Raw genomic sequence first — 144,179 nt, forward strand, 5'->3', positions numbered from 1 at the left:
TTTAGAAACAAGTTTTCTTGAAATTCCACTCCTCAAAAAAGACCAATGCTTTCATATCAAAGCTAGTTAAATTCCACTCCTCAAAAAAGACCAATGCTTTCATATCAAAGCTAGCTTATAAACTCTTAAGGATTCTAAGTATTTCATTCTTTAGAAGTCCCGAGCGATTTCTTCTTACTTACATTTCGGATTGGGAGAAGGCCAAACTACACATTATGTAAAAGTTAGCTCTTGGGAGAGATCTCAAAATTGTGGACTGTTTTTCCTGTTTGACTACCGAATGAGTCTGGACAAGAATCCTTCCTTCCTCCTCTTAAATCCTGAGAATGGTACTGAAAATTATTTCATTCTTAAGTTAGACCCTTTAGACCACGGCTTGAACTAGGGTGGGTGGGGAAAACTTTAATTTGGTATCTTGTTTTCCAATTTGACCAAATCTCCAGCGGCTAACTACTTAGGTCTATGAAGAGGAGTATTTTGTAAAGTAAGAGGCACTTTGGGATTATTTGGGCCTATTAAAAGATCCAGATTTTAATGAGACTTTAAAGAACTGTTGTCATCCTTCCCCAACTACAGAGCTTCACCAGGACAGTTCTTTACCTGCCCAACCACAGGGTCATGATCCTACGTGAGATATAATACTCAGATCAAAACTTGTAAAGAAGTCAGTAAAATACCAATGACCATGGACTGATTGGAATGTGGGTCTCAAGAAAGTCAATACCCCCACCCTCCTACCACAATAGTACCCAGTACCAATCCTAAAAAATCTCAAGCACACAGATTATATTCTTAAATATGGTTTAATACTCTTCTCCATTTCTGTACATCACAACACCAAGATTTCGCTGCTTAAGATCTCTCTGCAGAGGCTATATAGAATGCGAAGGCTACGATTTTCACCCCCTCGTATGTGTATGTGTAAGTGTAATACATATCAGTATATATTGATACACACATCAATATATAATGCAATATATATCACCGAAGAGAACACATTGATTAAAGAAATACAAAAATTTGGCATCATTTCCAAACTTAAATAGTAAAAATAAAAACTACAAAAAAAGGAGCTGCATACCCTAAATGTATCATGTGAAACAACAAGCAGTATATTCAAATATGTAAATTTACATCCAATTTTTCTGGTCTTGTCATATCACATTAGACCCATTTACAATGGCAAAACCCTAAGGTACTGCTGCGAAGAGAGCAATTTTGTTCACATTTGGGTTTTCTGCAAATAAACAGCAGAGCCCAAAGCAAAAGCCTGTTCTGGTGAAGCCTCCCAATCCAGTGAACATCCAAACATTTATTCTTACTGGGAGATTGACACATCAGGTTACACATTGACAGACAAGTCATTTGGACCTCAGAGTACAGTGTGAGAACCAGAAGCGTTACATTTTAAGACATACTCCCTTCATTCAAGTGAAACAGGATTATTGGAACGATAAGCAAGTCTGCAACCTTGGAACAAAGAGTTGGTTCAGACCAATAAAGCTACGAGTGACTGAATCAAAAGTCAGTGAAGAAGCAGTCAGGCACTAAAGTGTGAAAAGTACCCAATATGAAAACCAAATGAACCCCACTACTGTCAGTATGTGGGCGATATACCATATTGACTTTTAAAACCACTGGCTCAAAGTCTATTTGGTACACTCTATCCATTGCTATCATGGGGTACATTCTACACTTTATCCACTGTTATCTTCTTGGGCATTCCACAGCACTGCACATGAATTGGATAAAGTCCAACTTACTCCCCCAGAGACAAGCTCAGGCTTCATATTTTGGGGGCTACTTTTGGATCTAACATGGTTAAGTCCTTGATGCCAGGACTGGGTCCTGACCCTTGTCAGCTCCCTTACCCCCATCCTAACTTCCCATGTGAGTGATGCTTGTGCGTCCCAAATTCTAAAAAGAAGCTCCAGGCCCACCAGAAAGTTTGGGGGTTTCTAATCACATGCACAGTCATACACGTCTTGTCTGTCATCCCTGTGAAACATCTTTCAGTTTGTTTTTTTTTTAAATCAAAAAATTCACATAATCTCATGCTGTCCCAACACAAGGAAAACACAACCACCTCCCTTTACCAAGGAATAGACCCGAGTGTAAAAAATAAAAATTTCTTTAAATTACTTTGCTTCCACTTAAATTGCATGTTTTATTTCTCACAATCCCAGCACAAGTGCCCCATTACTCCCCCCACCCTCCCACCCCCCCCGCTACCCCAAAACTAGTTTCTAGCAGGCTAAGATCCTGGGCACCCTCCTTAGAGCATACAGTGATGAAAGCTCCTGAAACTTGGGCACAAATGCTTCTGCACAATGGGTGTGAGTAAACAGTCCATCGACTCAGCGATTCCTAAGTCAGTTTGAATGTGCAGTGCAACTTGTACCCTCTGAACTGACTGCTTGGGGTATGTGGGGTGTGAGTTTAGGGGAAGAAGCTGACGCTGCCTTCTGTTATTTTACCCTTTCAACATTAAACAGAGACCAAGAGAGAAATGGTTCCAATATTTCACCACATATATTTCTTCTTATGCAGTCTAAGCTGAGAATGCCATGTAAATGGGTCACCGCGAAATGCAGCAATTGAAATTTTCTCCAATCAAAATAAGAAACAAACCATTATGATCTTACTTCTATTAACTTTTGAAGGTTTTACAGCAGTTAAAGTATTTTTGCTTCTATGTATGAAGGTTAAAAAAATCATTTTTTTTTTCATAAAATACAAGAGCAACCAATTTCACCATTGAGTAAAAGTAAAAACTGCGATTCTTTTTTTAAATTAGTCCAAAGTGGCATTTAGGAACTTAGTAGTTTGCTGCTGCACTGACACCATGACAAATCAAAGTGTAGGGTTGGGTTTTTTGTTTCTGTTTTGTTTTCGATATCCAATGCTCATGGATCAAGTTCTGGAAATGTTCCAATCATAAGGCAGGGATCTGTTTTGTTTCCACCACGCATTTGCTCCTTGGGTTGGATGCTGGAGGGCGAGGCACGTTTTGCCGGACCCAGGTCGACTACCTAGTAGTCATCAAGGTCAAAAAATTCATCATCTCCCCCTTGGTATTCCATTCCCTGGAAATCTACTCGGTACCTCAAGATACCTGGGGGAACAAACAAAGAACAAGCTCTTAAAGACAGAAAAGTCTAGGTTTGCTATGGAATCAGAGGTGCCAAATTAGCTAAAGGGAAGAACTTTAAGCCAAATTTCCAACTTTTCCTTGGTTTCTTTAGGCTCATATTCAGTTTGAATGTTTACATGAAATAATGAGACTGTCCATAAGTATGTTTTAAATCTTTCAAGTCCTGAATGCTCCCACCCCCCATCCCCACACCAAGGCATGAACATGAAAATGAAAGTGTAAGAGAATTCCCTGGGGCAAAGTCAATTGTCTAAAGGCACTGAGCAATACCTGAAACTGGGACACTGACTGCAAGCATTTGAGACCTTAAACTCATGTTTATTATTTGTTGCTTACCTCCAATTCCACCAAATCCTTTCACAAACTGGGATCCTTCCTGTGACTTGTCTGTAACAATTTCCAATGTTGCTCCAAATTTCTTATAGTTGTTAGCAAACCATTCCAGTAGTGGCATACTCTCTATCAGCTCATGTTCCTGTCCTGTCTGTGGGAGAACACAGACCAAGGGATTCAGACTCAAAGACAATCAGGTGAAGACACTCTGCCTTGGATGTCAGCCCCATTTCCAGCTAAATTCCCAAACCTGAAATATTAGTTAAGCAAAACTTCTAGAGTTTTGCCACATCAAAAGATATTGTAAGATCTCAAATTTATCTTGTTCGTTAGCTTCAACAGATTGGACACTACACATTTACAGTATTAAATTTCCAATACACACACAAACCAATTTTACAAATTATAATTCTCACTAATTGCTCCCTAAGTCACACCATTTAAAGAGTTCTAGGAAGCACTAAAACACTCAGAGCAGCTCTGCCAGTCAGATTTTCCAGAGTAACACAGAAGACCCTCAGACTTAGAACTAAAGAAGGAGCTGTTTGAGGAAAATCATAATGTGGAACTGATACCAAATCAAACAGCTCAAGCTTTAGGATATGTGAAGACCCAACTTGAAGAAGGCAATCAAAGACTTAGTTTAAAACCAATCTTAGTTTTTCAGATGACCAAGATAAAAAGAAATGAAGAACTTATTTTGTGACTGGATTAAAATTTCCTATTCTTGGGAAAGGATATGATATGAACTGATGCAGAATTGTAAGCAAGTCAGGAAAACATTATATTTAATAATTAAAACAATGAAAAGGAAAAGAAAATACCAAACTCTCAACATTGCAATTTTAATGTCCAAGAAGCTAGGCTTTGAAAAAGTATCTACTCCATCCTTGTGAAGAAGTGGGGGACTATGGACACAGACTCTTAATAAACTACCAGACTCAGTTGATTTATTATGCTGAATTGCCCCCCTTTTTTTCCTCATTGTTACAAGTGTTCAGTGGGTAAAGGAGGAGGTAGGATGTATTCAGAAATGAAGGTGACAGAAAAACAAAAGATTTCATCATTTAAAAATATTCTTTATTGAAATCTTTTTTTCTATAACCTTCAATTTTGAATATATTTCTCCTCCCACCTCAAGGCAAGTCAACCCTGTAACAAAAGAGAAGAAAAAAAGAAACTAATCAAGATATTCATTAACTTTTACATTATATGCACTATTCCATAGTTTTCCACCTCTGCAAAGAAGGGGGAAAAAAATTATTTTTTTATCTCCTCTTCAAAAATCAAGTTTGGGGAGCAACATTCAGTTTCTCTTCTTTTTTAAGTCTTTTAATTTACATTGCTATATTTACTCTGTATATTTTTCCTTGGTTCTCTTTATTTTTATTCTGTATCAGTTTACATAAGACTTCCATATTATGCCCAAAGGACTATAAAACTATTGCATACTCTGATCTAGCAGTGCCACTACTGGGCCTGTAACCCAAAGAGATCATAAAAGAGGGAAAAAGAACCCATATGTGCAAAAATGTTTATAGCAGCTTTTTTTGTGGTGGCAAGGAACTGGAAATTGAGTGAATGTCCATCAACTGGAGAATGGCTGAATAAGTTGTGTATGGCATATGAATGTAATGGACTATTACAGTTCTAGAAGAAATGAAGAGCAGGCTGATTTCAGAAAAGTTGGTAAGACTACTGATGCTAAGTGAAGTAAAAACTAGAATATTGTATGTAGTAACAAGATTATGTTAGGATCAACTATGATACATTTAGCTCTTTACAGCAATACAGTGATTCGATACAATTCCAATGGAATGGAAAATGCCATCCACACCCAGAGAAAGAACTCTGGAGACTGAATGCATTTCGAAACATTTTTCCCTTTTGTTTTTTATTTTCCAACATGGAAATACTTAAATGATTGTATTTATATAACATAACACCAGATTGCTCTCTATTTTGGATAATAGTACTTGTATAGCATTAACACCAGATTGCTCTCTATTCTGGATAATAGGAAGGTAAGGAGAAAAAACATTTGAAAATCAAAATCTTACAAAAGTGAATATTGAAAACTATCTTTCACATGTAATCGAAAAAATTAAAATACTATTAAGTGCAAAACAAAAATCCATAAGCCTTTCATGTTCTCTGAATTCTCCATCTTCATAATTTTTAGCAAAAAACATTACTTCATATATATATATATGACTTTTATAACTTTGGGGTCCATTCCTAGTTTAGGATCTCTGGTTTAAATGATACATATTTTAGTCATTTTCTACAATTCCAAATTACTTTACAGAATGGTTGAACCATATAGAGTTGTGTTAACAGTGTATTAGTGTACAAGGCAACCTCATATTGTAAACAGTTCATAATTCTTTTACTTGTCTATATCTTTTGACTACCTACATCTTTTGTGTTAGTTTATTATATACTTTTGATGTCAGATCTATCACATACTTTGATGCAGATTTTTCCCTAATCAGTAGCTTTTCTTCATCATAAACTTGCTTTCACAAATTTATTAATACAAAACCTTTTCAATTTCATTTAATTTTTATTATTTTGTGATTATTTCTTTCATTCATTTGGTTAAGAAACTCTGCCATAAGCTGTGACAAGTACTTGATTTGGGTTTTCATTTATATGGTATGACCTTTAAAACTCAAGTTCAGTATTCACTTTGAGCTTTTTGTGGAATATGGTGTAAAATGCTGACTTCAAGTTAATTTCTGACAAATGTTTTCGACAGTTTCCAGTTGAAAAACAAAATTAAATCCTAAAAAAGTAGGTCCTTGCTGTCTTATGAACAAGACTGCACTAAAATAAGAAGGCTGAAACTAGAATTTTAATACTCCAATGTTTACTCACCCAAGAAACAATGAGAATGTTAGAGCTGGAATCCTCTGATTTTTATGGATTAGGAAACTGAGGCCCCAAAGAGTCATTGTTAAGTCAAACAGTTAGTTATGGTAAAAGATTGGAAACAAAGACCCATACATACCTCTTTGTCTGTAAAGTGAGATTTATCCTTCTCTTGCTCTGGAGTCAAATACAGAATCTTCTCTTCTATAGATTTTGGGAGATAGAAAAAAAAAAAAAAAGCCTAGTCTTGATGGTATCAAAATCACTGACTGATCTACTAGGTGAAGCACAAATTCTGAAACTACTCTAGACACCCCATTTAGAATGTGTTAAGAACTTCCAAAGTGAGGATTAGTTAAGAGGAAATACAAAAAAACAAAATCTCCCAGAAGAAATTCCTGTTTAAATGATATAATAATTAGCATTTAAATAGCACCTGCTATGTACCAGATACCATGCTATAAATTTTACAATTATTATCTCATTTGATCCTCATAATAATCATCATCTTGGGAGGTGCATGCTATTATCATTCCTGTTTTTAAAATGAGGAAACAAACAGAAGTTAAGTGACTTGCCCAGGGTCACATAACTATGAAGTGTCTGAGGCCAGATTTGAACTCAGGATTTCCTGACTCCAGGCCTAGTGCTCTATCTAATGTCATCTCATTGGTTCAAAAAGAATACTGAGAAAAATCCATAGTTGTGTCTCTGTACTTATTTCAGAAAGGACAGATTTTTTGATGGGGAGAAAGGGTCGTGACAGGAGAAGAAAAAGTAAAATAGATGAGGTAGAAGAAAAGTGGTAACAAGTGGTTAGCTTTCTTGATGCCCATGAAACCATGCAATGGACCTTTAAGATTCTGTTCCAGCCACCTTGAATTCCTAAAAAGAATAATCCCATCACTCTATCAGACTCATACCTTCTGTGCCTTGGCAATGAAGAACATATCTCATTATATCTAGATTTTCATAGACTATCAGGATCTCTACAGCTCCCATTTCCAAAGCCTTTAGTGTGTCTTCAACTCCAAAACAGTATTTCCCGGTGTCTTGGCTAATTTCATCAAAGTATCGTCCTACAATTAGAAAATGTCCGAGAGGACAAGTCAATTCAATAACCCAAGAAATTTTTATTAAACACCTACTATGAAAAAATTATTGGCTAGATGTTGGGGATAGAATGATAAAAACAAAACCATCCTTACCCTCAAGGAGTTTCCATTCTATTTGGGGGAGACGTCATGTATAACAATATACTATATATAGAAAGCAATTTTAAGAGGGGGATCAGGAAAGGTGTTAGGAAACAACACCTGAAAACTTCTAAAAGAAGCTAATAATTAAAGGCAAGGACAAGGAGCTAATGGATCTCAGACACAGAGGACTCCTTATGCATAAGTAGTAGGTAGATTATTAGGAAAATAAAGATAGCAAGCAGTCAGTTTGCTCATAATGGACAGAAAATGAAGGGAAATGATAATCTATAAAGATAAGTAGAAAGCAGATTGCAAAGAACTTGAAATGCTATACTGTAAGATTTCTATTCAAGGTCCTCAAGATGACAGAAGTTGAAGAGTTTTCAATAGCAGAGTGACAAGGTCAGGTCTGTTTTCAGAAACAACAATTTGGCTGCTTTTTGGAGCAAGGACAGGAAGAAGACAAAAGTCAGGGAAACCAATTAGGAAGCTATCATAATAGTCTAGAAGTGTGATGATAAGGATCTGAAGAGACTGAGTGGAAAGAAAGGAATGGATGCAAGAAATACTGTAGGATTTGTTAAATAACTGGATATGGAGATAGGAGAGAGAAATCAAGAAGAACTTTAAGGTTTTAAATTTGAGTGACTAGAAAAATGGTGATAACAAAAAAAGGGGAAAATTTAGAGAAGGGATTTTTTTTTTGGGGGGGGGGGGGAATAATGACCTCCATTGAAAACATTTAGCACTAGGGATATTTATAGGATAACCAGTTAGAGATATCTCGAAGGCATTTGTGGTTATATGGGACTGGAATTCAGAAAAGAGAGTAAGGCTGGATATATAGTTATATACATATATAGTTATAGAAATCAAATATAAAGAGAGAAATGAACAATGATTAGCAAAGAAGACAGCAAAGAAGATACAAGATAGAATTTTGGTGCACACAGTATGAAAAAGGATGATCTGTTAAAGAAGACCAAGAAAGTCAGACAGATAAGTGAAGAACCAAGAAAGATCAGAGTCACAGATGCCAGAAAACATATAGACTCTAAGAGGAAGGAATGGTCATTAAGTGATCAAAAGCTGCAGAGATAAGAATAATTGAGAGCTTTTAAAAAAAAGTTACTGAGGTTAACAGGAAAGAGAAGTTTTAGTAAAATTGTATGTAAGTCTAACTACATGGCACGGAGGAGAGAGAGGTGAGGAAAATAGAGATAAATATAATTCTTTATAGGGGTTTGGCTATTAAAAGGAGGAATAAAGGATAACTTTAGGGAATGTTAGAGTCAAGTAAACATTTAAGGATCAAGGATATCTGAACATGTTTGCATATGGAAGTAATGGAAGGGGATGACTTAATGGGTAAGCTTCTGGACATGTGAGATGACAGGATCAGGAATATAAGTGAAGCATTTTTAGTCTTGGCAAGGAGTGTTCATCAAAGTACAAACAGCCTAGAGGAGAATGAAAAATGAAGATAGGTTTGTTAGGAAATGCAGAGTTAGCTCTTTCATTTTTTCTGTAAAGCAGGAAGTCACAAAGAAAGATGACAACGGAGGCTACAGACCTTGAATAGACATTGTGGAAAACGACAGTCATTCAGGGAAGAATAAAAGGATGACCATGCTGCAGAGAGGGCCCAGTTGGGATTAGAAAACATGCATTTGTAGTAGAACCCATCGGAATGGGTATACTACTGTCTTCAGTAGTGTTCAGCAACATTATAATTAGGAATGGAGAAGGTAGACAGACAGTAAAGATACAAATTAACTTGCACCTTCCAAATGCTGAGCAAATCATTGAAGAAAAAAAAAAAAAGTTTACAATACATTGAAGATAAGGCATAAGATTACACCCCACCTCACCCCTCCCCGCAATGGTCAAGAGTTCATAGAATGATACACGAAAGGGAGTTTTGGTGCTCTGGGGACAGTTTTATACATAAGCAATTTTTAGGCTAGGATCACCATGAATCTCTACTGTTTCTATCTTCAGATTCATAGAATTTTATAATTGAAAGGGACCTTCAAGAACATTATTCTAATAGGACCCTAATTAATTTTCTAATTATTCCTTCCTATTACCTTCCTATATCTTTGAAGCAAAAATGTAACCTGCTTCAAAGATGGGAAAATACTGGTATAGGGAAAAACCTAAGGATACTATGGAAATTAGCTACATTCCATCCATACCTATTAGTTTCTTCTCTTGAATGAATTTCACGTTGGAGAGGACTTCAGTAGACAACTCAATTGCCTGATTGAATCCATTTTCACCACCATAGGAGATATCAACTAATTTTAAAACTTTCGATTGCAATCGCTTTGACACAAATAAAAAAAACATCATCAGTATTTTCAAAGCACGGCATTATGATCACTGGGTCAGCATGTTTGAATTTGGGGATTGAGGAGAGGAGACAGGTTTAGTTTACTGAGCAGGACTCTGCTTTCACTACGGAATACACTATTAGACAGCCTTCCCTAGTCAACTATAACTGACTCTACCTATTCTGAGACATTCCACAAATAGAACTGCTTTATATCTTAACCCAATGAATTGGGAACATGATCACAAGATCATAGCTTTAGAATAAGGGAACTTCAAAGTAATTTATTCTAACCTCTTTATTTTGGAAATGAGGAAAGTAATTTGTCCAAAGATATGTAGCTCCTAAGTAGTAAAGTCAGGATTCGAACTCAGGTTCTCTTAAATCAACTGAGCAATCACAGAGTTGAAAGGCAAACCCATATCCAAGCAAGAATAACCCCCCCTATTCTAGTGTGTAATGGGCCTTGAATTATTGAAAGCTCTGCTGGTGTCTACCAAACTGGAAAGTCTTCTATGGGCCAATGACTGACTGTCTGCTGCCTAAGGTTGAGTCGAATCAAGCAAGAGAAGCTTTTCCCAGAAGCATGGCTACCAGGTGATAAAGTTTTAGGGCCTGATGACCCACAAAAACAGGCATAAACTATATCTTTCTGAATTGAACTAGCATGTTAGTAAAGATTTAAGTCATTTGCAATCCTCTTTTTTTTTTTTTTTTAGACCCAAGGTGTCACTGCTTACCCTTATTTCAGCATGGATGGATACTCTGGGTATTGCAAGAAGTGAAAAGGGAGAAATAGCAAAGAGGGACAATGATCTCAGCCATGGCAAGGCAAACCAGAAAAGGATAAGGAAAACAAATGAGTGATCCTTTATAAAATGATACTTGTTTCTTCGGAATAAAGCATAATTTCTAAACCAGTGCTGTGTGCTGCTTCCTCAATCATCTATGTCTTCTAACTGCTCTTCTAATCCAGAGTTCCTTCTCATCTCCTTACTTTCTCCCAGAATAAATGATAAGCTCCAAAAGCAGGGAACAAATCCCTTTAATGCTAAATCCCTATTATTTAAACCAGAATATTTACTATCACTGAAACTGGGTTTTCCAGCTGCCAAAAATGCTAGATACATGAGTGCCAATGCATATTTTGCAAAGTTCCTGAGAACTCTTACCCTAAGGCACATATAATGAAAAGCTTCCCCTCTTTCACTCACCTGATCAAACATGTCAGATTGACTTAGTTCAGTTTTGAAGTCAGCTGATCCAGCTAAAACGAGACCAGCCACATTCACTTTGTCCCCAGAAATAAACAGCTGCACAGCAGTTTCTGCTACCTTCCTTACATAGTTGTGTCGTTTTTCCATTCGTAAACGGGCAAAACGCAAGGCAGATTGACCTCCCCTACCTTAGAAACAAAGATATAATGAGAGTAAGACAGAGTAATGATTTCCAAGAAAATCAAAAAAAAAATTACCAGGCTCATCACTCCTCAAGTGGACTACAGGCAGTCAAATAAATGAAATTATTATTCTTTATTACTTGACCAGATTAAATGATTACTCTTTAGTATTTAACAAGATGGGTTTAAACCTCAGATTTCTAGCTTTTTTTTTTTTTTTGAAAATTTCAGAAAGGAAAAATGATCATATCTTCAATTATTCAACAATATCTTCAAGCCTAAAATCTGTATTTTACTCTGTTGTTCTTTTCTCACACGACTTCAGCTTTCCTATTATTGTTAGAAGAAAGACAAATGAGTTCGTGTTCTCTTCCTAGTTTACCGTGTTTCTTTGGGAGATCCACAGTGAATTTGTGCAGGACTTCTCTTGTGTTTCCTTGCAGAGTGCCAAAGAGTGCACCACTACCATCTATTACAATAAAGCCAAACTTGCTATCATCAGACAGTAGCGCTGTAAGAGCCTAGAAAATGAACATCACACAATAAGCAGACGTCTTAATGGCTCAGAGCAAAAATTCTCTGAGAACTAAGATATCATAAACAACAGGACATGCTTTTGCACATGAGATGTGCTTTAAAGTTTGTTGGATTGAATGAGAATAAACACACAAACGGATTTCTTTTTGACATTTAAGTTAGTGGTGCTGCAATAAAATGGCTAGTGATGCTAACTTTAGATATAAGGTAACTGAATTTCAAAGAGTTTTGAACTTCACCTGAGTTTTCTGAGCTAAACATTAAAAGGACTGTGGAACATGTCAATGTACTTGACCAAAAGATAGAAAAGATAACAAGTACCCAATTCATTAAAAGGAGATTTATATTTTGAACTTACCCTTATATCCTAATAAATATGGCAGAGGAAAGAACTAAAACCCTCAGAAAACTCATGGTGTATAAAACTTACAAATTAAGGATCCAAGTTTCCAATGTTTAAAAAAACTTGTCATTTAACTTTCCTTCTTTGAAGTGGGCATAAGAAGTGTGAGTCTGAGAACAAGAATCTAAGAGGTCATCTTCTGATTCAACAATATAATTTCTTATGATATATTTGTGACATTTGTCTGCACACCCAAGATCTCACTCATTGGTTAGGAAACTTCCTTCACCAATGCAGACTTATCCATACCCAATCAATAAACAATTATTAAATTGCTTATGAGCTAGGTACTCTGGTGAGTGCTATGGGTACAAAGACAAAAGTAAAATAGCCCCAATTGTAGTCAGGAGAAACAATATATATATGTACTTGTATAGACATACAAGAAATAGATACAAAGTAAAATTATGGAGGCAGGTACCAATGATTGAGTGTTAAAAAATTAAGCAAAACAGCTAAAATGTGTATGAGATAGCACTTGAATTTTAGCTCAAAGACCAAAACACTATATACTAGGCTATACCACAAAAATAAGATCTCTTCCAATGGGGGGGGGGGGGAGGGGGAGTATGAGGACAGGGCAATACAGTACTTAAATGACATCTGGCTACAAATTTCAACATAAGGCAACTTTTGTGTATCAAACACCACCCCCCCTTTCCCCAATCTTGGGTTTTAAAGGTAGTACAACTAATTGAACCAAGGATTCAAGAGTATTTTTGAGAGATATGGGGTAGGGGATCCTCTCCTTAGAATAAAAATTTCCCACCCACCCCTCCCCCCTTATGGCAAAGTAGGATTTTTTAGGACAAGATGATAGTTTATACCCTACAGACTTGGCAAACTGACAGTTGCTGGGTGGTAACCTTATACTTTAGAAGGTACATCCCATTTTAAATCGGGAAAAGGAAAATAGTATCTTTAAATATCAATTAGGAAAAGTACAGCTTAATCACTGTGATCAAGAGTCTATTCTATTTTCTTTTTAAATCAATCTTTGCCCAATTCTGGAACAGATGTTTCCTTACGTCTACTATGTGATAATTAGCATCAAGGAAAGACTGCTGCACATGTCAATGAAATTGTGTTCTTAATGATGATCTCTTACACTGGCTTGAGGAAGACCAGATATAACACTGCCACCTGTGGGGAACTAAAGTATTCTTCTCCATTAGTAGACACAATTAGCTTAACTTTGCTTCTGATGGAGAACACACTGTACATCAATGTAACTCCAGTTACATTGTCCAAAGGAGGTAGAATGAGGAAGATTACATAGACCTTTGAGGAAGAAGTTAGGATTTAGAACAACTAAAGAGGGCAAACTTATTAAATAAGTTAGGCTGGCAGGCAACAACAAAACACAAAATTCAAACTCTGTCATAGTCAAACCATAACTAGATTAAGTATAACAGAGTGGTGCCTTCTAGTAGAAAACCTCTGACAAAAAAAAGTTTTTTTACAAGTCTGTTATATTAAGAAATGCAGCAAAAAAGTCCCTGTTATCATGACTGCACACATATGACTTATATCAAACTGTTTGCTGTGTTTGGGGGAGGGGAGGGATGGAGAAAACAATTTGGAACTAAAAATTTACCCAATATCATCTACTGGATGAATGTCCATCCTTATTCCACTGTAGAACTTTCTCACTACAATGGTCCATGAAAGGCAAAAGAACTGAGAAAAGAGCCAGTTTCAAATTTTGAATTGTCATTCTGTCGGTGGATAAGGGTCACTTTAGTAAAATCAGCTGTCTATTAAATTACTAATACAACGGCAATGCCATAAAAATACTTAAAACAAAAAGTAGGTTCAAGAAAAACTGTACTATATAATATGCTTATAAATTGAGATGTTTAATGAAAAAAAAGTATATTCAAACATAAATAGGGGGTAGTAGATAATTCAAATGCTATCTTTTTCTACCATTAAAAGCCCATTCCAAAAAGTGGAATTAGTTAATACATGCCATATTGTAAACAAATTCAGAACTCAACGTGAGCTCCCATGCAGAAGATTAATGTGATAGCAACAAATGAGCAAACTCCTTTATTTCAAAGGATTTTTTTCATCTTTTTACTAACTTCTTTTAAAACCTATCTTTTTGCTTAAGGATTTAATACTTTTCTATTTGATTTTCCTAAGAATGGATTTGTCCTCATGCTTGGCAGAAAAAGGTTAGGGTCCTCTCTTTTCAGTTTAGTCACTGAACATCTGGAGTGGTGACATTCCATTTCCTCACCAAATCAGCAAGAACAAATTGGCAACAAAGACTATTTAAAGACTAATGAATGTCCCATGAGCTTCCTGTCTCCTTGTCTGCCAAGTAAGGCCCCACCTACCCCAAATATAGATACAAGGTTCTTTTAGCTTTCATATAAACCAGTATGTTATGTGGATATTGTATAAAGGCAGTATTTTTGCTACAGTAATAGTACATATTTCAGAGATAATGTGTATTAGAAACAGAATTAGAAAGTATCAGGCACAGCTACTTACAACCCTCTTCTTTTACTACTCCTTCCCTCCACCCTCTTCACTGAACAAATAAATGACGTTCTTTCAAAACCCACAATAGAAAACTGTCTGGATTCTTACCTCTGTATGGAATTTGTTGTCACACAGATACAATGATGTATTGATTGGTTTGAAAGGTTCAAAGTCAATGTTGACTTTCTTTTCCTTTCCTTCTTCTGTCACAATTGTTCCACAGTAAACAACCAGACCATTTGGAGGTACTGCAAAAATACAATCATTTAATACCATTGAAACCAGTTTCCTTATTTTCTTGTCTAAAAATAATTTTAACATTTGAGAGGAATTTGATTTTAGCCTTTGTCCTCTCCTTCAGAAGACTAGGAATCAGTCTAGGGCACAGCATAAGATAAAGATTTTAAAGCACAAGTCTATCTACATTTTGAAAATTGTTCTAAAATGTCCAAATTTATAAGAACATGTTAACACTTGAGGTCCAATACCTTAAAAACTACCACTTTAACTCTCCAAACAAAATAATGCTTTATTTCATGGGAATAATAATAGCACCTACCTCACAGGGTTGTTATGAGGATCAAATGAGATGACATATATAAAGCACCTTTCAAAGCTTAAAGTGCTATTAAATGCTATTATTATTGTAATTATTACCACCACTAAGAAAAGGAGATGATAAGTAGCCTAGGGAAACAAGTGTGACCAAAGTACTACTGCAGCATCCTTGACCAAAGTACTACTGCAGCGTCCCTGCTACAGAGTCCAACAAAAAACCTTGCCACGAGTGATTTTCTATAAAGGGACACAGAATGGGAAAAAAGTCATAAGAAGAATTAAATATATTTTCAGTCCGTTAAGTGCATGTTGACAGAAATTACAAATGTTTTTAATGACGGGGAGGAGGGAGAGAAGAATAAAATCATGTTATAAATGAGATACCTTTGTTATAGAGTTTGAGTCTTTGCTGTACAGATGTAATGGCTCCCAGAACTGAAAGTCGGTTTACACGAGATTTTATATTGGATGCAGTTCCAAACTCATCAGCTAACATTTTTGCCACTCGAGAAATCTGGTCTTTGGGAGGAATGATCAACGATATCATACTGGTGCCATTGCTGAGGAAGAGAAAATAGTATTCCTTAGACTCTTAAAATATCACATACTATTTGTATCATAATGGAAGAAAAAATAGCAGAAATCTGAAAGAGCATTTCATCTGTACATCCCAAGAATTCAGTTTTCAACACTAAGATATTTTAGACTGAAATTCCCATGGTCTACAACAACAAAAAAATTTCCTTCATTTCTAGTTTTAAATAAAACATTTACATTTGCTTGTCTAATAAAAGGAAGAAAATATTCAGCATTTTAGGGGGTAAATTAAATGAAGATTGAAATGGGAATTATACTTTTTAACAGAAATAAAATACCATACAGCATTTTGATGTAAAAGTTCCCATGGATAGGCATCTATGCCTATGTATTGAGGTTCAAAGACAAAAACAAAGGTCCCACATAGAGCAAAACATTAGCAGTAGCACTTTTAGTCATAGAAAAGAATTGGAAACAAAATCGATGGCCACTGATTGGTGAACATAATGGAAATATTCTAAGACATGGATATTAAGAATTCAGAGAAGCAAGGGAATATATAAAGGATATATTAGGAAATGAAGGTTATGTAAAAAGAAAAGCCAAAAACTTAAAAAATCCTGCAGTTATAGGTTTCTTTTGTGTTGGCAGTTCTTTCAAAGGGACTGGATACCTCTAAATTATATTTGCATAATGTATTGATTCTGGCCCTCAAAATTCCTTTTTTTGTTGTTCTGTTTAAAGCTTTTTTCTTCTTGCTTTGAAATGTAACTGTAACTAAACCTATACTAACATACCAAGCTGAAGATAAGTTTAATGTTTTATACCAGACTAATTCCATTCTTTATAAAGTCAAAGAACTGTGATTCTCACAAGACCCCAATCTATAGTGACACACCAGATACAGGCTAAAAACTTCCACAAGCAGTTTGCTAATGGATTATTACAAAAGCTTTTAATACTATTTACATCAATCTTTCTTGTAAGTACGTTTATCTGTTTTAAGATAAAGCATACTATGCAATTTGATGCTAAACACATTCCTATCTGATTCTCAAATTTGGGGATTGTGGATTTGAAGGAGGGAGAGGAAGGGAATAAACTAAAAGGAACATGGTTCAAAAATACTGAATATTTTCCTAATTACTGAGTTTACCTTTTCCTTATTAGACTAATATACCTATTTCAAATATAAATTCCATCTATCCATATTTTAGAGCACGGATTCTTGAACTTTTTCCACTTATGGCCCCTTTCCCCCCAGAAAGTTTTATGTGAGCCTATGTATATAATATACAAACCAAACATTTACTGATAACTCATAATTTTGCAACTCCCACATTTATATCCTATCTGATTCTCAAATTTGGGGATTGTGGATTTGAAGGAGGGAGAGGAAGGGAATAAACTAAAAGGAACATGGTTCAAAAATACTGAATATTTTCCTAATTACTGAGTTTACCTTTTCCTTATTAGACTAATATACCTATTTCAAATATAAATTCCATCTATCCATATTTTAGAGCACGGATTCTTGAACTTTTTCCACTTATGGCCCCTTTCCCCCCAGAAAGTTTTATGTGAGCCTATGTATATAATATACAAACCAAACATTTACTGATAACTCATAATTTTGCAACTCCCACATTTAATTACAAGACCCCATATGAGGCCTAGACACACAGTTTAAGAAGCTGGGCTTTAGAGAGAACTGGCAAAGAAGTAGAATAAAAAACAATCAGGAAGCGTGTAAGACAGAAGAAAAACAATCTATAACAATGTTTGTTCTATTCCCCAATATTATGAGATATAAATTATACTGTTCATCTCTCCTATTTGTTTCCTTTATGCTGAACTTGATGGAAATCCTGTATATTGTAACTTTATTTTAGAAGAGAGAAAAGTGGGTACCCAGTTCATCCCTGTCCCAAAAATTCTTCAGGTTGCCAGGTGATCTAAGGTAAAACTCTACCATACTGTTTCTGTGTGAAAAAAAATGAAAATTCCAATACTCAAATTATAAATATAGGTATCAAAATTTAAGTTAGTTTACTGAAAAAATTAATGCAACCACTATAAGGGACCAGCTAGCTAGAAGAATGGATAAAAGTCCTGAGTTCAAATCTTAGCACAGACACTTACTGGGGGCAAGTCACTTAACTATGTTTCCCTTAATTTCTACCTGTAAAATGAGTTGGAGAAGGAAATGGCAAACCATTCCAGTATCCTTGCCAAGAAAACCCAAATGGGATCACGAAGAGTCAGACACAACTGAAAAATGATTGAATGAAAAGCATTGGGATATGACAGGCCTCTGCTGCCACCTTCTGGATAGTGAAATAAGTTCTTTTCTCCAAACTAAAGGATAGGAGAGAAAACTGAGGGGAAGCTCTTAAGTGGGTCAAATGGTGGAAAATTATATGAGCTCATTAACAATTTCCTTGCTGATTTAGACAAATTTCAATGCTATGGTAACCTTTAGTTCAAAGATATAATATCAAACTAAAAAGAGGATGATTCTTTTCATCACAAATTTCATTTATAAAATTTATTAAAAACCTGTTTCGCATTACAAATAAGAACCCATAATATATAGTTACTTCCAAAGACAACTTTCATCTTTCTAAAGTAAGAGTTCATAAATTTCCTCGAGAAAAAAATCTCAAGAGGCTATTATTACAATTTAAGTCAGATAAAGTATCAAGTATCAGCAGACTAGAATATACTCAGACAAGTCTCTATGTTCCTCAATAGAATGTAAGCCCCTTGAAGTCAGGACTAGTTCCTTCATTTTTTCTTTGTACCCACAATGCCTGTATATGGTGGAAATTTTAACAAGTATTTAATGAAAAGAAAGATTAAAGCAATATTGCTTTTTTTCAGCTTTAAACATCACAGCAGAAACAGCTTAAGGACTAAAGACAATCTTTTGATAGAGTAAAGGAACAATAACACATCAATTAAAATACTGCACATATGTAGTTCTACCTGCTGAATCCAAATCTCAACTTACTGTCAGGAGAACTCTTATGACAAACCCAAAGTTCCTTTACTTTATCAAAAACAAAGCATGGTTGTCTCAAATGGACATTTCCACCATGGGGGAAAAAAATGGCAGAAGAAAAACCCACAGAATTAGACTATTAAAGTTGGAAGGAACCTTACAGCTACTTATTTTTAAAATAAGAAAATTGAAGGACAGAGGTTAAACTATTTATTTGACACGAGTTGGGACTGTAACTCAGATCTACTGTCTCAATTCAATCTTCTTTCCACTATATTACACTGCATTCCTCAATAAGCTACTAGAAAACAATAAAACAAATGAAAACAGACTTCACAAAAAATCATGTGACTAAGTGGATTTTCTACCCACCAACTTAGCATAATACTATGTTGTGTAGATGAAAACTCTTAGGAAGCCTTCTTGGTGATGATGGTTGGTCTGTTTGGGAATTATTCCAAATATCCTTTAGTCAGAGATTACTTTGGAAGGACTGGGAATATGTAGAACAAGACACTTTGATAGCAGATATGTAAATGTCTCACAGAATTAGAGCTCCAAGCTCATGCCAAAACAAAAAAAATGCAAAAGACAGTACAGAATGTTGACTCAGTAAGTTAAGACTAGTTTTCTATTTCTTTTGGTTATATTTAGATTTTTACATTCTTTAATATTTTATAACGCACTTTCACTTGCTTTGATCTTCTCAAAAGAGGTAAAACGCCCATTTTAAAGAGGAGGAAATTGAGGCACAAAAACTTGGAAATTTCTATATTGTGAGTTGTGATCCTGGGATCCAAGAAATGGTCTAGATTACTGGATTTTTAAGATTATAACTTGCATATAAATACATTCACTTTTAAAGATGAAATAAAATTTAAATCAAAGTCAACAAAAACAAAACTTAATATAGGAAAATAGTCCAAATGAAAATGAGTACAATGCAGTTATTATTTTAATCATACATGTATGTGGAAATGAGTTGACTTCATATTCAACCTGCTGTCATCCCCTGTACTGAATATATGCTTATAAATTTTATCATCAGACTGATTACTATATGTAATTCTCTACATACTTGTCTTTTTGTGAGAAAGGATCATCTTATTCTTTGTGCTTGTATCTCCAGTGCCTACCATACTTTCTGGCACACGTAGGTATGCTTAATAAATGTGTTGTTCAGCTTATGAAATGTATGCTACATTTAAGATCTGTATTTTTTTTAAAAATGTAATGCCTTGGCAAGGGGAGAGGAGGGGTAGGACTGTCTTTGTCTTGCTTAGTCTGGAAGTTGGGACTTTGTATTGTTGTAAGTCTTTGTTTAATAATAACAGCAGCTAACATTTCTATATTGTCTTCTATAAGCCAAGTTCTGTGCTAACTGCTTTACAAATATTATCCTCATAACAACCCTGGGAGGAAAGCACTATTATTCCTATTTTACAGATGAAAAAACTGAGGTAAACAGAAGTTAAGTGATTTGCCCAAGGTCACATAATAAGTATTTGAGGTTAGCTATGAACTTGGGTGTTTCTAATTTCCAATCCTGGTATTCTATTCAGTATCACTTAGCTGCCCTAAACTTGATAAGTGTAATCTTGATTAGCTTTTTAGCTCAAAACTTCCAAACTTAAGCCACAATAGTGTAAGCACTAAAAGACTTAAGAGTGATTAGGAAGCACATCACCCATCTCTTGACAGAAATATGATTAACTCAAAGTACAGAATAAGATTGACATTTTCAGTCACAGAAAATGAATTGACTTGTTTGACTATACTTGTTACCAGAGAGTAACTTTCTCTATTGAGAAAGGAATTGGTAGATAGTAATGAAAAAGCAAAGGGTATCAATGAGATTTTTTTTTTAAGAGAAGAAAGGGGTAGATGAGGGCAGTTTTGCTGTTATAATTTCAATTTAAAATAAACTTTAAATGGCATCTGTCATTTTTATTAAATTCACAATAAAAAGAAATCATTTAAATGAGTGTATGTGGAGAGCTGCAACAATTTTTCTTTAAACAAAGTGGGAGTTTCTGGGGATGGGAGCTGATATCTAAGTTTGGAAACTACTATAAGTGATTGCTAAAAATGTCACACAAAACAAGTAGAAGCATCAAAGTAAGGTTAATTTAACTTGTGAACTACAATTTCAGTGTCTTTTCTACTATATCATGTGATCTTTTTGGTAGAAAGGCTTTTTAGGAGGTAGATTTATTGAAAGAAAGTAACTTATAGGATATAGCATGTAGCAGACAGAAACCAGAGCAGTTGAAGAAGAGCAAAGAATGTTTCAGAGAATAAACTTCAGAATGAGAGATGACTGACCATACAAATTCAGAAAGATATTGATATAAAAGGGCTGTGGGAACTTATAATAAGTATGACAGGTCAAAGCAACATCTTTCATATAAATGCCAATTTATTTTTTATCACTAGACCATTTAAGCAATAGTATTACAAAAGTAGTAAGCAGTCTTACACTAGTTTCTCAAATGTTTCTAATATAGCCAAAATAGTGAAAACATTGTTCATTAGATCACAAATACAAGAAAAGAATTACACTACGTAGGTTTCTTTTCTAGAAAAAGCTCATACTTTGTAATACAATAATTTAAGTCCTAACTGTTACCAAGTAGCTGTTAAGCTTGAGTCACTATCATAAAGTTACTAAAAGGAAACAATAGTTAAAAGTTAAATGAATATACACTTAGCTTGTAAACATTTTGGTAAGATACAGAGAGTGTTTCAGTCTTCATAAAAATAAAACAATAAACAAACAAAAAATCCAACCCAAACTCTAAAGCTGGATTTAACTTTGTAACAATCACTTAAAAACTTCTTAATGCAGCATTTACTTCTGCTACAGATTTTATCAATATTTTTCCACTGAAAAAACTCAAGATCTTTGGAAAATTAAAGATTACTTTAGAAATATATGGAGAAATTAGAAAAAATTTTCATTTTGTAATACATGATATTTCTTGTATATTTAGTTTTATTGCACACAGAAAAATAGACAAGATTAACATCAACATTTCCCTGAAGCAATTCTTACAGAGTTGTTAGACCAGTTTGTATAAACATGGAAAGACACTATAAAAGTTATAATTTTTATGTTACAAGTTTTATAGAAGGAATCTCTAAGGAGAATGAGAACTTGTGAAATAAGCTGAAAAAGGAAAAACAGGCTAATAGAATCATAGATTTAACATTGGATAATTCTGACCAAGGAGGCCAAAGACAAAATAAAAAGGTCTCATATATGCCAAAATGTCCAAAACATTTTTTTTTTGGTGTGGTAACAAAGTAGGTAAATATCAATTAGAGAATGACTTATGGATTGTAATGGAATATTGTCACAAGAACCTAAGAATGAGGAATTCAAATAAATATGGGAAAACAGAACTGATGAAAAATTTAAAAAGTAGAACAACCAAGACAATATATAGAATTATTGTAACGCCAAAAGATACACAAAGGATTACTCTTGATTTTCCCCCCACCCCCAAAAATGATGAAGCTTTTTTTTTTTTTTTTTGGTCAGATGAGACAAGGCTAATGGGACCAGAATGTTTTGCTCAAACAAAACAAAGTCAACCAAGGTTAGCATATCTGTTTAATTTTGTTAAGAAGGAGGGCCAATGGATGGAGTTATTGGGCATTTAAAAAAAAACCCAAAGACATCAATATAACTTTAGAAGGATAAAAAAATCTGAAATTGAAGAATATATGTAAAGTTTTCAGTCAAATTAATTTATTTTGCTTGACTTTTATTATAAATTTATACTGAATAAATATAAATGGGAATGAGAATATGTAAGGAGACAGAAAATACAGTCTGAAAGAAAGACGAAAAAAGAATAAGGTAACGTAAGAAGGAATGTCTTAATAATTAGAGCTGTGCCACACTGGAATTAGCTGCTTCAGAAACTAGTGAGACTGTCCAGGCAGTTAGATGGCATAGGCCCTGGAGTCAAAAGGACCTAAATTCAGTTTCAATCTCACTTTGGACAAGTCACTTAATCCCAAGGCCTTCCCCCCCACCAAAAAAAGAGAATATTTATGAGTTAGGTATAGGTTTGCACTTATATGTGTAGAGGTTATAGCTGATCTCGAAGTTATATCCTCCTATGAAATCTAAACAAATCTCTTTCAACAATACAAAAGACACACATACACACAAGCACATGCACATGCCTAGGTGTAGTTTATAATAACATGAAGGAAATAGAAGCATGTTTGGGATAAAGCAGAGTAAGGAATTTGTAACTATTTGCACAGGAATATATTTCATATTGGAAATGCAAGACTTATTAGAAATGGTCATAAAAGATAAGGAGAAATTTGCAAAAGGTTAATAACACTAAAATGCAAGAGATAAAAATCAGAGAAATACAAATCGTTTAATATTAAGGAATGAGATTCATCATAGAAACATGGAATAGATAAAGAATCTCAGAGGTAATTTTATATTTGAATAAGAATTCCCCCTGGAGTGGCATTGGATTTAAGACAGAAGACTAAGGTCCAAATCTCAACTTTAATTACCAATATAACCTTGAAGCAAGTAATTTACTCTTTCTGTGTTTCAGTTTCCTCATCTGTGAAGAGAAAGAGGGACGATTAGATTAGATTACCTCTAACTATATATTTTAATAATCTACAAGCTCTTATAGATGATCAGTTGGTCTTTGTTCTAAGACCTTCAAGTACTACTTTATCAGGCAGTTAATTTCACTTCAGGACAAATCATAATTGTCAAAAAATTTTCCCTTCAAGAAAAAAACTTCCCTCAAGTTCCCCACACTTTTATTGTTGTGAGTTCTATATATTCCTTTCTTTAAATTCATAAACAATTTTTAACATTTTTTAAAAACTGTGAGTTTCCTCCCTGAAATGGTAAGCAAACTAACATGTAATACATGTGCAATCATGTAAAACATGTTTGCATAATTTTTGTTTTTTCTTCTCAGGTTATATTTACCTTCTTTCTAAATCCAATCTTTCTTGTGCAACAAGATTAACTGTATAAATATGTATACATATATTGTATTTAACATATACTTTAACATATTTAACATATATAGGGCTACTTGCTGCCTAGGGGAGAGGGTGGAGGGAAGGAGAGAAAAAGTTGAAATGGAAGTTTTTGCAAGGGTCAATGTTGAAAAATTATCCATGTTTTGTATATAAAAATCTATAATTTAAAAAGTTTGCATATTAGTGATTTTGTAGAAGAAAATTCAAAAAAAGAAGAAAGGAAGGAAACAGTATGCTTTCATTTGCATTCAAACTCCATCAGTTCTTTCTTTGGAAGCAAATAGGATTTTTACAATGTTCTCCTGGTTCTACTCACTTCACTCTGCATCTATTCATCTAAGTTTTTCCAGTCCACACATTCCTCATTCTGCCATCTGAGAAGAAACAGTTAATTAAGCCTAATTCTTCTTCCATAATTCAGCCCTTCAAATATTTGAGGTATTAAGTCCAAACTTTTTTTTTTTAAAGGCTAAGAATCCTCAGTTTTATTCAATAAATCTTTTTATGGCATGGTCTTTTCATTTTCTTCACTAAGTTGATCAACTTTTTTCTGGATATACTCCAATATTAAAAACTTTCCTCCTTAATGTGGCACCCAGAACTAAATATAACACTCCAGATTTGGAACAACTAATAATAAACCTCTTCTATGGATGTTTAGTCTTATTGTTAACTGAATTTACTAAAAACCCTAGATCTTTTACTGAGCTATACTTGTCAAGTTGATTTCTGAACCCAGCTGAATGACACTGAATCAATGCATGTTTGATAAGCATGTCATCTATGGCTTGATCCAACTATTGATAAAATGTCGAAGATATGGTCAATCTGGGGCACTTTCCCTCCAAGCGGATATGATTCATTTGAGGGTCTAGTCATATAATCAGTTCCAAATCTACCTACAAATTAAACTAACCCACTGTGAGATCTCTCCAATGTGTTCTTAAGAGTAGCAAAACAGACTGTCAAATACTTCAATTAATTCTACCTAATATCTACAGCATCTCTTTTCTCTTTTCCAATAGTAAAACAACAATAATAAAATTACCATGGCATTATCTATTTTTAAATAAAGTAATTCTGGCTCTATTTCATTATTAACATCAGAAAATATTAGCTAGCCAGATGAAATGATTCCTGAATAACAAAATGTGAAGAAATACTAAATAGTTTGGTCTATTCCCCTCATCCAGGATTTAAGGCAGAATCCTACTTAAGTCACCTCAGGCAGTTTCTCAAAGAAAAGTCCACAGTTTCACAAACCACCAGGCTCTCTCACAAGAGCATATTACTATTTCACTAGGCTATGACAACCCAAAGAAGCTGAATTCTTATCACATAAGGAGCCACAAAAGCAAAATCCATTGCTTCCTCCCACCTCTTCTATCTAGATTAGGAATCCCAAAATTTGTATACTCTTTATAATCCTTCATTCCTAAGGCTCCATCCATCCGGAATTAAGAATCTAACCTTAAAAGGCCTATTTCTGTCCAATTTTCCTATAGGAAATGTTGTTCATCTTTCATTTTCAAAGAAGATCAATGATATGGTGTAATGACTTGCATATGAATTGGATTTAAGTGAAATGTGTTAAGATGATTTTAAACAATTCTGCCTCACTTAAATGTATTAAATTATGAAGAGAGTATCCGTGTTTTAGGTGGATGATCATACCTATCATAAACTCTGCTATCAAGTTTAGTCATTATTTTCTTATTCAAGTTTTGATTAACATGAAGATTCTAATCCTGAATATTTTATGGACAATCCATAAAAGATACATTTCTTAGAATTAATAAGTAAAACTAAAACTTTCTGTCCCCAACTTCACTCTTTCCAAAACTCCTTATTTTTGTCCTCTATAATTAAAAAGCAAAAGAGACTGATAGAGGTCATTTTGCCTTTTCTGCATGAAATGGATCAAAATGAAAAATTTTATTTTCAAACTTAATAGGTTATAGGAGATCTGATACTAGAAATTATAAAACACAAAATCTACTGAATTATCACCAGATAGAACCTTTTGCGCTCATCCTCACCTTACCCCAAGAGTACAAACTGGATAGAAGAAACATTTGACAGCAATACCCATTATAAAAGTAAAACGGAAAATGAGGGTTATGTTACTTGATATATCAAATGCCAGAGGTAGAAGAGAAGAATGTCTTGAGGTTTAATAAGACCAAAGAGGTTTGAGGCAGAGAATGAAGGAATTTGTGTTTTGGGCTTTTTGAGGCAGTAGGGGTGGGAGAAAGTTTAGGGATAATGTCATAGATGACAAAGGTAACAACCTTCTAGCCAAAGCTAGAAGTATAATGGACATATCTTGAAAAGGCAGGAATTTCCTAGATAAATTTTACTAAGCTAGAATTACAAGGATTATAAGAATCCTTTAAAGACAAATATCAAGTTAGTTGAAACCAAGTTTCTCCTTTTTTTCCTCTTTTACTAAGATTTAAGAGCTTTCATCTTTGATTCATGGCCAGGAACAGATGCTCACCATGTGACTATTAACCACTTTTAATGGGGCAGTGATTTGTACTCAGTTTATACTCCTGCCATGAGCCAGAAAACTCAAAATTCTCACCCTTAACTGACAAACTAGAAATTTGTGACAGTTCCTCTTATTCACATTTCCGTTTAGATAAGGACTGGGAGAGTGAACTTGAGATTTCACTGGGGCAGGGAACTTCCAGTTATGAATATTTCTTCTACCAATCAATGTCTAGACTTTCTCTGCAACCTATAATCTTAGTGCTGTCTAGAGCTTTGAGAGGTTAAGATACATGCCCAAGGGTCAATATTTTGCCATAGACTGACTTTGAACTCCAATATTCTTGGCTAGCTCTCAGATCTACTATATCAAACTGTCTCTCCTCTAGAGCAGGGCTTATAAACCTAAAGTTCCTGACTTTTTAAATTTAGTAATCCCAAAATTTGTATTATTATTATTGAAATACATTAATGTATTTCAATAAAACTGATTTCCTTTGCAATGCAATTTATTTTATTCAATTGAAAACATTTTGAAAGGAGTACATGGCCTTCATCAAAAGGGTCCACAATACAAAAACAAAACAAAAAAAAAACCCCTCTGTCCTAGAAAAGAGCTAGATCTTCTCTCAATCCCTCTAAAAGGAAGAGAAGCTACAAATTGCATGTACCAATAATTTAAGTGGAGTTGATTTACAAGTGCCACATGACTTAACTGCTTCCAATCTATCCAAATATCCATCCTATTTCCAAATAATCCTATTAAATAACACTTTTTTCAATGTTTTTTTCCACTACTCCCTAGTTTTTTAAGGTTCTGTTTATCCTCATCTTGCTCCAATTTCCTATAGTACAAAACTAAGGACATGTTCATGATCTCTACATAATCATGCAGCATACCTCAAGATTCTACTGCTGTGCTAAAAAAAAAAATAAAGTTTATCCCAAGACAAAGAGCTCCCCAGGGACTAAAGTTATATAGTATGAGATCAACTAGTGGTTTTTTCCTAGCCTTGCCTATTTTTACAATAACATATATTGTAGGAGAGACCAACAGAAAAGACATGGATCTGTAAAAACACTTTTTCCTTAGAGTTTTGGGTTTTTTTTGATGATGGTGGAAGGATAGCAAAGATAGATAATCTTATTTTATGTGCTCAACTCTACAACTTCCATACAGCTGGAACATTTTCCAAATGGAAATATAGGGACACCAGAAGGTTATAATTCACACCTGTGACTTAGGGCCAGAAATGGTAATTAGGTTGAGACAGGAGCAAATCTTTTGATGTGATGAAGGTAAAACAATTTACTAAGAAGGTTGGAATGGGGAGTTCATATATATATATAATCAGAACAAAATGCTCCCAAAATTTTTGGCAGAGAGGTTGGGAAGCACAAATTTTTTCCTATCTTATTCCTCAGGAATATTAGAACTGCACTAACACCCCACACTAATATGAATACACCCACTACTGTATGCTTTTCTAGAATTCTAGCCACTTACTCTGTAATTATTTTTTAAAAGACAAGAGAACACATTTCATAAAATGGAATTAGGAGAATATTCCACCAAAATGGATCAAGTCAGAAAAATACCTAAGGTGTTTTCAGAGCCGCATTAAACCACAAAGTAGAAGAAATCAACAACATCAAGAAATTCCACAGCAGTGATTCATCAAATTCCATGTTATCAGAGTCCCCTCAACTGAAACAAACAATGCTCAAACAGTAACAGCATAAGGAAGCTGAATATATATTTCCCAATTATTACATAGGAGTAACTAAATACTAATTACACAATTATTTCTTAATTTGCTGTCTTTAAACCAATTTCCTACCAGGGTACTCTGTATTACCTCACTAGTGATGCTTATTAAAAACAATCAACAGGTAGTATAAAATAGCAAAGAACTGGAAACTGAAGGTATGACCATCAACTGGAAATGGCTGAAGAAGTTATTGTACATGAATGTGATGGAATATTACTGTGCAATAAGAAATAATAAAGGAAAGTTTTAACAAAATCAAATCTTATAACAATATTGTAAAGACAAGCAATTTTGAAAGATTTAAAATCTCTGATAAACACAATGTCTAACCACAATTCCAGGACTCATGATAAAACATGTTGCCCACTGTCTGTCAAGTGATGGAGTCAGAATGCAGATCTTTTTCAGACATGGTCAATGTAAGGGTTTTATTTGCTTGACCTTAAGTTGGTAATGAGGGGGGTTATTTTTCATGTTTCTTCAACTGAGGGAAGAGGGAAGAAGGAAAGTGGAGAGACTAGAAGACAGATCTTTCCTAGAAAACAAGATCTAAATAATTTGTTTTTAAAATACACCTACTCAATATGCAAGCTCTCCCTCTTATAGAGTAGGTTTACCATTTCAGTTTTCTTTTATCTTTGATTTTAAGTCTGAAAGCACCAGGTCCTTCTATTATGATGCAAAGCTTCTTTGATTACAGTCCTCCAGTAGGAATGGGGAAGGAGAGATTGTTCCTATCAAGCAAAGGAAATACTACACAGAGATCATTCTTATCAAATATAAGATTGATATACTCAAGTTCTTAGAAAGTTAGCTCCTTAAAATTTGATTTAAATGATGTTGAGCTCAGTCAAATCTCTATTCCTTTGCAGTTTCTTTTTGAAAACTCACCCTGTTCCTCCTATAGTAGTTATGAAAGCCAGAAATGGCCCAAATGAGAAAATAAAAAAGTACCACCTGGGGCAGTTAGATAATACAGTGGATACAGCACTAGACCTGGAGTTCAGATCTGGCCTCAGACACTTGAGTAGTGTTGTGACCTTGGGCAGATCACTTAACCCTGATTACTCTCTTCCCCCCAAGAAGTGAGAAATCATTGAAGTTTGAGGGTCACACACTGCATTCATTTTAATTCAATTGATAGCCATGTGATGAGTCTTTCATAATATGGCAAGCCTATTTTATGAACAAACCAACAGCACACAAATGTGCGAGAGCCCTGCAATATTTCAATATCCTGACAGCATACCAACTCTCACCCAACAAAGCTTTCATGTTTAATTTTAGGTCAACTGGACTTTTACCAAAAATGGATTTCAATTATAATCTCAGGGTTGCAAATCAGTTAAACAGTTCCAAAGTATCCACTGTACTAAGGCTATTTCCAGAGTTTTATATTAATAAAATAGAATTGTAATTCAGTGGCATCGGGGAAGAAAGAGGCAGAGATGTTAATTTAAAACTAACAATGGGAGCACAAACTTGCTAGCTGATTTCTTTTAGGAAAATCTTCCCATGTATAAGGCAGGCATTGACATTAAGTGTTAGGAATACAAACAGTTCCAGTCCCAAGATACTTCCAATTTTTTTGGAAAAAGCTGAGCAATACTTGCAAACAATAGCAGGAAAAATTCCTTTTAAAACTTTATCTACCCTTGGTCTCCATTAAGCTTAGTTCAAATAACCTTGATTCTATGATTTTAAAATCATTTTACCTTATGTGGAATAGTAGCCTAGTAGGCTGTCTCACATTGTCACCATGCTAATCACACCTGACCTCAGTTCCTGACAGATGCAACTACAGCACACAGATTTATGAAAAGATTAGTTGACAGGCCATATGGAAAGAGGGAGCCCACCAGAATCTAAAGTCAGAGATCAAGGTGTCTCCTTCCAGTGGCTACTCCTTAATCTGCTATGGCCAACATGGCATTCTGGTAAAAGTACTAGATTGGGAGTCAAGAGTATGTGGATTAAGATCTAGCTCTGCTACTACTTCTACCTTTGTGATGTTGGATAAATCAAATATCCATGGGCATCATTTCCCTCATCTGTGGAACAAAAGAAATAAAACTACACTGCCTCAGAGATCCCTCCAGATCTAAATCCGTAATGATGATACCTCTTTCTCCCCAGAGAATAATTCCCTATTCAACATACTGGAAGTCCTTAGGCAAGAGGGGGAAAAAAGAGGAAAAAGGAAGGATGGCTCACTTAGACACCAAGTATGGCTGGATCCTACAACTTCAAAAAGGTAACTGACACTCACAAGGGCACCTAAACTCCCTCTGGCAGTGGAAGCAAAAGGCTACCTGCTTTAGGACCACCTATACTCAAGAAATTCCCATGACCAGGGAATATATTTTCTCTCTTTCACACACACACACATTCACACTCACACACACCCCTTAGGTTCTGCCACTTACTACATGTGTACCTTTTTACTTTCTGGGCCAGAATTCTGCCAGTGGAAAAAATTCTAAGGCCCCACCTTAGCTCTAAATACCACACCCACTGCCTTTAAGAAGTAGTTCAAAATATTTCCTCCCAAGAAACCTTTAGAGATTAAGCTTGATCACTGACTTATATAACCATTCATTTTTTTTTTAATATTATCTTGTCCTTGTAGCTATTATATTCAATTACTTTATATTATATCTTTCCTGAAATTATGACAATTATCCTAGAGACTTTATCTATTACATGTTCCTATAAAAATATATGGGATTTGATATACTCGAAGCATGACATATCTAGGAAAGCCTAACTTTAGATAGTTTTTTATATCCCTGCAAATCATCTCTACCAAGTCACAGATTGGTAGGAACAAAAAATGTCACTGAACTGCCTTGTGCTGATCTCTTTAGAGTCTCAACTCAGATGGTACCTATACCACGAAACCTTTCCAGACCTATTAGATTAAATGGTCTCTCCTTCTCCCTTTACTTTCTACTTACCCTATTTAATTGTATGAAGGAAAGTCCCCAAAAAGAAATCTTCAGTAAATAAAATGGAAAATGTAATAGTGAAAAATCCACACTACAAAAGCTATATTACATTATAGGCAGTAGCTGATCCAGGTTTTATCTTCCCAGTCTAGAATCATTACTTCAACAAGAGAGGATGATCAAGATGGTTTTGTTGTAAATTTGCACAGTTCCAAGTATCCTAACACTCAAACATTTGCCAAGCACTCACTGGACACACAGTATTATGCTAGGCACTGTAACATATACCTAATAACTCAAAGAAATAAGATCTCTAAAGATAAGGGTCTAAGCTGGGGGAGCCTCAACCTATGTTGAACTCTGTCCTAAATGAGTATGCTAATTAGGTACTCCTATTAACCTGGGAATATGTCCAAAGCAATCCTTCTCTCTTAAATAAATTGCTGCTACAATGAGAAGTGGAAATTCAAAAAGGAGAATATTTATTAGGTTCACAATGTACACACACCACCATACTGTATTAACACATTGTTGGGACCAATATTGTGGAAAGTTAGCTTTTAAGGTTTAAGAGCAATACTCTACCACTTTCTACCAAATACAAGACTCGTTTTCTATCTCTTTTTCCCTTTTCCCTTTTCTTAAAATTGCTTATAGCATTCACAGATACTGTTGAAATATGTTTAAAACCCAAATTGCAATCTCTGAATAGAAGCTCATAAAAGTATTTATTTTCCAATACTTTCAAGGGCCATCAGAACATTTACCCATGACTAGTACACACCAACAGATATGTTACATTATTCTCATTTTTAATGATATTTTAAAAACAAATACATTTTCACCTGCATTTTCTTATCTCCACTTATGTCCCTCACCAATACCTAACTTACAACCCTGGATTTTCAAAGACTATGTTACTAAAGTTCAATTCCAGCAGGGCTTATTCTAAACTAGAAAGACTTTGGAAAGTACAGGTGAAGAAATACTGATATATATTCTCCTAATTCACCATCTGGACATCACTCCCATCCAAAATGCTAGCTGAATCATAAATACTTCAGGTACCAATTTGATTAACATATGTTATCACATAATATAAGTGTGTAACTATTGTGACCAATGAATTCTATTTTTGAGGCACCAAAACAGGCTTTATTCAAAACAAAATAATAGTTTAATCACTGTATACTGAACAACTAAGACTTGACTAAAAATACCAGTAAGGCTCACAAAATTAATGTTTTCTGTTCACTGTTCTGTTGGGTAATTCCAATTTCTGTCACAACTAAGACTCTAAGTGGATATTCATTTTTGTAATGAACATTGGAAGAAAATTTTCAGTGATAAAAGAAAATGTATTAAAAATGGTTTAACTGGGAAATGAGTGTAAACTGTTATTTTTACCTTCTGAATCCAATTCTTCCTGTGCAACAAGAAATTCGGTTCTACACACATATATTGTATCTAGAATATATTGTAATATATTTAACATGTATAAGACTGCCTGCCATCTGGGGGAGGGGGTTGGGGGAGGAAGGGAAAAAAAATCTGAACAGAAGTGCAAGGGATAATGTTGTAAAAAATTACCCATGCATATGTACTGTCAAAAAAAAAAGTTATAATTATAAAATAAAATAAAAATTAAATTTAAAAAAATGGTTTACATTTCTGGTTATATGATTATTCACTACTACACGTTTTGGGAAGTGTTAAAGATTTACAAATTATATTTATAGGTTTTCAAGCTCTGGCCATGAGTAAGAGAAAACTATTTTTTTTTTCATCTATTATGTTTTGGACCCAGTTCTAAACCCTTGAGGTGAGCATGACTCAGTTGAATATTGAGAAATAGCAATCATAGTTAAAATAATTTGAGATAAATATCTCAATCTTTAGTCACCATCTCAATAGGGCCCAATCTGGATTCTGTACCATACAATAGCTGATGCTGAGAACACTCTCTGATTATCAATTCCCTAATACTATGGAATAACTATTAATTTAAGAACATAATAAAGGCAGTATAATCTAAAAGAAGCCAAACTTTTATTTAGAAAGGACATCCATATTCCATTTAATTGCTTATGGTCATGTCTTCACCACTCTTAATTGCAGTGTCCAATTTATTAAAGAATGGGCCAAAATCTTTTAAAAGTCTTATTAAGAGCTAAGTAGAATAAATAATGCACAATTAGAATTGTGGAAAGATCTTTGCACTAAAAATCTATTAAGCCATCTTAGAGAATAGAGGACCTGATTCTGGATTCTTGAAGGATGTATATCAGTGTGGCATGAGGTAGTTGCTACTGAGATAGATTGCATTACTGTCATCTGGGGCTCAGTCTAGCTCTTTCCCAGGTTGGCTGCAAACAGATGAATTTTTTAACACAGTAGCATTTAAAGGTCCTGATCTATCATATGAATCTTTAAAATATTGAAGGTTCAAGGGGCATCTAGGTGGTGCAGTGGATAGAGCATCAACCTTGAATTCAGGAGGACCCGAGTTCAAATTTAATCTCAGACACTTAACCACTTCCTAGCTGTGTGACCCTGGGCAAGTCACTTAACCCCAGCCTCAAAAAAAAAAAAAAAAAAAAAAAAATATATATATATATATATATATATATATATATATATATATATATATATATATATATATATATATATATGTATATGTATATATATATATATATATTGAAGGTTCATTTGGCACTTTAAACAGGCACAGTTCATCTGAAATACACAAAGGTGAGTCACTAGAGTTTCTAGATTTTAACTAACCACTGCTCTCTGCCTTGCCAGGCTATTTTTCTGTGGCTTTCTTTTTTAGCCAGTTTATACTTGTGTCATGTCATATGGTTATCTACAAACTGGTTAGGTGAAGTTCAAATTTATATTATGTTTCTAGACTGAAGTTAATGTTAATAGGGAAACACCCCCCCCCAACTATGGATCAATGTCAAATATTCAATAGTAATGAAAATATCAAATGTAAAATACAAATGAATAGCTTTCTTCTGCCTTTCCCTACTTCCAGAATATTTCCATTCACCCATCATTAATTTCATGTTTCTTGCCATTAAAATCAATTGTATATTGCTTCTAATTTACACTCAAAACAAATTCATGTCCCAGATACAGTGGCAAATCTGGATTCATTTGTCATAGCTTAAGAATTTAGTTTATTAGAATTTTCCTATGAACTTTTAACTCTTAGGCAAAGGAAGTAAGATATTTGTCAAGATCAGATACTCACCTCTGTAAATATTACTATATATACAATCAAATATCAGAAATCAAAGAGAAAAAACTCTCAAAAAAAAGTTTCCTAATATCCAAGAAAGTCAAAGACTTTATAATTTGTTGTGTTAAGATGACTAAATCTAGAGGTATGAAGAAAAAGCAAGTAAAATTGTATTTTGTCTGTGTATGTGTTAAAAGGCAGGGAGGGAGAGAGAAAGAAAGGGAGTCAAGATATAAAGGAAGACACACACACAGAGAAAAAGAGCTAGACATTTTGGTAAGTCAATTAACTCTTCCTATGACCTGGAAAAGACAATACCTGGTACTGTCATGTTTTCAAACCTTTTTCAAACCTGAAGCATTTCAAGTATTTTATTGATTTTGCCTTGATCTGCACACCACATTCGTTGCTACACCTAGTTACATCACACACTTTATGAATTATATACAGATAATGTAAGACTGCAAGAGAGAGGGAGTGTTTAAAGTTCTAAAAAAGGAGACTAAAAAAGGAGATATTTACAATCTATGAAAAGTTTTAAGGTCATTGGGTGACATACCTGGAAATAAATTTAAGAACTGGCTTCTTTCACCAACAAGCAGAAAGAAGTTAAAACTAATCTTGTTAAGCCAAGTTACCTTATTCAGAAGACTGGGAAATTACATCACTGAAGTGACTTTCTGTTGCCTTCAAAGAACTTTAAAAAAGTTTAAACCGGTGTACTTAGGGAAGCAAATGGGCTGAAACAACACTGTTACCTAAGCTGTAAAGACTGAATGAACATACAAATCAAATGTAGTTTTAACCCTTCACATTAAAAACAGCTCTGAAACTAAGAGATTTTTAAAAATACTGCCTAAGAGAGAATGATTTACTTTTTTTATATGCCCTGAAATCATCATTTTACTTAGAATTATTTAAAACCATAACTAATATTAAGTGAGATTCAAAGATGCAATGGAATCAAACTACTAAACAAACAATGACCTAATATTCCCAGTTCCTCTACCCCTTCCCCCAATTCTCTTTTACAAAGAAAGAAAATGAAACAAAGAAAGGCTTAACAGTTCAAACCACTTTACCGGACCAAAATTCAGAAGCTTCATTCTAACGTGATCATAGGTTTTTGCAGAAACTAAGAACAAGACAGAATGTCTAGAGAATACCAGTAGTTTGGTAGTGCTGGGAACCTGAACTTTAATTTCATGCTCTGAAACTAACTTTCCATATGGCTGTGCTCAAACTACTATTCCAAAAATACTGATACATATAATACTGAATATGCATATAAAAATATGTAACATGCTTCAAAGAATTATCAGCTTCACTTCTTGCAAAAGTTCTTTTACAACTAAGAAAGAAAAGAGACGCTGAAGAAAGTTTTACAAATTGTGCTCTGAAAAAAGGATGTCGGCTTTTAATAAAGCCTATTCCTGTTCTGGAAGAAAAATCCACCAACTCTTTTCCTACCAAAATTCAGTAAGTACACATTCAAACCACCTAAACCTGGCTAAAAGCTTTAAACAAGAGTATTCTTAAGTTGGCTATATCCATTCTCCAACCAATGACAGCCCTAACACTCCACAGGAGTGGTTTTTGTAGAACCCAAATGTAATTTCATTAGATACAGTATCTAGCAAAACCCCGGTCACTTTTAAAAACTTATTAGCCATCCCATGCTTTTTTTAGATTTTTACCACCTAGGAGTTCCTTCGAAACATCTGGAAACAGCACCTCAAAGCTTCCAGAGGTAAGGACAACCTTTCCCCAAACACTGCTGCAACTTCAACCCCTGCCAGGTCCCCCGAGGCTGGCAGCCCCCCCGCAGGGGATGGAGGGCAGGGGAAGTTGGAGATGCCCCCCCAAGTAGGCTTCTCTTTACAACCCCGTCCCAACATCACTTTCCTCTTAAGTCTCGTCAAAATGGCCTCCCCATTTGGGCTTCCGAGCTTCAGAAAGAGAAGGGAGAAGAGGAGATGAGGGAAAGTCGAGGAAAGGAGGCGCTCCCCCACTCATTCTCCCGAGAGGCCGTCGGAGCCCCATCCCCGGGACCGACTAAGCACTAGGGACCGAGAAAGCCAGGAAGGGGGCCCAGGTTGGTGGAGCAGGAAATGGGGAGGGGGGTCGGCGCCCCCGACGGGCCGGAAGGAGGGAGGTGATGGACGCCGGGACGGCCGGAGCCGGGGAGAGGCCCACGCCGGGGGCCCCACCCAGAGGCGGCCCCCGGGGCTGGCCGTGCCCTCTCTGGCCCGGCTCTCCACAGTCGGCCATGCGGCGCGGAGGATAGGCCAGCTCTCCCAAAGGGAGTCCCAGAGCGGGGCGGGACGGGGTATGAGGGAGAGAGTCCCGGGATCCCCGGGCGCGGCGCGGCGCGGCGCTCACCCGCGGGCCGCTTCTAGGCTCTTGATGAGCTTCTTGATCTTCCAAATCTCTACATTCCTGTCGGCAGCGCTGGGATCGTCAGCCATCTTCTCGCCTCTTCCTCCCTAGAGCGGCCCGGCGGGGCCCGGAGACACCAAGACCACAGAGTTAGCGCCGCCGCCGGGGCAGAGCGGCCCCCTTCCCCGCTGCCCCCGAGCGGCCCTTTTCTCCCCCCGGACCCCCTCCCCCAAAGCCGCCTGTACCCTGCGGCCACGGTCACTGTAGTTCCTATCCTCCAGCCCTCACCTAAGGGCCCAGTCCCGGGTGGCAGCGGCTCCTCCCCGGCGGCGGCGGCTCCGCGGCGGCGGCGGCAGCGGCGGCGGCTCTGACGTAGGACACCGGCTCCCTCTCTCCAGGCAGCTGCATGTGTTGCAATCTGCTCACATGGGGCCTGTGACATCACTTCCGCAGCTAGGGGCTGGGTGCGGAGGGGGGCAGCGGCAAGAGGAAAGGGGGAGGGGTCGGAGGAACTCGGACACGCGCTGCTGCGCTCCATTGGCTCATCGCGCGGCCTCTAACAACGGGCCTAGTGATTGGTCGTAATCGGGGCCGCGCTGCCTTGTGAGGTAGGGCTGGAGGGTTGAGGCGAGGGGAGAGAGCTACCACCTCTTCCGGGGCGTGGAAGACGGGAGTGAAAAAGAACTTGTCTGTGAGACTCTCGCGAGCTTTCAATCACTGCCGCGTCAGGACAGTGAGGTGTGGGTACATAGAGGGCAATGCATGGTGGTCGGAGGTGGCAGCTTCTGCTTCTCTTCGGATTTCTAGGGCATGGGATCCCCATGGCTCAGCTTCGAATGTCCTCTGGGGATCGATGGGCTGGGTTGGCCGCAGCTTTCCCCGCTCGCTCCTCGGCTGAGCCAGTTAGGCTACGGGCGCCGCCTTGCGCGCCGGGAATGGCGCCTTGCAGGCCTTGGACTAGAGCGCTCCTGGCCTCCTCAGTGACGTCGACTCCGGGCTCCGTGACGTCACGGCCGCTGGCTCTAGAGTGAGGGACTAGCGGAGTGGCGGTCAATTCAGGGTCTGGGACCTCATGGGTCAAGCAATAAGGAGTAGCGCTGGGGCTCCATGCTTGGGAGGGTTGTGCAGTCTTAACCCATGATGGGCATCATTCTTTCTGCGCTGCCCCCGAGGCGTGCGTGAAAGAAAATAGGAAAACACTGGCGGGAAAGATAAAAATGTTGAGAGTCTTTTCATCTGTAAATTGAAGATGGTATATGTAATATTTCGAAAGATCGTTGTGGACCTCATGTTTCAGTGTTAGTTATAAAGCACTTTTGAAAACTTTAAAGGGCTACGTAAGTGTAATACTTAGCATTGTAGAGCTCTGAACTCGGGAATCCGGAAGACTTGTATAAAGATACAATTCTACTATGACTTTTATATGACCGTGGGCAAGTCTCCTAAATCTCTTTGGACCTTAATTTCCTCTCTACGATTTGAGATAATATTTATAATTGCGATATATCTTATAGATTATGATGCTGTCTTATAGCGTCATAATGTTTTAGTAAAGTATGTATATGGAAAGTCTTAAAAAACTTGAAAGTGCCATCTATGTAAGTTGTTACTGTAACTTTTATGACCGTGGAAAAACTGTGATAGAATGTAATACATACTGTTTGATAGAATGTAAACTTGGAAGGCTGGGAAGCTTAAATGTTTTGTCTTTGTATCTTTAGTAATAAGTGCTTACATAGAATTCTCAGCTATAAATGCCTTTTAGGAATTTTTTTTTTTTGAAGGGAGGAGGGAGAAGTGTTTACTATCTGCTAAGATAAATATGTGTGTGATTTTTATATAATTCATGTATATATATATGTACTTATACGAATACAAAAGGTCTTTGTAAAAGTGACTTGCTTACTATTTATCCTGTTTATGCAAGTTCCTTTCCTGAAGAACTTGAGTAAATTTCTATTAAGTTCAAGTTTGGTTGCTAGACAGCCCTAAAAATCTGCAAGCTCATTGAATGTCCATTTTTTTCTTGTTCAATAATATAAGTGACTATGCTTGATATAATATTTTTGGCCATAGGCCTAGATCTTTTATTTGTTGGTAGATATTTTAAGACCTTGGGTCTTTTATTGTGGCTGCTGATAGATCCTATACAATTCTAATGGAAGCTCCAGCATATTTGAATTGTTCTTGTTTCTTGCAAAATGTTCTCTTTGATCTGGGGATTTCAAAATTTGGCAATAATGTTCCTATGTGTTTTCCACAAAGGTAGTGATCAGTGGATTTTTTCTATTTCTACTATCCCTTCATGTTCTATCACTCCAGGACAATTTCTTGGATTATTTCTTGCATTATTGTGTCAAGATATTTTTTTTTTCCTTTTTAATCACTACTTGCAGGTAGTCCAATTATTCTTCTTATATTTTCTCTTGATCTATTCTCCAAATCTGTCATTTTTCTTATAAGATGTTTCACATTTTGTTCTATTTTTTAATTCTTTAATTTCATGGTCTCTTATAGCTTCACTGTCTTCCCCTTGCTTAGTTCTAATCTTCAAAAAGTTATTTCCATCTTTGAGAGTCTATCACCTTTTCTAGTTGATTAACTTTTTTTTTTTTATATAATCTTGTTTTTCTTGGATGGCTTTAGCTTTTTTTTTTTCCTCAGTGTCTCTCATTTGATTTTTAAATTCTTGAGTATTCTATAAATTCTCTTTGAGCAGAAAGCCATTTCATATTACTCTGGGGTAGAAGTTTTTTTTTTTCCCCTCGGGGTTCTCCTCTGAAGATAAACCCCAGTCTTCCCTCTTCCTGTAGTATATGTTTCTATGGTGGGGTTCTTTCTTCTTTGCCAATTCATTTTTTTTTTAAATAAATGGTATTAATATAAGCACCTCTATTCCTGGGGAGGGGAAGATAGTACCTCTGGCTTCACTTCAACTCTCCCCTTGGATCCCCAAACCAAGAGCTACTCCCTCCAGGAAGTACCTGCAGCCAGCTGTGTCCCTGCACCTCTGCCTCTTCACTCATGGGTATGCAGGTTCCTTGGCCCAAAGCACAGCTGGGGTTCCCACAATCTTCCCTGACTTAGACATAGACTTTAAACTGTCCAGGGAGGTGAAAGTTTTTGTGGTTCCTGTTGAGGCTCCAGCCACATTCAGCTAATCCTAGGGCTCCCCACTTGTTTCTATGGAGCTATCCTGGAGCTGTTTGCACTTCACACAAGTTAATGTTCTTTCACCAGATTTTCTCCAATTATATCCCGAGAACCCTTGTCCTTCCCCAAGTCTTCTTGATTTTTCTCTAATCTGTGTTCTCCTTGAGGTGCAAATTTGTTCTCTTTATGGGGAAAATCAGGAAAGCTTGAAATTTACCAACTTCTCCATTTTCTCAGAATTCTCCCCTAGTGATATTTCTAAATCTAGGCATTCCCAGTCTAGAGAAATGTACAAATTGCCAATTGATCATTTTCCTACCACATCCCAGGTATGCACTCTGGAACTTGAGTGTAGTATATGTTGGAAATAAAAGTTCTTAATATGTTAAAATATGATTCTGAGTTAATAATAGATTAACAGTCATTTTCCCCTAAAACTACTCAGTTCCTTCCTTGTTCCACCCAAGGATTGAGCTAATCTTTCTTCTAGTGATCTTCCCTAATCCATCCTGATTGGGGAAGTAGAGGTTATCTAATAAGTCCCTCCTCAATTAGATAGCTTTTAACTAATATCATTGGGAATGAGGAAGACTGATGTTTACTAAACAAATATTTGTTTTAAATTTGGTTCCCACTTTTAATTTGTTTTCTAGACCTTAGCATTTGTTTCTCATCTTTTCTACACCCTCCTAAAGATTTGGAAAAATCACTGTCAGTCAACCAGCATATAATGTCTACAGTATATGCCAAGAACTGTGGTAAGGGAGGGGATGAAGGGGGAGGATACCATGGAAAGACAGAAATAGGGAGCATGCCCTCAAATGGCTTCAGACTAGAAAATTCATATTTTTAGTTGATCTAAAAGGGAGATTAATATGCTTTTTTCTACAGGGAACAATTCTCATCTAAACCAAGAGGTGAAAGAATTGTGAAAATATTTTTCAAAATATTCCTGTTTGAATTCACTAATAAAAATGCATGGAATTAGAATCTATTAGACCAAGGCAAAGAATTTAGTTTGGGAATAATGTAGTAGACTGGGAAGCCAGGGGAAATATATAAGAAGCCTTTCTGAAATATTAAAGCTGTTATTGGTTTCTTTATTTTCTTTTATTATCCTACCTCCCCAACACCTTTTCCATCTTGTTTCCTTTTTATCCATTCTGCAGTACAAAAAAAAGTCAAGAGGCCAAGAATAATATAAACAAAAAGTCAGACTTAGGAGTGGTCTTCTAAATTCTTACCTCTTCAGCACTTCCTGCCATTAATCTCTTTTTTTTTTTTCCCAAAATGTCCATAATTGCCTTTTCTATATCGATAAATTCACAGGCAATAATTTGTTCAGCAGATTCCCAGTTAGTGGGCACCTTGTTTGTTTCCAGTTCTTTGCCACCATAAAATAAAAAGAGATATTGTAAATATTTTGTACACAGGAGTTCCTTTCCTCTTTGATCTACTTTTTGTCTAACCCTAGTAGAAGTTTGTCAGGTAAAACTACAGTTGAGAGAAGAGCAAATAATGGTATCTTGCTTTCATGACTAAATGACAGTTTCTATTCTAGGAGTTGAAAGGAACAAATGTTGAGATAATATTTTAAACAGGGCTAGTTTGCATACCTAACTAAGGTAAAATATATTTTAATAGCTACAATCCCACTTTTTTTTTTTTTTTTTTTTTTGAGGCTGGGATTAAGTGACTTGCCCAGGGTCACACAGCTAGGAAGTGTTAAGTGTCTGAGACCAGATTTGAACTCGGATCCTCCTGAATTCGAGGCTGGTGCTCTATCCACTGCACCACCAAGATGCCCCCCCCTTTTTTTTTTTCATGAGGAAAGAGAAATACATTATCTTTCAGACTGTAATTAAATTCACAAAGCCAGACTAGATTGCACCCTGTTTGAATGGCAATCAGGAGATCTGATTCTGAAGACAAGTGGCAGTGTCATTGATAAGAAACATGAAATGAAATGCTTTCCATATATGTGGTCCTAAACAGACAGAGCTGTTGCCCATGCCTTTCTAAAGACTGGTTAAGCCAACAATGTGTTGGGGAAAAAACTCTCAGATTTGTTTTTGTTAAATTGTCAAACAGTTCCAGGACTAGGAGAGGCCCTAAGACTAGATTTAATAATTTTGGACAATAAGAACTATACTACTACTATGCTATATAATACATTATTTTTTGAAAACAAATATTCTACCTTCCAGTCACCCAGAGCTGGCAAAATTGAGAAATATCTTTGTCAGTATCTTGCCCAGGAAGGCCACAGGGTATAGTGTAACATACTAATAGCAGGGACTTAAGGAGAGTGGAATCTTGTTAATGACATGTTATCTAAATTAAAGGTCTGTCCAAGATGTTAGCCTGATTATGATGGTATAGAAGCCTCTATCAAAACAGGGACATGTATATAGAAAGCACACAAACTAGAGTTGGGTAATATGCAAAAGGAATTTAAGAATATAATGAGTGACTATATGTTCTTATTAATTTTATACAGTATCCTTTAGTTTCCTTGTGAACTATTGTACAATTATGTATGTATGTAATGTTAATCTCTGGGTTTTATATTGCACTATTTTCTTGAGTATCTCTGTAAAATGCATCAGATGCCTTATGTTACCTGTAAAACCTGTTGAATAAAAATCTGGGTCAACAGCAGGAGGAATATAGAGAGGCCTGGAGAGACTTAAATCAACTGATGCTGAGTGAAATGAGCAGAACCAGAAGATCACTGTACACTTCAACAACAATGCTGTATGAGGATGTATTCTGATGGAAGTGGAAATCTTCAACATAAAGAAGATCCAACTCACTTCCAGTTGATCAATGATGGACAGAGGTAGCTGCACCCAGAGAAGAAACACTGGGAGGGGAATGAAAATTGTTAGCACTAATATCTGTCTGCCCAGGTTGCATGTACCTTCGGATTCTAATGTTTATTGTGTAACAAGAAAGTGATATTCGCACACATGTATTGTACCTAGACTATATTGTAACACATGTAAAATGTATGGTATTGCCTGTTGTCGGGGGGAGGGAATAGAGGGAGGGGGGGTAAATTGGAAAAATGAATACAAGGGATAATATTATAAAATATATATATATATATATATATATAATAAAAAATAAAAAAAAAAATAAAAAAAAAAAAAGAAAGAATTACATTAAATTACCAAAAAAAAAAAAAAAAATCTGGGTCAAAGGTCAGTTTAGTAATAACTTTTTGGGCATAGTTCCCAATTGTTTTGCAAAAAATGACTGACTTCATTATTCACAATTATCATTAAAAGTGTATCAGTATTCCTATTTCTGCTGTTCCAGTATTTCTCATTTTCCTTTTTATTAACTTTGTCAATCTGATGGGTATAAAATGGAACTTCAGGGTTACTTTATCATGTATTTCTCTAGTTAATAGTAGTTTAGCATTTTTACAGTCAAAGGTTCTGATAAAAGCCATTTCCAAAATATTTAGAGAATTGACTCTTAATTTATAAGAAATCAAGCCATTTTCCAATTGATAAATGCTCAAAGGATATGAACAGACAATTCTCAGAGAAAGAAATTGAAGCTATTTCTAGCCATATGAAAAGATGCTCCAAGTCATTATTAATCAGAGAAATGCAAATTAAGATGACTCAGAGATACCACTACACACACCTGTCAGATTAGCTAGAATGACAGGGAAAGATAATGCAGAATGTTAGAGGGAATGTGGGAAAACTGGGACACTGATAGATTGTTGGTGGAATTGTGAATACATCCAACCATTCTGGAGAGTGATTTGGAACTATGCTCAAAAAGTACCCTTTGATCCAGCAGCATTACTACTGGGCTTATATCCCAAAGAGATTTTAAAGAAAAGAAAGGGACCCGTATGTGCAAAAATGTAACAGCCCTCTTTGTAGTGGCCAGAAACTGGAAACTGAGTGGATGCCATCAATTGGAGAATGGCTGAGTAAATTGTGGTATATGAATATTATGGAATATGACCAGCAGGATGATTTCAGAAAGGCCTGGAGAGACTTACATGAACTGATGATGAGTGAAATGAGCAGGACCAGAAGATCATTATATACTTCCAACAACAATACTATGTGATGATCAATTTTGATGGATGTGGCCCTCTTCAACAATGAGATGAACCAAATCAGTTCCAATAGAGCAGTAATGAATTGAACCAGCTACACCCAGTCAAAGAACTCTGGGAGATGACTATGAACCACTACAAAGACTTCCCAATCCCTCTATTTTTGTCCGCATGCATTTTTTATTTCCTTCACAGGCTAATTGTATGCTATTTAAAAGTCCGATTCTTTTTGTACAGCAAAATAACTGTTTGGACATGTATACATATATTGTATTTAACTTATACTTTGACATATTTAACATGTATTGGTCAACCTGCCATCTGGGGGAAGGAGTGGGCAGGAGGAGGGAAAAAGTTAGAACAAAAGGTTTTGCAATTGTCAATGCTAAAAAATTACCTTGTATATATATCTTGTAAATAAAAAGCTATAATGAAGAAATAGTAGTTTGGAGCATTTTTTCCATATATTTGTTGATAACTTGGATTTCTTCCTTAAGAAACTGCCTATTCATATCCTTTAACCATTTATTACTTGGGAGATGACTCATTCCTTTATCTACTTTTCCACTGTAGAGAGGAAACCACTTAGATTTGTATTCTCTTTTAACACTCTATATTCAGTTAGTTGCCAGGTCTTGTTAACACATGCCTCATATTTTTTCCCCTTTTCTCTATAACATGATCACTATATAACATACAATGAATGTCATATGCCTGTGTCCCCTCCCTAAATCCCTCTCAGAGGTTTTGCAGATGGCAAGGTGCCCTGATAGGCCTGATTTTTTGGTAATGAATTTTCTTGTGTTTCTAGGCTCTCTGTTGTGTTTGTTTGAGAGGTTGATGAGGGTCACAGTTCTAAGAGCTCTGTACTTGGCTACTTGAGCCTCAAACCTGGCAACAACAGCAGCCACTCTTGCTTCTTGCCAGGTGCTGCTTGCTTTTGACTCTTGGTCTTGCTACTGCTGACCTGGCTTTTTTCAGACTTTATATCATTTCCCAAGATGAGGCACTCACTCCTAATCACTTGGACCTGGAGAAAAAAGAGCTTGGATAAGAGTAGCAAAGAGTTCTGAGACCTGTGCGTCTTGGGTTGTGGAACAGTTGTGTTACGATGAAAGTGGAGGAATAAGTATAGGAACCTCTGAGAGTGGTAAGAAACAATCATCTGCCCTTGGTACCTGCCTGGAAAATAGAGGATAGCATCTTAGATGTAGAGAGAGAAAAGAGAGTATTTGAGGGTAGGCAGTGACTGAAAATACCTGTTATGTTATTTTCTTCTTATACCCCAGTGGATAAGTTTGCATACCCCCTATAGTGCAGGATACTCTATCCCTCACGCTGGAGACCCTTGCTTTAGAATATAATGATTCTCTTCATGGGTAAGTTCCTTGTACAAATTAATAAGCCTTTTCATTAGGCTAAAAACAGCTATAGAGAAAAGGTGGAAGGATAAAAGATCCTACTTGAGTAGTCAAATTCAAAAACTTAAGTACAAAAAATCCCCCAAAACTTAAAAAATAGCAGACTGAGAAAAATCTGAAAATAGATAGCTAAAATGTATAAATGTATAAACTATTAAATACTTAGGAACTTTCAGTCCATAATATATAAGTGGTCAAAAATACAGATAAACAATTTTCAAAATAGGAAACATTTTTCATAGCCATTTAAAAAGATGGTCAACTGTAATATTCTCTTCTCTAAATTGTAATTGTTCTGTGGGAGCAGATTTCTTAGAGAGCTTCTGAAGGGAGCCTTAGTTTCAGTTCAGTTCAATAATCCCAAATGCAGCCAGGAGTTAAAAGTCCAAATCCTTTATTTTCTCCTTCCAAGTCTTGTCTCCTTCCTTGGGCTTGGTTAGCTTTAATAGAGGCCTATCTCTCTCCTTGGTTCCCGAGACCTCTTGTCCGAATGTCTCCAGTCAGCACAAAGGTGGAAGTTGGAATGAATCTTGACTCCGCCTCCGAGAGTAGGATTGTGGGTTTCTGTGGGCTTGTGAATCTCCCAGAAGTCAATCCTAGTTGTGAATCTCCCAAAGTCCCCTCTGGGTCTGAGAGCTTCTTGCTTATTTGCTATACACTAATCGTTTAATCACTAGGAAACCATTATTTGTTGTAGGATTAAGTCGATGCTAAATTAGATTTAACCACTGTCTTCTCAATTCCACTCAGTACCTTGTTTCAAGTTCTGGCCCATAACATCTTCTTGTAGGGTCGGATCAATCATACTGAACCATGCTAAATTAGATAATTATTGTCTCATCCATTCCAGTGACTTAGCACCTTGTAAGAATCCTAACAGTCAACCTCACTAATTGAGATAAAAATAACAATTTTGTAATCATACTTCCATTTGTTAAATTGGCAAAAATAGTCAAAAGCAAAATGCAATGTTTTCCTGATTATGGAGAAGCAATCTCATTGCTGATAGAATTGCAAACTTATAGCATTAAAAGATAGACAAATTTGACCAAAAACCCCTTTTAGATCTGTTTGAAGTAAAGCAAAATGAAAAACAAACAAACAAACAAACTCAGGAGAATAGTTTTACCTTGTCAACTACAATTATGAACAAAAAATTAATGCAAATAAAAGATTGTGAGGACAACAAAGGAAGGACTTGAAAGTTATATTTTATGCATTAAAATTATACACGAATCATTATGTAGTTGTTTGTATTAGTGTTTAATGTTGTTTTTAACACTCTAATTTTCAAAATGGATTTCTGACTTCATTGTTTGGATGAAGTTCTTGTACTAACAAGATGCAGCTCTTAATTCATCCATGCCTGCTCATCCATCCTTTACAGCTAGTTCTTGCTTGTGCACCTCTTGTTTTTGTTTATTTACCATAGTGAGGGTTCTTGTCTATCCACCTTGCTGAATGAAGTCTTCCTCATGTTTTCCTGATATTGTGAAAATACCATTAGGCTGTTCATCTATCAACATTCTTTGTTTTTGCTATGTGCTTAATTCTTCTTTTCCTATGATACATTTCCCTAATGACATTCTTTACTTTTGTTCTTCATTGGTTATATGTTGCAGCCTTTTCATACTCAACATTATACCTCTCCATTGCCTTTTATGTGATTTTTTTCCATTCTTTGGAGACTTCTATTTCTGAACATGCAGCCACACGGCACCATTAGATATTGATATTAAAAGGATGACTTTTGTTTTAAGAAGACTGATATCCTTAAAAAAAGTTTTATAGTTTCTTGAAGGCAATTTAGCTCCATCAACTTTCTGTTCAACTTTGGGCCCAACTTAACTATGTGCATTGTCTATTCCAGACATACATAATACTGATGTATAAACTCTATAGGTTGTCCAGTTGCATGTCACTCTGAACATACATTTGATCTGGGTATGATCAACACAAAAATGAGTAGTTATAGATCTCTTCCAAGAGGCTGTGTCATTCTTGGGCTTGATGCATTTATGTCATCTAAATATGCATCTGGAGGACTTCAACATTCACAAGGAATCCCTCTTCAGCTTAGATTTTACACTGGAATTCTGATAGAAGTGGATATCTTTCAACATAGAGAAGAGCTAATCCAATTTCAATTGATCAATGATGGACAGAATCAGCTACACTCAGAAAAGAAATACTGGGATATGAGTTTAAACTCTGAGCATTTTTTTCTTTTTTTCTTCTTTTTTCTTTTTTTCTTCCCAGATTACTTTTACCTTCCGAATACAATTCTTCCTTTGCAACAACAACAAAATTTGGTTCTGCACATATATATTGTACCTAGGATATGCTATAAGATATTTAATATGTATGGGAATACCTGCCATCTAGGGGAAGGGGTGGAGGGAAGGAGGGGAAAAATTCGGAACAGAAGGGAGTACAAGGCCTAATGTTGTAAAAAAAAAAAAAAAAAAAAAATTTACCTATGCATAGGTACTGTAAAAAAAATGTTATAATTATAAAATTAAAAAAAAAAAAGATTTTACACTGGATCTGTAGTACACTGGTGTGATACATAGATCTCTCTTGTTCCAGTCAGATCAGAAGGCCATATAACAATTATTTTAGTTGGGGCAGCTAGGTGGCACAGAGAATAGAACAGCAGCCCTGAAGTCAGGAGGACTTGAGTTAAAATCTGACCTCAGACACTTAACACTTCCTGTGTGACCCTGGGCAAGTCACTTAACTCCAATTGCCTCAGGGGAAAAAAATTAATTTGGTTAAGAATGTTACAAAGGAAATCTTTGATGTTATCTCACATGGGAAACATCTTGTTGGTGTTGAAAAGAACCATTTTGTTTTACCAAATAAAATGTCATAATAAGCAGTGACATTTTATATTCTTTATATTTCTTTTTTAGTTATTTGTGAAATAATGTTATACTTCATTGGTCTTCAGTGTGAATGCCCTAGATTCATGTCTTGAGTCTCTAAGATTTTCTTAAGATGGGAAAATAGGTGTTGGTGGTACAGTTTATATTCTTTCATCACTTTGGGGAGGGGGATTAATATGATTTTTTTGGCCTCTTGAAGATATTTTGTGAACTGATCTCTCAAGTTTCACAATCTTGATAAAATTAGAAAACCTTTGTAAAGTATATGGCAAGATGCTGTGCATGTACCCTAGTACTTCACACTTTGTAAATACTTAGTCCCTATTTTCCCCTATGTATGCATTTCAGTTAAAAAATGGCTGACAGTTCACTCAATCACTGATTTTACTGTCCAATTGAGCACAGAATAATTGTTAGATTTTGTGCTATACCTCACTTTAGCCCCTATGACAACTAAGTATGTAGAATCTTAGACCTGAGTAAGCATAAAGCAATGTATTGCTTTTCTTCCACTATTTCCCCAAAATGACTTTTATCTACAATTACTAAGCCAACTCTCTCTGGTAACTGATTGTTGACATGAATGTTGGCTGGTAAATAATGCCAACCTCTCAAGATTAAAATGACACATGAAGTGTCACACTGGATTTGTGTCCTGAGTGTCCTTGTTTCTTTTTTTTTTATCGTGGGATTTTTTTCAGCTTACTCAATTCTTCCAGCCTGGTTCCCGACTTCTGATTTTAAGGCTGGTCTCTAAATAGGACTGGGCTTTTTTACCTTCAATTACATGTTAAAAAGTTTTTTAAATATTAAAAAAAGTTTTGAGTTCCAAATCTTACGCCTCTCTTCTCCCTGACAGTAAACAATTTTCTGTAACTTATACAATCATGTGAAACATTTCCGTATTTTGTATAGAGGACTCAAATTTTTAAAAAATGAAAAATAGTATCTTCAGCCTGTATTCAGACAGTATCATTCTTTTTGATCTTTTTTGCTGCTTTCATGGGGTATTAAGTATTGTTATTGCAGGACTTTAGGCCAAAGACCTGAGATCAGGGATCCCAAAGTATTTATTATTTCAAGAGAAGTCTGATTTAATTACCACCATGGTCTTACATCTCCCAAGTCCTGACCTGGATTGTGCAATACTCTTTTTTTCACATCTCTGATTAGAAGTTAAGAGTAAACTGCTGCTGGAGTTTCATTTTTATCTTTGTATGCCCAGCATCTTTTGTAGTGCTTTGCATTTAGTATAGGTGTCCATTAAATTCATAATTCAGCCAATGAGGATAGATCTGCAAACTATATTGGAAATGAGACCCTGTTCAACTCCTGGCTTCAGCACTATTTCTCATCTTCTTCTGAGTACAAAGTCTCAGGCCCAGCATTGTTTCTCACCCTGGAATGCTAATCTTAAGTTTAGGTTCCTTTCTTAGTCCTTGTGTATGTAACTTAGAATGGGGAGCAAATGACAAAACTACACATTAAGACAGCCCAAGTTAGAAGGAATAGAAGGATCTAAGTTGCTCTTGGATCATTGCTAGCCTATGGGGCACATCATTATTGTCAGTGGTTTTCACTATATATCCATGAGAGTAAATTTTGATTGTGGAAATCTTCCAAGATATCTTGGGGTTTATGGGGCCAGGATCATGCTTTAAAAATTTAAATCACTGGCTCTCATTGATTCACCAACAATAGGTTTTAGGCCAATCTCTACCTGGTCATGGTTTGGGCCTGCATTGGCTCAGTAAACATAAATAGCAAATGAGTTGGCAGATTTTTTTTTTTTTTTTTGGGGGGGGGGGTTGGACTAGGTAAAAGAGGCCCTTTTTCTGCCTCTCTCTCTCTTTTTTTTTTTTTTAACATCAAACATGATAAAAGTTTGTTAAATCCAATATATACATATTTGTAAAATTATCTGCTGTGTGAGAAAAATCAAATCAAAAAAAGGAAAAAATGAGAAAGAAAATAAAATGAAACCAAACAGAAAGTGATAATGCTGTTATGATCCATACTCAATTCCCACAATCCTATCTCGGTGTAGATGACTCTCTTCAATCCAAGATCATTAGAATTGGTCTGAATCATCTGTTGAAAAGAGCCCCTTCCATCAGAATTGATCATTGCATAATCTTGTTGTTGTATACAATGATCTCCTGGTTCTGTTCATTTCATTTAGCATCAGTTCATGTCTCTCCAGGCCTCTGAAATCATCCTGCTGATGATAGTTTCTAATAGAACAAAAATATTCATTAAAAATAACATTCACATACCATAACTTATTCAGCCATTCTCCTACTGATGGGCATCCAGTCTAGTTTCTTGCCACTACAAAAAGGGCTGCCACATTTTTGCACATGGGTCCCTTTCCCTCCTTTAATATTTCTTTGGGAGCTAAGCCCAGTAGAAACACTGGAGGAGCAGCTAAGTGGGGCAATGGATACAGCACCAGCCCTTAAGTCAGTAGGACCAGAGTTCAAATCCAGCCTCAGGCATTTAAACACTTCCTAGTGTGTTACTCTGGGCAAATCACTTAACCCCAATAGCCTCAGCAAAAAAGAAAAAAAACCCAAAAACCTGCTAGATCCAGGGTATTCAATTTGATAGGCCTTTGGGCATAATTCCAAACTACTCTACTTCACCAACAGTGTCTGTGTCTCAATTTTCCCACATCCTCTCCAACATTCCTCATTGTCTTTTCATATGACTGGAAATGGTTTTAATTTCTTCATCTGAAAATTGCCTTTTCATATCTTTTGACCATTCATCAACTGGAGAATGGTTTGAATTCTTATAAATTTGGATCAAATATGAGGCCTTTATCAGAACCTTTGAATGTAAACAATATTTTCCCAGTTTATTGCTTCCCTTCTAATCTTGTCTGCGTTTGTTTCAAAATTACCTATTTTTTGTCCAATAATGATTTCCAGATCTTCTTTGGCCACAAATCTGAGGTAAAGTTCACTTTGTTCCAATTTGCTTATTATATCCCTCTTTACGTTTAAATCATGAACCCATTTTGACTTTGTTATAGGAGGTTAGGTGTGAGTCTGCCTCATTTCTTACATAGCCTTAATCACTGATTGTTGGCTTAGAGATTAAAAGACTTTAGAAAAAAGGTCAAGGCCTCCTATTTCATACATCCAATGGATCCTGAAGACTCCAGAGGAGAAAGTGAGGTTGGTGATTTTGCACTTTCCCTCACTCAATCCTATAATGATTCTTAGATAAAGGACAAACAACCTTGAGAATGAAGGTCCTATCTCATGCCACAAAAAAGCAACTCAATTCTTTCTTCTCATTTATATTCTTCAATGCTGCAAGCTCCAGGTATCAAGAATGTCCAAAGTGGTTCATTTTATCAGAAGACTCCAGTGGACAATCCTTTTGAGTCCAATACTTTGGAAAAGTGAAGATTTCACAGATCCTCATGTAGGCTTCTAATACATCATCAAGCACTAACCCAATGTTCAATCACTTGATTAGGGTCAGGAGGGCTAAGATTCCCATCTATTTGCCCTTTGTTGTGCCCTTAAGCCAAGTTGCTTTATTCTCTGAAGCCTCATTTACTTAATTGTAATAAAAGGCAATTGGACCAAATGATGACTTGGATACACTTACCCAATGTGGGAGTATTCTATTGATCCATTTAAAAAACATTTTATCAAGCATCTGCTATGAGCAGAGCAGTCTGCTAGTGACTGAAACAGGTCTTAAGTCATTTAAGTCCACAAGGGTAATAAGCAGTATGCTACCCAATATCACATAAAAACCTGAAAATTTTTCTGGGAGGTCCAAAGTGGGGGAAAGTGGTGTTGTCCAGGGGCACTGGAGAACACATTGCTGAAATGGTATTAAGTTGGAATTTAGAAGGAGAAAAAGTTGAAGTCATTTCAAACATAGGTGACATAATGTAATGTCATTGAATCTGGAGGGTCTAATGTTTGAAGAGTGGGACTACTAAGCCAAACAAAATACATATAGGGGAATAATCTAAATAATATCTATATCAAAAAGGCTAGTGTGGTAGATAGCAATGAGCTGATGCTAAAATCAAAGGACCATGGTTTGAGTTCTGGTTTAACACTGGGTACTTATAAGACATTGAGTTTATAGCCTCCCTTTCAGGTTTTTAATTTGTGAACCAATCTGAACTGGCTCCTTAATTTCTACATACCAATATGTTTATTCTTCAAGATTAGCATGTGCTCTATGACAAAAGTGTCTTTTAATCTTTTCCTACTTGCAATTCTTTTTAGGATACCTGGATATAACAAATCAAATATTTACTGATGATAAAGCAATTTCATGATCCCCGCATTCATTTATGACATTCAATATGGGGCTGCAAATCAGTTTTAAAGATAAGCTCTACAACAGCTATTCCAAATCTTCTCTAAAACCATCTACACTAGAGGTGTCAAACTCCTGATTAAATGTAACCACAGTGCTTTCAAGTGCAGACAGAACCAGATAAAAATGTAACAGGGAAATATATAACAAAATCAAGAAAAAAAAATAAGATTTTACATTTTAAAGTTAAGGCAGCAAGGCCACTACATCTATTATTTCTAAACTAATGGCGCTTATTTCTATTTTGAGTTTTGACACTGCTCATATTCTTCCCTTCCCTCTTAGTACAAAGCCTTTTGCTCAATACTTCACTGAAAAAATTCACGTCATTCACTTCAAGTTTCTCACTTCCTTCAAGCAATCCTCATAAAATATGATATCAAACATTCTATTTTCAATCAATGTTTACTGAGGCTCAGTGTCATTGCTAAACTGACACTCTAGCTGTGGTCAGTGTAAAAGAAACCATTTTTTTTTTCCTGAACACAAAGCCTGCTTCTCATTGCAGCTCATGATCGCATTGCTTTTTTGGCTGCCACATCACCTTTTCCATCATTAAATTTTTCTCTGTTTACTTGTTGTTTGAACCCCACCATAGGACCTTGAATTTATCCCTATATCTGAATTCACCCTATTAAACTCAGCCCAAGTTAAAATTTTGGAAACCTGTTATCCATTATTAGCCATCCCAGATGTGTATCATCTGCAAACTTAATGAACATTTTCCTATATTTATGCAAGTCACTGATAAAAAATGTTAAAAAGCACAGAACTAATCAGCCTGAAGACCATTTGCAACACTAACATTAAACTATTAAATTATCCTTTGAGCCCAGCAACAAATATGGCACCTATCTCATCAATATTTCGCATATTTGAGGTCTCATTTCCCAGAATAGTAGAGATTCTAATTCTAGGTAAGCTATTATTTCCCTGATATATCTAGTTAACTACCAATAAAGGAAATGAAGTTAGTCTGACATAATCCCTTCTTGATCAAGTTATGCTAGTTCATAAACATTACTCTTTCCTAAATACTCATTAGCAATCTTTAATTCTATAGCATCTCCATTATAAGATTATTTCAATCAAGGATAACTATTTACTCCTTATCAATTCACACATCCATTTTTGTTGTTACTTCTGTTAAAACATTCTAATTGAAAATAGAAACAAAATTGAGTGAGCTATTAGTTTCATGAGATGAACTATCTTTATGTAATTACTATACATATACACGTATATTCAACTCTATCAGATTACTGACTTCCCTAATTCCACATGCTCTGTGGGAACAAATTATATAAAAATAAAATTATGACAAACTTCCCACCCCTCCAAAAACACATCCAGTAAAAAACTCATACATGAATCCCTTTCTTTACTTTCACATGGGCACTCTTAATTTACCCTCATCTCTCTTTAGTTTCCACCAAGGCTTGTATCAATTGCCATTCTCAAACTATGGCCTGAGGGCCAGATGTGATCCGCAGAGGATGTTTATGTGGCCCAAAGACGTCATGGCAAATGGGCTAAGGGCCAGAGACAGAGTGTGAGCTTATGTTTTTATAGTCCGGCCCTCCAACAGTCTGACAGTGAATAACCCCCTATTTGTTTGAGGACCACTGCTCTACAGGAAACCTTTTTGTATCTCATCATTTAACCCCTTTTTCTCCAATCACCTTTTTTCTAACCCCTGTTGAAATTTTACTTCCTTGAGATCAAGGCCTATTTTTCATTTTTCTATTCCCATAGCACCAAATCTTCCCTGAGAGTTCTATCTATTGAATAGTGACTTCATCCCACCCTTTCATGGATACAAAGCCCAATCCTAAAGAAGGAAATAAATAACTTTTCAAATGTGAATGGGCAATGAGATCTGAACTACCTCATCGCTGGCAGATTGATGAATAGGGCACCTGAACTAGACTATCTGCTAAATTCATCTAGGATGGTTTCCAGCACTCCACAAGAATTATGGTAGACAAGTCTCCAAAGACAAACAAATAGTGCAACAGGGGAAAAATGTTAAAAGGATGATCTTGAAACTAAAAACTACTAAGAAAAACTTTTTTTGCATTCATTAGAAAGTAGTCACTTTTAATAATTTCTCATTGACCATATTAAATTTTCCGTAAGTTACTTAGATGCCAAAGTGGCTAGCTAGTTAGGGCCTTTTCACAAACAACAAAACAACCTTCTTTTCATTTTTATTTTTCTTAAAAAATCCAGAACGGATCAAAAGAACAATTACCAATTAAGGAGGTACCCAAAAAGCAAAGGCTAGAAGGTGGAGAAAAACAATGCTTTGGGTAAGCTGAAAAGTCTCATTAATCACCTTATTTCAAAAGGAATAGTTATAGATAAAACAAAGTAGAACCATGTCTTTCAGTCTAGTTTCTCCCTTTTCTGGCAATGCAGCTGATCCTGCATGGACTACGGATTGGGAGTCCACCAGCCATGGCAGATCAGTACTTGACTAACTAGAAGGGTTCCTACTGAGTCTTATAATAAGGATTATGGTGGTCCCCTACTCTCAATTTCGTGACATGGTTTTATTTCACTCCTTGGAATTACAGTCATTGCTGCAAACAACTGTGTCAAGCCTTTATAATGATCAGCGAATCAATCCCCTCTTACTTTACATGCAGTTGGAAAATAAAGATAGGCTGGGGATGAACATTTAGAACTCTGTATTATCTGAATTACCTGTCAAATGATAATTAGCTAATACACTCACTAGATTTATACATTAAGGAAATTATATATAGAATACTGCAAAAACACAGTAAGACTGAAGTTTGCCCATTTCTGCTCAGGAAGGTCCTTGTGCCCCTTTGTTCCCAAGCTTCACAAATGTTTTCCCAATTTCTGCTCCAGTCAAGGTCAACTGGTGACATTATTGCTTTCCTTCTTTCTGATCTTCCTTCTGTTCCCCAGAAGTAGAACTTCCAGATCCTTCCCTCTCAGATGCCATCTATAAAGAAAATATTTGTGAAATTATTAAGCTGAAGCTTTAGTCTTATCTTCATTTTTGTTTTAGCTAATATAATTTCAATTTCACGAACTTTCACGAAATTTCACAAAGAAAAAACAAAAAAAAACTCGATACCTTTTTATATGCCATCTCAAAGAGCTTTAATGATGCTTGTTGGAGAGTAGATGCTGCCTGCCTGATGTTTTCTCCTGTTTCACTATCTTTGCGAGCCAAGAGCTCTCTCATTTTAGAAATTTCTTCTTTTAGTTTATTGCACTGAAAGGGAAAAAATGTAAACACATGATTATTGGTTTGCCTCACTTTCTCCTTGCCTCTTGTCATCACTGACATAGTACTTTTTTGATTAACTCTGGTTTAAAAACACAACTCACCTCATCTGCTGGAAGTTGATCTTTGAATTCTTCCATCTTTGTTTCAGTATCGTGAATAATTCCTTCTGCCATATTGACAGCTTCTACACGTTCCTGAGTGAGATATTAAGCACCAATATTACAGTGCAATATTAACACACAGCCTCCTAATCAGTTCAGCAAATATAGGTAATAACAGTTTCTGAGAAGTCAACAAAAAAATACAATGACAAGCTGCCTTTTGAGTTCTAGATTATTATTATTTATCTTAAGGCAGAATATTAGTAGGGCTCCCACCCCGTTCCCCTGCAGAGAGAGAGACAGAATAGGGGTATTACTTTGGATTACAGCAGTCTGAGATGACTTCAGAAGGAAGAATTAAAATGACAGGTAGCATAATAGGATTGGCAGAGGCAAGTAAAATAAATAAAAGTAATGGGAAACTAAGCCAAAAGCAATTACTTTCTTTCTCCTGTCTTCCTCAGCATACTTCTCTGCATTCTTAACCATATTCTCAATGTCATCTTTGCTTAAGCCACCAGAAGACTGGATCACAACTACAATAAGAAAAAAGGATAAAACCTTATAATTACTTATAATACACATTAAGTGGTTCATTTTCATCTTCCTTACTTTCAGTACATTGAAAGGATAGATTGGGTAGATAATAATGTTCATTGACTTTAAGCCTAGTCTGTTGAAATTAATACTCATGTCCAGAATAGATGATTAATTGCTGGCAAATGGAGAGGGAAACAGCAAACTACTCTAGTATCTTTACCAAGAAATCCCCAAATGGAGGAATGAAGAGTTGGACACAACTAAAACAACTGAAGCAAGCAATAGTATTTGTGGTCCAAACAAGTTGACTTTCAGGTAAACATAACTTTTATGTCAGAAAGGAAGTTTCAAGTGGCTTTAAAGTTCAATGTCTGCCACTTGATTTTGTTAAGATCAAAAAAGCCTACAGTTTTAACGACCCCATGGCCAAGCCTCTATCTGGTAGCTTGTGAGCACATTCTTATCTCAGTGTTAGGTAAAAGTGAAGAACAAAATCCATTCAAACTAGAAGCTCTAGCCAAATTTCTTTGTTCTTACACTACTTTTTATAAACCGCATGATAAAGATAAGTAAACTTACTTTGTTGTTCACGTCCTGTGCCTTTATCTTTTGCAGAAACATGTACAATCCCATTAGCATCAATGTCAAATGTGACTTCAATCTGTGGAACCCCTCGTGGGGCTGGTGGAATTCCAATCTGAAATATGACCATGGCTTAAGAGTAAGCTCACAATATTCCCCATTCTATACCCTGTTTTTTCTAAAGGTTTAGGATGTTCAGATAATGGAAATAAGAGTCTATTCCAATACCAATTCTCCCTCCTCCAAGAAATTCTGGGGAAACCAAAAATGGTTTGCCAGCAAATCACAACTACTGTCAGTTTCTCCAAATTATAGGTTGTTTTTATGATTCTGTTAACTTACAAACTCCTGAGTGGAGTCTCATACCACCTAGATTTTACAGGTGGCAGTACAAGTTTAACTCAAGAGAGAATGTACTCTTTGGGAACTACAGGCCTTTTCGAGTTTCAGGATTACATACCAAAGTAAACTGTCCAAGAAGCTTGTTGTCTGCAGCCATTTCTCTCTCTCCCTGGCACACTTTAATTTCCACTTGTGTTTGACCATCAGCAGCTGTAGAGAACACCTATTGGTCAAGGAAACAAGTCAATGGACAAGGAAGACTACAGGATCTCTTTCTTCCCCTCCTTAGTTTTCATAAAAAGGGAAAGCTCCAAAATACCCCATGTACATAATAGTTTCTTCCCCATTGGAAATGGAAGTGTTTAGAAATGCAGTAAGATAAGCAGCATCTACTTCAGCATTTAGGTGGCAGCCAAAAATATAAATATGATCATGAAAGAGGGTAAAATGTAAAATGTGACCTACACTCACAGAAGAGCTATTTAGAGGTATGTATCTCCAAAAAAATTTTAATCTGGGACCTAGAGAAATACTTTTGAGAACTGATTTTTAGAGGAAAAAAGTACTTTGTGCTCAGTTTTAGTAATTACCACATTTTTTTTCTTCTTCAGAATGAAGGGTTGACAAAAACATCACAGCACAAATACAATAGTTTTAATTTCTTACAAACTCTTGAATACACAGCACCAAAGGTGGAGATTGTGGGAAGGAATCAATATAATCATTCCAATAGTTCCTGCCAACTAAACAAAAAAATAGTTTTTTGTTTTTTCCCCCCACCCAACTATAAGTTACCTTACAGATGGTCCCTTACATAACTCCTTCGTATTTCACATATTAAAGGCCACATCAGTACACTGACACAGCCTCCATAACTTTCTTCCCAAAGCATCTGAGAACTGTTGATCAAATAGCTCTTGACCTCTCTTTCTGAAATCAAGTACGATCTGGGAAGAATAAACCATTTATTCCCCCTTCCTGCCACAAAGCAGCATTCATTAATGCTGGCCACCAAAAAAGTGAAGAATTTCTAGGCAAGTTCAGATTACTTGAGGAAATTCCACTAATAGGAAAATTAATGGGAAGAATAGACTAAGTCTAACTACTTAAGGCTATCAATCAAAAAAGATTCTTTCTGGAAAAGATCAGAACACTAAAGCTACAAAGTAGAGCTTTGAGATAGGTTGAAAATGAACTTACCTGGCTCTTCTTAGTTGGAATAGTTGTGTTTCTATTAATTAATTTGGTGAAGACACCTCCTAATGTCTCAATGCCCAGAGAAAGAGGAGTGACGTCCAGAAGGAGCACATCTGTGACATCACCAGCTAACACGCCTCCCTGAATGGCAGCTCCCATAGCCACAGCCTCATCAGGATTGACAGCTTTACTAGGGGCCCGGCCAAAGAGTTCTTGTACTGTCTGCTGAACCTAGAGACCAAAGAAAAAGTCTGATTATTCAGGGATCATTTACATTCCATCAGAACCAATCCATATCTGGGGAATTAGGGAAGGGGGGAAGAGGCAGAGAGGTTATATCATGATTATTTTAATTTCTCTAATGGAAAGGGCTACTTCTGACAAGTCTCTAGAGAAGCTTTCAGGTTTTGACTGACTGACAACTCATTATGATAGAAAATTCTTTGGATGACATTGCCCCTTTTTTTTTTTGCTGAGGCAATTGGGGTTAAGTGACTTGCCCAGAGTCACCCACCTAGGAAGTATTAAGTATCCGAGTTCAGATTTGAACCCAAATCCTCCTGACTTCAGGGCTGATGCTCTATCTACTGCGCCACCTAGCTGCCCTGACATTGCCCTCTTAATGCTAGATTTTACTTATCCAAATGCCACTACTCCACCTCCACTCTATAATACCTTTGGCATTCTGCTCATGCCACCAACTAGGATGACTTCTCCAATGTCACTCTTGCTGACTTCAGCATCTTGCATGGCCTTCTGACATGGGGCAATAGTCCTTCTGATGAGATCCGTGACAATGCCCTCAAACTGAGCTCGAGTTATCTTCATGTTCAAGTGCTTGGGCCCAGAAGCATCCATAGTTAAATATGGTAAGTTGATGTCAGTCTACAAAATTAACATTCAATGTGAGCAGACAAGCCAATAATAAAGTGCTTACAAGAAGTGTAAAATAGGATTATTCACTTAGTTCCCACAAAGGTAGAATACAATTTCCATTGAACTATATATAGCAGTGAAATGTAATTTCCAATTGTCTTGGTTCCTTCAGCATAAGAATCAAACATGACTAAGATTGGGTTCTGAATCCTTTCTTGGACAATTAGGCTAGTCATGTCTCAGTTTCTCTTATCTGCCAAATGGAGGTATAGTAGTACCTTATCATACAGAGTTGGAATAAAGACCAAAAAAGATGATACACATGAAATGCTGTGCAGACCTTGCTCTTATGTACCGTAGAATATAGCAATTAATCAGCCTGAAGGCAGTTGTAGTTAGGAAGGCTTTCCCCCTTTTCCCCCCCGGTTTTCTATGAGAATGTTACATGTTACATAGGGTCCTTCTAAACCAAGGCTTCTTAAAGTACTATCCAGTTTTAGGAACACTTTCTTAAAATGGTATATTTATTGCTCAGTTCTGGTTATTACCACACTTTTTTTTTTTCTTCAGAATGAGGGGTTAACCAAATACATCATAGCATAAATACACCAAAAAACAACTTTTAGAAATTAGAAAATTTAGAAATTTCCAGAAAGAAAATTATTAGAAATTAGATTATGACACATAATCTTTATCTAATGCTCATTAGTTTTTAAGTGCAACAGAGGTACTGAAAATACCTTAGAATCCTATGAGAAGCTACCTTTGCCCACTTTGCTCTAAGGATGATCCACAATAGAAAATGATGACTAATTTTTTGGAGTAATTGACTTTCCCCCCCTTATAAACAATTATTTTTCCACAGAACAGTTAAGATTGAAAGCTAATGCAGGAACTATATTCGGTACATTTTATAAAGCATTATAGACAATACTCAATCATCGTACAATTTTTTTGTGTTAAAAAAGAACTATTTTTTCTTAGTAATATCTAAAAGTTAATTAAGTCTAGCCCTCATATCTTGAGACAGGTTGTGCTGATTCTAGTGATTTAAGATCAAATTATTTTGTGCAGGAAGAAATAGCAAAGAGTACATGTCCTTGGCCTACATTCTGTTTCCAAAATATGAAAAGAAAAATTCTGGCAAAGCACACTTATTTAAATGGGGATGACATTTTTACTTGAAGTAACTATCACAAAGGTTATTGTAATAAGCTTCTTTTCAAGCGTATTCTGATTCTAACTTTGCAAAAGGATGTATTCCTAAAAATCATTACAGTCAAAATCAGCAATATCTGAGCTCACTGATATTTTGAACACCATTCAATGGATATATCACTCCAATAAACAAAACTCCAGAGCTGAGATTCATTAATCTCACCTGTACAGAAGAAGAAAGTTCACACTTGGCCTTCTCAGAGGCCTCCCGTACTCGCTGAAGAGCCATATTGTCTTTGGTCAGATCAAGTCCTGTCTAAGAGATGAACCATATAACATTTCAGTTTGGTGAAGCATCTATTATTTTGTTAAAGAACAAACTGACATTACCTTTAATATTCTGTATCTTTCCCCCAATTACCATCACTTACATACAATAAAGAATTTTAGAAAGAAAAAAGACTGCCTCACTTTTATTATGTTATCCTGTGCACATATAATTTTTCATATCTAGGTCTCAATTTCCTAAGTTGTGAAATTGGAAGGTTTTAGTTGAACTGGACCAGGTAACCTCCCAGTTTCAAAGAGTTTAAAGATGAGTAGAGAGATTACATAGTGCATTAGATGACTGGTGATTTTTCAGTACCAAGATTCTTTTACTTACAAGTAGTTGTTAGGATATTTTCCCAGCCCTTGCTCATATGCCAATCAATTTTACTAAGAAGTATTCTAAAATATTCAAGACTTCAATTCAAGTAGCAACATTTGTCAAACTGGTCACCAACCTCTCTCTTGAATTCCTTTACAATGTGCTGGAGCAAGGCCTGGTCAAAGTCTTCACCACCTAGGAAAGTATCCCCATTGGTAGATTTCACCTCAAACACACCTTTCTGAATTTCCAGAATAGAAATATCAAAAGTTCCACCACCTAAGTCGTACACTGCAATGCTTTAAGAGGAAGGGAAAAAAAGGACAGTTTAATAAGACTGGACAAGGAAAGTGCATTTCTAGTAATTGGATAAATGTCAAGCTATTTATTGGGTATAAAATGTCAAAATATTTTGGTTAATAAAACATTACTTTAATATTGGTTTAATTCTGAATTTCTAAAACTGGTAGTTTTAACAGGTACTTAGTAATAATAAATTGAAACCCATTATAAAGAGTAAATGAAACATCTAATTATATTTTTATTTAACCAACATATATCAATGTAATTTACAGCATTAAAAAATTCTCTCTTGTTGCTTTTGAAAGATCCAATTTACTTAAGATGAAAAACTGTGTGTATACATATGTTCAAATAGGCTAAGGAATGTCCTAAGGAAAATAGCAAATTTTAGTTCTAACTGCAAGGCTCAAACACCAAAAGAACACAAATGTATATATATTAACTGTTCCAAATGTTTGTATAAAGTATTCCCATCTCAGATAACTCAACCTTTTTATCTTTTTGGGACTAGCGGAAAATGACCTTAAGACTTGCTTAAAGTTTCTCTGAATAAGGCCTCATTTGTCAAACCCAGGGAACTGAGTCAAATTTATATAAAGAACCACACAACCCCCCATTTGAAAAAGGACCAAAAGGCTATATAATCATGCATATCCTTTGACCTAACCATACAACTAACTACTAGGCATGAATTCCAAGAGACCAAAGGATCAAAAATATTTATAACAACTCCCTTTTCTTAGGGCAAAAAATTGGAAACTGAAGGGATGCTCATCCATTAGGGAATGACCGAATGAACTGTAGTATGTGATGATGGAATATTGTTCTATGGGAAAAAATGCTCTCAGAAAAACTTGGAAAGTCCTCCACAAACTCAAGCATAGTGAAATATACTATGTTCAAAGTAAAAATAAATTTTGGGGAGAATCAGCTGTGAATAACTTTGCTATTCTCAGCAATACAATGATCCATGCCCATCTGAAAGACTTAGGATGAAAAATCCTATCCATTCCCAGAGAAAAAAATTGGCAGTATATGAATACAGATTGAAGCATATTTTAATTTTATTTTTCATGGAGGTTCTTTTTTTGGGGGGAAAGAAGATAGATGTTTTCTTTTACAACATGACTTTTATGGAAATTTTTTGTAGAATTTCACATGTGCTTTCTTAATGTAGAGTGGGGGACGAGGATAAGGGAGAGAATCTGGAATTCAAAAGTTGTAAAAACAAATGTAAAAAAAAAAAAATGTTTTAAACATAACTGAGGAATTTTTTTCTTTTTTGGCTGAGGCAGTTTGGGTTAACTGACTTGCCCAGCATCATAGAGCTAGGAATTGTTAAGTGTTTAAAGCCAGATTTGAACTCAGGTCCTCCCAACTTCAGGGCTGGTGCTCTATCCACTGTACCACCTAATTGACCCTGGAAATTTTTTTTTTAAATTAAAAAGAAAAGAAATTATATTCTGAGAACTATTAAACAAAAAGCCCTTTCTGAAGAGAGGGATGCTCTAAGGAAACACTAACCTCATCACTACCAGGGAAATAGTGGTTTTAAGAGTTGCAAAATTATTTACATATATTATTTAATCTTTATAACAACCTTGTGAGTTTATCAAATTACTTATCTTAGAGGGAGAGAGAGAAAAAAAGGGGAGAAAACTTGGAACTCCAAATTTTATATAAAAAAGAAATAATCGCTTTCATGTGTAATTGGGAAAAAATGTTATTAAAAAGCAGTAAGAACAACAAAGACTTGCTTACATTTTGTCTTCAGATTTGTCTAAGCCATAAGCCAAGGCCGCAGCTGTAGGTTCATTAATCACTCGAAGTACATTTAGGCCAGATATTTGCCCAGCATCTTTGGTAGCCTAACAGAGGGGAAAAAAATCCATTTCTACACCGTTCATTTTAAATCATCACTGAGTTTCATGAAGAGAAGTTGATGTGATCTCACCTGTCGTTGAGAGTCATTGAAATAAGCAGGCACAGTAATAACAGCATTTTTTGCTGAATGTCCTAGATAGTTTTCTGGAAAGAATCAAAGACTGAAATCAACGAGGGTATTTTATTTAACTGAACAACAATTTCCTAATGTATTATCCATGCAAGATAAGACTCAGACTAAACAATCACTCCTATGTGACTGAGCCAATCAAAACAGCAAAGACTTTTATGGCAATAGTTTAGAGTTATTAAGTGGACTCCAATTCAGTGATTCTATTGCTAAAATATCCTTGAAATACAATGAAAAGAATTTAACGACTTGTTTATTCTAAAGATACATAACATATATTTAAAGTTACAGCCACAGATGTACAATAATAATCTGAAATTTAGAAACATTGATATAATGGAATATGCTATGACAAAAATTTAAAGAACCATTTGTTGTTACATAGTTGGACTATAGATATAACATTAGTCCTCCAAAAGTGTCATCTTTATTTTGAATTTTATTATTTTTGATACCTTTTTACTTCACCCCTTCCCTGACCATGGTCCCCAAGCCAAAATATAGAACAATTCGACCACAATGATTTAATTTCTTTTAGAGTTGATACAAATTTCTTAAAACAAGAAATTCTCTCTCTCAACCTTTATTTAAAAAAAATCATGAACAAGGTATCAGAGATGCTATTCTTAGGATCTTTCTATTTTTTATATCAAAACCCATCTTCTAGGAAAAAGGAGGAAAGGATGGAATAGCTGACTAAATTTATTTAAACCAGATATCAGAATCAGTAAACAATTCTTTTGGTTGAAACTAAACCAAGAACAAAATTAACAAAGTATAGAATGAAGACATGACATTACTAACAAGATAGATATTATATACTTATTTGTTCTAAATTGTACTTTATTAATAAGTAGAAAATAAATCAGTGGTAATCTATACAATAAAGTATAATAAACATTAGTTATCCAAATCTTAGCCAATTTAGAAAGGATAAACACAATGAAGCTTTCTGTCTTTGTTTAAAAAAAAAAAAAAAAAAAAAAATCTGAAATACTACCTACCTGCAGTCTCCTTCATCTTCATCAACACAAATGCACCTATCTGACTTGGGGAATATAGTTTCCCATGAGCTTCTACCCCAGGCATCACCATTAGAGGAACGGATAATTTTGAAAGGAACATTTTTACTGAAAGACACAAGAATGAGAATACTGGCTTAGGACAATTCTTTTACCAAATATCTTAAGAGTGTGTCTGCAAGCAAACTAATTCTCTTTAAATTAGTAGACTTAAAATAGACTTTAAAAGATCTAATTATCAGTGCCCAAAAGATGGCAAAAGTCAAGACACTTCACTGTTAAGAGCTTATGATGTCAAGACTCATCTATTACTCTCTACTCTTTTAATATTTAGGGAAGGTCTAACTAGATTTAAATACTACTCATGAACTGTAGTAGCTGACAATTGATCAACAAGTAAAATCTACTAGTTTTCCTACGTATGTAATTAAATGCTATTCATATGATCTAGGAGTAGTCCTAGTCAAATTTTAAAAATCTAAATGTATAGCCAAGATAAGACAATCTAGACCTATCATTTTTGTTTTGTTTTCTGAGACAGATGGGGGTTAAGTGACTTGCTCAGGGTCACTTAGCTAGGAAGAAGTGTTAAGTGTCTGAGACCAGATTTGAATTCAGGTGGTCCTGACTTCAGGGCTGATGCTCTAGCCACCTAGTTGCCCCTAGACCTAGCATTTTTGAAATAACTTTTATATAAGACCACTTGGGATTTGGATTGAGACTTTTTAAATTAGCTGATCCTTTAAAAGAATTTTCTTACAATAATTCTCAGAGGTTTTTTTGGATCCTGAGTAAGAATTTATAAATCAATTTAACTCAAATGTCAAGCACTGTTTAAAAATGGATGGTAAAAAAGCAAAATGAAAAATATAGTCCTTTGACCTCAAGGAATTTAAATTTAGAGATTCCAACCCTTAAATAATTAAAAGGAACATGAGTTTTCCCCCTTTATTAAAACTTATTTTTCAAAACATTCACGGACAATCCTTCAACATTAGCCCTTGCAAAATCTCATGTTCCAATCCCTCCTCCTCTTTCCCCCACATCCTCCCCTAGTTGGCATGTAGTCCAATATATGTTAAACATGGTAGAAATAGGTTAAATCTGATATATGCATACATATTTATAGAATTATCATGCTGCACAAGAAAAATGAAATCAAACCAGAAAAAAAAAAAAATAAATAAAATGCAAGCAAACAAAAAGAGTAAAATGCTATGTTGTGAACCATACTCAGTAAGGAAACATGCTTTAATAAGGGAATAAGCACTAATATCTAAGAACACAGAAGTGAAAGAAAAATTAAATGCCATCTAGTCCAGTTCCCCAATTTTAAACAGGATATTGAAGCCCAGGAGGTGACGTGACTACTATTCAAAGTAATATGGAGCAAAAACAGGATTCAAAACCAGGCTCTATGACTTCAAAGTGACTGTACCATACTGCTGAATCTTAAGGAAGGTGAGATTCTCTCAGGACAAAGGTACATTCCAGGCACAGAGTTGTAAAAGGCTTTAAATTAAGAGGGCCTAAATTATAGTGGTCATAAGAATTAGAAACTGAATAGATATAATGGAAATAAAGAAAAGCAAAGAGCTGACTTAGATTATAAAAATTTTAGTGACAGGAAGGAATTACGAGTAAGGACACAGAGGAGTTGAGAAGAAAAGAGTTAATACTTACATGTCTTTCTGAACTTCAGGATCCTCAAAACGACGCCCAATGAGGCGCTTGGTGGCATAAAATGTGTTGTTTGGGTTGGTGACTGCTTGTCGTTTGGCAGGCATGCCAACAAGGCGCTCATTGTCTGCTGTGAAGGCTACAACTGAGGGAGTAGTTCTGGCACCTTCTGCATTCTCCAACACCTAAAATCTCAAGGTGGTACAGCCATAAGAATCCATAGAACGAAGAGTTGCAAAACACAGCAAAATTTATATGGAAAATCCGCGAAAAAGGGACTTAATTTACAAAAAAGTATCCTCAAAACCTCTTCAAAATTAGCAATAGCAGTGGCTAATTAGTGGCTTTTAAAATTACAAGATGATTGAAAACTCTGAAGTCTTCAAAGAAATATACTAGTCAGAAATAGCTTTCTTTTTTCTTTTTTAAAGAGGTCTTCAAGCAGAAGCTGGATGGTATCATTGAGTGACATCATAGGAAGGATTTCTTTCATGTATAATTTGGCTCTAAAGGGGTCTGAAACTTTTTTAATTCTTAAATTGTATGATTTTATTAAGAGAGAGATAGAGATGAAGTTAGCCAAAGCAATTAGATCAGGGATCAGTTAGATTTGAAATGGGAACTAAGTTCTTCTAAGGGCTAATTAGCTTTGTTCTGCTCCTGCAGCACAGCTTGCACCCTCCCTAATCAAAAGAACTATAAACGAAGGCCACTGAACACAAGGAAAACACTCTCACTACTGGCCCTCAAAAGCTACCTGTTCTGTCAAAAAACCAAAAGCAAATATATATTCAAAAAAAAAAAAAAAAAAAAAAAAAAAAAAAAAAAAGTTTGCTTTCTAATTTCATTTTATTTAGGGAAGAAACTATTCTAACTTTATGGATTACTTAAAAGCTAGGAGGATAAAAGAAAAACTCAGAAAAAATTTTAACACGAGACTACTATTCATTTACAGTGCCTAAAATAGAATATTAGTTAATTCTATGACTTTAAAAGCTGCATTCAAAAGAAAAACTAAGCAGGAAATTTAACTTTCTTAGTACCCATGTTAAACCTATATAGCTAAACCTATATAGCAAGAACAACCTTCCTTCCCCCCCCAACCCAAACATGTATTTTGTACTAAAACTCACCTTTGCTTGTTTCCCTTCCATTACTGCCACACAGGAGTTAGTTGTACCCAAGTCAATACCAATAACGGCCCCCTTGATTGCCTCTGATCTATAAGACACATACAAAAACACTGTTAACTACAGATGGCAACTAGAAATTTTAGTGTTGATTTCCTTGCAAGGAAAATTCTGCTATACTCACGCATAGTCTCGTCTTGAAATGATTCGAAAGGCCTCATGACTAAGACCATTCCAGCCATCCTTTAGGGGAAAAAAAAATATTAGTACAGAAAATAACAATAACCACCATATGGAAATACTGAACCTAAGCGCTTAATTATTATATAAGTACAAAAAGTTTGTTTTGCAGAATTTGGCAGGCTCAAGGACTAGAATCCAAATCTCTTGACTCAATCTTTTCACTATAGCAATAATTTTAACACAATGCAATGCCACAAATTGCTTACTGTCCCACATAATGTAAAGAGTGGTATTTTTTCCTTTGTATCTCTAGCATCTAGGGATTTGTTGAACTGAACCAATCTTATAACACTGACATTACAGATCTTCCATCAATGATGGTATTGCAAATATAAAGATTTTTTTCCAAAAAGCATTCAAAATTCCCAAAATTATAGAAATAGGTTTAGAAATCTGCTAAACCACTGCAATTCAAACTGCAGGCACAAAGCTCTTCTACATGAAAGCAAAGTAGACTGATTAAAAAAAAAAAAAAAAAAAAAAAAAAAACCAACTAAAGAATTTGATTTCCACTAGTACAAGCAAATCTGACTGTGGCCTTTGTATTAAGTTTTAAGTAATTCTATGCCACTTCCTATGACCTTGTGACATAACTGGTTAAGTGTAGTAGGATTTATCTAGCAGAGTCAAGGACTTGACAGGTTGGTGGGTAAAGAGGAAAAAAACTCCCAGAATGGCCTCCTCAGTTTGTCTAACTCACAAATCCTGGATGAGTAAGATCTTTGCAACCTTGCCTCTGCCTAGAAACTAATTCTTTATAATCCATGTAAATAGAGGTAAAGAGAACAAAAATACTTTCCAGAACATATTACTTCCCATGAATTAAATTAGAATCCTTGAACTTTCCCCACAACCTCTGTACATAAATATAAATCTCTTTTAAGTTGGTCTGAAATGTATTCACAATAGCTACTTTATGGAAACTACTTTGCACTAATGATGGGAGGGAAGGAGAGAACCCAGGAAAACCACAAGGAACCTCAGGTAGAGAACAGTACTAGAACCCAGGGCAGTTACTCTGCCTTTTATCCCTGCTAATGGCCATACAGCAGAATGAGAGAGATGAAGAGAGGGAACACCCTCAGCTGCTGGTTCTCACCCTCCTTTCCCTAGGAGGCCCCTTCTTTCTCACCTACAGTATGACACACACCTCTTCAAGATTCACAACCCCCTGGCCTAGGGAGCTCAGACGTGAGCTTTCAATTGATACCTGTTAAATCTCTAGAAAACAAGACCCCAACAAGTGAAACTTGTAAGATAACACAGGAGGATCACAATCGAGAGTCAGAATAAACTAGGTTCAAGTCCTATCACTTACATGTCCTAACTTTATTATCCTGTGACCTTTAAATTAAAGGCCTCAGTTTCCCCAAGTATAAAAAGTGGAATACCCCCTCCATAGCTATCTCCTCCCCAAGATATTATTACGTAAGATGACCCAGCTCCGCCACCTAAACGTCAGTTATGGCTCTCGCCCGGCCCATAGGCCGGGCCGACCCCCGTGATTTCTCTTAACCCGGGGTCCCCGCTGACTTCCATACAGTGGGAAAAGAACCAAACGTGACTCAGCAGGAACCAGACCGGAGGCCGGGCTTCGAGACCTCCCGTCCTGCTTCCCCCCAGGCACTGCCCCCCCAAACGCCTTCGATTCCCTCCTTCCCTGACAGACTTTGCTCTTTTCACCTACTTCTCGGTGGGGCGGGAGAGGAATCCTATCGCGGCCTCCCGTATCTCTGAAACTCCAAATCGGCCCGCCCCACTGCCCCGTCCCGTTCCCGGGAGGCCTAAAAGAGACCGCTAGTCACTAAGGCTCTAAGGCCAAGACGGTCCCCAACAATCTGCTCACCTGGCGAAGACTGGCAGCTGGATTCCGGGAGGCGGCTCCGGCGAGGCGGGCAACAGCGGTGCGGCTGGCGCTGAGCATGGTGGGTGGGCGGGCAGGGGTCGGCGGCGAAGTGAACGAGGGGGCCGGGAGGTGCGTAGCACAGCGGTCGCAGCTCTTCTGGAAACCTCTAACCACGTGGGGGGTGGGGGCGGGGGTTGGGTCACTGCGTCCCACAAGACCGCTCTCTCTAGGAGGAGCCCATGTAGGAGCCTGAACATAAAAGCTTCATTCTTTGGCTCCTCAAACCTAGGCTTATCTACAATACCGGCTTGATTTAATTGACATAAAGACAGAACTAATTTTTTTTGACATATTATGGCTTCGGGTCCAAGAAAAAGCTTGCAAAATTAGGTCAATTATGTTGGCACTACTTTAGACAGCCCAGGTCCTCGAGGGCCGGCAAGACTCAAGGTCACACCGTATAAAGTGCGAACCTCTTACAGTCGCCTTGCGTCAGGTACGTGGGAGGCGGATGCTATTACGCCTGCGCAGCCGGCAACGGCGCTATCTCCAGTGGCGCATGTGCCCTGGAAGAGGCGGAAGAGAGAAGTGGGTGTGGCTGTAAAAGACTAGTTCTGCATTTCATTGGCTGTCCTCAGCGCATGGCTATTTGGAAAGCATGGCGCCTCAGAAGAGGCCTGGGGCGCGTGCGCGTCTTGTGTCTTCCAGTGCAGAAAATTGGGCGTTTTCTTCTCTGGTCTTGGCTGGGCGCCATTTTGCCGTAGAACCTAGAATCGCAAGTGATTTAGTAAGGGAAAATTGTCGGCCTTTTCAGTTACAGTCTCTGCCTTAGCTTTTGCAAGATTCAGGTCTTTTAAACAAATTTGTAAAGTTTCTGTATCACAGACAGTTGAGTGACGGGTGAGCAAGCATTTATTAAGCATCTGTATTATGTTCCAGGCACGGTGCTGGGCCCTTAGGAAACAAAGATAAATACAAAATAACGTGGGGGTGGAAGGTGACGGAAGTGCCGCTTCTAGAGGAGATTAAGGGCCCTGGCCTTGGGAATGCGCGGCTCCATGGACTACTGCTGCTAGAGAATAATCTGAGGTCAGGGATAAAGTTTCTGGGGCAGTAAGGTGCAAACCAGACCGCTCCTCCCCTCCGCCTATAAGCCATAAAATCAGCATATGAGTGACGTGAAGCACCCGGTCTTTTTAGTTTTACAATAAATTTAACTATTTTTTTTTCCTTTTTTCTGAGGCTGGGGTTAAGTGACTTGCCCAGGGTCACACAGCTAGTTAGTGTTCAGTGTCTGAGATCAGATTTGAACTCAGGTCCTCCTGAATTCAGGGCTGATGCTCTATCCACTGCGCCACCTGGCTGCCCCTAAATTCAACTTTTTAAAAATTAAAGCTTTTTATTTTCAAAACACATGCACAGTTTTCAACATTCACTCTTGCAAAATCTTGTATTCCAAGTGTTTCCCTCCATTCTCCCTTCCCCCTCCCCTAGATGGCAAGTAATCGAATATGTTAAACATGTGCAATTCTTCAATACGGATTAACACAATTATCAAGAAAAATCAGCTCAAAAAGAAAAAAAAGAATGAGAAAAAGCAAAATGCAAAAAAAAAAAAAAAAAAAAAAAAAAACAGCAAAAAGTGAGAATGCTATGTTGTCCTGGGGGCAGATGGCTCTCTCCATCACAGGACCATTGGAATTGGCCTGAATCACCTGGCTGTGTCCATCAGCACTGATCATTGTATAATTTTGCTGTTGCCGGGTGCAACGATCTCCTGGTCCTGCTCATTTCACTCAGCATCACTTGATGTAAGTCTCTCCAAGCCTCTCTATATTCCTCCTGCTGGTCATTTCTTACAGAGCAATAATATTCCATAACATTCATATACCATAATTTACCCAACCATTCTCCAATTGATGGACATCCATTCATCTTCCAGTTTCTGGCCACTACAAAGAGAGCTGCCACAAACATTCTTGCACATACAGGCCCCTTGCCCTTTAAGATCTCTTTGGGATATAAGCCTCGTTGTAGCACTGCTGGGTCAAAGGGTATGCACAGTTTGATAACTTTTTGGGAATAATTCCAGATTGTTCTCCAGAATGGTTGGATCATTTCACAACTCCACCAACAATGTTTTCCCCCATCCCCACCAATATTCATCATTATCTTTTCCTGTCATTTTAACCAATCTGAGAGGTACATAGTGGTACCTCAGAGTCGTCTTAATTTGCAATAAATTTATTTTCTTGACCCTGATTCTTTGCAAAATTCTTTTGAAATTAGCCTGTCACAATGCAATAAACCATAGCCCCTTAACTTTAAGAAGAACTGAGTGTGCAGATTCTTTCCCCATACTTGCGACACTGACCTGGGGACCCTAATATTGTTGGGATGTCTCCCACAGCCACAAAAAGAATCAAAGTGCCTCTTGCAGAGAAGCTGAGCTTGAAGGAAGTTGGGGGAATTCTAAGATTCAGAGGCAAGGAAAGAATGTTTGGGGGGACAGTCCAAAAGCTTGGAGGTGGGAAATGGAAAATCAGAGAGAGATAATAGCAGGTAAGATAGGTCAGATTATCTAGAAATGCAGAGCATTGTTCAACTGGACCAGAACCAGCTTCTAACCTGGGAGTTAGAGCAGAGCAGGCCAGAAACAGATGTGTTGGGAAACAAGTAGCAATTTAATTAATTTCAGAGTGAGGAAAAGACTTGAAAGTCCTTTTGTCTCTCTATCCTGATCTGAGAAGGAGAGTTTAACAAACTGGGGCAAAGGCAGGGTTTATATACATAAAAAACCACAAGGGGGCTGGTTGACAGCATAATTATTCTTAGATATTAAGTAGCAATTCCCAGGCAGACGTGTCTTTGGGTCCTATAGGAACAGTCTCCAGGTTTATTGTCTCAAAAGTGGTTGACCCTTGTGATTTTTCATAGGGGTAACAGAACCAGAGTTAGTTAGCATGGCAGGAACTGGAATGGAGCAATCTCTGGTTCAGTTACACAGACACAGGAATTCAGGCTTTTCTAGAATGTCAGGGGATGTGATAGATGGCTTTGGACTGTAGCACGTCACCTGCTTCTGGTTCTCAGGTCCCTGGGAAATAGGGAACTCCAACAAGTCTAAACAGTTAATGGTTAATATGAAAACCAACAATCCTTCAGTGAATATTTAGAGTTCTGGTCAAAACAATACACTTTGCCAGAGGTGCACAGCCTGCATGCTGGACCTTAACTCTAGGAAAAAGGGTGTCTTCAAATATCTTGACAATTCAAATATATGGAATGTGGATAAAGCAATTTACCCAATTTAAGCATAAAACCCACAAATTTTTATTTATTCTATGCTCAAAGACCCTGTTTGGATTTGCCTGTTCCCTGTCTGGAAGGGAAATGGTGAAAACTACAGCCAACATTGGTCCTCTGAGCTCAGATGATTATAAGTGTGGAAAAATGGGGGATTATGAATGACATCAAACTTTCTAGCAAGAAAAAAAATATCTATTATTCAGATCCATGACTGATACACTAAATTTTAAGGACACATGATTTTTGTGAAATAAAGGTATGAACTGTGCTTTGCATCCTAATCCCTGCAATTCGTTTCAAAGAAAAATCAGCAACACCCAATTCCTTCAGTCAAGTCAGTAGTATTGAGAGTAGCTGGTAATTTCTCTCCTCAGAAGAGTTTGTGATCTGATAGAGATAGGATTATTGCAAGTAAGTGAACAAAAATCCATGTAAATATAGCATCAGCACAAACAGAGAAGTATCTGAAGCTGCAGAAAGGAATATATGTGCTAATTCAATTCAGCAAGCATTTATTGAAGGCCTACTCTTGCAGAGCACTATTCTAGGTAATGCGGATACAAAGATGAAAATAAAAGTTCTTGCTCTCAAAGAGCTTACTTTTTCTATTCAACATATACACAAGTAATTAAGTACAAGAGCAAGACAACATACTGAAATCGGGTAAAGTTGAGTACTGTAAGGATCAAGAAAGGCTTCATGTAGGAGGTAAAGGCTTCTGCTTTGAAGGAAGCTAGGGGTGCTAGGTGGTATAAGTTAAGAGGAAAGTGTAGTCAGACACAGAAGACTAATTGTACAAAGGTACTACTGAAAGAGATGAACGGCCAGTGCAACTGAAATGGAGAATGAAAAAGGAACCTGATTGTAGAAGGCTTTAAAATTCCAGACCAAGGAGTTTGTATTTTATCCTAGAGTCATTGAAGGGTTTTGAGTAAGGGGATGGCATGGTCAGAACTATATTTTAGGACTATAAATTTGGAAACTGGAATCAAGGAGATCAATTGGAAGGTCATTGCAATATCCAGTGAAATATGATTTGGGGAGAAATGTGAAAATGAGATCGACAAGTTTTAACAAATGATTGAGTGTGTAATTAGTGATTAGGGAAAGGGTCATCATCATCATAAAACAATTAAAAAATTTTTTTCTCTCATTTTTTCCTATCCTTTTATTGTCTTATTAGAGTGTACTAGGTGTTAGAGAGAATTAGCTATGATGGCTGCCTTTCAGGGCTTCTCATCTACCTTTGGTGTCTATCTGTCACCCAATTCTCATCTGTGGCTCTAAGAAGCTGCAGCATATGCACCATGTCTAGGAATAACTGTCTCAGCAGACAGACCAAACCAGATTGAGGATAATCAACAGCCCTCAAACCTATTGGAGAGTTAGGGGAACATCTACCCCAAATTGTAAAGAATTCCCCTGGTAGAATGGGAATTTGTTCCAAAGGCCATGAAGGCCATAGCACTGGAGTGCTGTGGAGTTTGGTCAGATATGGAAGACATCAAGGTCATCCCCTGCATTCTGAGCTATTTCCACTTGTCTGAACTTTCTCTTCCCACTAGACTTCAGTGACTCTGAAAGAGAGAGTGAGGCTGCCAACTCTGTGCATCTCTGCCTCACAAATCGAATTCATAGATTCACGAGCAAGTCAAGACATGACTATATGATGTCATTGGTCCTTTTTAAAAATGGAAAACAAGCAACAATTGTCACTACTTTTATTTGCCTTCCATCCCCTTATTCCTTTACTTATTCATTGGAAATCAGTAGTAATTTAATGACATATTTGTAAGAGATTTTGCTTTTCTTACTTTTTCAATAGATGGGGAGGGAGAAAATTGAGAACTGAAAATTAAAATGGAATTTTTTTTTTAAAGGGAAAGCAGGACTGAAGAAATTGCTGGTCTCTGTTCTAAGGGCTTACATTATAAGACAGGCAACAATATTATATAAGAACAAATAATGGAAATAAATACAATTAAGTAACAAATATTGAACCAAAATATAAGTAGGAAAGAGACTGCATAACAGAACATGCTGTGAACAAAAATACTATACTAGGTACTGAAAGAAATACTGACATAGTATACAAATTAAAATTAGAAGTAAAAACTATTAGTTTTTTACAAAGCAAAGTACTGAAAATGCCTAGATGGATGTTAACAAGTCCCAGAGTTTGGAAAAGACATTGATCCTCCCCTCAAGGGGCTTAATGTTTATATTTCAATAATATTAAATTACAATATTATATTGTAATAATATTAGAAATAATAGAATTAGAGAAAAATACTCCCAAGTTCTCAAGGGTATCCCTAGAACTCTGAGGTGAGATGTTTCACCTCTGGGGAGTGAAGTCAGAATATATTTACTACATATATATATGTATATTCATGTACAAATATTTGCATATATGTATATATGTATGTATGTTTTAAAATATTTTAGTGAGCCTAAGACTAAAGACAAAGAGGGAACAGAGATGAAGACTGTGCCAAAATGGGCTATTCTCAGTTCTCTTAACCTTAGCACCAGAACCTGTGTTATAGAGAGGGTACCTATATTTGTAGGTGATTTGGTAAGGATAAATTAGTAGAAACTTACGTATAGTGAATAGAGATAATTTATATGATTTTAGGCCTTTTGTTTTTTTCTGCTCATCTTTCTGTGAATTTACTTATATCATTCTATATAGACATGTTTCCTCCAAGGCAGGACTCCGTTAAAACAAATTATTATTAAAATTAAATGGAATTAGGCAAAGAACTTTTTGAGGCAGTGATTCTGTCCATTTATTCATGATAGTGTTTCCAGTTAGCTGCTGACCACAAGGGGGCTTAGGAAGAGAATATGAATGGATTATTATAAAGGTATCACCAAGGTTGTAATGGTAATTCAAAGTATTTATCCTTTTTCTATTGACTCACTATTATCATGTTCCTAAATGTTTCTGGTCTGGCACTTAACCCTTCCTCTCCCAAATCTGTTGCCCAGCCTAATTTCACAGAATTTATTTTATATTATTTCTCTTCAGTCCTCTATATTTCAATTAAATTAGCCTGCTTGCAATTCCCCAAACTTATCATTATATTTCCTGCCTTTATGCTTTTGCCCAGGCTATCTACCCCAAATTGGAGTAATCATTTTAAACACTCTGCTTAAATAGTATACAGCTAAAGTTCCTGTCTGTAACACAGATTATAGTGCTCAGGTTATGGGAATAAGGAGAGCTCATTTTGCCAGTCTCCATGCTCTGTTCCCTTTTTGTCTTTAGTCCTAGGCTCACCATTATATATTTAATATACACCCATACATGTACATATGTATGCATATATGTGTAGTGAACTTATTCTGACCTCACTCCTCGGGGCTGACATATCTCCCCTCAGAGTTCTAGGAGTACCCTTAAGAATCTGGGGATATTTTTCTCTAATCCTGTTATTTCTAAGCACTTTTCCTGTTATATTCCTCTCTTGGTTACCAGTTAATGATTAACATTCATTTCCATTTAACCAATTGACATCAATTAGCTTTTACAAAGAGATATTTATTTTGAAGACAAAGCAAGTACAGAAGTTCATATATTCCTCCTCTCTTTAACACCTTTGGCCTGGGAAGAGTAGTGGAAAGAAACTTAACAGTTTCTACATTAATATCACCAAGTTTATGTCCAAATATAGTAAAATTAAACTAGCTGAATCCACAGCTCAGCTACCACCGGGTCTCAAAGGTTATCCCTTGGAGCCTAAATGTCCGACTGAGTTGGTTGCAAAACCTGGTATGAACTTTGTTCCAAGGTCGCATGTAGTTCATTCTCTTGCCTTTGCTCACAAGACCATAGTCATTTCCATAAATCACTTAGAAACAGGAATGAATAGTCACAACAGAGACAGAAGCAACAGTAGAGCCATGTGCTCTCAGCCTCTTGCTAGGTAAAAGAAAGTTGAGAGCCCCTTTCTAGCCCAAAGCCTTTATCCTTTTCTAGTCCCAGCCAGTCAGAAAAGAGTTCCTGCCAAAAGTGTATTACTGGCCCTTTTCTTAATGCCTACAAATCCAGCCAATCAATAATCTGCTTCTTCATTATAAGGTTGGCTGACTGGAACCGGTTCTAAAATGTGCATGGTCTTTCTACATTCAGATCACATCGAAGAATGCTTTTCATATTCTTATGAGGACTGGGCTTGTCATTCACATACTAAACATGGATATGGGAATGAGGGTTTAGCTATAGATTTCTTTGCTTGTTATTTGTTTCCTCTGATTAACACTTTGGGAGAGCTCAGAGAATACTTGTAGAAAGCCCCCCTTTCCAGTTCCTGGGAAGAGCTCATTGTTCTGCCTCCCTTGGGGATGCTAGATGAAGGTACTGCATTATTCCAGACTACATGACACCCAATTTCTGTTGTTCATATTAATACATAAACAAAAGTAGTGGTTATTGTTATATGTTATATGAAAAAATAGCAGAAGAATGCAAAGAAGTAGCAGGGTTAAGAAAAGGGGAATCACTGTGGATGTACATTGATAATGTGCTACCATTTGCCACAGTAATCAGGGCTTTCCTGCTTAATTCCTACAATTTACAGGAAAGAATTAAAGCAAAAATTGCTGGAAGTGTCATGACTAAGAGCAACTTCCTTTTCCTTTCAGAGCCACGAGAAGAATTTATTTGTCTTTAGGGCAGCAAAAGATCATTGGTCCACTTGGCTCCGGGCTCATTGGTCACAATTTTTCCACAGAGCTCAACTATATTGTTAAATGATTAGTTGTCACAGTTGCTAGTTATAAATAACCCCTTCTTTCAAAGTCTTTGAAGAAAATAGATCTCATGCTTAGTGGTTAATTCTGCAAAATCTGCATGGTCTGAAGATGGAGGTGATCTGACCATTCACCCCTTAACTGTAGCCTCCTTCTTTAGGCTGATTTTTTTCTTGGAACTCTCCATAAACAATCTCAGGAACCTTTACACAATTCATGACTTCAGTGACCAATCAAATCCAAGAAGACTTTCAGAATCTCTATGGTTACCGTGGCTCAGAGACAGATTACAGTGTAAGGTTATATTTGGAATACATTTCCTCCTAACCTTTCTGTCTGGTCAATTCTTTAGTTTCTTTTAAGGCTTGACTCAGCTTGGGTACCATATCCTGCAAGAATCCTTGTTCCCAAGTGGTTAGTGTGTGCTCTTCTTCCCAAAAATATTTTGCATGTACTTATCTGTATACAAGTTGTATTCCCTCTATTAAAATGTACAGGCTTCTTGGGGTAGGCTATTTAATTTTTGCCTTTGTCTCTCCTCTGCAATAGCACAGTGTTTTGCACATAGCAGGCTTATAAGTGTTTGAATTAAATTGCTTTCAGTGCTGTGCAAATTAATACTGACTGAAGATTTGAATGAAATGAGGCAAAAAGAGGTAGAAAGTAATGACATATATCAACAGAGATCAGGCAACAAATAAAAGGCATGCTAATAACCATTGGATAATAAGCCTAATAACAAAGGAACTGTAATTCTTCATACTTCTATGGCTCACTACTGACATCATTACAAGTATAATGGAAAATTTTAGAAGAACAGGTACAAAGTTTTGTGGATTACTATATAGAAAATGTCACAAAGACCTTGAAAGGCAGGTAAATAAATGTCTACTACTAGCCTAGATGGTTGTTCAATTGTTTTAAACTATAGTACTGTTTTATTATGGAAGATGTATTTGAGTAGGATTATTGTTTTTACAACATTTTTTATACATGATGCTTTATGTACTTAATGTATTTATATAATGGATATTAATATAAATTATTTGGATTTGGATTAATGTAATGTGGGTGTGGTCAGACACCCTCTCTTTTTAGGGTTCTATCTGGCTTTATTTCTGTCTTTCTAGATTGCTCACATGTTGGTAAGAATTTTTTGGTGAGGGGAGTGATTTCCCTTCCTCAGTGATTTCCAAATGCAATTATACTGCTAGAACTCACTCTCAGGGTCTGAAGTATAACAGAAATATGGAAGAATGAATTGTATGTAAGTTATTCACACCAAAATGATTTCCATTTAAACAAATCAATCAAGATGACACTATTAATCATGAAATAATTACTACACAGAATGTAAAGTTGGAATAATTGTAAAAGTCCACCCATAAAACAGGCTCACATTCTCCCACCAAAATACAAGGTGTCTTTGAGAAAGAGTTGGCATAAAGTTACAGAAACCTAGCAAAAAGACTCAGGAGTAGAGAAGGCCATGTACCTAGGATAATTCCCACTAGACTTAATGTCCTTTGTCTTCTTAGGGAATAGTATGTACCAAAAGTTATCTTCTGGGCAGGTTCTTTTTGGTTAAGTTCTAAGACAATATTATGCTCTTTTAGTCAAAAGCAGTTTTCTTAAACATTGGCTCTGCAGAGCTATTCATGTCACCTCTCTTTGGGGTCCTCTGAGTGTTTTTTCCCCCTCCTAATACCTAGGTAAAGGACCAGGCCAAAAAGTCACTACATTCCCCCTCCCCGCCAACAAACTATTTAGTAAAAGAAGATTTATTCTTTCTCTAATCCATTCTTAGCAGCAACGTTTTTCTTCCAGTTTAGCTTTTAATTGGAAAATTTTTACTCCAATCAGTTTTGTTCCCAGAAAAAAAAAAAAAAATGCAAAGCCTATTTTCCTTCAGCCCACTCAACTGAGGAACAGACTAGGTTCTAGGCTCTTTTCTCAATTCCCAGTTTGATTATTTTTCTATGAACCATTTGTTCAGCTAGCCTTGGCTAAGCTCAGACTCTTTAAGCAATAGAAAGCATTCTCAATTATTAGTTTTTCTTTCAGGTGGATTCTGCTTCTCTCTTCAATTAGCAGGGAACAGTATTGGCCTTTGCTTTACTTTTTAAGTCTCCTTTCTTGTCTTTTTTCTCCTCTGCTTCTATTCTCATTCTGCTTTAGTTTTACTTTGTGAAATAACTTACTCTCAACTTTCCCCTTTCAGAATCAGACAAATCTAACCACAAAATAAACAAGAAAGAAAGTAGGGAGGTTAGTGACTTCCTAGAAAACCTAGAAACGATAGACCTCTGGAGAAAATTGAATAGGGACAAAAAAGAAAACACCTTTTTCTTGGCAGTACATGGCACCTATACAAAAATTGACCACGTATTAAAACACATGAAAACCTCAACCAATTGCAAAAAGGCAGAAATAGTAAATACTTCCTTTCCAAACCACAATGCAATAAAAATTATATTCAATAAAGAGCCAGGGAAAGATAGACTAAAAACAAATGGAAATTAAATAATCTAATTCTAAAGAATGAGTGGGTCTAACAACAAATCACATAAACAATCCATAATTTCATCCAAGAAAATGACAATAATGAAACAACATATCAAAACCTATGGGATGCAGCCAAAGCAATTTTTAGAAAAAAAAATTTATATTTCTAAATAGCTACACAAATAAAATAGAGAAAGAGGAGATCAATAAATTAGGCATGCAACTAAAAAAAAGCTAGAAGAAAAATAAATTAAAAGCCCCCAATTTTATCAAATTAGAAATTTTGAAATTCAAAGGAGAGATTAATAAAATAGATATGAATTATTGAACTAATAAACAAAACTAAGAGTTAATTTTATGAAAAAATTAACAAAATAGATAAACCTTTGGTTAATTTGATCAGAAAAAGGAAAGAAAAAAATAAAATCACCAGCATCAAAAATGAAAGAGGTGAACTTACCATCAATGAAAAAAGAAATTAAAGCAATAATTAGGAGCTATTTTGCCCAACTCTACAGCAGCAAGTTTGATAATCTAACCGAAATGGATAAATATTTACAAAAATATAAATTGCACAGGTTAACAGAAGAGGAAATAAAATACTTAAATAGTGAAATAACTTTAGAATGAGAAATTAAAAACCTAATTTCTTTCAGATACATCACAAATGGGAACATGGAATTGTCCTATATTTATCAAAAAGTTCAAGTTTTAAGAGTTTCCTGGCAATTCATCTCAAAGTCTTTATTATAGGAATATGTAAATTAGCTGCTGAGAAATGATACCTTGTTCATCTTGGCCTTCAGTTTTTGTCTTCTTTCTCAGAGTTTCTCTCAGAATTGTCCCTGTTTTTTTATTATTTTCATAAATAAAATTGTCTAAATCAAAAGATGAACCTTACATTAGAATTTGTTGTAACCAAGTCTGAACTTGCCTCAGTCCATTTTACATACCTTGAAATGGAGAGAATTTTATTTGGTGTCATATACTGCCTTTTGCTTATCACCTATGTGGCCTTGGGCTAGCCACAAGTTCTCTGGACCTCTAGTTCTTCATTTACAAAATGATATATTTGGACTAGATGACCTTAAAGTACCTTCCAGCTCTAAATCTGTGATCCTATGATTCGTAATAGTATAGCACCATTATTACTATGACCCTGGTGTCATAGTGTCTGTCCTGATACAAGAACTGTAGTATAAAATCTCTCTGGCTCTTAAAGAATACCTGAAATTTCAATGTTTAACATTCTTTCTTCCCCAAGAGCACTCAATTTTCCTGCAAGCCTTCAGGACAACAAACAGAAAAGATTGTACAGCAAAGAATAGAAAAGCCTTTTTCCTGAACCCATGAATGGTAAAGAAAAACTCACTCCTTCCAATAGGGATACACACACACACACACACACACACACACACACGTGTGTGTGTGTGTGTATGTGTGTGTATGTACATTATACAATGATATTATGCTATGCTTTGTTAATTGAAATTGCTAGAAAGTCATCCTTCTTTCCTGGACCTACAGTCCACATGCCTCTTGATACCAGTGAGAGGGAAGTGCTAAAATTTTGCCTCTCTGAGGCTTTTTTTATGCTTTTTGGATACTTGGTTTGGTCCCCACCTCTGGGTCTTAGTTCTGTGGTTCTCTGTTATATTGCTCTCTCTCCTTTTCAGGATTCAGTGCTCCTACTGTGAATCAGTTCCTGTCTCTTATAGGCTGCTTCTTTCCTAGAGAGTGGCTTTTAGCATAGGCCTTCCTTCCTCCAAGTCTTTGTGAAGTTTAGTGTCTCAATTTGTCCTGCTAATGCATCACTCCTTCCTCTTATCTATCATCTGTAATCTGCTTGGTCAGGTAACTATCCCCTTGCATATGTACTTTGGGAGTTTCATATATGAAAGGGGAAGGACTTGTACCTAACTCCTCCTGCAACATGCTTACTACATTAATTGTAATATATATATATATATATATATATATATATATATCCACACACACACACACACACACACATATATATATATATATTTAGGTAGTGATACAGAAAATAATTTTTATGCTAATCGCTTTTTATTCAAAATATGCCCAAAGGTAGTTTTCAACATTCATCCTTGAAAATCCTTGTGTTCCAAATTTTTCTCACTCCCTCCTCTCCCCTCCCCTAGAGAGCAGGCAATCCAATATAGTTTAAACATGTGCAATTTTTCTAAAAATATTTCCACATTAATCATGTTATACAAAAAAATCAAAAGAGAAAAAAGTGAAAAAGAAAAAACAAGCAAGCAAACAACAACAAAGGTGAGAATACCATGTTGTGATCCACACAGTCTCTACAGTCCTCCCACTTGATGTAGTTGGCGCTTTCCATCACAAGTCTATTGGATTTGTCCTGAATTATTTCATTGCTGAAAAGAGCCATGCCCATCACAGTTGATCATCACATAATCTTGTTCTTGCTATGTACAATGATCTCTGGGTTCTACTCATTTCACTTAGCATCAGTTCATGTAAGTCTCTCCAGGCCTTTCTGAAATCCTCCTGCTCATTGTTTCTTACAGAACAATAATATTCCATAACATTCATATACCACAATTTATTCATCCATTCTCCAACTTATGGGCATCCACTCAGTTTCCAGTTTATTGCCACTACAAAAAGGGCTGCCACAAACATTTTTGCACATGTGGGTCCTTTTCCCTTTTTTTATGACACAGACTCAGGAGAAACATGCATGATCAAAGCTTATGCTTTGGGCATAGTTCCAAATTGTTCTCCAGAATGGTTGGATCAATTCACAACTCTACCAACAAGGTATGAGTGTTCCAGTTTCCCCACATCCCCTCCAAAATTTATCATTATCTTTTCGTGTCATCTTAGCCAATCTGAGAGAAATGTAGTGGTACCTCAGGGTTTTCTTAATTTGCATTTCTCTAATCAATAGTGATTTAGAGCATTTTTTCATATGACTAGAAATGGCTTTAATTTCTTCACCTAAAAATTGTGTGTTCATATCCTTTGACCATTTATCAATTGGAGAATAGCTCGTATTCTTATAAATTTGAGTCAATTATCCCTGTATTTTAGATATGAGGCCTTTTTTCAGAAACCTTGGATGTAAACATTTTTCCCCAGTTTTTGTTTCCCTTCTAATCTTGCCTGCATTTTTATTTTACAAAAAAACAAAAAAAAAACTTTTAAATTTAATATAATCAAAATTAACCATTTTCCATTTCATAATGTACTATGGTAGTTCTTTGGCTGTAAATTCCTTCTTTCTCCACAGATCTGAGAGGTAAACTATCCCTGGTTCTCCAAATTTGCTTATAGTGTCACCCTTTATATCTAAATCATGAAACCATTTTGACCTTATCTTAGTGTAGGGTGTTAGGTGTTAATCCATGTCCAATTTCTGCCATACTCTTTTCCAATTTTCTCAGCAATTTTTGTCAAATAGTGAGTTCTTATCCCAGAAGCTGGAGTCTTTGGGTTAATCAAACATTAGGTTACTACAGTCATTGACTATTGTATCTTGTGAACCTAATCTATTCCACTGATCCACTACTCTATTTCTTAGCCAGTATCAAATGGTTTTATAATATAGTTTTAGGTCTGGTACAGCTAAGCCACCTTTGTTTACTTTTATTTTTCATTAATTACCTTGAAATTCTTGACCTTTTATTCTTCCAGATGAATTTTATTATTTTTTCTAGCTCTATAAAGTAATTTCTTGGCTGTTTGATTAGTATGATACTAAATAAGCAGATTAATTTAGATAGAATTATCATTTTTATCATATTAGCTCAGCCTACCCATGAGCTTTTGATATTCTTTCAATTGTTTAGTAGTAACTTTATTTGTGTAAAAAGTGTTTTGTAGTTGTGTTCCTATAGTCCCTGGCTTTGTCTTGGCTCATAGACTCAGATATTTTATATTATGTACAATTATTTTATATGGAATTTCTCTTTCTATCTCTTGTTGCTAGACTTTGTTGGTAACATATGGAAATGCCAATGATTTTTGTGAATTTATTTTATATCTTATAACTTTGCTAAAGTTGTTAACTGTTTGTAGTGGGTTTTTTTAGTTGATTTTCTAGGATTTTCTATGTATACCATCATATCATCTGCAAAAAATGATAATTTCATCATTAACTTGCTTTTTATACAATGCAAGACCTAGCAAAACAATGAAGGCAGTTCATCCTGTGAAATAAATTATGATTACAGTAAAAAAAAAAAGTAATCTATTAAAATTAGCAATGAATTCTTTTTACAAAAAAAAAAAAAAATCCAGTCTCCCAAAAGAGGAATTTTTTATATGCTATCTGCCATTTTTATGGTAATTGCTATCAGCAAAAAATGTTTTAAATGTGGCAAATTGCTTGAATGTGTCCTTTTCATTCTTCATGGAAATTTTATGCAAATCTGAGGAGTCCCAGTTTCCCCCTTTTTTCTTCTATTTTTAATATATTTAAAACACTGTCATCTTCAAGCACTGGAGGGCAGTGCTCTATGTTGCACTACTAAAATCTGGTTCAACAGAGAGCACCCCAGTGAAGCATGTAAAACACGACATCAGGTTGATAACTCTCTCCCTAAGGGACTGTGACAATTAGCAGGTTTCATTTTATTGAGTTTAGTGAACAGATGCTTGGTAATACACCAGACATTCCTCTACAGAGGAAAAGAGAAATGAGGAATAAAAGTGAAAAGTGAGTAACAAACCAAAGAAATGTAACTTTGATTAGTCAATATGTTTGCACCCTGACTATAATGTGGTTTTAATGCACAGAGAAAGTCAATTAAAATGGTTATAGATTTTCATTCATATGCAAGATATGGTGGGCTGTAGGGCAAGCCAAGGACTCTGATCCTAGGTAGATTTATACTTAGATGACATCCACTGAATGATCCATGTGAGAAGGTAATCAAAAATAGGATTTCTTCTCCATGATGACGTATTAAATTGTAATTAATAAAAGATAAGGCAGTTCTTCTTGAAATTTTTGTTATGGGATCCAGAATCTTATGATATTTGACTAGTATCACATAGAATTTTCACTTGAATGGGATTCTGGAGATCTGGGTTTTAGAAATATAAAAACAAAGGATTTTATACTTTAAATCATCTATGTTTCTCAGATTTTCATACATTAATCCCTCATCCCAATCCCATACATTAAAGTAGCTATTAAATGAGAAAAAGCAGATACCTACTATGAATTATGCTCTTAAATGGATTTCTATTTTGTCAGTATCAATAGCATCTACTACAACTGAAAAGCCAACTATATCTTTTATGTGAGTTTATTACAGATCAAAATTATAATGCTTTTTATACATATGAACTCTTTATAATCTCTTAAGTGATCTTGTATAAATCTTCATTTTGTAGATGAAGAAGCTGTAGTCTAAAAATGTATTTGCCCAATGTCCCATAGTCAAGTTATTGGTGCAGTCAGAATTAGAACTAAGCAGCTGTGTCATTTTGGACAAGTCACTTTGGTCTTATTTTCTTTAATTTTAAAATGAAAAAGCCTATGAGGCTAATTGAAGAATACAATTTCCTGGAACCTTTTAGTCTTCTTTAAAATGTAGTGTTAAATTGGAGCAGTTATGTGCTCCAGTGGATAGAGTGCCAGAACTGGAGTCAGGAAGACCTGAGTAGATCCGAGTTCAAATTTGTCCTTAGACACTTACTAGTTATATGATCTTGGGCAAATCACTTAACTGTTTTACCTCAGTTTCCTCATCTGTAAAACAAGCTGGAGAAGGAAACGGCAAATCATTCCAGTATTTTTGCCTCCCCCCCAAAAAAAAACCCAAATAGGGTCACAAAGAATTGGACATAACTGAATAACAATATAGTGTGCAGAAATGGACAAAATTCTCCCGATATTATGTGTCCAAGGCAAAATATGGTAGTACCATTACCATCCCCTATTATAGATATTATAGAGCTATGCACAGCATGGGAAGTTTTAGGATTTTTTATTTCTATGTCACACATTTGATAATATTGAATTTGCAAGCCACTAAAATTCCTAGATCCCTCCCCCATAAGACAAATTTCTATTCTATAATGCTAATATATGAAATTGAGTTTTTAAACTAAGAATTTGATATTATTTCATTTGACTTGGCTCTATAATCCAATATATTAGTTATCCATCCATACTTTGTGTCAATTGTACAGTTCCCATCCAAGTCAATGATATTCAAGTCACTTCACCTGGATTACCAGTCAGTGAGAGTCACCAAAGAGACTAAAGATGCTAGAAATCCTATGGCAACTGAAGAAACTTCTACCCACAGAAACAGTGATGTTTTAGATTTAGAATTTAGAATTAAGAATTCTGAAGAAGAAAAAAATTAAGGAAAAGAATCTAATTCATGGGGAAAAGTAGAGTTACAGGGGTTAAAAAGATGCACTTTGGTCTGGGATGCTCCATTCCCAATTCTAGAACTAAATTGGCAGATTATTGATGAGAACATTGGAGCATGAAGGGCCAGCCTAGAAACTACTGGGAGTGATTGGCTTTTCCCTAAAGTTTGAACTGCCAGGGGCCACTTGAGAACTTTGCCTTTTCTCTCTTCTTACTAAAGGAATTACCTCTGATCAATTATGGACTGACAATTTGTAGATCTCTACTTCCTGCCAATCTGAGGAAAAAGAGAAAGAAAAAAAGAACAATCTATTCTTTATAGGCTGCCAATAAAAAAGTGGCAGGGTTTTTTTTTTTTTCACTTTATTATTATCTTGATTGTAACCCTTTCACTTCTAATGGTATTTTAAGAGTTTGATATAGATGTAATTGAGCATAAACATCTGGCTCCTCCAGTCTTCTCTGGCTAAAATACACTTTATAGAATACTGAGTCTATACCCTGGCCATTTTCTGGAAAATATATGGCTCTTTGATTTTATGTAACAAATCCTGGTTTGTTTCTACTCCTTTCCTTCTGTTATAATGGCTGAGGAGATGAAGTGCTGGGTTAATTAAAAAAGAAGATATAACTTCCACACCTTGCTCTTTCTTATTCTTTTTGTAATGTGTGACAAATAGCTTTCTGTAAACAGTGGGAGAAGGACAATACCCTTGATTCTGCCCTGGCAGCATATTGACTACAAGTATGTGGAATCTAGAAGAAGAATTCAACTAGGTAACTGAAGCTGAGCCTTAGACCTGCAACTGCTTTTTCTATTTTATGCTTGTTTCCTGAGCATGGGTGAACAAATCTTGAGATGGACAATTCTGGCTTTGGAGATTTGTGTTCTGGAGATCAAAGCTTCTGAGTCCTCCCTCAATTGGATCTGGCTGCCTTTCTGCATTGCAAAGGAAGACCACTAACCAGAAAATAACCCAAAGGTCTGACCTGGCTTGGGGGAAAACTGAGACCTGGAGAGAATTCTTAGAATCATGCAAAACTGAGATGAAATGGAAAATGTCAATTCAACAGTCCCACCAATATTTTCATATTCTACTGCTTAAGTCAACCTCCTGGAAGGATATAATAATAGTTCAAAGTAACTGCTTCCTTATGTAAGTTTTGTGGAGTTTGGGGCCAATTTGAATTTGTGAGTCCTTGAAGTTTAGTCCTTAATGTTCCTTCTTTTGTGTGTAGAAGAAATAAATGGCTGTCATATACTCGATTTATATTGTACATTGAGACCCTTTCTACTCAAAACAGAGCAATCTCAGACATCATCCATACCTGCTATAAGTAATTTTCTCTAAGGTTCTGGGATGACAGTGTAAGGAACCTAAAACTTAAAAAAAATGAGCCCAGCCTAAAGGGAATTAAGTATTCCTGAAGTTTGGCTGAGTTGGCACTGGATTGCATTGGATCTTTCTGACCCACGATTATTTCTCTGGTGAATACGGAGGTGGAGGGGAGCAGGGTAATTTAAAAAATGATTTCCTTTTCATCTTATTTTTAGTAGTTAATTTATGTTTCTTTAATTTTATGGTCCGTGTGTGTTTCATTGAATATTGATTCTGAGATTGAATTGCTAGATGGGCTAGATAGCACTTTGCATCTAATGTAGGACCTGAGCTTGAATTCTGTCTCACATACTCCCTTACTGATGGTTCTGAGCAAGGTAATTTCTATGGGCCTCGGTTTCCTTTTCTATACTACTCCCCAGTAAAATGGGGATAAACAATAGTAATCCTCACAAAATTATTGGGAGGATCAAATGAGAAAACATATATAAAATGGAAATCATAAAACATTATATAAATGCTACCTATTAACATTATCTTCATGGTCATTATCATTGTTAGGCTTGACTGAGCTAAGGGGTAAATGGCATTTATACAGAAAAGTAAACACAAAATCCATATGTTACATACAAAATAATTTGTGGAGAAATCAGTAACAACTGGGGAGATCAGGAAAGGCTTCATATGGTAGGCATGCTGGAAGGGACCTTAGAAGCCACTGAGTTCAGTTCCTCCATATCTGCTAGTTTTTTTGAGTATGATAGGCCTGGTGACAAAGATTCATAGAGTCAGATCCTGTTTGATTGTCTCCACACTTATCTTAGGCTCCTGTTTCTGTTTGGACTGGGAAAAATAAGATAAAAATAGAATGTTTTTCTTGGAAGAAAAAAATACAACAACAAAAAAAGAATTGAACAACTTAGCATTCAGACTCTCATGAATTATCATTTTCACTATCAGACAGCATGTTAGCCTTTCTTTGATCTTCCTGTTAACCCCAAGCTTTAAAAAATGCTCAGATAAATACAGAAAAGCATGAAAAGATCTCTATGAACTGATACAGAATGAAGGAAGCAGAACTAAGAAAGTAGTATACACAGTGACGACTGTAAATGGAAAGAACAATGGCGCATCACAAAATCAGAAGTAAATACAAAAATTATAAAAGTCAAGTAAGACTTATATTAAGAGATGTAAAAAGATACCCCTAATTTTTCCCTTTGTGGATATGACAGGTCCACAGGTATTATATATTGCATATTTAAAAATTTTTTTCTACATACCAATCAGTTGTGCTGACATTTTTTCCCTTTCCCAAAAATACTGTTGTCATATTGGGATAGCTCTTTAAGGTTACAAGGATACATGGGATACTATGATGATGTAAGAAATAAAAAAATAATAATAATAATTTATTTAAAAATAATGACAAATACACACAAATTTTTTTTGGTTTGTTTTCTGTTAGGTTCTTACTAAGTGCTAATGAGATAATGAGATATTAGGTTTTTACTAAGTGCTAAGTCGGTACTTAATAATTCTCTAGTTCCGGCCTTTATTGGGAGTTTTACTTGTGAACTCCTGGGGAGGAGCAAGTTCATTAGTTGAAGTAATTTTTCCCAGAAGCCCTTGCGTTATCCTATCCCACGTCCATTCTCTGGGAGGATAAAAAAGGGCGGCACTCCAGAGATAGAGAGTGTCTTGTCTGGACCAGACTTGAGGCTGTTCTCTGCAGGAAGGGAAGTCACTACTCTGGACCAGAGTTAACAGCAACTGTCTGGAGACAACGTTTCTCTACAGAAAGAAGAATCTGTCCTAGAGATTTGAGGTGACACAGCAGATCTCCTCCCAGAGAGCGATCGGCAGTTTCTGGAGACAACAGCACATTACAGTTTTCCTTCATATTTTTTACTTGTATTTCCTTGTAGTAGGCTTTGGTGCTCCTTACAATTCTTATAGAACCGTATTGCTCTTTGTAGTCATGTGAGAAAAGTGGGTAGGATGGGGGACAGAGTGGTACAGAGGTTTTTATATAGGCTTTAAGGTTAAATCGAGGAATATTTGTCCAGAGGTTCCCCTTTGTCCTTCCCACATAGATTCCCAATCTTCATAGAAATAATTAATATTTGTATATGTGTAGCCTTATTCTTGTGAGCATCTTATCTCTCCTGAACCAATTTTCCTTTCAAAATATTAGGTAATTTGATACTAACTCTACCTCAATATCATGGACTCTCCAATGGAGTTAATTCATCAGCTATTGTTTCTACTTCAGCAACCAATTCCTCCTTGTTGGTCTGACTCAGGCGCAGAATAGGAATTCTCCTTGTCATTTCCTCCACTTTTATAAGACTGCAATTATCATTAAGGCAAACTTATCAATTGCTTTGCTTTTGGGAGAGAGAGAGAGAGAGAGAGAGAGAGAGAGAGAGAGAGAGAGAGAGAGAGAGAGAGAGAGAGAGAGAGAGAGAGAGAGAGAGAGAGAAGAGAGAGAGAAGAGAGAGAGAGAGAAGAGAGAGAACCAGAAGATGACCAGATGGTTAGAGGAAATAAGAAGTTCCTTCTTAATGCAATATCATACTTTCATTCCAGGTTTGACATTTTCCCCATGTTTCTTATCAAAGAGGTCTATAATTTACCTCTAATAATAGTATTACATCTGTTTCTATAGGCATTTATCCTCATCCAGTTGTTATATACTGTATTTCTCCCCTTAATTTATGGAAATTCCTTAAATGAATTTTAGTATACAATAGAGTACTGATATATACAGCAGTTATAATTTGACTGGGGCTTTGTCCATGGATACCAGCATTTAGCTTTATACTTCAACAGGTGGAAACAGCTGCGATTATCATATAATTAACAGGAAGTTATACTTTTGTGGTAGAAAAGTACTATAATGACTGAACAAACTGGTGTGTGAACATAAATGGATATTATTGTGCATTAAAAATATGGATACAAGGAATTCAGAGAAACATAGAAAACTAGCATGAACTGAGGCAGAGGGAGGAAATAAGCAGTCAAGGAAACAATATATTCAATAACTGTAATAATGTAAATGAAAAGGATACGAAAAGGAAGTTAAATTCTAACTATATGATCAATCTTGGTCCTAGAGAACAGATAAAGAAACACACTTTGTTTCTTCTGTCAGAAAGAGAAAGGACCAGGGGTTGAATGTTTCATGTAGTATCAGAGCCCATTTTCTGCGTTGGTTAGTTTTGCTCATTCCTAATTATGACCAACCACAAAAATTTTCCCTTGCATTTTGTAAAAGTGCCACGGGAACAGAAAAAGTCAACAAATTGACTTGGCAATTGTAATGAACCAGGTTAGACTACAGGGAAGTATCATTAATTGCTATACTGAATGGGACATTTAAAACCTAGGAAGTAGATTGTTTTTTTGGCAGATCAGCATACCAAGGCACCATGCCAAGCAACTGTGCCAGAGTCAGTGTAGTGTGCCATCAGTGTGGAGAGAATTGGGAGTGGATGGAGTCACTCTGTCTATGACGTAAGTATAGGAAGACCCCACATTTCTCATGGGCATCTGGAGTTTAGACCTAGCAGAATCTAAACTACTAGAGAGAATATAGTTACTAGGATGAGTGGAAAATACCTCTTAAGATACATCAAGGATGGTGAGTTTGCAGCATGAGTCTGCAGAGCTCTGGCCCACAGATGTACCATAAGAAAATAATGGAGATTTCTGATGGGATCTCTCGTGATCTTTGGCCTTTAGAGTTCATGTGGAACATGATTAAGAAGTTATTGTGAAATTATTCCTTTCTCCCCTAATTATGACTATGATTAAAGAAGAAAAGCCTGAAATTTTTCTCGACAAGAAAAATCTGGGGGGGGGGGGGGGAAATGAAGGTATTAACAGTATTAGGAATTCAGACCTTCATAGGAGATGCTTTAAGTTTTATAGCATTTTTAAAAAATCTTTTTTTTTAAAGTTTTATAGCTTTTTTATAGCTTTTTTTTAACCCTAATTCATGTAGTGACTGTGTTCAAGTCTGAAATGATATACAATCACATGAAACTACTAAAATTCTACTCTACTTCTCCCCATTTTATCTATTCTGTTCCTTTTGAAATAATGAAGAATCAAGTGGAGAATTCTGGGAAGATGGTGAAATAAGATAGAAAATTACCTGGCTCTCCCAAATTCCCCTACTAATAATTTAAAATAATGCCTCAAAGTGAACTTTAGAACAATATAAATAATTAAAAATCTGGGTAAGGCAATTATAGCCAAGAACAACTTGGGAAATAGGAAAATCCTGATTTCCTGGAGTCTGGCCTGATTGAAATAAAGATATCAAAACACCAAATTAACAAACAGTCCTAGGGAAGCTTTGAAGGCAGTATTCTCAGTTCAGGAATTTTCACCCCATAAACACTGTGGAAGTCAGAATACTGATAAGGGGAAAATTGTAGGGCCCTTTGCTAGCCTAGGTGCACTGACCAACATGGTCTCAAATTGTGCCTGTGGGCAAAGAGAAAGTGGTACACACTACTGGTGAATGTGGTAATAGAGGGTGAAGACTCTGCTGGCTGTGAGCACTCACAAGAAATCAGAGTCTGATTTTGGTTCCAGGGAAGAGGGATGAGCCAAAGCTTGCACCCAAAGGAGGGACCAGAGGGAATAAGAACATTTGCAGTGACAGCATTGCTGGGGGGCCAGGGTCCAGGTTGTAACTTAGGGGTGGAGAGGAGTACTTGAGGTCAGACCTCTAGATAGAGCTCAGAAAACAAAAGTATGAAAAACCCAAAGCTTGAGATATTGTTTCCCACACCTTTGGACAAGAACCCAACTCTAACAGAAAGTTAAAAATCAAGAAATAACCCACTGAAAAATGAGTAAGCAAAAGAGAAAGAACCTGACCATAATGGAAAATGCCATCTGCATCCAGAGAGAGAACTATGGAGACCGAAAGTGGATTGAAACATAATATTTTCACCATTGTTGTTTGTTTTCTCATGTTTTTTCCCCCCTTTTGATCTTTTTCTTGCACAACATGACAAATATGGAAATATGTTTTAAGAGTATTGTACATGTATAGCATATCAGATTGCTTACTGTCTTGGGAAGGGGTGATGGAAGTGTATGGGAAGGGTGCTAGATCCCCTTTCCCAAATTAACTACTCAGAGACATCTTCAAATACAAAGAGAAAGCATTTATTTAGTCCCTGCAGGGAGAGGCTCAGACACACACCTGGGAACCATCTCAACTCCCACTATGTGTTCATGGAACATGTTTCCTGCTTGTTGGGGATTTAAAAAGCAAAAGACCCAAGCCTTTTCATTAAATAGACTAAATGGACATAACCATCCTTGGACAATCGTGTCTGCTTCTTGTGGGTCATGTCACTTCCTGTCACTTTACTAATGTCCTAAGGGTCTGACTTTTTAGAGATCATGTGACTTCCCAGGGTGGTCCTTGGACCCAGGGCCCAAGGCCTGATCTTCCCTCTCTGGGAACTATCTTTACATGGATTTGGAAAAATAAAATACTATTGAGGGGAAAAATAAAAACCACTGAGAGACAGCTAAGGTGGTATATAAAAAAATTTTAATGAGAGAAGTTCGTTAGATGGTGTGACTATTTCAATAAAAAAACAGTAATATGATTTTTAAAATGAAAAAGAAAAAAAACAATTATGGTTTGCTTTGGATGAAAAAAGAACCCTGACCATAGAGAGCTACAAGAAAATAATGAAATGAAAATGGCAACTTCTGCTTCAAATAACAATGTAAAATTGTCATAGGACCAAAAAATCAAATAAGAGAGGTTGAGGAAAACTTTAGGGGGAAGTATGAGAAATGCAAGAAAAGTAAGAAAATTATGAAAACAAAGTCAATCAATGGAAAAAGAGATCCAAAAAGTAATGGAACAAAATAATTTCTTAATTATTGAACAAAGCTAGTGACTTCATAAGACACATAGACAAATTCTAAAACCCCTGGATACAGGAGAAGATATAAGCAACAAGAAAAAAAAAATTAAAATATGGTGGAACCACAATTAAAATCACGCAAAACCTAGCAACAGCTCCACTACAAGACTGAAGGTCTTGGAACACTATATCTCAAAGAACAAAACTAGGGTTGCAACCAAAAATAATATAAAGTCAAGCATAATCCCAAATTTAAAATATATATATATTCAATACATTGCCATATTTTTCAAGCTTTTTTTACAAAAAGATTAGAACTTAATAGAAAACTTGATATATAAGGTCGAAGCAATTTAAGCATTAAAGACTAATTTCAAGAGATCAATAAGGAGAAACAATTTATGTTTTATACATGGAAATGGAAACCATATGGCTAAGGTTGTCATTAGTTCTTGGGTTTCAACTAAGAAAAATGATTAGAGAAGGTCTGAGTATGTGATTCCAAAAAGAAAATTCTTGTAGGAAAAGGTAAAAACTGTAATTATATTATATGAATAAATTGAGGGAGAAAGAACTAACACAAAGGAATTGGGGGAGAAGGGCTCGTAGTTCTGGAATTTTATTCACATTGTGAATGGATTAAAGAGGGAACAATACATATGTATCTAGAAAGGTATAAAAGTCTTCTAAATTTATAAAAAAGTAAGAGAAGGGAACGGGATAAAGGAGTATAGAACAGTGTGACATTAACTTGAAAGGGATAAGATGTGTAGATTAAGGGAATGAGATAAAGAGGGAGGGAAAGTGTGGGAGGAAAGGATAAGGAAAGGGTACTTAAAATGGGGGTGGGTTAAATAATACCAAGGTAAGGTAAGGGGTAGAAGAACCAGCAGGGATAGGAATAAGATATATACAAATATGCTAATAATAATGATTAGAAGTAGAATTTATTAGAAAAAAAGCAGGGATAATAATCATTGATCTCAAAGTTAAAGTTAAATTTGATTAAAATAAAAGAGAAAAATAGGGAAATTATACTGTCTGCCATATTAATATTGTTTTAGATTAATTGAAAAAACTAGATAGTTTAAGTTTGGAATATTGCTGTAGTAGAGGAAATGATGAGTTGTATTTAAGTTTAAAATAATTTTTAAAATAAAATAGCAAGAAATAATAAAAACAAAATCAAAAGAATGAAAAAACAGAAGAGAATTTGAAATATTTCATTAGAAAAATAACTGACCTTAAAGGTTCTGATAAAGGACTCATTTCCAAAATATATAGAGAATTGACTCTAATTTATAAGTAATCAAGCCATCCTCCAATTGATGAATGGTCAAAGGATATAAATAGATAATTTTCAAATGAAGAAATTGAAACTATTTCTAATCATATGAAAAGATGTTCCTAATCATTATTGATCAGAGAAATGCAAATTAAGACAACTCTGAGATACCACTACACACCTGTCAGATTGGCTGAGATGACAGGAAAAGATAATGATGAATGTTGAAGGGGATGTGGGAAAACTAGGGCACTGATGCATTGTTGGTAGATCTGTGAATGGATCCGACTATTCTGGAGAACAATCTGGAACTATACTCAAGGAGTTATCAACTGTGCATATCCTTTGATCCAGCAGTGTTTCTATTGGGCTTATATCCCAAAGATAAAGAAGGGAAAGGGACCTATATGTATAAAAATGTTTGTGGCAGTTTTTTTTTTTGTTTGTTTGTTTGTTTTGTTTTTTTTTGTAGTGGCAAGGAACTGGAAATTGAATGGATGACCATCAATTGGAGAATGGCTGAATAAATTGTGGTATATGAATGTTATGGAATATTATTGTTCTGTAAGAAATGACCAGCAGGATGAATAGAGAGGCTTGGAGAGACTTACACAAACTGATGCTAAGTGAAATGAGCAGAACCAGGAGATCATCATACACTTCAACAATGCTATATGAGGATCAATTCTGATGGAAGTGGCTATCTTCAACAATAAGAGGATCCAAATTGATCAATAATGAACAGAACCAGCTATACCCAGTGAAAGAACACTGGGAAATGAGTGTGGACCACAACAGAGTATTTCCACTCGGTTATTGTTTGCTTGCATTTTTGTTTATCTTCCCAAGTTATTTTTACCTTCTTTCTAAATCCAAGTTTTCTTGTGCAACAAGATAATTGTAAAAATATGTAAACATATATTGGATTTAACATATACTTTAACATATTTAACATGTATGGGACTATCTGCCATCTAGGGGAAGTGGTGGAGGGAAGGAGGGGAAAAGTTAGAATAGAAGTTTTTGCATGGCTCACTGTTGAAAAATTACCCATGCATATGTTTTGACAATAAAAAGCTATAATTAAAAAAAAAATCACTGACTTGATTGAAGAGAAACAATCTAAGAATTCCTGGACTAGCTAAAAGTTCTGATTGAAAACGGTCTAGATACTATGTAATTCAAGAATTTATTAAGGAAAATTACCCTAGAGTTTTAGAATTAGAGGGTAAAATAGAAATGGAAAAAATCCATCTATCACCACCTGAAAGAAATCTCAAGATGAAAACTAACAGGAACAATATAGCTAAATTTTGCAATTCCCAAGTCAAGGGGAAAATACTGCAAGTAACTAGAAAGAAAAATATTTTTTGGAGCTGCAGTCAGAATAAAACAGCTTCTACATTAAAAGATTAAAAGGGCATGAAACACGATATGCCAAAGACCCATGGATTTGGGTTTACAACCAAGAGTAAGTTATCTAGCAAAGCTGAGTGTAATCCTGCATAGGAAAACAAACAAAAAAAAAAAAGGGTATCTAATGAATTAAAACATGTTCAGATATTCATGAGGAAAAGACCAGAATTGAATGGACAATTTGACTTATAAGAATTAGGAGAAATATAAAAAGGTAAACATGAAAGAACAATTACAAGGGATTTAATGAGGTCAAATTGTTTATATATATATATATATATATATATATATATATATATATATATATATATATATATATGTATATATATATAATGATATTTATAACTTATGAATATTATTATTACTGGTGTAGTTTGAAAGAGCATATATAGATGGAAGGCTTGGAGCCGAGTTGAATGTAATGGGATGACCCTAAAAATAATTTTTGGTGGCAGCTAGATAGTACTGTGGATAGAATACCAGCCCTGAATTCAGGAGGACCTGAGTTAAAATTTGGTTGTGTGACCTTGAGCAAGTCACTTAACCCCAGCCTCAGCCAATAATAATTATAATAATTTTGGGTAGAAAGAGGTAAAATGGAGCAATTATCTCTTACACTTGAGGCATGAATGGAAAAACTGTTATAGTGGAGGGCTAAATGCTCTAACTTTATTCTCATCAAAATTGGGTTAATCTCAAAGGATATAAAAGTTTTCTTATGGAGAAATAGGAGATTTAGGGGATAAGGAAGGAATTCTTAGAAGGGTGTGTAGAGCAAGAAATAGGAAGGTAAGGGGAGAAGATGAAGTCTCTTAGAAGGCTAGGTAGATTAAGGAATAGGATAAGAGGAAAAGATAAGGGAGAAATTCTAAGAAGGGGTACAAATTATGGCGTCAATGGTTAGAAATAAATTAAATGTCTGAGGAGGGGTAGAATAAAAAGAAGGAAAAAAAGATGAGTAATAAAAAATTGGATAGAGTAGTATTTATAACTTTGAATGTGAATGGGATGAATTCACCCATGACAGAATTGGATAGCAGAATGGATTAAAAAATAGAATCTGACAATATGTTGTTTACAAGGAGCACATTTTAAAATGAAAAATAGAGAGTAAAAATAAAGAGCTGGGGTAAAATGTATTATTCTTCACCTGATGCAAGAGAAGCAAAAGTAGCAATCATGATTTCAGACAAAGTTAAAACTAAAATAGATTTAATTAAATGAGATAGAGAAACTATATTATGATAAAAGGTATCTGAGAAAATGAAGTAATATCAATACTAAATCCATATGTATCAAATTTTACAGCATCCACATTTTAAAAGGAAAATCTAAATTAATTACAGGTGAAGATAGACAGCAAAATAATAATAGTGAGGAACTTTAAACTTCTCTCAGAACTAGATAACTATAAGTAAAAAATAAGAAAAGTTAAGGAGATGAATAGAATCTTAGATAAGCTAGATATGAGAGTTATTTGGAGAGAATTGAATAGGAATAGAAAAAAAATATCCCTTTTTCTCAGTGGTATATTGTACAAAAATTTACCATATATTAGCGCATAAAAACTTTTTAATGAAATGAAGAAAAGCAGAAGTATTAAATGCATTATTTTCAGACTATAATGCAATAAAATCATATTTAATAAGGATTATGGGCATGCAGATTAAAAAATAATTGGAGAGTAAATAACCTAATCTTAAAGCATGAGTATGTTAAGGAACAAGCAATAGAAACAAATTGTTTTTATTAAAGAGAATGGTAATAAGACAATTATGAAAAAATTGCTAAATAGAAGTATGTAAAGTATGGTTTTATATATATATATTATACATATTATGTGTATGTGTGTGAAAGAGAGAGAAACAGTGGCTTTCTCTAATGTGGGGTGAGGAGGAAGGAAGGCAGATAGTTTAGAACTTAAAATGTAAACAAAAATAAATCAAAATGTAATAAAAGAAAAGAAATAAGGAAGAATTTTTTGGTATATAAAGAATGAGTTTCATCCTACAAAGTCTCAGAGATACCTGTGAAGTCAAACCTGCCTTATTGAAGATCTTTAGTTTACCCAGGAAAATATAAGTTCTTCAGTAGAATATAAGCTTTCTGAAGACAAGCTTTTTAAAAAATCTTTTTAGTCTCAGCATTCAATACAGTGCCTTGTACAGAGCAAATGTTCAGTAAATATTTGTTGAATTGAATTACCCATAATCTGCACATTTGTATATGTATATATATATATATATATATATATATATATATATATATATATATATATATATATATAACCATTATTACTTAATCACTACTAGGTGTCCTGTGAATTACCTGTTCTCTCTTCTGTTATGCTTCCTTCTATGTTGTCTCTGTGTGGACGGCAACCCCTAAATCAAAATGACTTCAGAGATTTCTCAAAGTAAAGAACAGAAGTTTTATTAGAATCTCAGGAAAAGCGGGCAGTCCACTCACTGGAGGCTCAGAGAGAGGAGAGCCAATTCTACAAAGGCCAAGAAATGATTTAAATAGTCAAAACCCACAGGAACCTATGATTCCCCCCCAAAAAAAATCTGGTTAATTTTCACTGCTTGCTTAAATGGAAGTAGCAAAGGTTTGCTAAATTCTAGTCAAGCCAATATAGTTGACTTATTGCAGGTGTGTTTGCCTAAGTTTATGGTGGTCAGTTTTGCAAATGCTTGCAGGTGTGTTTGAGCTAGTATGAGTACTCTATTGTAAGGTTTGTACAAAGAATTTCATTTTTCCCAAACCCATTGGACTTTCATAAACTAAAATTTAGATTATAGGTTCAATCTACCTTAGTTAATGATTTTATGAGAAACCACATAATCCCCTACAATAAGGAGATTTATTTAGAGGTAAGTGATGGATTAAGCCCAAGGGGTTAAAAAGTTTCTGGAATAACCAAGGAGATTTAGTTTATGTCAGGCTTGCTCAATGAACAAATAGAGATAGCTAGTTTGGAGACTTCTTGAATATCTCCAGGCCATTAAATAATTAGTCAGGTTCTTCTCTCTGCAGTTAAATAAGGTCAAGGGGATTATCTCAGGTATTTCTGCTAGAAGAGTAAGTTTTTTGCTCTTCTTCTGGGAGCCTTAATGATTAACAGATCCTTGGTGCTGAGTCTTGAGTCAGTTACAAAAGAAGTCCTCAGTTTCCCATTTTGCTCATCTCTGATGCTTTTTTATGGTACTAAGTTTATCAGATCTTGATGAGAAGTTTTTTTTTTCCAGTTCCAGTTGAATAAGCAAATATTTTTTATTGATTTTTGTCAAATACACTCTATTCCTTGCTATGAGCCCATTATACCTACCTTTAAAGCTGTGGGTTAATAATCAGAATCTCATTCTGAGATATTATCTCCTCAATCAACTCTTTACTTCCCTAATCTGCTTTGCTTTAATCTACTATCTTTAGTCAGTAAGAGTAATGAAAACACTACCTATGGCCCTAAAATTGTGTGTGTGTGTGTGTGTGTGTGTGTGTGTGTGTGTGTGTGTATGTGTGTGTATGATTTCATAGTTCTTAGCAATGCTTTTTTGATGCTTTTGTTTCTTCCTACCTGAATCATAAGCTGCACATGTAGACATTACTTCTGTCAATTTGGGGGAGGCCCTCTGTTATATCCCAGGTTACTGCCCTGGGAAGACAACAAATCTGGTCTAGTTTTTACTCCAAAGTTAAATTGCCAGGATAGAGTCAGGATAGAATAAGCTGTACAGGTGGTTATGCATGTCTTTGTAGGGTTTGGTGAAAAATAGTAAAAATGGAATTTGGGGGATTTTTGTTTGTTGATTTTTAAAGAGTCTAAATTGGGAAACAGGAAAGCTCAGGTCTGGTCCTAGTTCTGGCATTTCCTCACAATGTGACTTTCAGCAAGTCCTTGAGCCTGGCTGGGCTTTAGTTTCCTCATCTGCAAAATGAAGAATTTAAATAATCTCTAAGGTCCCCTTCAGCTCTAAATGCCATTCTTGCAGCTCATTATTTCTTGAGATCATAGAATTATTTGCTTCCCATGAGTTTTCTAATTTTCCCTATTTCTGTCATGGGTACCATCATCCTTCTAGTCACCCAGTTTCACCACTTCTGAATCATCCTTGACTTTTCACTATTCCTCATTCCCCATATCCCATTAGTTGCTAAATCTTACAGACTCTTGTCTTCATATCATTTTTCCCATCTGTCTCTGTCTCTCTATTCAAACGCCCCCTGCCCTAGTTTTGGCTCTCATCACCTCTTTTCTAGACTACTGCACTTGCCTCTTAATTAGTCTTCCTGCTTTCTGTTTCTTTTCTAATCTACATTTTCCATGGTTGCCAAAATAACCTTTCTAAAACACAGTCACTGTCTATGATACTCTTCTATCTACCTCCCAGGGTTGTTGTCAGGACCAAATGAGATAATATTTGTAAAGCACTTTACAATTCCTGGCACATGGTAGGCACCTAATAAATGCTTATTTCCTTTCCCCTTTTCCCCCTTGCTAAAGAAATTTAGGTGGTTTCCTCCTACATCTAAGATATAATGCATACTCCTCTGTTGGGCATTTTAAGCCCTTCATAGTTTGCCTCTAACCACTCTTAGTAGATGTTTCCCTATGACATGCCATACTGGCCTGTTGACAGTTTTGTAAACTCAGCATTCCATATTCCATCTCCTGATCTTTGCATAAGCTGTGCCTCACACCAGGAATGTTCTCCTTTATCACTTCCATTTTTTTAAAGTACAACTCAGGTGCCACTAAGAAGCAACTAGAATACCCTTTGACCCAGCAGTGCTACTACTGGGCTTATATCCCAAGGAAATACTAAAGAAGGGAAAGGGACCTGTATGTGCCAAAATGTTTGCGGCAGCCCTTTTCATAGTGGCTAGAAACTGGAAAATGAATGGATGTCCATCAATTGGAGAATGGTTGGGTAAATTATGGTATATGAATGTTATGGAATATCATTGTTCTATAAGAAATGACCAACAGGAGGAATATAGAGAGGTTTGGAGAGACTTATATCAACTGATGCTGAGTGAAACGAGCAGAACTAGGGGATCATTATACATTTCAACAATGATATTGTATGAGGATGTATTCTGATGGAAGTGGAAATCTTCAACATAGAGAAGAACTAATCCAATTCCAATTGATCAATGATGGACAGAATCAGCTACATCCAGAAAAGGAACACTGGGAAATGAGTGTAAACTGAGAGCATTGGGTTTTGTTTTGTTTTGTTTTGTTTTGTTTCTCTTCCCAGATTATTTTTACCTTGTGAATACAATCCTTCCTTTGCAACAACAACAACAAAATGTGGTTCTGCACATATATATTATACCTAGGATATGCTATAAGATATTTAATATGTATGGGAATGCCTGCCATCTAGGGGAGGGGGTGGAGGGAAGGAGGGGAAAAACTCGGAACAGAAGGGAGTACAAGGGATAATGTTGTAAAAAAAAAAAAAATTACCTATGCATATGTACTGTCAAAGAAAATATTATAATTATAAAAATTAATTAAAAAAAAAAAAGAAGAAGAAGCAACTAGAAGCATAGTAGATAGGGTGCTGGGCTTGGAGTCAAGAAGACCTGAGTATAAATGTAGTCTCAGATGCTTACTAGCTCTGTCAACCTTAGCAAGTCCTTTATTTTCCTCAACTGTAAAATGGGAGAATAATGAGGTTATTTATTCCCTTGCCTCTCCTTTCCCACTTTTTTTTTTTTTCACACAAGGCTTTTTCTGATCCTTCTAGTAATTAGTGTATAAATTGTATCTCTTCAGTAAAATTAAGTTCTTTGAGGGCAGGGACTGTTTTATTTTGTTTTTGTATTCTCAGGGCTTGATAAAGAATAGGTATTTAATAAATCCTAGTTGAATTGAGAAACTTACCTTTAGGTTTTTTACAGCTGCATTAGAACTGAGCTGCATTCTCAAACTCCAAACTCAGGGCCCAGAGTTTGTTTTTCTTTACATTATGAGAATATATAGGAGGTCATTGGACAGAACAGTGTATTGAGCTGTCTTCTCTGAAGACCATGGCTGGGGGTTTAACTGGGCTGTTTGATGAAAAATCAGCCACCAAACTGGGAAAAAAAATTAAACTGACAGAGTACTTGATAATTCCAAAGAGTCACATAGAATTCGTCTATTACAGCAGCTGTCAGGACATAGACATAGTTCAGTGCTGTGATTAAAGTGACCTTCTCTGTTAGTTGCCTTTTTTTTTGGTTGGAGATGTAGTGGATGGCTATAGCCTTTTCATCATTTGGTGGTATAATGGGTAGCTGAAGCTATTTTTCTCCTAAGGGCCAGTTATTTCTTTAGCTTCCCCCCAAACTTCATCTTCAGCAGGCAGGAGCCACAAATTATGTGACATAGATGACTTTTCATCTTTCTGGGGAATTATAGACTGCACACATAAGACAATTCACGTACCTCTGCATAATGAGGTGAGTTTTATAAATCATAAATCTTTACTTAACATGCAGGTGGTGTTAGATGCCAGGTTTAGGAAAACTGATGCAGTTGCCAGGTTCATGAATGCCATAAATCATTCATGCTAAGGTAGCCTAGAATTGCTTAGTCCTAGGAGACAGGCCAATTTCAAGGTGGTTGTTAAACACAAAAATGTGAGACTTGCTGATTGTTTTTCAAAATCAAATGCAGTTTTTATTTGAAGATTAAAACCCAATCACCTTTCTGTTTTTCAGTTCTCCAGCATCCTTTTGCCCTCGAAGAATCCATCTGCCAAAAATATCTTTTCTTCCCCCTTCTTTGAATTTTGTCAGAAATATATTACAAAATACATAACCTGTAGATTAGTAATCAGGCCCTTTAATGTGCTGGAAATGGGATTTAGCTATCTCAATAAATCTTGAGGCACATTATTAAAGAAAATTCCTCTAGAGTTTTGAGAGTTTTTTCTTCTCATGCTACATTTTATATGAAAATGCCATGAACTTGAGATATATTGACCCTACTTGATCAGTTGGATGGATCTTTCTCTTCCATTCTATTTGAAAACCTGACAAAAAGGAGAAGTTGAGGAGCCATTGCCAAAGAGAATTGACCTCTGGGGCAAGAATGCTTGAATCTAATCAGTGTGGCTGTACCACTCCAAATTCCAAGACCTTAAATAGGCCCGACATATTTATTCAGATATCAGACTGATATTTTCTTTTGAAACATATTTACCTAATAAATGGCTAGAATTTCAAGATAGTGACACATTTAAGAAGTGAGAGGGGACCTGTGGTATTTTTGTAGGAAAACCTTCCAAATAAGAAATTGTCTTAAATTAGAATGTATACAAATTATTTCATAAAATTTAAGGTATTATATAAATGTTAAATATCTGCTATTAATTATAATAATGGTAATAATAGTAAAAGTATATTTCATGTGGTTATAGCATGGAATCATAGATTTTGAACTGGAAAGGATCTTAGAGATCATCTAATTTAATGCTCTAATTTTGTAAATGGGGAAACTGAGCCTCAGAGTTATTTATATTTATCATGGTTTCAAGGTTCTTCACCATTTTAGGTGCCTTGTTCCAGACACTTTCAACCTATCAATGTCCATTTAAAATATAGAAACCTAAACTTAAAACAGTGTTCCAGAAGTAATCTAACCAATGCAGATTATAATAGGGCTATGATTTCCCTGGTGCTGGACATTTTGACTATCTTAGTATAAGCTTTCTTTTAGACCATAAGCTTTTAGACCATGTCAATGTCTGTGTGTGATATACCAAACCCAACATAGAGCTGCATGCCATATAATGCCATTCACATATAATGTATTCTACCCAGAAGGTGGAGCCAAGGTGCTGGAGTAAAGGCAAGGATTCACCCCCAAATCCCTCCAATACCTTTAAAAAATAACACTAAACAATTCCAGAACATCAGAATCTACACAAAGGAACAATTTTCTAACCCAAGACAATTTAGAAGGTTGGCAGGAAAGGTCTTTTGTATCAGAGTGAAAGTGGAGCATAATCCAGCACAGGTTGCACCAACACAAACCCAATCCCAGTGAACCAAGAACAGGCTTTGGGAGCCAGTGAATCAACTGCAGCAGTGATTGTTTCTGGAGCTCTCAGCCTACAGATAATGAGAAAGTGAACAACTAGTGAGAAGGAGATTACATGGGTCTCTCTACTAGCACTGAGGCAGGACTCTATTGCTTTGCCCATGTGTGGATCTGGATCACAGTCCAGAGCTTGTGGTCACAGGGGAGTGGAGACCCTGATCACAATTCCAGAGAAGAACAAGTGATCAAAAGTGACCAAAAGCAAACAAGGAGAGTAGTAAACACTTCTCCTTAGATCATACTAACTTGGAAGAACCAAAAACTTACAGGTCCCTAGAAATATCTCCAAAAACAGCTGTTAAACTGCTAAAGCTTGGGACAGTGCATCCTCCATCCTGGAAACAAAATCCTACTTTAATAAGAGTTAGAATTCAGGTAATAGAAAAATGAATAAACCACAGAGATTCTGATCATAGAAAATTACTATGGTGACAAGGAAGATCAAAACATACACTCAGAAGATAACAAAGTCAAAAACTTCATTCAAAGTCTTCAAGAAAAATATTATTTGGTCTCAGGTCATGGAAGAGCTTAAAAAACATTTTGAAAATCAAGTAAGAGAGGTAGAAGAAAAATTGGGAAGAGAAATGAGAGTGATGTAGGAAAATTCTGAAAAATTTATAAAATTTTATGAAAAATTTGGGTAAAGAAGACACAAAAAATACTGAAAAAAATAACATCTTAAAAAACAGACCAAGCCCCTATGAAAAAGTGTCCAAATCATTATTGATCAGAGAAATGCAAATTAAGACAACTCTAAGATACCACTACACACCTCTCAGATTAACTAAGATGAAAGGAAACGATAATGATGAATGTTGCAGGGGATGCAGGATAACTGGGACACTGATGCATTGTTGGTGGAATTGTGAATGCATCCAGCCATTCTGGAGAATGATTTGGAACTATTCTCAAAAAGTTATCAAACTGTGCATACCCTTTGATCCAGCAGTGTTACTATTGGGCTTATATCCCAAAGAGATCTTTAAAAAGGGAAAGGGACCCACATGTGGAACAATGTTTGTTGCAGCCCTTTTTGTGGTGGCTAGAAATTGGAAACAGAGTGCATATCCATTAATTGGAGAATGTCTGAATAAATTGTGGTATCTGAATATTATGGAATATTATTGTTCTGTAAGAAATGACCAACAGGATGATTTTGGAAAGGCTTAGAGAGACTTACATGAACTAATGCTAAGTGAAAAGAGCAGAATCAGGAGATCATTATACATTTCAACAACAATACTATATGATGATCAATTCTGATGGACGTGGCTCTCTTCAACATTGAGATGAACCAAATCAGTTCCAATTTGCATTAATGAATAGAACCAGCTATATCTAGCAAAAGAACTATGCAAAATGAGTATGAATCACAACATAACATTTCTACTCTTTCTGCTATTGTCTGCTTACATTTTTGTTTTTCTTCCCAGGTAATTTTTACCTTCTTTCTGAATCTGATGTTTCTTATGCAGTAAGATAACTGTATAAATATGTATACATATATTGTATTTAACATACACTTTAACATATTTAATATGTATTGGATTACCTGCCGTCTAGGTGAGGGGATGAGGGGAAAGAGAGGAAAAGTTGGAACAGAAGATTTTGCAATTATTATTATAACTTTTTATTGACAGTACATATGCATGGGTAATTTTTTACATTATCCCTTGCACTCACTTCTGTTCTGACTTTTCCCTTCCCTCCCTCCACCCCCATCCCTAGATGGCAGACAGTCTTATATATGTTAAATATGTGATAGTATATCCCAGATACAATATATGTGTGCAGAACTGAACAGTTCTCTTGTTGCACAGGAAGAATTGGATTCAGAAGGTAAAATAACCTGGGAAGAAAAACAAAAATGCAAACTATTTATACTCATTTCTCAGTGTTCCTTCTCTGGGTGTAGCTGATTCTGCCCATCATTGATCAATTGGAACTGAATTAGATCTTCTCTTTTTTGAAGTTATCCACTTCCATCAGAATACATCCTCATACAGTATTGTTGTTGAAGTGTATAATGATCTCCTGGTTCTGCTCATTTCACTCAGCATCAGTTCATGTAAGACTCTCTGTATTCATCCTGCTGGTCATTTCTGCAAGAGTTAATATTGAAAAATTAACTATGTATATGTTTTTTTTAATTAAAAAACTATAACAATAATAATAACAATAATAATAATAATAATAATGACAAAACAGACTAAGTCAAATGGTAAAGGAAGTATAAAAACACAATGAAAAGAAGAATGCCTCAAAAAACAAAATTTACCAAATAGAAAAAAAAACTAATCAAAGAAAATAATTCCTTCAAAATTAGAATTGAGCAAATGAAAACTAATGACTTTATGAGAAACCAAGAAAAAATAAAACTAAACTAAAAGAATGAACAAATAGAAAACAATTTGAAATATCTCATTGGAAAACAACTGACCTGGAAAATAGATCCAGGAAAAATAATTTAAAAATTATTGGACTACCTGAAATCCATGGCAAAAAAAAAAAAAAAAAAAAGCCTAGACATCATCTTTCAAGAAATTATTAAGGAAAACTTCTCTGATATTTTAGAATTAGAGGACAAAATAGAAATTAAAAGAATCCATGCATCACTTGCTGAAAGAGATCTCAAAATGAAAGCTCCCAGGAATTTTACAGCCAAGTTCTAGAGCTCCCAAGTCAAGGAGAAAATGTTGCAAACAGTCAGAAAGAAATAATTCAAGTATCATGGAGCCTCAGTAAGGATAACATAATATTTAGCTGCTTCTACATTAAAGAATCAGAGCGCTTAGAATATGATATTCCACAGAGCAAAGGAGCTAGATTTACAAACAAAAATCACCTACCCAGTAAAACTGAATATAATCCTTCAGGGTAACAAATAGATAGTCAATGAGAGGACTTTCAAATATTTTTTTTTTTTTGCTGAGACAACTTGGGTTAAATGACTTTCCCAGGGTCACACAGCTAGAAAGTGTTAAGTGTCTGAAGCTAAATTTGAACTCAGATCCTCCTGACTTCAGGAGTATTCTTGATGAACAGATTAGAGCTGAATAGAAAATTTGACTTTCAAGTACAAGACACAAGAAGAAACATAAAAAGGCAAATAGAAAAGAGAAATTATATGGGACTTAATAAACTATTTTTTCCCACATAGGAAAATGTGGGAATTCCCATTATAGGAAAAATGATACTTGTAACTCATAAGAGCTTTCTCATTATTAGTGCAATTAAGAATATAGATAGATAGAAGGCATAAATGTGAGTTGAATATAAAGGGATGATAGTTGAGAAAAATAAAATTCATGCATAAGATAGGAATGTACTTGTATCAAGGGAAAGAGAGAAGTAGAATGAAATAAATAGAGATAATAATATAACATAATAGAGATGAGAAAAGCTTTTGCAATGGAGGGGAAGAGGTAAGAAGTAAGGGGAAAGTGAGGGAACATTATTCTCTCAAAATTGAATTCAAGAAGAAATAATATACACACTCAATTGGATATAGAAATCTATCTTACCTTACAGAATGTAGGAGAGAAAGCAGATAAAAGAAGGGAGGGCAGATTGGGGGAAGGGTAGTCAGAAACAAAACACTTTTGAGGAGGGACAGGATGAAAGGAGACACAATAGAATAAACAAAGAAAAATAGTTAACAATAGTAATTTTGAAAAAAATTTTGAAGCAAGTTTTTAAAAATAAAGACCTCATTTCCTTTTTTGTTTTGTTTTTATTTATTTTTTTAATTATAGATTTAAAAATATATATATATATATGGATAATTTTTGACATTCACCTCTACAAAAACCTGTATTCTAATTTTTTCCCTTCCCTCATCCTCTCCCCCCGTAGGCAAGTGATCCAATATATGTTAAATATGTGCAATTCCTCTATACATATTTCCAAAAATATCATGCTGCACAAGAAAAATCATATTAAAAAGTAAAAAAATGAGAAAGAAAACAAAATGCAAGCAAACAACAATAAAAAGAGTGAAAATAGAATGTTATGTTGTACAACAGTTCCCACTGTCCTCTTCTTGGTGCATACAGTTTTCTTCATCACAAGACCATTGGAACTGAAGACCTCATTTCTTAAAAGTCAGTCTAATTTGTAAAATTTAAGTTATAAAATTAAAAAAAGACCCATTTCCTAATTGATAAATGATCAAAAGAAATAAACAGTTTTCAGATGAAGTAGTCAAAATAGCCAGAACTAAGAGAACATTGTATATAATAACAGCAAGATTAAATGTGAGAGACTTGGTTGTTTTCAATAATGAGTTGATTCAAGGCAATTCCAATAGATTTGTAATGGAAAGTACCATCTACATCCAGAGAGAGAACTATGGAAACTGAACATGGATCAAAGCATAGTATTTTCACCTTTGTTGCTGTTCTTTGTTTGGTGGGGTTTTTTCCTTTCTTGTGTTTTTTCCCCTTTTGATCTGATTTTTTTTTTTATGTAACATGATGAAATGTGTTTAGATGAATTGCACATGTTTAATCTGTATCAGATTGCTTGCTGTCTTGTGGAGGAGGAAGGAGGATGGAGAGGGAGAAAAATCTGGAACACCAGGTTTTGTAGAGGTAAATGTTGAGAGCTACCCTTGCATGTATTTGGAAACATAGAATACTATAATTTTTTTAAAATGCTCTAACTCACTACTGATTGGAAAAATGCAAATTATTACAATTATGCAATTCTACCTTATGACTATTGAATTGGCTAATAGAATAGAGAAGGAAAATTAAAAATGTTGGAGGGGATGTGGGAAAAATGAGACATTGATATACTGTTAGTGGAACTATGAACTGATTCAACCATTCTGTAGAGCAATTTGGAATGATGCCCAGAGAGTTGTAAAACCATGCATGCCCTTTGACATAGCAACACCACTCATTGGCATTAATCCACAAAGAGATTAAAAAACAAAAGAGAAAGAAGACTTATATGGACAAAAATATTTATAGCAGCTTTTTTTCTTATAGCAAAGAATTGAAAATTGAGATGTCTATCAATTGGGCAATGGCTGGTATATGATATATGATTATAATTAAATAATATGCAATAAGAAATGATAAACAGGATGCTCTCAGCAAAATGTGAAAATGCTTCCATGAGCTGATACAAAATGAAATGTACATGTACAAAATAACACCAATCTTGTAAGATGAACAACTGTGAATTGCAACTATTTTCAGCAATACAATGATCCAAGACAATTCTAAAGGATTTATAATGATAAATGTTATCCATAACCAGATTGAAACATACTTTTTTTAAACCTTATTTTTCTTGAGTTTTTTTTTTTTTTTTTGGGGGGGGTATCTTTTTTCTTTCACAACATGACTTTTATATAAATGATTTGCATGAATATACATATGAATTGCTTGCCTTGTCATGGGTGGGGTGTGAAGAGGAAGTAAGAGAGACTGTGGGACTCAAAGCTCTAAAAACAAATGTGAAAAAAAATAGTTTTTATATGTAACTGGGAAAAACAAAATACTAAATTAAGTGGAAAATAAATAAATAAGTTTATTTTTTAAATGTAATTTTCAGAAAAAGATATTGAAGGTATTATAGTAAGCAATGGAGAAGCAAAACTATCTGTCTTTGCAGGTGATATGATGATATATTTAGAGAATCTTAGGGAATCTACTAAAAAACTACTAGAAACAATAACTTTAGCAAAGTTGCAGGATATAAAATAAACCTACATAAATTATCAACATGTCTGTATGTTACCAATAAAATTCAGCAGCAAGATGAATGAGATGAGGTGAGATCTTTCAAGACAGTTGTGAAAATCGAGTAAGGCTTCATCTACTTCAGAGTTCGAGTAGGCCTGAAGGACTCTGAAGGGCATTGCCTTGCCCTCCTATGACATCTCCCTATTTCATCCAAATATGGGCAACTATGTACTTATTGGTCAAGTTCAATTTCATGGGTAGATCTCGCGTTTAGAATGTAAGACTCTCAGCCAATGAGGATGAGGGTCAGTGGTGGGAGGGGGCGTTTTGCGTTAGGGATTAAAGGTGCTGTCCTGCCCACAGGAGGCGCTTCCTCTCTTCGATAGTCTACTCGAAGAGTGGGACGCCCTTCTCGCGAGAAGTACAATAAACTTTGCTTTTCTCTAGAGCTCTCTCCAGCTTTTTTTTTATTAAATGGTGACCTCTCACCATTTCCGTACCACACAGTTTGGGGGCTCGTCCGGGATCCTTTACTCGGTGAGTAAGTGAACTCCTGGGTGCTAGTGGGATGGCGCCCTGCCTTGATTTAGGCAGCCCGCCAGCATCCAGGGGCTTCTCCTTGCTCCCTGACGTAGAGTGGACCCGAAGTGGAGAAACTCAGAGAAAAGCAACGGAAACTCCGCGGTGAAAATCCCAACCGGTTGGTGGAGGACAGATCAGTCAAGAAATTTGCTGCGCAGCAACCCAGTGGAGGTAAGCGTCCTGTGAAGCCCCTTGAGTCTAGTTATAGATTCTGGAGGGGGCTGTAGACGGTAGACAGGAAGAGAGCTAGGCCTTCCTGGGTGACTGGGTTAACTGGTGACAGTTAGCGTGTTTGGGCGTTTAGGAGTCTGTTAAACTCCTTCCAAATTCAATGGGTGTGGCCTAGTCCCAGCCAGCCCTCGCGGAGAGAAATGAGAAAAATATCAGAAAATACCGGTAGATAGTCCCTTGGGAGATAAATTAAGTAATTGGAACAAACTGCCAAAATATGAGGAAAAATAAAAAGCAAGAAAAAGCGGATAAGGTATTGTTGTTTTGTTGCAGACTGGAGGTGCCAAAAGGATTAAATGGTACCTGAAAGGAAGGACCTGAGAGGATTTAATTCCATTAGCTCTTCCAGGGGCCTTCGGGCGGGGAGGAGAACTAGGTCTTTTGAAGCAGGGGTCTTTCCAGCTGACCAGAAATAGCTGTTAGTAGATCCCATTTGGGATCAGAAACCCTGTACACGGGGAAGTTTGTGGGATTGAGCCAGTGAAGATGGTGGCTTCCTTCCTCTTCCTCCCACGAGTCCTGACTGCAGCAGGGCCACGTGGGCTGGGGGAAAGAAACCGCTATTTGGTGAAGTTCATTGTTTTAAATATGATGGCAAAGTAGTTTTATATTATTGGGAATTAAAGCTGTGATTGGGATTTTAAGTTAAAACATAGGTTTTTAAAACAAAATGCTGGTAACTTACTTAGGGGAGGTTGTGGTTGTATCTCCCTACTTCGATGGTATGTTTGCTAGAGGTAATTGGGTAATTTGTAACTGAGCTATGCCTTAAGTGTTTGTCAGCTCTGTTGGGCATGTATTAAGTTTTATGAAATTTGGGTCAGTTACGTGCAAACATTGAAGTGTAAAGTTTAAAAATATATACATATATATTTACTTAAAGACGGGACAGGAAAGATTGATTTATAAAAGTAATTAATAGTTTAAATGGAGCTGTGATATATTGGGTCGGGAAGCATGGTGGTGTGGGGGAAGGGTGACCACGTGGAGAGGTCCCTCCTCCCATTAAGTATAGTGGGGTTTTTTGTTTGTTTGTTCGTTTGTTTTTAATAACTGCACCTCCTTGCTGATTTAGATATTAATTATTTCTACTGTTTAAAGGAAAAGCCTACATTTATATGGTGTTGATAACTGAATGTTTTATTTTTATTTTTCAAGTCTATAACTGTTCTAAGGAGTTGGAACTGAAGTTTTCTGAAAACAAGTTATTCAATATTTATTTACATGCGTGATAGTCTCCTTGTTTAAAGATTATTTTAATCTGATCTGATAATTTGATAGGGTTATTTGCAAAAATTTTAATCCTGCTTCCTTTTTGTCCCCTGGAGAACAGAACTATTGCTGTATAAAACTGTATGACTATTGCTATTTTGGGAAATTTACTAGTCTGTTGTGTATAATATGATAATTTCTGTAAACAGGGGGGGAAGGGAAACTGAGATTTCAACTGGTCAGAAAATTGGGAAAAACTGATGTCTTATTTCAGTTCAGGCCAAATTGGAAACTCTTTGCTTACCTCATCATTTTGATTCCCTGATGAAGGACCTCGAAAACTAGACATAATTTGGGTACTGAATGGAACTCTGGAAAAGGTAAAAGATTTTTTTTTCTTTTTTGCAGCGGACATCCAGGCTGCTTCTGGCCTGGATCGTTGTTAGAGCTCTATGCTCGGCACAATTCTTTTAAGAATTGCTGCGATTGACAAAAGGTCTCCTTTTGTCTCGCTCTCTTGTCTCTACAGATAAGGGAGAGGCTGCAAAAAGTCCACTAGCTAGACACACCTGATTTTAGCAGATGCTGGGAGAAGGCTGCAGAGACAAAAGGCCTTTACAGGGGACTCTAGCTGAAAATTTGCTAGACTATGATTGGCTAGCTTATGTTTTAACTTTGAATTATTGTCCTGACTCAGTCCTGCCTCAGTTTCCTTGCCTCTTAGTTCTGCCAAAAAAACCCCCCCCCCTGCCTCTATCAGAATACTTGATAAGACCTTATGTTTCAGAATAGCAGAATGTCTCTCCCATTACAAGTTAATGGGAATCTCTTATCAAAACTTCTTGAATTCTCTTGTGTGGAATTAGACATTCTGTATATGATTGTATTTGCATTGGATGTTTTTAAAAACAAACTGATTTGTGTGAATAATGTTCACTTATGAAAGATCTACTTGGATATAAACTCATTGGGACAAATTCCTTATTGTTATCAACACAAGGTTATGATAAATATTTGTTTAGAATTTATGTATGGTTCTTCTAGGATGGTAAATGGGAAAAGAAATGGGTTTGTTAGAACTTCCACTGTTACCAAGGACAGTCTACCTGCCCATTGGTCTGCTCAAACTTGTGAATTGCTGTGAATTGTATGCTTTAAATCAAGCGTTAAAATTATTGTGTGACCAAGATGGGAATATATATACTGATTCTAAATATGCCTGGGGTGTGGTGCATGTATTTGGGAGGATTTGGGAGGAAAGAGGATATGTAAACAGTAAAGGTAAAGAACTGGTTCATCATACACTAGTCAGAGAGATACTAGAAAATATTCTGACTCCTAGGAATATAGCAGTAATACATGTAAAGAGACATCAGATGGGAAATTCTTTTGAGGTAAGGGGAAATAGATTAGCAGACCAGGAGGCCAAGGGAGCCGGAGATCAGGAAATCTCTCATATAATGGCTTTGATACCTGTACTTCCCCCTAGTCTACCCTCTCCTAGTTTTACTCAGGAGGAAAAAGAGAAAGCCTCAACTCTCGGAGCAGTTGAGAACTCGGAAGGATGATGGCTCTTACCTGACGGCAGAGAGGTACTGACCAAAGCAAGTATGAGGCAAGTCCTTCAGCAACTGCACCAGGGCAGCCATTGGGATGTCCAAAACCTGTGTGATGCTATACTGACAAGGTATGTTTCCCCCGGCCTATATACTATGGCTCGACAACTGGTGGACGGTTGTCTTGTTTGTCGAAGGACTAACAGGGCTGCCCAACGCCAGCTTCCAAAAGGGGGATGACCTCCTGGAATCAGACTATTCCAAAGCATCCAGGTGGACTTTACTGAGCTGCCACCAGTGGGTCGAGTTCTTGCTGGTCATAGTGGACCATCTGACCTCATGGGTGGAGGCATTCCCGTCAGGCCGAGCAACTGCCTCGACAGTAAGTAAGGTCTTATTAGAACAAATTATTCCTAGGTACAGAATGGTGGAGAGGATAGACTCGGGTCAGGGAACACATTTTTCTGCCCAGGTATTGCAGAATCTGATTAGGGCCTTAGAAATCACTTGGGATCTCCATACCCCTTGTCATCCTCCCTCTTCTGGGAAAGTAGAAAGGATGAACCAAGAAATAAAATGGCAGCTGACTAAGTTATCTTTAGAGACCCAACTACCTTGGACGAAATGCCTTCCTCTCGCTCTGGTTAGAATCAGGACCAAGCCACGTAGAGATATTGGGCTTTCACCTTATGAATTATTGTATGGTCATGCTTTCCAGGCTTATCCTAAGGGAGACTGGGACCCTATTTTAGAAACTAAGGATTTGTTTGTTAAGAGATATGTTAAATCATTGCTGGAACATTTGCAAGGACTTCAACAAAAAGGGCTAATAGCTCAGACTCCTCCTCTAGGTTTCCCTGTTCATAGAATTCAGGTTGGTGATTGGGTGCTGATCCGTTCCTGGAAGGACGAGAAGCTGACTCCGTGCTGGGACGGACCCTACCAAGTGATACTGACTTCAGATACTGCGATTCGCACCCAGGAACGAGGCTGGACACACCACACCAGGACAAAAGGACCTGTGGCGCCACCTTTATCCGAGTGGACAGTTGAAGACAGGGGAGACCTCTAATTACATAAGAGGAGGGGACCTCCACTGAATGGGAATTGTAACTGTATGACTTTTCTTACTTTGGGTCTCTTTGCCTGTTTGTGATTTGATATATTTTCCTTTGGGAAGTTCACCTTAACTTCACGGTGTTATAATAGTTGAACATTATGAGGCTCTCCCTAAGCTTTGGGTTTATCTATTTCCTTATGACCTTCTAGAGATGAGAACCAATTTCTCCTGCTCATGCAGAATATAGGGAGGACATTTAACTTATCAAATTGTTGGATCTGTGGTGGATCCCAACAATTGAACCAATGGCCATGGGTACCTGTCCCCTTAAGCCCAGCCTGGATCCTTAGCAACAGATCCCAAATTCATAATGGGACCGGTTTCTGGAATTTAGAAGAGAAACATCAGTGGTCATTGACCAAAGATAGGAAAGGGAAATACTGCTTAAATCAGACAGGACAAGGTTTGAAGCTGGGAATTAGTGTATGTGAGTGGACCTATTCGAGAACAGACCTGAGGCCAAAGACAATTGACTGTACAAAAATGTCTAAATATTGGCAGAATAAGGGGAGGAATCCTCAATTGAAGTGTGGAAAGGACTGGAAAGACTGTACCTTGAATGCTCTCCCAGAAATAGGAGAGCAGGGATATTGCTATCAACAAGTCACTACTGCTGAGTGTAGTGAAGTAGAATGGGATGTATTGAGATGTATAAAAGAGAATAAGAGGAAAGGGAACATATACATTGGGTACAGTTACCAATGGGGTTGGTATAATGTTACCCCAGGGACACCCGGGCAACATGGGACTCTGTTTTCCACATTTTGGAGTACCTCTAATCTAACAGGCCAGTGGCCAGTTGCCAATTGTAGTTGGAGAAAAGAGCAAGGTTTATGGAAATGCCAGTATGTCCCCTTTGTGGGGGGAAGCCCCCTAGGGACGAGAGACCAACAATATTACCCTTTTACAAGGAATAGCTCAGACATTTCCAAGGGAACAACCTGCTCTAAAGGGTCATTATTGGATCTGTGGTTTAACTGCCTATACTCATCTGCCTCTCAATTGGACAGGGAATTGTTATATTGGACTAATAAGGCCAAAAGTTTTCTTTCTTCCCGAACAGGCAAACCAATATTTAGGGATTCAGTTGTATGATGATTTGGGAAGGGAGAAACGGAGTTTAGATACCTCCATCACTTGGACTGGAGATGCAAATGGTTGGGGTGAGGCCTGGCCTCCAGAAAGAATAGTCAAAGAGTATGGGCCAGCGACCTGGGCTCAAGATGGAAGTTGGGGATATAGAACTCCAATATACATGTTGAACAGGATAATTAGGCTTCAGGCAGTTGTAGAGATTATCACCAATCAGACAGCTGAGGCACTACATCTTTTGGCTGATGAAGCTACTCAAACCAGAGAGGCTATTTTACAACATAGACTTGTGCTGGATTACTTGTTGGCTGAGGAAGGGAGAGTTTGTGCTAAACTAAATTTATCCACATGTTGTATAAAGATTGGTAACAATGGTAATCTAGTGAAGGAAATCACTAAGAACATTAGGAAACTTGCTCATGTTCCTGTACAGACTTGGACCTCACTGTTCAATACTTCTAGATGGTCCTGGTTTGGGAAGCTGGTGGAAGCAGCTCCTTTGGTTGGGCCTTATAGCTTTTAGTGGTGTTATATTGTTCCCTATCTACATCCCTTGTTTGATCAGATTAATAACCAGAATTGTCCAAAACTCATCATCTGGAATGATCAGGTTGGAAGAGAAAGCTGAAGGGTCTGTTAAATAGATGCTGTTAAAAGGGTAAGGGTGGAGCCTGTGGCCCAAGGCCAACAGAAACCAGAAGGAAGTGAGGAATTCATAGGAAATGTGAAATTATGTTACAAAAAAATTTGAAGAGATCTCAGTGTACAAAATAAGAGGAGGGACTGAATGAGATGAGGTGAGATCTTTCAAGACAGTTGTGAAAATCGAGTAAGGCTTCATCTACTTCAGAGTTCGAGTAGGCCTGAAGGACTCTGAAGGGCATTGCCTTGCCCTCCTATGACATCTCCCTATTTCATCCAAATATGGGCAACTATGTACTTATTGGTCAAGTTCAATTTCATGGGTAGATCTCGCGTTTAGAATGTAAGACTCTCAGCCAATGAGGATGAGGGTCAGTGGTGGGAGGGGGCGTTTTGCGTTAGGGATTAAAGGTGCTGTCCTGCCCACAGGAGGCGCTTCCTCTCTTCGATAGTCTACTCGAAGAGTGGGACGCCCTTCTCGCGAGAAGTACAATAAACTTTGCTTTTCTCTAGAGCTCTCTCCAGCTTTTTTTTTATTAAATGGTGACCTCTCACCATTTCCGTACCACACAAAGAGATAAAAAGAAAAATTCCATTTAAAATAATTATAGACAATATTAAATATTTGGGAGTCTACTTCCCAAGACAAATTAAGAACTATATGAACAAAATTACAAAACACTTTTCACACAAAATAAAGACATATATAAACAATTGGAAAAAATCAATTGCTCATGGGTAGGCTGAGATAATATAATAAAAATGACTGTTCTACCTAAATTAGCCTATTTATATGCTTGTGTATACTAGAAAAAATAATTACACAATTCATTTGGAAAAAGAAAAGGTCAAGAATATCAATGGAATTAACGAAAAAAAAAAAACTGCAAAGGGCAGTGACTTAGCCACCAGACCTGAAACTGTCTTATAAAGCATCAGTCATCAAAACCATTTGGTATGGGCTAAGAAATAGAGTGATGGATTAGTGATATAGATTAGGTACACAAGATACAATAGTCAATGATTATTGTAATTTACTGTTTGATAAACCCAAGGACTCCAGCTTCTGGGATAAGAATTCATTATCTGACAAAAATTTCTAGAAACATTTGAAAATAGTATGGCAGAAACTAGGCATAGACCAACATCTCACACCCTATACCAAGATAAGGTTGAAAGGGTGTACATGATTTAGATATAAAGGGCGATATTATAAGCAAATTAGGAAAGGAAGGGATAATTTGCTTCTCAGATCTTTGAAAAAAGAAAGAATTTATGATCAAAGAAATAGAGAGCATCATGAACTGCAAAGTGTATACATTAAATTAAATTTAAAAAAATTTTGCACAAACAAAACTAATGCAGCCAAAATAAAAAGGGAAGTAGAAAGCTGGATAACAATTTTTATAGTCAGTGTTCCTGATAAAGGCCTCAATTCTAAAATATAGAGAAAATTAAATCAAATTGAGCCCCCAATTGATACATGGTCAAAGGATATAAACAGACAATTTTCAGATGAAGAAATGAAGACTATCTATAGTCATGTTAAAAATGCTTTAAATCACTATTGATTAGAGAAATGCACATTAAAATAACTCTGAGATACTATGTCACATCTATCATATTGGCTAAAATGACAGGAAAAGATAATGATAAATATTGGAGAGTGTAGAGGCCCTCAGATAGTGGGGGAATTCTGGGTAAGATATAAGAACCTTCAGCCAGAGGGAACTTGCTGACAATGTCTGGTTTCACTCCCCATGTCTCCTAAGGTCTCTCACCCTTCCTGAGAAGTCAGGGAGGGCATGACACCTGTGTTCTACTTGAAGCAAGGGACACTTACAGTAAGAGTAATTTGCTTATCAATAGCAGAGTACTTATAATAGTTAGTACTTTCACTTTGTGATATGGTGATGTAATGGTTCTCTAGTTGGCACATGTCCAGTGTGCTGTAGTGATATAATCATACCAAGGTATTTAAGGGCTGAGAGCACTTGAAATAAATGGACTCCATCTTTGACCATCTTTGTGAGTCTCCTGCCTTCATCACTCCTCCACTAAGACCAAGGATTTGAGCCAGTTGTGAGGTCCTCTAGAGAGCTAGTCTGGATGGTATATTTTGTTGCCCCAACTTGGGGGCTCTAGAAAGCAGGATATTTTAATCACCCTAGTGTGGGGGCTCTAGAAAACAATGGTTTGTCGCCCCAACTTGGGGACTCTAGAAAGCACACTACAGGAGGGTGTGTGGGAGTTAGAATTGTTGATAGAACTGGGAGTTGATCTAGCCATTCTGGAAAGCAATTTGGAACTATGACCAAAAGGCTATAAAACTGTGTATATACCCTTTGATTCAACAATGCCACTATTGGGTCTATATCCCAAAGAGATAATAAAAGAGGGAAAAGGACTGATATGTGCAAAAATGTTTGTAGCAGCTTTTATTGTGGTGGCAAAAAAATTGGAAAATAAGCACATCAGTTGGGGAATGGTTGAATAAATTATGGTATACAAATGTAATGGAATACATTGCTCTATAAGAAGTGATGAATAGACTGATTTCAGAAAAGCCTGGAAAAACTGTGAGGGATAGAAAATCCTATCCAAAAATGACTACTCAGAGACCTCTCGAAGTAAAAAGCAGAAAAGTTGTTTATTTAATAAATTCTCATGAGAATGAGCAACTCCATTGTGAGGAGACAAAGAGAGAAAGCTCACGGTAGAAGGGCTAAAGAACTAGGAGAAGATTTACAGTTTTTATAGGTTTTAATTACAAAGGATTACATCATGAATTGGGGAACATTAAGGGATAGGTGCCCCTCCCAATTGGATGTTATTCGTGTCAAAAACAGCAGATTACCTGGTTCCCGGAGGAACCATACATCAGGCAACTAGTTGTCTAAACATTGATAAGTTGAACAGCGATAAATGTCATCATTCTGGGTTAAATACTTATATCTAAAATCTAAGTGAATATTGGCTAATACTCAACATACTTATGCAGGTCACAGAGACCTAGAGAAGATAGAATACAGAAAAGGAATTTAACATTCTTGTAAGTTCTTCACCATATCTTATTCTACACTTGCTCCACACAAGACCTACATGAATTAATGTTAAATGAAGCTAGCAGAACCAAGAAAACACATACATAGCAACAGCACAAGTGTACAACGATCAATTATGATACACTTAGCCCAGTGCTCTATCCAGTATAGCAGCTAGCTGCCCATGAGTGGGTTATGATATAAGAGCTAAACTATCTCTTGGGGCTATGAACTAAAGGAGCTGATAGACCAATCTCTAAGGTTAAGAAGCTGCACAATATCTAAAGACCAGGAGGTGGCAGCAGACAGTAAACAGAGAACTACTTGGCTGGAGCTGAGATGTTTTAGGCTTAGGGAATAACTAAACAGAGAAAGCAGTTTAAAGCATTAACACAACACTGCCAAAAAACAAGTAGCTGCATTAGAGGCAGAAAAGTTCCAGCGAGGATGCTGCTTTAGTAATACAAATTGCTAGCTGCACATATTCCCCAGTCGTGTATTCGCTATGTGTGATTCTCCATGTGTATTTCATAGACCATATGTGGTGCTCTGTATGTATGTCCCACTGATGCGCCGGTAACTTGTAAGAGAGCATTCTGGGGAAGGTTTTCCTTGTCACTTTGTTATGCTATTTAATTAAATGCCTTTTGTTTTGAATAAACATATTCTCTAGTTGACTGGTAAAAACAAGATTACTAAGGCTTTGGGAGTTGTTTTTTTTAATAGATACAGGTCCACAAAATATCTTTAATTTATAATAAGTTTCAGACTCAAAGTATGAAGAATCTCCACAAGAAACATAAATGTTGTTGAACTTTCAGAGAGGATCAATGATATCACTAGTGTGATGTTTTAATTTGCAGGTGAATTTCAGTAAAGCTGTAGAAAATCAAAACCCCAAAGTCCCAAAGATCTTTGCTTCTTCCTCTAGAGTCATCAAAGCCTACTGGCAAGACAAAGCAAGATTACTGAAGAAGAGATTTTTCTCCTTTAAGGATTTTTAGAGTTTTGGGGTCCTCTCTTCAATATCACCTGCTCTAGAAGTCCTCTCTGTGTAGAGACCTCATGCAGAACCCTTGTTGTTGTATACAGAATCTTGATGTTTATTGACTGACTAAAATAAGCTGCAGCATATTAGCAATGATGACTTGTGGGCAAGAAATTTTAGAGAAGAGAAGTTATTGATGTAGGGAACACAAACTCTCTCTCTCTCTCTCTCTCTCTCTCTCTCTCTCTCTCTCTCTCTCTCTCTCTTTCTCTCTCTCTCTCTCTCTCACACACACACACACACACACACACACACACACACACACACACACACACACACACACACACACACACACACACACACTTGGGGAGGAACACTTGAGAAACTTCTTGAACACTTGGAGAAGCTCTCCCCAGAGAAAGACCCGCCCCAGGGAATCAAGATAAAGTGGTTTCATTCCGTTTATCTTGGTGGGACTAGTTGAGCCCAAGACCACTCCTACTTCTATCAATCTCCAGGGAGCTAAAAGATTAGTCCACACACTCTCATTCGAATGCAAATTTTCTATTTAATTCGAAGATTTTGGTCTGATTTCAACTCAAACTGCCCCCAGCTCCTAACTAAAGTTTCAAATTATAAAAATAATGAAATCATAAACCTCATCATTAGGTATTTAGGGGCAATTTAGGGCTTATTCCCTGCAGAGGGCTAAAAGCAGGAATCATGCCACGGAAACTCTCTCTCCTAGGCATAGCTGCCTTCGAGGATCCTCTGCCCAATGAGAAGACCTTCTCTTTTCAGCATTAATGCCTCTTTTTCTCTCTCTCCTATTCCCCTAACAGGACCACACCCCTCTTTACCTCTCTGAAAGGATTTCTCTCCTAGGAACTTTACCTTGCCTCTGAGGAAGTCAGTCTTCCTAGCAAAGGCTGGCTTCTCAGTTCTAACTATAAACTTCTTTTGCCAGTCTAACTTTTTGGGTTCACAAATTCTTTTATGAAGGACCTGCGGGCCAACCAGAGGGAGTCCCCACAACTCTCTGCCCTGCCCCCATTATCACCTAGGAAATGTGTAGTCAGAAAAGAAAGCAGGTCAGTCATTTACACTAAGGGATAACAGCTGGACAGCTGCTCAGGTACTTGTATGATTTCTAGGGAGTAATAGATGAAAGTAGAAAAGGATGGGAATTGGATAGGTTGTTCAAGGACCAATTGAAGAAAAGGAAGAAGGTTGGAATGATGAAGTCAGACCTTACATTTTAGAAAAATCACCTTGGCAGCTGAGAGAAGGTTAAATTCTCTCAGACTTCATAATCTAGATAAATCATCATTCTGCAAGATAAAATCAACTTTGAAACTCCCATCTCTTTAGATCATCTTCCTTCTGGCTGCAGGATTTCATTTCGTCCATGAGCCAGGTAATCTTTTCCTTCTCTCCAACTTTTCAACTGCTTCCTCTATGTGTTGTTTTCCCCTATTAGATTGTGAGCTCCTTGCAGAGCCTTTCTTTGTATCTCCAGTACTTAACACACAGTGCCTGGCACATAGTAAGCACTTAAGAAATGTTTACTAACCGAATGATGAAAATGGGGAACAAGGAGATACTTAAAGCAGAAAGATGGCATAGAAGAATGTTGTAATAGTCCAGACCATACTAGAATTGAAGCTATATGAATGTAGGAAAGGGGGATGTATGTATATTCATACATATGCCTATATGTATATCTATATATATATAGACACATTTATCTACATATACCTATACATGTGTGTATACATAAATACACATACAAATAACTACCTACCTATCCATATACTTATATATGTACAAAGACATAACTACCTATACATTCATATATATACATATATATATATATACATACATGCATATACACATACAAGAGAGAGTTATTTAAAATTTTAAATAACAAGATTTGGCAATAAGTTATATATGTAGAGTGCATGAGAGTGAGGACTTGATATGATGACATTGTGTTTGCAAATCTGGGTGACTAGGAGAATGTTGATGCCCTTGACAGTAATAAGGAAGTGCCAGCAACTGGCGCAAAGTGCAGGACGAAGTAATGAATGAAATGAGTGGGGCCAGGTAAGTTCAAGCTTAAAGCATGGAACTGACTTTATTTCTTAGTTTCCCTTTTATATCCCACCATAACCACGTTTTTCTCTGTTATGTATTACACAAATGCCAGAAAACCACAGAAAATATAACCAAGACTGTGACGTTTCCTTGTTCTGTTAGTCAAGGGGCATCTTGTTTTTTGTTTTTCCTTTAGAGGGCCCTCTTATCTACTAGATAAGGTATGCTCAGGTCATATTGACCTTCTTATCTCCAGTAAATAATCAGAGGGAACTCAGGTATGAATCATCAGCTGTGGTATAGGTTCTGACATGTCCCCCTAAAGTCCTCCAAGTGACCTCACTTTGCTTCGGTCTTCCAACGGAGTTACAGCTAGCTCCCCATAGCAAAGTTTAAAAGAAGATAAGTTTTGAGGGTGAGAAGACAGTTCTTTTGGGAATATATTGATTGAGGTTAAGGTGCCAGTGGGATAAACACTTTAAGACAATTGGAGATATAGCTCAAGAGAGAAACTAGAGTGAGATATATAAATCTGGGCATCACCTGCATAGAGTTGATAAATTAGTCCAGGGAAAAAGATGAGATCCTCAAGTGAGATAATATAGAGTAACAAAAAGAAGAGAACCCAGATCAAAGTCTTAGAAAGGCACTGATAGTTTGTGGGTGTGTCATGGATGAAGAACCAGCAAAGAAAAGTGAGACCTGATTGATGGGGGTTGAGGTCCCTTTAAGAACCCCTTCCCATGGGTGATCTTTGATTTACAAATCCTGATCAGTGGACTTTCCCCATCCCCTACAGGATTTGAGCTAACTTGGATTTTCCCATGGCTGATCTTTGATTTACAAATCCTGGTCACCGGGCTGTCCCAGCCTCCACTGGATATGAGGTAACTTGGGACACCACCCACAAGCCCTTTCAGGTATAAAAGAGCCAAACTGGAGCTCTCTCTTCGCAGGAGCCCTTCCCCCAAACATGGTATCCTTCCAACCATGTAAGGGTTCCTGCCCGCCCAGCGACCACTTCTGGCCCTGGCGTCTTTCTACTTTTAACTTTACTTCCAAATCCCTACAATAAACCTTTTTATCAATCTAGGTTTTCGGGCCTGTAAATTCCTTTTACAGGGGACTCTGCGCTGTCACGAGACTATCTTTGCACCAACCCAAGAAGGTTTCCTGTTAGGATTACTAAGTGAGAACTGAGGTTGTCTGGACAGTGACAAGGTGAGAATTCAGGTTTTCTGGACAATTACAAGGTGAGAACTCAGGTTGACTTGATAGAGGGGGCAAGCTCATTGGCTGGGGTGGTTCTTCCCAGAAGCCCTTGCATTATCCCACGCCCATTCTCTGGGAGAATAAAAGAGAGGACTCTCAGAGAAAGAAGAAGACTCTCTGCATTACATCAGGCCTGACGGGGCTCTCTGCAGGAAGGGAAGTCACTTCTAAGGACAAGAGTTAACAGCAACTGCCTGGAGACAACGGTTCGTTACAGGAAGAAGAATCTGTCGGAGAGATTTGAGTAGAAGACACAGCAGATCTCTTCCCAGAGAGAGATCCAGCAGCTTCTAGAGACGACAGCTCGTTACAATTGGCGCCCAACGTGGGGCAAGGACATTTGCTTATCCTGACAAGAGGAGCTAGACCAGACCTTTGCAATTTGGCGCCCGAACAGGGACAGACACAGTCCTGATTCCAGTGGAAAAGCCTCCCATCCAGATCTCAGTCTTTCTGACCCAGAACCGTGAGTAACGAGGAAACTTTGTTAAAGATTAAGTGAGCGTGCTAATAGATAAATAAGGAACTTAACTTGCTAAGGGCTAAACCAGCAATCTCTTATAGTGAAATGGGGCAAACACCTTCTGTTCAAGGAAAATGTTTAGAGAGCATCATCAAGGTTATGAAAAGCCAAGGATTGATTATAATTTTAGAGGAGATTACTGAACTTTTAAGAACTGTGAAGGTTATATGTCCTTCTTTTTCTCTGGAAAAAGAATTGGATCCAGATGAGTGGAAATTAGTAGGAGAGCAATTAGGTGAACACTACAATTGCCTTTGTGACATTTTGCCCTTTGGTTCCAGGCCAAACTCAATTTCCAAAGATACAATTCATATATACAATGTAATCCAATTGGCTTTAAACAATGTTATTCTAAAGGAAGAGATGAAGGAGCAAAATGGGGAAGTGTCAACTAAACTAGGTGAAAAGGATGAATCAGATAACAATGAAGTTAAGTACAATTCTGAGCAACAGGAGCACCTCCCATCTCCTCCCTCAATTAACCCTTCATGGGTGGAGCAAGAAGGAGGAGAGGAAGAGGCAGAAACACAAACAAAATTGCCTGTGAAGCAGCCTAAGCCTATGACAAGATTAGAAAAAGCATTGGTTAAAGCTAAGAGAGAAGGACAGGATATAAGTGATTTTATACATGCATATCCTGTGATTGAAGAGATTGACTCTGTAGGTAAAAAAAGGAGAAGATATGCACCTTTAGATTTGAATAAAATTAAGGATTTGAAAAAAGGTTGTACCCTTTATGGGGCTACATCAGCTTATGTCAAAATGTTACTAGATGGTTTGTCTTATGAAGTCCTAACTCCGAATGATTGGAAATCCATAGCAAGGACATGTCTGGAACCTGGAGAAAATTTATTATGGCTTGCGGAATTTCATGAATTATGTAAAATTCAAGTCAGATGCAATTTGGAAATAGGAGTTAACACACAATTCACTTTTGAGCACTTGGCTGGTGAAGGTCGGTATGGAGAGAATTCAGAACAGACTGATTATACCATGACAATATATGAACAAATTGCTAAGGCTGCAATAAAAGCTTGGGGTGTCCTTCCTGGACAGAAAGATCGTGGAGAGGCTTTCACTAAAATACAGCAAGGTCCCAATGAACCTTTTGCAGATTTTGTGGGACGTTTGCAAACTGCTGTCAAAAGAACTATTGGAGAAAATTCAGCTACAGAAATAATGACCAGACATCTGGCTAAGGAAAATGCCAACGAGATTTGCAAAAGAATTATATGGGGATTAGAAAAAGATGCTCCTTTAGAGGAGATCATAAGACGCTGTGCTACAGTGGGAACAAATGCTTTTTACACCCGGACAATGATGAATGTGGAAAGACAGGGTCCCTCCTGGCAAGGGCCTTCTAGAGAAACTCGGCGATGTTTTCAATGTGGAAAAATTGGGCATCTAAGAGCTCAGTGTAGGTATGGAGATACAGTGAGAAGACAGGGTGAAAGAAGACCTAAAACCCCATGTCCAAAATGCAACAGAGGACTCCATTGGGCATCAGAGTGTAGAATAATTCAGGGAAATGGGATGAGGGGCCCAGGTCCAGGGCCCCAGGCAAAAAAGACTTGGGGCATGATGGCAGCTGATGTTACACCCAAAGAACCTTTAGAAGGCCAGGACTCTGATTTAATCAATCAGCAGAGAAGCAATCACATGGCAGAAAGGGATTACCTGATAAGTGAGCCAAAAGGCAATCAGATTGCAAAAATGGATTACACTTGGGGAGAATACAGGCCTTTTAAACCAACAGGGCTGTGTCCAGTGCAAACAATTCCGATGTAATTGCCAAATGATGAGAAGATATTTAGAAAGTGGTAAATAGAATGTAATTAGATAGGTTAACTGCCTGGGAGAGAGGGTTTGCTTGTATTTCTTCAGCAGGAGAAGGAATCAGATGGGTGCCAACGAGTCATATTCGCCTTGTCCATCAGAGAGAGACAGAAAAAGAGAAAGACCTCAAAATAAAGGAGAAGATCTAAGAAACATCTGATACTGAAAGAGCATGGATAATAAGAAGACTGTTAAAGAACTTTAAAACCAGCAGGAATCATTGGACTTCCTCACACAAGATGAGACTAATGGACAATGGACTTATGGACATTTATAAATTTTCAATTTATGATTATGTTATATACTTCTAGCATGTGTTATGTTACTATGTTACTATATGCTTATGTAATTTATGTAATTATCTGTAACACTTCCCATATTGATGGATTTATGTTTCAAGGTCATTTATGTAATTATCTGTAATACTTCCCATATTGATGGATTTATGTTTCAAGGTCATGACTGTCCTATGTTCTAAATCAAAAGAAAGGGGGAGATGTTAGGATTACTAAGTGAGAACTGAGGTTGTCTGGACAGTGACAAGGTGAGAATTCAGGTTTTCTGGACAATTACAAGGTGAGAACTCAGGTTGACTTGATAGAGGGGGCAAGCTCATTGGCTGGGGTGGTTCTTCCCAGAAGCCCTTGCATTATCCCACGCCCATTCTCTGGGAGAATAAAAGAGAGGACTCTCAGAGAAAGAAGAAGACTCTCTGCATTACATCAGGCCTGACGGGGCTCTCTGCAGGAAGGGAAGTCACTTCTAAGGACAAGAGTTAACAGCAACTGCCTGGAGACAACGGTTCACTACAGGAAGAAGAATCTGTCTGAGAGATTTGAGTAGACACAGCAGATCTCTTCCCAGAGAGCGATCCAGCAGCTTCTGGAGACGATAGCTCGCTACAGTTTCCCCCTTCCCTAAATCTCATCATGATCAGACAGGAGAACCAAGAGAGTAATGTCCTGAAAACCTAGAAAGGAGAAAGTATCTAAAAGAGAATGTGATCAAATGACTCTATTGATCACCATATATGTGTGTGTATATATATGCTACAGAAATCAAGAAGGATGAAGACTGGTAAAAGTCATTAGGATTTGACAATTAAGAGTTCATTGGTTATTTTGAAGAAATCAATTTTAGTTGAATGATGAAGTCAGAGACCAGATTTATAGAGGGTTTGAAAGACAGTGAGAAGAAATAGAAGCACTAAGTATAGAAGTATTACTCAAGGAGTTTAATTATGCAAATGAGAGATATAGGATGATAGTTATCAGGAATGGTCACATCCACTGAGAATCATTTTAAGGAAAGATATGTTTGTAGGAAGTAGGAAGAAACTTATAGGTAAGGAGAGGTTGAAGATAGAAGAGAGAATAGGGGAGGAAAGAATATGTAGAGAACATCTTGCTAGAGAAATTATAGGTAGATGAGATCAAGATCATATAGAGGAGTTGCCATTAGTGGAGAGAAGAGCCACTCTTCATCTGACACCAGAAAAAGAAGGAGATAGTAAGAAAGATAATTTGAAAGATATGAGATGAGGAGAAGAGGAGAAAGAGTTCTCATGGCATGGCCTCAATTTTTCAGTGAAGTATGAACTGATTTCCTCAACTGAGAGAGTAGGGGAAGAGATGCCATGGGAGGTTTGAGGACAGATGAGTATGGTAGGAATAGATACCATAAGAATGGAACAGTGGATATCAATTAGAGAAGAATAGAATATTTTTCTTGTGTTATTGAGGTTTCATTTGAGATTTTATAGCATAAACTTGTAACAGACCTAGAAGCATAGTTTCATGAATTCCTCCGGCTCCATTCAAAAAAAAAAAAAAAAAATAGCATGAGAGAGAAGGAAACAAATAGTGGGAGTAATTCAGTTTTGAGATTTGTTAAGATGTGATTGACAATAGGACAAAACAGTGAAGGATTATATAGTATAGTTTAGTGTAGAGTAGGTTTGCCCAACGAATCAAGATTAGGAAGACAGAAAAGTATTGTATAGTATTTATAGTAAAATAGAAAGGGATAAGAAGTTATATAGCACCTGCTATGTGCCAAATACAGTGCTAAGCTTTATTACAAATAGGATCTCATTTAATACTCACGACAACCCTGCAAGGTAGCTGATATTATTTCCTTTTTGCCATTGAGAAAACTAAAGCAAACAGATTACACAGCTAGTGAGTGTCTGAAGTCAAATCTGAACTCAGGTCCTCCTAATTCCAGTCTCAGCATTCTAATCACTATGCCACTTATCTGCTAGAACCAGTCTAGATAGGTGGTAATATATCTTTAACAGGGTGACAGCAATAGGAATAGAAGAAGTGGGAATGAAAGAGGTAAAACTGGTTAAACAGGCAAAAGTGATAAGTGATTAGTTATGGGATGTGAGAAAAAGTGCTGACTCAAAGAAAACCCCAAGATTTTAAAAATAGAAGACTGAGTGAATGAGTGGTCTATACAAAAACAATGAAGTCAAAAGAAACAGCAGGTTTAAGTGTAAAATAATAAATTCAATTTTGGACATAATAAATTGAAGTGCTACTAGGATATCTAGATTATTTGAGATATGAGACTAGAGTCCAGAAAAACAAGTGAAGAAATAAATAGATCTTTTTCTGGGCTCCATTCTCATATTCTATATGATATTTGTTCATATATTTTTGTAGCTCATCTGAAAGCAGAAGGAGGGGTATATTAGTCATTACCTCATCCCTCAGCTCTATGAATATAGTCACAGAATGTAGATACACAGATGAGGTTTTAACGTGTAAACAAGATGAATCTTCACCCCACCCTTTTGTAAGTTGTAAACTTTTATTGAGCTGAGAAGAAAACTCTATCAGTTGAGAAAACAAATTAGTCACACCTCTGGGGGCTTTCAATAGCTAAGCTCAGAGGAACTCCAGACAATTAGCTCCCTGCTGTGGGGAAGAAGGGAATTTCTCTTTAGTCTCACTCCCCATTGGTCATGGCATCTACTATTGAATTGCCCAGAGGGAGACACCCTATCTAGCAGTGTAAGGAATAACTAAGAGAGCAGAACTTTGTAAAACATAGATGCAGAAAGACAGTCACCCAAAGCAGGATTATAATCTCTGGCAACCAGAAGCAGCTATGAGAAAGGACTAAGCATTTATATAATGGCTACTACGTGCTAAGTACTATACTAAGCACTTTATAAATATCTCGTTTGAGTCTCACAACATTTATATCATTTGATTGACATCATTTAGACTATTTCTTGCATATAGATCATGGGTAACATGAGATAGCCTATTTAAACCTACCATACATCTTTCTGTTGGCCTTTTGGTCACCTGGCAGTTTTGTTGCTTTGGAGATGGTGGTGGGTACACCCTCCCACAAGTACACACAGTGTCCATAGGTGGAGTGGACAGAGAATACAATAGTACTAAGAGAGAATTCATGGAACTAAAGAATTGGAAAGTTGGATAGGTTCTCAGAGATCATGTAATCCATTTAGGCCAATCCACTCACACAAAGAAATCCATTATATAGGTAGATGTGCAGCCCCTTTCCACAAGGATTCTCCTAGCTTAGATTGTCTCAACACTATGAGTCCTGATTCCAGGGCTGGTGCTCTATCCTCGGTGCCTTCTAGCTGCCCCCTGTAATACATTTTTGTTGGTGATTTAGGATGCCAGGACTCTCTCCCTGGGTATATCCAAATAGACCATAGAATGAGAATTCAATATAAGGAAATGAGCGGAAAGCCAAGTTTTTTTTTTTTTTTTTTTTTTTTCCTCTCTTCTCTAGTAATGATGTCAAGGTTAGTGAAGGGATAGAATGGACTCCAGGATGGCCCTAATTGTAGGATTTCAAGAACTGATACTGAAGTGAAAAGGCAAAATTTCTTTCAGATACCTTCTTAAATCCTTTTCTGTGTTTATCCATCTCAATCCTTTTTATTATTTATCCTCTAGAGTGTTATACAGTCTTTGGCCAATAGTGAAAACTGAATTCTGGTTTTCAGATCAATAGACCCAGGGTACTTCCAATGGATGAGGGACATTGGTTTTGTGGTCATTCATCTTGCCCCTTGGTTTTCCTGGCTCAGTGTTATGAGTTTTTCTGTTACAAATGCTAACTAGATAGGTTTTTTTGAACAAACCAACCGCCCTGACACCTGCTTGGAGTAATTATCATACCACTGAGCTGTGGTTAATAAAAATGAATGGTTGTTATCCTCAAATTGCGCTCAGTAGATCCTACTTTCTTTCAGTCAGTCAGGCAGGCAGGCAAACTAACAGGGCAATTCAAGTTCATACTGTTGCCATTCTTTGTCACTGGAGTCAGAGCAAGAGCAGAAACCTATTTCATGGAACTTTCAAGATCTTCTTGTCTTATGATTTGGGTCTAATTCTGGTCCTCCTCTCTCCTAATTATATCTACTTGCTGTTCCCTATACATGACATTCCACTTTTGACTTATGTTTTTGTGCAGGTTGTCCCCCACATGTCTGAGATGCTTTATTGAAATTTATATGGTGACTCCCATTGTCTCCAGGTAGACTTGTCTACAGTGTACTTGCTTATCAGTGTTGGAGGAGGTTCAGTTGAAGGAAGCTCTGTCAGGGATGATTCACTGAATTTGTACTTTTGTATTTTCTGATATCTAGCATTTAGCAGGTCATCCCCTTCTTGTTAGTCAGCACATTAAAAACCCATTCCCCATATCTACAGTCTCATTTCCTTATAATGCAGAAATTAAGGAAGAGCTGAAAAGCAATAACCCATCCCCTTTGGCTGATATGTTTTTATCCAAATTGTCTTTTATCTCATTATAAAAATTCACAATAAATGTTGGCTCCATCTTGAATGCCTTCCTGATGTCTGGTGATCAACCTGTCAACAACCTGTTGCTACCTTGATATATTTTTTAACAAAGTTTTTAAAATTTTCTTTTCCCCTGAGTTTTGCCTCATTAATCAGGGTGAATTTTTTTTTCTTTTAATGGTACTCCCTCTTTGCCACACCTATTAGAATCCCTGATTCTTCTTAAGGCTCAATTTTTAACATGTGCAATTCTTCAATTTATATTTCCACAATTATCATGATGCATAAGAAAAATCAGATCACAAAGGAAAAGAATGAGAAAGAAAACAAAATGCAAGCAAACAACAGCAAAAAAGTTATGATCCACCCTCAATCCCCACCCACACTCATCGCTCTGGGTACATATGACTCTCTTCATCACAAGACCACTGGAACTTGCCTGAATCACCTCGCTGTTGAAAAGAACCACATCCATCGTATAATCTTGCTGTTACTGTGTACAATATTCTCTTGGTTCTACTCACTTCACTTAGCATCAGTTCATGTAAGTCTCTCCAGGCCTTTCTGAAATCATCCTGATGATTGTTTCTCATAGAACAATAATATTCCATAACATTCATATACCATAATTTATTCAGCCATTCTCCAACTGATGGAGTTTTCACTTCCTTGCCACTACAAAAATAACTACCACAAACATGTGGGTCCTTTTCCCTTTTTTATGATTTCCTTGAGATACAGGGGCAATAGAGACACTGCTGGATCAAAGGATATGCACAGAAAAACTTTATTTTTTTTGTTAATTTATATTTTGAAATACTGTTTTATTTTTCCCAATTACATATAAAAATTTTAGCATTCATTTTTCTAAAACTTTAAGTTCCTAATTCCCTCCCTTCTTTTTCCCCTTCCCAAGATATCAAGCAACCTGATATAGATTATACATGTTCAGCCATATAAAGCATATTTCCATATTAGTCACATTGTAAAAGAAAACACTGACAAAAACCCCACAAAAAATAAAGCGAAAAATTGCATGTTTTGATCTGCATTCAGACTCAATCAGTTCTTTCTTGGGAGGTAGATAGTATTCTTTCATCACGAGTCCTTTGGAAATGAAAGACAACTCTGAACTTGGAAGAGTCAATAATGGATGCCCTTCTCTCTCCTTCTCCTCTCTACTAGACCTGCCGGTGAATGCACAGCCTCCTGCACTAGGACCACTATTATTCATGTCTTCTTTGACATGACACAGAGCCACAGTACCCATGCATTGAATTCATAAAGGTGCCACCAAGGTATTTTAAATGTTTGAGTGAAACACAATAATAGTCTACATCTCTTAGTGCATAAACTACTAATTTGAGGTAGTTCATAGTTCTAACATTTGGTAACAACATTCTTTTGATGACATTCTCAAATATTTGAGATATGTTTTTATTTACTTGAACTTTTGACTGAACCAGAAACTTCTTGGACTTATTATTTTTGGGGATATGATAATAAAGGCAGCTAAGTCAAGCAATGAATAGAATGCCAGTACTGGCATCAGGAGGACCTTAGTTCAAATATGGCCTCATTCACTAAGCTGAGTGATTCTGGCCAAGTCATTTCATACTGTTTGCCTTAGTTTCCTCATCTGTAAAATGAATTCCAGAAGGAAATGGCAAACTACTGCAGTATCTTTGCTAAGAATATGACTATTTTATTAAGGTCACAAAAAGTTGGATATGAGTCAAGTGACTGAATAACAACAAATAACAAATCTTTGCAATACTGGGTTTTGGGTGGTTGATAAAAAAGCAAGTATTATTTTAACAATCAGTGTAGAACAGAAAATGAAAATAGTGGTATTCCATCTGATTTCAAAGTTTGAGAAGTATGCAGTGGAAGGAGCATACATCCCATTAGTAAGTAATTGTGATTAAGAGGGAAATAAAGATTTTATTTTTTCTTTCAACTTATGTATATTATTTTTTCAAATTGCTACTGAGTTATTAGCTCATAAAGACTTAATAAGTTATTTGGTCCTATCCATGAAACAAACAGAACTTTTAGTTATTTCTTTTGGCTTAGGGCTGCCTTAAAAAAATTATCAAAATAATCAAGAAAGTTTGGGAACCTCTGATATAGAGCTTTGCAAAAACCAGGAACTTGAATCCATATCAGAATTTGCTGGCCTCCCAGCAGTGGTTTGGGAAATTCTGGATATATTCTCTCCATCAATATAGATCAGCAATTGCCTATAACTTAGAGTTTCGGAGTGTTTCCTGGAAGCACTGAGAGGTTAGATTAGGTGACTTGCCTAGAGCCATCACATTGTAATGTGTCAAAAGAAGTACTTGAACCTATGTTTTTCTGACTCCAAAGCTAGCTACTACACCATGCTGCCTCTCAATTAAAAACATCCTGAAATAAAATGTTTTATTCTCTAATTATAGTTGAATGTCTCTTCATTATTTTCTATTACAAATGATCATTCTAGATGAATCGATCTACTGTCTATCTCACAATGAATTCCTAGAAGACAGAAATCCAGAGTATCTGATTCTCTATGTATGGTATCATGAACAATTGCTTTCTCCAATTTCTCCTTGCAGGTTAGGGAGAAAGAGTAAGAAAGAAAAGGTGGGGAAGAAAGATTATTAAATAAAAAAAGGCTGACTACAGGATGATGAACTCTGACACTGTCAAGATGATTCAAAGAAGACGGACATAGTGAGAGGAGGCAAATTCTGGGGGCAGCAGCAGATGTTCATTTTTGGAGAAAACATTATAATGGCGGTGACTCATCAAGGAGCTTCCAGACAAAGTTTCTATCTTTAAAGAAATGGTGAAGACTATAGGAAGTGGGTGGAAAAAAAGTGAGAGAATCTTATGTAGATCCAAGAGGAAGAAGGAAAATAGAGGGGATTTGATACCTAAAGGTCACAATTTAAGTAGAAAATACTTCAGGGACCCAACTCAACCACTTTTTTTCCTATGAAGATAGCTTAAAAACACAAATGATTCCAAAAGCATTTATTAAATGCCAATTGTGAGCCAAGACCAGGGGGATACAAATATAAAAGCTGCCCTCAAGTAACTTGTGTTCTAAAGGAGGAAGCAATTCTTATGGGGAAGTGGTGGCCACAGGAAGATGTTATGATCTGAAAAGGCTCTGGGATGGTGAGTGGAATAATAGAGCAGTCTATTGGCACTTCCTTTCTAGAAGTTATGCTAATGTTTATTTAATTACAAGATATAAGTGGGGACTGACCAATGAGAGCCTAAACTTTATGAGTGTGTCTGGTGTGCTTGGCTGATTTTATTCCCCATGTAGCCAGGCAGGAAAAAAGAACAAAGTTTAGTTAGTCACTGGGGCCTTTTGTAAGTATGCTCAATTTCAACTCAGAAACCAATTGAAAAAAACCTTTTTGACCTTACTAAACAGACTGGAAACAGTCACAGAACATCTCCAAAGTCCACTTGGGGACAGCCTCAACCAAACATGCTGTATGAGTTGGGGACCATGAGGGACAGCTGGGCAGAAAATGAGCAGGGCTGAAGATAAGACTGTATGGTGAGCTTGGGGAATTCAGCAGTAGCTTCATGTGACATAATGGAGTCACCTTTCAAATCAGGAAGTCCTCGGTTCCTTTTCTTTTACCCCTCTTCTCTTACTCCGACATAACCCATTTAACAAGACAAGTCATTTAACTTCTCTGTATCCTAAACAAGTATCTAAGGCCAAAGTGGCAGATGAGTTGCTCATATACATTAGTGAAGGGAATTTTCACACTGGGAATTTCCCTCACTGATGAAATTATGGATCCTCACCTTTAAAAAATACTTAGAGAACTAAACAAAGAAATTCAGGTAACAAGAAGCAAATTTAGAACCATGTGCAGACATTTTCCCTACTCTCTTTTATGCTCTTACAAAAAGAAAAAAAAGGGGGGGGAGTGGAGGGAAAGCAATTTTCTTCATTATAAAAGGTATCCCTTTTCTGTTTCTGTTCTCGTTGAAGATACATGAGATGCCACGCACACAACCCTGATTTTTGTAGATGGAAGATCCTGGATAGACCTGAGATCCCTAGGGAGAGTTAACTGATTTAGCACAAAGAAATAGATGTATTTTGAGCAAGAACCTTGAAATAAAGACAGCAGGAGTGAAAGAGGGCTTGACTGCATGAGAAACAGAACATTTCTGACTTCTTTAACACTGTTCTGAAAACCTGTCTTCGATTTGGTATAAGAAGGCTGGGGAGAGGAGCCAATTCTCTTCCTTGTGTCCTCATTGAACCCCAATAACTATGCCTTCCCAGATGTCTCTTCCCTCCCCTCGAATGAACATCCTGCCCATTATGAAGTCTGACTCTTCTAAGCAGGGGCAGCTGCTGTTTGACTTTCTCCCCCAATTTCACATTATGGCTCTCCTACAGCTCTGTTCTTGTTTCAGCTGGAAAAGATCAATAGCCCATTGGGTGTTTGTCCTTGGATGGGTGGGAGGCAGGGATAGTGGGGGAAGAATCATCATTTTTTTTTTTTTTTTTTTTTATGCAGCAAACAAATTCCTTTGCTTTTTCACTATGAAAAAAAAAAAAAACCCAACAACAACAACAACAACAACAACCAAAACTATCTCCTGTTCCTCCACCCGAATCAATCCAGTTTCAGTGGCATTTGGGGGCTCACGATGCAGGGAGCTTAGCCCAAAATTTTAAAGAAATCATCAAAGGAATTCCTGTCAAACCAGCAGATGGAGTAGCGGTCCATCTGTGTATTGCATATTCAATCGAATCTCTTTCCTCTGCCTTTGGTGTCTCCCTGCTATTATGTTGGATAATACAGAGATAACCTAGCTTTGTGGTCTGAGGGAAAAAGAAAACAAATGGAACAATATCTGTAAATATCGTCTATTGTCCTTTCTGTGGTGGATTGTTGTAAGAGATCATCCCCGGGGGACACTTGTAAGGTGTCTGCTTGACAGTAGAATAGGATGTGATCTGTGTAGTCCCTGGCTTTCTATCACTCAGAGCTCTAGAATGGCTCTGTACACAGCAGTTCTCAGCTGGAAGGGGAGGCTGTAACAACAGAAGCAAACTAGGAAGATGGGCTTGAGCTGTAGCTCCCTTTTCTTCCTTCTAAATTGGAGGAATCTAAGCCTTTCTTATTATTTCTGGTTTGTTTTACCAAGGTAAAGTTCAGTACTGTTGATTGTCCAGATAAGAGCAATATCCTCAGGCCCTGCTCTTTGCAGATTAGGCTAGTCTTTCCTAAAAACATGTTAAACTTTTGAAACTGTTCTTGAGATTAATTGGCTTTTCTAGTCATATGAGAAGGTGCTCTAAATCATTTTTGATCAGAGAAATACAAATTAAGACAACTCTGAGATAACACTACACACCTTTCAGATTGGCTAGGATGACAGGAAAAGATAATGACAAATGTTGGAGGGGATGTGGGAAAGCTGGGACACTGATGCATTGTTGGTGGATTGTGAAAGAATCCGGCCATTCTGGAGAGCGATTTGGAACTATGCCCAAAAAGTTATCAAACTGTGCATACCTTTTGACCCAGTAGTATTTCTACTGGGCTTATATTCCAAAGAGATCTTAGGAGGGAAAGGGACCTGTATGTGCAAAAACGTTTGTGGCAGCCCTCTTTGTAGTGTCCAGAAACTGGAAACTGAGTGGATGCCCATCAGTTGGAGAATGACTGAATAAATTATGGTATATGAATGTTATGGAATATTATTGTTCTGTAAGAAATGACCAGCAGGACGATTTCAGAAAGGCTTGGAGAGACTTACATGAACTGATGCTGAGTGAAATGAGCAGAACCAGGAGATCATTGTACACGGCAACAGCAAGATTATATACAATGGTCCATTTTGATGGACATGGTTCTTTTCAATAACGAGGTGATTCAGACCAGTTCCAATGATCTTGTGATGAAGAGAACCACCCAGAGAGAGGACTGTGGGAACTGAGTATGACCACAATATAGCATTTTCACACTTTTTGTTGGTTTGCATTTTGTTTTCTTTCTCATTTTTTCCCTTTTTGATCTGATTTTTCTTGTGCAGCAAGATAGTTGTATAAATATGTGTACATATATTGGATTTTATATATATATATATATGTTTTTGTTTTTTTGCTGAGGCAATTCCAGTTAAGTGACTTGCCCAGGATCACACAAGTAGGAAGTGTTAAGTGTCTAAGATCACATTTGAACTCAGGTCCTCCTGACTTCAGGGCTGGTGCTGTATATACTATGCCATCTAGCTGCCTGGATTTAACATATATTTTAACATGTTTAACATATATTGGATTACTTGCCACCTAGGGGAGAAGGTAGGGGGAAGGAGGGGAAAATTTGGAACACAAGATTTTACAAGGGCATCAATGTTAAAAAATTATCCATGCATATATTTTGAAAATAAAAAGCTTTAATAACTTTTTAAAAAGAGATTAATTGGTTTCTGGGACTAAGGTTCAAATTTTTGACTAGGCCTTCTTCTTGACCTGTAGACCACTATAAGCAACACAGAGGCAAGGAGTTCTATTCTTAGTGGAATCAACATGTCTTTCCTGCATATTGTTGAATAGCTTTCCCTTGAGATAGCTGAGTAAATCTCTGTTGTTGTTATTTTTATTTTTTAAACTGTTAGATCTTCTACTACTATTTCATTTTATTCTAATTTAAAATCTGAGGTCCCAGATCAGGTTGGACTATAACAACTACTCTAGAATGCTAAGAAAATAAAACACTTTATTGCTTTTTGGCAGCCCCTTAGCATACAAGCCTAATGCTTTGGTTAAATATGATCATTTTGGGAGCAGTTGAATATGTTTCTTGAGGTCACAGACATATCTTCTATATTGTACTCAACACAGTTTGAGGTATTTATTGGCTCGTTAATAAATACTTGATCACCCAGCTGGATAAATGATTTCCTAAAGCAAAGCTTATTAAACTGTGGGTCTAGACCTCACATGGGGCTATGTAACTGAATGTGAGGGTTGCAAGAAATTTAGCAACAATAAAAGGTATCAGATATTCCACCAAGATTTAATTTTTTATGTAAAAACAAATAAACACATTCATCTCATTAGTATGCAAATTTACTTTCATCTTTAATAAATAGTAAAATTTAACAAATGGTAGAATTATTTTAAAATAAATTTCTTTATGATTTATTATCAGTAAATGTTTGATTTGTGTACTTATTTTACATACTTATTTCCCTGGGGTTGTGTAAAAATTTCTCTGGTGAAAAGGGGTAGTAAGTGTTAAAAGTTTAAGAAGCAAGCCCTGTCCTAAAGCACAAGTGTGATCATATTATTCCCCTTCACAACAAACTACAGTGAATTCCTATTACCACTAGAATGAAATATCAACTCTTCCATTTGGTATTTAAATTCTTTTACAACTTGGCTTCAACCTATCTTTCCAGTCTTATTATACATTATTCCCTTTTTTTTTCACTCTTTGATCCAGCCAAACTGGCTTTCTTGCTGTTCCTCAAAGATGACACCCCATCTTCAATCTCTATGCCTTTGCACAAGCTGTCTCCTATGTCTGAAATATATTCCTTTCTCACCTCTATAAAATAGTCATTTTGAATGACTATACTTAACTGAACTGTTATGTTCTTGTGGTATATAGCCTCTGGGGCTTACTTCAACCCATCCTTGACTATCAGGTTGAGTTCCCAGAGCATTGCCAGCTACATTTCTACCCCCCTTTCTATGCAACCCTAAGTGTGTTGTGTGTGTGTGGGGGGGAGAGAGCTCTTTAGATCTATTGCCCAAGAGTCCATGTGACCATTAAAATCTTCTAATATCAATTAACATTAGTCTTTATAAAGTAATATTTGTTGAGAAAGTGTATCAAGGACCAAAGTACAGCAGTCTCCCAAATTGGGAGCACATTCTTCCCTCATTTGGTACCTGAGGAAGGAGCATTTAAGAGTCTTATTACAAAACATCCCCCCTTCTCTATCCAAGGAAGGGGATGGAGTTGACTACTGAGTGTAGCATAGTCAATAGAGAAGGAGTTCCTTTGTTTTCAGGACATCCTATCATCTGCTGAGTGGATTCACCGAGCCAAACTCTTCAAGGATGGTTCCAAAGGGCTCAGATTGTTGCCTCATTGTATTGCTGACAGAACCATTGATCATTCTTTAAATATTTCAAAGTCCACAAGATTTGAAATTGGTCTGTTCCATTTCCAATATTCATTCACCTAAAATCAGAGGCTTCATGTGGTCAAGGTCACATGGTGGCCAGGTGGGGCAGCTACCATTTCCTTTCCACCTCTTCCTCCTGCAGGCTTACATAAGTTTTTGGCTAAGGCACCATCAGGAAACAGAGATTTTGTTTGTTAGAGCCTTTTGTATGTTCAGTCAGTTTTAGCTCAATAGCCAATTAAAAGGCTTTTCATCATTCCACTGAACAGTTAGAGATATTTATAGATACTCTGAATTGGGAAGGGAAAGGGATCTTCCATCATTCCTTTTAAAATTATTTTTTTTTCTTTTTGAAAATTCTAAGTCTTTCTATCTCGTCCAGATTGGAAGTATAGAGGCCACTCATGGGCTTGATTCCAGTCTGATTAGCACAGGAACTTTTACCTTCATCTGTTTCTGACCTGTGGTAGTTTGCCTCTTCTTAAGCAAACTGGTCCCTCCCCCTCTCCCATTTTAGGGAAGTTAATATATTAATACCTCAGAACTCTTGAGCTCAAGACCCAACAGCCTGTCATCCAATAGATGACAGGAAATGCAGAAGTACACTACCATCTTTGGTTATCATTCATTTCATGGAAGCAAGCTTACTAAACCTCCATGTGACTAGATAGCATGCAGAGTATATTGTGTATGCTCTAAATACTGGGTCTTCAATGGCCAGTCCCCAATTATATATGTCTGCCAAGCAGCTGCCAAAAATCAATTTAGTATTTTTATTCTTTTTTGTGTTTTTATGGCAATTAACAATACTCAGATTTATCATTGCATAACCAGGCCCAGAACAGTAATAGAGACCAGATGTCTCCAGTGTGGAAGGAAGACACGAATGAGAAGACTCAGTTTAGATCTGTCTTCCTTAACTCCAACCAGGAACCTCTGAGTCACTCATGTCTTTGAACAAAAGATAAGAATACCTGTTTCTGCTTCCTTCCCAACTTCTATTCCTTTCTTCTCAAAAGTTACTTTTTTTATATATGTACAAATATATGTGTTTATGTATATATTATTTCTCTGTATCCATGTTTTATCCCTTGATAGAGTAAAAGATTTTTTTTTCCTGAGGCAAGGGGGTTAAGTGATTTTCCCCAGGGTCACACAGCTAGGAAGTGTAAAGTGTCTGAAGCTAGTCCTCCTGACTTCAGGGCTGGTGCTCTAGCCATTGTAGCACCTACCTGCTCCCAAGCAGAAGATTCTTAAAGATCAAATAGGCACCCATAAGTTGGGGTTCAGTCATGCAAAGAATTCACAATGACTATTCTCATTGGCAAAAGGTAGATTTATTTAGGGGAATGGATTACAGATATAATGATGGAATAAAATAGATACCAGGAATGATAAATATGAAATAGAGTTAGGAGAGCATAGAAAAGTTCCCTTGTGGAACTTGTCATTTACCAGGAGAAAGGAAACATCCCATGAGGTTGGGACAAGTCCTTAGTGGCAGGTTAAATCCTGAAAGGGACTTAGCACCCTAAAAGAGTTAGTTAGCTGTAAGGAGGGGGATTGGTGTCAGGGGAGACATCATGCAGCATGGGAGAGGGATAAGGAGAAAGACATTGAGAAGCAGTGAACATGGTATGGGCCATATATGGATTTTATAGGGATGATTTAACTTCAAGGGATATAACTGGCATCTCTGACAGGACACGGCAAGGTGAGGCTGCCCAAGACCTCTACAGAGGATGGGTCTCAGGGGTCGACATAACTTGGATTTCTGATTGGACGACCTCCCCAAAGGCTGGGACCAGAGAGCTAAGCTGGTCTCTATCAGTGCCTTCTCCCAGTCTGCCTCTGGGAACAATTATTCACTTTCTCTCTGCCCAACACCCCCACCATTCAGGACCTCATCCACAGTTACTGTTTCATTTTTGTTTCCTCAGTGCCTAACAATGTGTCTGGTATATAGCAAGCTACTAAGTTTTTATTGATTGTTATCAACTGATGATGCTCTTGATGACAACTCTAGGGACCACTCTTGACTTTACTCCCATCGCATTGCCTTTGGCATCTCAGGTTCCTCCACCAGTGAACTGGAGAAACAATCCCTCCTCGCTCCAAATTTGCAGGGTGAGGAGGCTGTAAGCTGCTAGCTTCCCCAGAATACTTTGTCGTCTCCCTTCTTTTTGATTGCTTCCAGTCATCCAGGATCCAAGAAATCAGTCTAGCTAAGGGAGGACAGAGATGCTTTGGGGTATCTTAGAAAAAAAGTGGTTCACATCCGAAGCAAAAGGCAGTGTTACACACTTGCCTCGAAGCAGGAGGGAGAGTCAGTGTTCTGTTCTTACTTTTTCCAGGTTCATGAGAACAGCTGCCAATCCACCTCTTTGGGAATCCCGGGGTATATGGCAGGTCTTTTGACTGAGGCCTCAGTGGTGAATAGAGCACTTTGAAGAAAAGAATAAAGGTTTTAGGAACAAGGAAATTGCTGCTCTTGATGAGGGGAAAAAACTCAACCTCTGCCTGTTGGGGTGAAGGGAAGATGAAACTAGTAAAGGATGAAGGGGACTGCCTGGGAGCCAGAAAGAATGCTTAATGACTGCACTGCTGATGATCAAAGGCTTGTCTAGAAGATGGAGCTCTCACTGTGCAGTTAGTCAATTACCAAATGTTTACCCTTCACTTGCGTTTGTAAATAGCCACAGGGTCCATTTGCCCAGGGCAAGTGTCTGCTGGGCCAAGAGGAAGCTAGACTGGAAGATCCAAGGCTCAAGACCCGTTCTTGAGGACCGGAGAGCCGCCATTCCAGACCCAAGAGCAGGTGTGTTTTCTAGAAGGATCAAAGAAAAGAACAGCAAAAGAGAAGGGCCAAATGACTAGCATAGCCTTCCTGGCAGCTCCAGAAATGGCCAACAGGGTCGCATCTGTTGCTATGAAATGCCCTGTCTTTATGTAGCTCCCTGAATGTAAAAGGCGGCCAGGGGAGGTGACAACTCTGGCAGGAGTGAACAGAAATAGAGATAATTTTCAAGAACACCCATTGCTCTTCTTTGTTTTTGTTTTTTAATTTAATTTTTTTTTTCAGTTTTGAATTCTTTCTTTCCTCCCTTTCTTCCCAAGGCTCTTCTACTGAATGTAACCTCCTTAATGGCAGAGACCATTCTACATTTATTTTTGTATCTCTAGCATCCGACAATTCCCCACACACAGCAAGTGCCTAATGTGGGTTTGTTGAAGTGAATTGAATTAAATTGAAAGGCAAGTCATTCAACGAGCATTTATTAAGTGCTTACTATTTGCTATCGAAGTACTGAGAATAGAAATATAGACACAAAAAAGACAATATCTACCTTCAAAAGCTTCCATTCTGATGGGGGGCGGGAAGAAACTGAAAATCGGGGAGGAGGAAGAGAAGGTACCTTATGATGAATACAAGCAGAGTTACACAGACTAGTGGGAAATAGAGGGATGGGCTGTTCTGGGTGACTTTCTTAAATGGAGGTTCAGTGAGGACCCGGGCAGCATGGGACAGGAAAGAGCGTTGGATTTGAAGTCAAGGGACCTGGATCCAAATGCTTGGTCTCTTTTAGATTTGTCTTCTTCAATTTTAAAATTGTGGGGGAGAGTGAACTGGATGACTTCTAAGGTCTGCTCCATCTATAAATCTATGATCCTATGAATTGAAAATTGAGTTCTCAAAAGGTAGCACAGAGGAAAATTATAATTTAAGTGAGGTTGGAGAGCTAGGTATAGTTTTTGAAGTGGCTTCTGGTGATAGCCTATTTCCTTGACAAGTGTATGAGGATCTGGCCCTGTGTGCCCTACCTGCCAGAGGAATAGTTTTGTGCTAATGGAGAAGAGGGCTGATCTCACTGGAGTTAGATACTTAAGGGATATCTCAATTGAGAGACTATTTGAGTGATGGCTATTGTGAACACTCAGCGATTCCAGCTTTCTCCCAAGTTGATGGAAGGGACCACTGAACCTCTGTCTTTGAGGTCTGACTTTGGAAAAAATTCCCCTCAGTCATTAGCCCCTTTTGTACTTTTCCAAGTTGCTTGATTCATTGTTATGTGTTGCAGTTTGAATTTTCTTTGATGACAAGTTTTAAGGATTTCTTCCACTCTGTTCTATTTTGTGGGTGCGAGAATCCCGTGAGCAACCTGAAATTGTCTTTTCATATAGGGACACAAGACTTAAGGCCATTTCAGTTGCCTCAAATTAGTTATGCAAAAGAAGATAGTGAACCACTGAATTGATAAACTGATAAAAATCACCCAAAACAAGAAGTGGGTGAAAGATTACTGCAAGCACTGAGTGAGCATGCTTAATAAGTTAATTAATATTAAATTCTTTCCCCTAAAGGAGTTATTATTATTTTTTTTTGCATTTTTAAACTTGGGTTGTATGATGACAGAGGGGATCATTCCATAACATTCATACACCATAATTTGTTCAGCCATTCTCCAACTGATGGCCATCCATTCAGTTTCCAGTTTCTTGACACTACAAAAAGAGCTGCACACGTGGGTTCTTCTCCCTCCTTTAAGATCTCTTTGGGATATAAATAAGCCAGTACTAACACCGCTGGATCAAAGGGTTTGTACAGTTTGATAACTTTTTGAGCACAATTCCAAATTGCTCTCCAGAATGGTTGGATCTGTTCACAGTTACATGTTCCACCAACAATGCATCAGTGTCCCAGTTTTCCCACATCCCCAACATTCATCATTATT

At 36.6% G+C, this 144,179-nt stretch overlaps 2 protein-coding genes, 1 long non-coding RNA gene and 1 other non-coding gene across 4 annotated transcripts; 1 reads left to right on the top strand and 3 right to left on the bottom strand.

The window, feature by feature from the left end:
* Positions 1-787: 787 nt before the first annotated feature.
* Positions 788-37,160, bottom strand: ETF1 (eukaryotic translation termination factor 1). The gene is made up of 11 exons (XM_074291458.1): positions 36,994-37,160; positions 36,709-36,812; positions 15,670-15,845; positions 14,836-14,975; positions 11,677-11,815; positions 11,110-11,300; positions 9,759-9,888; positions 7,285-7,440; positions 6,501-6,565; positions 3,491-3,638; positions 788-3,115 (listed from the first exon to the last, which is right to left on the bottom strand). Exons 2-11 carry the CDS (start codon positions 36,792-36,794, stop codon positions 3,033-3,035), a joined length of 1,314 nt encoding a protein of 437 aa, XP_074147559.1. The 5' UTR covers positions 36,795-36,812; positions 36,994-37,160; the 3' UTR covers positions 788-3,032.
* A 17,660-nt stretch (positions 37,161-54,820) lies between these two features.
* On the bottom strand, positions 54,821-70,141 carry HSPA9 (heat shock protein family A (Hsp70) member 9). The gene is given in 18 exon segments (XM_074291459.1): positions 54,821-55,590; positions 55,726-55,866; positions 55,983-56,075; positions 56,424-56,518; positions 57,102-57,219; positions 57,565-57,669; positions 58,647-58,874; positions 59,319-59,528; positions 60,901-60,993; positions 61,463-61,625; positions 63,391-63,497; positions 63,584-63,657; positions 64,648-64,723; positions 64,725-64,773; positions 66,349-66,530; positions 67,479-67,566; positions 67,660-67,718; positions 69,565-70,141. Coding segments are annotated over 18 exon segments (2,037 nt in total). The 5' UTR covers positions 69,643-70,141; the 3' UTR covers positions 54,821-55,512.
* Positions 58,015-58,087, bottom strand: LOC141559242 (small nucleolar RNA SNORD63). The gene has a single exon (XR_012487307.1). It is a non-coding gene; the product is annotated as a small nucleolar RNA SNORD63 (small nucleolar RNA).
* Positions 70,142-110,357: 40,216 nt separating the features above from the next.
* Positions 110,358-111,315, top strand: LOC141553531 (uncharacterized). Its single transcript, XR_012485498.1, has 2 exons — positions 110,358-110,811; positions 110,910-111,315. It is a non-coding gene; the product is annotated as an uncharacterized LOC141553531 (long non-coding RNA).
* Positions 111,316-144,179: the final 32,864 nt, after the last annotated feature.

This window comes from Sminthopsis crassicaudata, chromosome 2 (assembly GCF_048593235.1).
Source record: "Sminthopsis crassicaudata isolate SCR6 chromosome 2, ASM4859323v1, whole genome shotgun sequence".
Lineage (NCBI taxonomy): Eukaryota > Metazoa > Chordata > Mammalia > Dasyuromorphia > Dasyuridae > Sminthopsis > Sminthopsis crassicaudata.

Coding starts and splice junctions, on each gene's coding strand:
- ETF1 (XM_074291458.1), bottom strand. CDS start 36,794: ATGGCTGACGATCCCAGCGCTGCCGACAGGAATGTAGAGATTTGGAAG. Junction 14,976..15,669: donor ACTCAAACTCTATAACAAAG/GTATCTCATTTA, acceptor GTATTTTTGCAG/TACCTCCAAATGGTCTGGTT. Junction 7,441..9,758: donor TCAAGAGAAGAAACTAATAG/GTATGGATGGAA, acceptor TTCTAATTGTAG/GACGATACTTTGATGAAATT.